The following is a 131,731-nucleotide window of genomic DNA, read 5'->3' as shown; positions in this document are numbered from 1 at the left end:
CACGGTTATCGTAATTTTAGGGTTAAAAATGAAAATCCATTGAAAATAATGCCTCTGTTTACATTTTTTTTCGCAATACGAACAGATTAATTGGTTTTCAATGCATTTACATTTTTTTTTTAATCATGTCCCTGTACAGCTTTATGCCTTTAAAGTGCACAGAGTCTTGAACAGAACTTTTTTTGACTTTTTTCTGACCTCCGGAACGGATTAGTTTTCAATGCATTTACAAATTAATTTTTAATCATGTCCTTGTACAGTATTTATGCCTTTAAAGTGCACTTTATAAAGAGTTTTGAACAGATAAAAGACTTTTTTTTTTTTTTTTTTTTTTTTCTTTTTGCTGACCTCCGGAATGGATTAATTGGTTTTCAATGCATTCCTACGGGAAACCACAATGTTTCACAATACGAAAAGTCCCGCAGAACGAATTAAATTCGTAAACTGAGGTACTATTGTACCTGCTTGTTACTGCAAAGTGCAAGAATATAACGTGGCCACAGCTCAATATAACATATAAAGCATGGAACACAGTGAAAAGGTTTGTATGCTGTGAGATTAGAAAGGAAGAAGGTAATCCAGTTGACCTTGAAATGAATGCTGGTTTCAAATGTGGTTACTATGGTGGATTTTCTGGTACCAAACACCTTTATTAAAAAAGTACTGGAATATATAAAGTGTAATGCCCAACAGGCTAGGTAGGTTCCCCCCCCTCCATTCAGAGGCTGAGTCAGCCTGTGAGTGAGGCAGGAGTTCACCTCAGGACAGGCTAGAGAGGTTCTTGAAGTGTTACTAAACCCACAACAGTAAACTGTCTCTAGATGCAGTAAAGTGTGCTTGTTATACTCACTGTGGAACCTAAGGGGTTAATCCTCTGCATTGTGTAAAAAGGCTTCTCTGCTCCTCCCCTTCCAGTGCCCCCTTCTTATCACCTGACAAGACGTATCCTGTGGAGACACTGCACATGCTCAGGTTAATCCTCTACATTGTGTAAAAAAAAAAAAAGCCATTTGATCCTGACTTCTTTGCTCCTCTTCCTGTTCAAATGTCCATGTCCTATCTCCTGATAGGACAGACTGAACCATAGCAATTCTCCACATGCTCAGTTTAGTGTGTATTGTTAGGGAGGTTTTTTTTTCTTGAGAGAGTGCATGTGATCAGCACAGAGCCAACCAGACAGAGGTTGGGGGTTCTGCATCCTCTGACCAAGAGTACAATTAACACTTCTCCTACAAGCTTTAACCAGTGCTTTGCTGAACACTAATAGAAGTCACAAGACTACTCTAACTGCTGATGAGAAAAGGTATTTAGCAGTTTATATTTACTAAAAAGATATAGTGAATGCGGGGTCCGGGGAGACCGGATATAGTGAATGCGGGGTCCGGGGAGACCGGATATAGTGAATGCGGGGTCCGGGGAGACCGGATATAGTGAATGCGGGGTCCGGGGAGACCGGATATAGTGAATGCGGGGTCCGGGGAGACCGGATATAGTGAATGCGGGGTCCGGGGAGACCGGATATAGTGAATGCGGGGTCCGGGGAGACCGGATATAGTGAATGCGGGGTCCGGGGAGACCGGATATAGTGAATGCGGGGTCCGGGGAGACCGGATATAGTGAATGCGGGGTCCGGGGAGACCGGATATAGTGAATGCGGGGTCTGGGGAGACCGGATATAGTGAATGCGGGGTCCGGGGAGACCGGATATAGTGAATGCGGGGTCCGGGGAGACAAGATATAGTGAATGCAGAGTCCTGGGTTTAGTAACACTTTGAGGTCAGAGCTTCTGGAGCCCCACCACCTCTCCAGAAAACAGACAGCTTCCTGAAGGAGGGGAGGAAGCTCAAATCTGAATACTTGAGGGACCTTGGTCAATCCCCTGGCAAGAGGCTGGGCATGGTGACCAAGGCAACCCTTAAGTATCACAGAGCCTGGGAGGAAGGAGCAGTGTCAGGTGGAAGATGGAGTGAGAGGCTGGAGTGTGGAGCTTGGGAGGGGGCCTACCTACAGGCAGGTGCTGGAGAAGAGAATCTCTACTGTATTACTGTCTCCAAGGGAGGATATCCTGAGCAGCAGGGAAGGAGCCAGCTCAGCGAAAGGCCTGAAGACAGCCACCAACCCATTCAGCTATCAGGAGAGAGAGATAAGGGAAGAGGGCAGTCAGGTGGAAAACCCAACTAGCTTCTGTTTTGGGGCTGCTGTGTTAAATTGGCAGTTTCTGGGTCCCCTTGCCCAGGGAATACCCTCAGTGCAGCTGGGTGCAGAGGAGGATCTGAGGAGGTACACCATAGAGCTGGAATGCTCTTAAAAGAGAAGTGTGGGATTTTTTTTTGCCCAATCATACCTAGGTGGATGCAGCAGATCTAAGGGTGAGAACCTTAGCAGTCGGGATCTTTCCCCAGCCTGGACTGGCTGAGTGACGTCAGCCGACAGCAGTCTTTTGCCTGAAAACGGGTCACAGGAGTGCAGAATAAATGAAAAACAGCTTTGGCTGTACTTCTCCCACTTCCCATCCAGCCCATGTAGATAAATGGCTGGAGGGGAGCGCTGCTGGAGCGGGTGGACGTATCTAATGTCCCCTCGCCTCCATTGTCTGTGTACGCTCCCTGGAAGCGCATGGCACTGCGATCAGTGCCTGCTGTGTCCGGAGAACACAGCAGAATACCGATTGCTGTATGGGATCTGTGTGAGGTCTCAATTCATGTGATCACTGATTGGGCAATCAGTGATCACATGCAGAGTAGTAAGCAAGATGTCGCTTTCTGACCTCATTGTTTACTACGTGTGAAATCTGTGAATGATCACAGAGATCACATGGTACAAGGCTATTCACAACAGCCTCGTACCGTGTAACAAGCTATGACCAATCACAGCTCTCACAGTATTTCTCAATGGCTGCAAGAATGCAGTCAGAGAGGAGAAATTATTGCTTTTACAGCCTTTATGGGTATAAAAGCAATCGGTGTAAAAAAAGAAAAAAAAATCATCACCCCCCCCCCCCCCCCCCCCACAAGTAGTACAGTGTCACCATGGTGACACTGTACTGCTAGGGTGACGGTATGTTAAAAAAAGCCATAAATAATAATATAGAAAAATGTAAAAACATTTTTTGAAAAATTATAATTTTTGGTTATAACTAATTTGGGCTATTTTTGTTTTTACTAAAAAGCTGAATACATTTTGGCCAAGATTTATGAAGAAAGATTATTTATTTGCAAAATTTTATAAGAAAAACCTTTTTTTTTCAAAATTTTTGTACTTTTTCATTTATATAGCAAAAAAAATAAAAATCCCAGTGGTGAATAAATATCACCAAAATAAAGTTTTATCTGTCTCAAAAAAATGCTAAAAACTTCATATGGGGTACAGTGTTGCATGACCGCGCAATTGTCATTCAAAGTGTGATAGCGCTGAAAGCTGAAAATTGGCCTGGGTAGGAAGGGGGTGAAAGTGTCCGGACTGGAAGTGGTTAAAGGAGAAACTATTTTTATCCACCTCTGTACATAGTTGCTAAAGAGTTTGTCCTCAAGTTTTCAGTTTCCTTGGGTGTCCCATACACCCCTCAACCCCGTCCAAGTTCTAAATCCCTTAATAAAATCACTGTTTACTGACTCCGGAGTGCAAAGTGCAGAAGAAAATGTGTGTTGCCTGGCTGTGCAGAGCTTTAGGAAGACCCAAAACTCCGGGGTACAAAAGTATAAATGTTGGGTATCACATTGATCAGAGAACTGAACATGGAAGAGAACGGGATCAAAAAGTTAACCCACACAGGGACATGAAAATAGCTGAGGTGTACAATAGTTGAGAAATTACATGGATCACGATTGTTCTGCAACAGAGACTAGCATAGATCATTGCTGGGTCCTAAAGACAAACATGTCAAGAGTCGTGCAACCCAGGGGCGGACTGACAACTCATGGGGCCCCCGGGCACTATGGGATCATGGGGCCCCTGTGTCCTCGTCCACACTCAAACCACACCCAAAAAAAGCCTATGAAAGGTACCAGGGACATCTCATGGGGCCCCCTACTGACCCTGGGCCCTCGGCAGTGCCCGAGTAGCTGAATGGTCAGTCCGCCCCTGGTGCAACCTAACCTTTAATTGTTACAACTTGTCAATTCAATCATGGGTGAAAGACAGAAGGTCTTCCAAAGTCCATCCACTGGCTGCAGACGGGTGGGGAGCCCACCCAGCATTGGGATTGTGGTGGATTTTCACACATTGCCGTCAAGTTTACAGAGCATGCTGCTGACAATCATCACCCAGTAGAAGAGTGGTGAGTAAAATGATCTCGCTAATGACAGGTCAGAAAAGAATGGCCAGACTTGTTCCCGCTGGCAGGAAGTCACAGCTGATCACATAACGGCTCTATACAGCGGAGGATTGCAGAAGGCCATCACACCAAACCTTGAAAAGGATGGTCTACGGCCACAGAACAACCAGGTCAGGTTCAACTCTCCCAGCTAAGCACAGGAAAATACAAGACGGCCGGTGAAACGGGCTGCGGGGGACACACCACAGGACCGAGGGACAGGTAAGTGGCTGTTTTTTAAAAGTCAGCAGCTACAGTTTTTGTAGCTGCTGACTTTTATTTTTTGACAGGGTGAGCGGAACTCCGCTTTAAGCTAGCAATACAAGGAGAGAATTTTGTCCGTATCTAGATGAACTTGCCTCCTGACTGCCATCCTTTGAAAACAAACGAAGGAGCCAGGCACAATATTGTTGGCAGGGTAGAAGGGTTCACAGTTGGAAGGGTTCACAGCTGGAAGAGTGGAAGGGTTCACAGCTGGAAGGGTTGGAAGAGTTCACATTTGGAATAATGGTATGGTTTACAGCTGGAAGGATTGGAAGGGTTCACAGCTGGAAGAGTGGAAGGGTTCACAGCTGGAAGGGTTGGAAGAGTTCACATTTGGAATGATGGTACGGTTCACAGCTGGAAGGATTGGAAGGGTTCACAGCTGGAAGAGTGGAAGGGTTCACAGCTGGAAGGGTTGGAAGGGTTCACAGCTGGAAGGGTTGGAAGAGTGGAAGGGTTCACAGCTGGAAGAGTGGAAGGATTCCCAGCTGGAAGGGTTGGAAGAGTGGAAGGATTCCCAGCTGGAAGGGTTCACAGCTGGAAGAGTGGAAGGGTTCACAGCTGGAAGAGTTCACAGCTAAAAGAGTGGAATGGTTCACAGCTGGAAGGGTTGGAAGAGTGGAAGGGTTCACAGCTAGAAGGGTGAAAGGGTTCCCAGCTGGAAGGGTTCACAGCTGAAAGGGTTGGAAGAGTGGAAGGGTTCACAGCTGGAAGGGTTGGAAGAGTGGAAGGGTTCCCAGCCGGAAGGGTTGGAAGGGTTCACAGCTGGAAGAGTGGAAGGGTTCACAGCTGAAAGGGTTGGAAGAGTGGAAGGGTTCACAGCTGGAAGGGTGGAAGGGTTCCCAGCTGGAAGGCTTGGCTGTCAAAATACATTAGTCGCAGTGAAAGATTCATACACCTGCGCTGTGTAACAGCTATCAAGCAACATAAGTCGTCCTGCTCGTGTGCCTCGCGTGTGGGGAGTGCAGCAACACGATCTGTGACAGCTGTGATTAGCCCAAGTACCATGTGATCGATGTGACCAATCACAGCGATCATAGTTTGTAGACTCTAGAACTTTCACACAGGCTAAATAACAAACACTGATTTGCGTTATTCGTACTAAAGAAATGTAGCAGAATACATTTTGGACAAAATTTATGAAGACATTATTATAGAATTATTTATTTGCAAAATTTTGCAGCAGAAACTAAAAAAAATATGGATATAAAAAAAAAGGCATTTTTTCATTTATATAGCAAAATTAAAAAAACCCCCCGTGGTGACTAAAGCTGAGCTCCAGTTAAACCAAAAAAATAAATAAATAAATAAATAAAAGTCGGCAGCTATGAAAACTGTAGCTGCTGACTTTTAAAAAAAAAAACACTTACCTGTCCCTCGGTCCAGTGATGTCCTAATCACAGCCCGTCTCACCGGCCATCCTCGTTCCCCGGAGCCGGCATTTTAAGTGTGAGCATCCGGCTTGTGGCTTCACAGCCGGGTGCCCACTTAGCATGCGCAAGTAGCACTGCACTTTGTGAATGGCCCCGTAGTCTTCTGGGATCTGTCACAGAAGACTACGGGGAGGGAGGAGGATGACTTCTGCTTCCGATCGCCGAGGCGTTCGCAGCGTTAGTAGGAGCAGGTACCTGTCAAAATCTGGTACCCGCTCCCCAAAGGTGCCAATTCCTCACGGAGAGCGTGGGACCAGTACTTAAAGAAAAAATTCCCCTTTTGGTCGGAGGTCCGCTTTAAATACCACCAAAAAAAGTTCTTTGTGTGAAAAAAAATTATAAAAATTTCATCTGGGTCCAGTGTTGCATGACTTCGCAATTGTCACTCAAAGTGTGACAGTGCTGAAAACTTGAAAATGGCCTGGGCAGGAAGGGGGTGAAAGGATCCGGTATTGAAGTGGTTAAAGAATTGCCTATGGACAGCTGGGGACCATGCTAACTGATATGGGTGCAGCACAGTCACAGATATACATTACACGTTGTAAACTCATGCTGGTACCTTTTTAACTGCTCCCCCCCCCCCCCATAGTAGAAGTACTGGTCAGGGCTGTGTAAAATCACACACACACACATATACACCGTGTTCCAAATTATTATGCAAATTATATTTTTCTCATTTACCTAAATAATTGATGTAAATAACGGTCAGCATAATTCTCATGTTATCAACTATAAGAGTACAATTCACATTTTATTGAACAAACCTCCTAATGATAACAGGATTTTTGTTCCGGATTATTCCGCACAGGAAGTTTCAAAACACTTTCTAGGTTGTAAAGAAATGAAAATTGCCATTTGTTGTGTTTGCAGCATATTTACTGAAATCAAAAGCTATTTCAATCAAACTTTTAACAACATTTTAACTTTTTAAACATTTGAACAGATCACGTTACATTGTAATATAGGACCCCTTATTTGATAGCAGCTTCACAAGTCTTGCATCCATTGAACTTGTGAGTTTTTGGACAGTTTCTGCTTGAATTTGTTTGCCAGATGTCAGAATAGCCTCCCAGAGCTGCTGTGTGGATGTAAACTGCCTCCCACCCTCATAGATCTTTTGCTTGAGGATGCTCCAACGGTTCTCAATAGGATTGAGGTCAGGGGAGGATGGAGGCCACACCATGACTTTCTCTCCTTTTATCCCCATAACAGCCATTGATGCAGAGGTATTCTTTGCAGCATGAGATGGTGCATTGTCATGTATGAAGATGATTTTATTACGGAAAGCATAGTTCTTCCTTCTGTACCAGGGAAGAAAGTGGTCAGTCATAAACTCCACATACTTTGCAGAGGTCATCTTTACACCTTCGGGGGCTCTAAAGGGGCCGACCCACTCTGTTACCATGATTCCGGCCCAAAACATGACTCCACCACCGCCTTGCTGACGTCGCAGCCTTGTTGGAACAGGGTGGCCGTCCACCAACCATCCACTACTCTATCCATCTGGACCATCCAGGGTTGCACGGCACTCATCAGTGAACAGAGCTGTTTGAAAATTAGTCTTCATGTATTTTTCTGCCCAATGCAGCCGTTTCTGCTTGTGAGCATTGGTTAGTGGTGGCCGAATAGAAGGTTTATGCACAGTTGCAAGACTCTGGAGGACTCTACACCTTGATGTCCGTGGGACTCCAGAGGCACCAGCAGCTTCAAATATCTGTTTGCTGCTATGTAATGGGATTTTAGCAGCTGCTCTCTTGATCCGATGCATGGATCTGGCAGAAATCTTCCTCAATGTGCCTTTATCTGCACAAACCCGTCTGTGCTCTGAATCAGCCACAAATCTCTTCATAGTGCGATGATCACGCTTACGTTTTCGTGAAATATCGAATGTTTTCATACCTCGTCCAAGGCATTGAACTATTTCACTCTTTTCGGCAGCAGAGAGATCCTTTTTCTTCCCCCATATTGCTTGAAAATGGTGCTCTGCTTAATAATGTGGAATGCCCTCCTTTAGTAGTTTTTCCTTAAATTGGGCTCACCTGCCAATCTAATTATCACAGGTGTCCAAGATTGTTTTCAGTGATCAAAAGAGCCCTGACACACAATGCCATCCATGAGTTACACTGAAAAACAAAATATTTCATCTTTGTGACACTTAAATAGAATTAGAAAATAGTAAACAACACAGGTCTCTCTCCTGCCAGCAAGGACATGCTGCTGTGTATTTCTCTGCCTCCCTAGTAAAACAGCACACAGTTAACCCTTTGATCGCCCCTCATGTTAACCCCTTCCTGTCCAGTGCCATTAGTACAGTGTTAGGGCTTTTATTAGCACTGATCACTGTATTGGTGTCACTGGGGATGTCAGTGGCAGTTAGTCAGTTCCCCCCCAGTGTCAGAAAGCCCGCCGCAGTCCTGCTATAAGTCTCTGATCGCCGCCATTACTAGTAAAAAAAAATTCCAGTATATATATACCGCCATTTGTAAACACTATAACTTTCACGTAAAACAATTAATTTACACGTATTGGCATTTTGTTTTAGCAAAGACACGGAGCAGAATACATTTTGCCCTAAATTTATGATGAAATTAGATTTTTTTATTTTTTTACTGGACGTGTTTAATAGCAAAAAGTCCAAAAATATTGTTTTCTTTTTTCAAAATTGTCAGTCTTTTTTTGTTTATAGCACAAAAAAATTAAAAGCTCAGAGGTGATCAACTAGCACTGAAAGAAAGCTTCACAAAGGAAATAAATTTAATTTGGGTGCAGCGTTGCATGACCGCACAATTGTCAGGTAAAGTAACGCAGCACTGTATCGAAAAAAATTTCCTGGTCAGGAACAGGGGGAAATCCTCTGGAGGGCGAGGGGTTAAATAAATCCAAACTTGAGGTGATTGTAGCCGTATTAGTGCGCTTACGATAGAAACAATTGAGTACTGTCAGTGATCCTTTTTGTATTATTATTATTATTATATAGGATTTATTATTATTATTATTATTATACAGGATTTATTATTATTATTATTATTATTATTATTATACAGGATTTTTTATTATTATTAGTAGTATACAAGATTTATTATTATTATTATTATACAGGATTTATTATTATTATTATTATTATATAGGATTTATTATTATTATTATTATTATTATTATTATACAGGATTTATTATTATTATTATTATTATTATTATACAAGATTTATTATTATTATTATTATTATTATTATTATTATACAGGATTTATATATTATTATTATTATTATACAGGATTTATAGCGCCAACAGTTTGCTCAGCGCTTTACAATATAACGGGAGACAATACAGCAACAATACAGTTCAATACAAGAGGGATAGGAGGGCCTGATCCTGGGAGCTTACAATCTAAGAGGGAGGGATTTGCACTAACATACAATTTTCAGGACAAGCTTTCGGGGTCCCCTTCTTCAAGATCCAATCAGTACTCCTTGGACCTTGAGCCCGGGTTCACACTGATGCGGTGCAGAATTCTCAGTGTTTTCTGTGTGAATTCCACACCGCATCAGAATTGCACCCCATTCATGCGAACCGCTGCAGGTGTGTGTTAACCTCTTCACGCCGACCGCACACAAATATGTGGCCTCCCGGCATCTGAGCCTAGACGGCGAGCGGCCGCACATTTGTGTTCCATTAAAAAAAGACATATGTGCTGAGCGCGCTCCCAGCACACGTCCGGTACTCACGGAAAGGTCCCGATCTCCTCTTTCGATCGGGACCTTTCCCGATCATGTGACTGCCATGACGGCGCATCACATGACCCTAAACCCCACCCCACCTCCTGGCTTTTGGAACCCTTAAAGGGGCGGGAGGCTCAGGCATGAAGGGGTTAAGTTAACAACAACCTGAAATCGGTCCGCAAAACGCGGTGCGATGTGCAGAATCGGATCGCATAGGTGTGAATACTCATGCAGTAGTGGACTGACCATTTAAGCACTCGGGCACTGCCCGAGGGCCAAGGGTCAGTAGGGGGCCCCATGAGATGCCCCTAGTACCTTTCATAGGCTTTTTTGGGTGTGGTTTAAGTGTGCGTGAGGACACAGGGGCCCCATGATCCCCTATTGCCCGGAGGCCCCATGAATTGTCAGTCCGCCCCTGCATGTGATGGTGACAATCGGTGACTTTTGGACTTCCTCTCACTTGGTGTCTCTGGGACAAGTGACACTGGAACAGTGGTGGACTGACCATTCGAGCACTCGGGCACTGGGTCAGTAGGGGGCCCCATGAGATGCCCCTAGTTCCTTTCATAGGCTTTTTTGGGTGTGGTTTGAGTGTGGGGGAGGAAACAGGGGCCCCATGATCCTCTATAGCCCGGGGCCCCATGAGTTCTCAGTCCACCCCTGTACCCATGCGATCTGATTCTAGTGAGGACCAAAAAGAGCATCCTGCACCTTTTTTGGTGGGGGTGTGGTGCGATTTGACCTGTATGTGACAGCGGCGCGGTTCCTGTGCGAATCACATGCGGGCTGAAGAGGGGGACATATCCCGAAAGCTTGTCCTGAAAATTGCATGTTAGTGCAAATATAAAAAAAAAAAGTATCACGGACAGTACTCAATACATCTAAAAAAATTAAAACAAACAATTAGCAAATCATTAAAAAAAAAAAAATTTAATTTTAATAAAAAATTTTATTAAAAAAATGTAAACTAAAAAAAAAATGAATTAAAAAAAAAAAGTTCCTGGACTGTATTGCAGATCTCCAGGAGAATCCGAAAGCGATGAATGTGAGATTCTCCTGACTCAGTCCTGTGTGTTGTATTCCTGCCGGTAGGAAGAGCCGTGCTGTCCAGTGTGCTGGGAGTGGGCAGATGTCAGTGTGACCAGCACATGTGTCAGTGCTGTGTCAGTGGGCAGGTTGGGGCTTTGGATAGCCGCTTGTGTGTGTCAGCAGTCAGTGCAGAGAGCTCAGCCATCCGGGAGGAGAGGAGAGGGTGCTGCCAGCAACTTGCAGCCAGGGAGGGTGCTACACCCAGCCGCAGAGGCAGCAGCAGCAATGCTTCGCGTTTTCATTCTCCACGCAGAGAATGTGCAGACCCCTGACACCGACATCAGTGACACCTACTGCTCTGTGGTCGTCCAGGGTAAGTTGTGCTGAGGGGCAGCATGCTCAGTGCTGGGGGGGGGGGAGCACCATGCATGACATGACAGTGCGATGACAGCTGCTGGTATTTTGGGAAAGGCCAGGAATATCCTTTACAATACCCAGCAGGACGATACTGATTCCCAGCCTTGTTACCTAGTCTGCGGATACATTCCAATTCTGTCCTAGATTGTCAGCTCCCAGGATCAGCCCCTCCCTCCTAGATTGTCAGCTCCCAGGATCAGCCCCTCCCTCCTAGATTGTAAGCTCCCAGGATCAGCCCCTCCCTCCTAGATTGTCAGCTCCCAGGATCAGCCCCTCCCTCCTAGATTGTAAACTCCCAGGATCAGCCCCTCCCTCCTAGATTGTCAGCTCCCAGGATCAGCCCCTCCCTCCTAGATTGTAAACTCCCAGGATCAGCCCCTCCCTCCTAGATTGTCAGCTCCCAAGATCAGCCCCTCCCTCCTAGATTGTAAACTCCCAGGATCAGCCCCTCCCTCCTAGATTGTAAACTCCCAGGATCAGCCCCTCCCTCCTAGATTGTAAACTCCCAGGATCAGCCCCTCCCTCCTAGATTGTAAACTCCCAGGATCAGCCCCTCCCTCCTAGATTGTAAACTCCCAGGATCAGCCCCTCCCTCCTAGATTGTCAGCTCCCAGGATCAGCCCCTCCCTCCTAGATTGTCAGCTCCCAGGATCAGCCCCTCCCTCCTAGATTGTAAACTCCCAGGATCAGCCCCTCCCTCCTAGATTGTAAACTCCCAGGATCAGCCCCTCCCTCCTAGATTGTCAGCTCCCAGGATCAGACCCTCCCTCCTAGATTGTCAGCTCCCAGGATCAGGCCCTCCTAACCGTCTTGTATTGAACTGTATTGTTGCTGTATTGTCTCCCGTTATATTGTAAAGCGCTGAGAAAACTGTTGGCGCCATAAATCCTGTATAATAATAATATATAAATCCCGGGAGTATCTGTGGGATTTCACTGCGCAGTGCCGCCCCCAGCACTGCAAGGGTTAAATGATGGCGTTGTCCACTGCGGTGGTCTCCAAACTTTTCAGTCCAAAGGGGGGGGGGAGGGGGGGCACATCGAATGTATTATTAGATATTTCTGGACAAGAAAAATCCCTTTTTATAAACGAACAAGTTGAATTTAAATGAATGATTATATTTTACTCGGAGTCCCCATCAGGGTCCACCCTTACATCAGGGTCCCTCCTTACATCAGAGTCCCCATCAGAGTCCACCCTTACATCAGCATCCCCATCAGAGACCACCCTTACATCAGAGTCCCCATCAGAGTCCATCCTCACATCGGAGTCCCCATCAGAGACCACCTTTACATCATCATCCCCATCAGAGTCCACCCTTACATCAGAGTCCCCATCAGGGTCCCTCCTTACATCGGAGTCGCCATCAGCGACCACCCTTACATCATCTTCCCCATCAGAGTCCACCCTTACATCGGAGTCTCCATAAGGGTCCCTGCTTACATCGCAGTCCCCATCAGGGACCACCCTTACATCATCATCCCCATCAGAGTCCAGCCTTACAACGGAGTCTCCATCAGGGTCCCTCCTTACATTGGAGTCCCCATCAGAGACCACCCTTACATCATCTTCCCCATCAGAGTCCACCCTTACATTGGAGTCTCCATCAGGGTCCCTCCTTACATCGGAGTCCCCATCAGAAACCACCTTTACATCAGCATACCCATCAGAGTCCACCCTTACAACGGAGTCTCCATCAGGGTCCCTCCTTACATTGGAGTCCCCATCAGAGACCACCCTTACATCATCTTCCCCATTAGAGTCCACCCTTACATTGGAGTCTCCATCAGGGTCCTTCCTTACATCGGAGTCCTCATCAGAGACCACCTTTACATCAGCATACCCATCAGAGTCCACCCTTACATCGGAGTCCCCATCACTGTCCCTCCTTATGTCAGAGTTCCCATCAGTGACCACCCTTATATCAGCATCACCATCAGAGTCCACCCTTACATCAGAGTCTACATCAGGGTCCCTCCTTAAGAGAACAGAGAAAAGCTTCTGTAAAGAAAAACTTGAGCCCATCAGGGTACCTCCTTACATTAGAGTCTCTATCAGAGTCCACCCTTACATCGGAGTCCCCATCAGAGACCACCCTTACATCAGAGTCTCCATCAGAGACCACCTTTACATCAGCATCCCCATCAGAGACCACCCTTACATCGGAGTCCCCATCACAGACCACCCTTACATCAGGGTTCCCATCAGAGTCCACCCTTACATCGGAGTCCCCATAAGAGTCCACCCTTACATCGGAGTCCCCATCAGAGTCCACCCTTACATCGGAGTCTCCAGGGTCCCTCTTTACATTGGAGTTCCCATCAGAGACCACCCTTACATCATCATCCCCATCAGAGTCCACCCTTACATCGGAGTCCCCATCAGTGTCCCTCCTTACATCAGAGTCCCCATCAGTGACCAACTTTACATCAGCATCCCCATCAGAGTCCACCCTTACATCGGAGTCTCCAGGGTCCCTCTTTACATCGGAGTTCCCATCAGAGACCACCCTTACATCATCATCCCCATCAGAGTCCACCCTTATATCGGAGTCCCCATCAGTGTCCCTCCTTACATCGGAGATCCCATCAGTGACCACCTTTACATCAGCATCCCCATCAGAGTCCACCCTTACATCGGAGTCTCCAGGGTCCCTCTTTACATTGGATTTCCCATCAGTGACCACCTTTACATCACCATCCCCATCAGAGTCCACCCTTACAACAGAGTCCCCATCAGGGTTCCTCTTGTGTATTTTTTATATACTTTTTTTTTCATTAAACAAATATAATAAAATCCTAGGCCTTGAACACAGTGGATGATTTTTCAGTTTCTCCGAGGGGCATCTGGCTTTTTTTTCTTTTTTCCCTGCCTCTAATTGTCCCTGAATGTTAGTCTGTGTGTCCATGCATACATAGGCAGAGGGACGGACGCCGCTCAAGACCAACCCTGAGAGTCAGATGAGTGGAATGGCCTCAGACTCTGCTCCAGCCACACCCCCTGACATGTTTCACCCCACCCATCGGGGGCTCGGTCAGGTGGGAGCTGCACAATTAACGTTTCCCCACACTCCCTGCACACATAGGCGTTTAGAGGCAGGAAAACCCACTGCCAGTGCGTCAGGGAGCAACGAAGACTTGGCACAAAATTGACGTCTACATGCATCTAAATGTGTTGATCCATTTTAATGGCCAGAGTACAATGAATATTCTGGCCAATGAAATTAATTAATGTCCAAACACCTGATGAGGCAAAATGCACCAAAAATGCATTTTGAAGCGTCAAGCAATTTTTTCTGCCAAAATTCCGCTGCCAGGAGGAAAGGCATCTAGGAGGAGCTCAGCTATGGGGACAGATTAGAGGAACTGAATTCATTCTCTCTTGAGAAGGAGATTAGGAGGGGATATGATCTCCATGTATAATACATAAGGGGGGATATGATCTCCATGTATAATACATAAGGGGGGATATGATCTCCATGTATAATACATAAGGGGGATATGATCTCCATGTATAATACATAAGGGGGATATGATCTCCATGTATAATACATAAGGAGGGATATGATCACCATGTATAATACATAAGGGGGGATATGATCACCATGTATAATACATAAGGGGGGATATGATCTCCATGTATAATACATAAGGGGGGATATGATCTCCATGTATAATACATAAGGGGGGATATGATCTCCATGTATAATACATAAGGGGGATATGATCACCATGTATAATACATAAGGGGGGTATAATCTCCATGTATAATACATAAGGGGGGGATATGATCACCATGTATAATACATAAGGGGGGATATGATCACCATGTATAATACATAAGAGGGATATGATCACCATGTATAATACATAAGGGGGGATATGATCTCCATGTATAATACATAAGGGGGGATATGATCTCCATGTATAATACATAAGGGGGGGATATGATCACCATGTATAATACATAAGGGGGGGATATGATCTCCATGTATAATACATAAGGGGGGGATATGATCTCCATGTATAATACATAAGGGGGGATATGATCTCCATGTATAATACATAAGGGGGGATATGATCTCCATGTATAATACATAAGGGGGGATATGATCTCCATGTATAATACATAAGGGGGGATATGATCATCATGTATAATACATAAGGGGGATATGATCACCATGTATAATACATAAGGGGGGATATGATCACCATGTATAATACATAAGGGGGATATGATCACCATGTATAATACATAAGGGGGGATATGATCACCATGTATAATACATAAGGGGGGATATGATCTCCATGTATAATACATAAGGGGGATATGATCTCCATGTAAGCTCGTCTCCTAGATTGTAAGCTCGTAAGAGTAGGGCCCTCTTTCCCCTCGTACATTGTTTGTTATTGTTGTACTGTGCCATGTATTGTCCCCCCTATTGTACAGCGCTGAGCAAACCCTTTGGCGCTATATAAACTCGTAGTAATAATAATAATAATAATGTATAATACATAAGGGGGGATATGATCTCCATGTATAATACATAAGGGGGGATATGATCTCCATGTATAATTCATAAGGGGGATATGATCTCCATGTATAATACATAAGGGGGGATATGATCTCCATGTATAATACATAAGGGGGGATATGATCTCCCTGTATAATACATAAGGGAGGATATGATCTCCATGTATAATACATAAGGGGGGATATGATCTCCATGTATAATACATAAGGGGGGATATGATCACCATGTATAATACATAAGGGGTGGATATGATCTCCATGTATAATACATAAGGGGGGATATGATCTCCATGTATAATACATAAGGGGGGATATGTTCTCCATGTATAATATATAAGGGGGGGATATGATCTCCATGTATAATACATAAGGGGGGATATGATCTCCATGTATAATACATAAGGGGGGATATGATCTCCATGTATAATACATAAGGGGGGGGGGTATGATCTCCATGTATAATACATAAAGGGGGGATATGATCTCCATGTATAATACATAAGGGGGGATATGATCACCATTTATAATACATAAGGGGGATATGATCTCCATGTATAATACATAAGGGGGATATGATCACCATGTATAATACATAAGGGGGGATATGATCTCCATGTATAATACATAAGGGGGGATATGATCACCATGTATAATACATAAGGGGGGATATGATCTCCATGTATAATACATAAGGGGGGATATGATCACCATTTATAATACATAAGGGGGATATGATCTCCATGTATAATACATAAGGGGGATATGATCACCATGTATAATACATAAGGGGGGATATGATCTCCATGTATAATACATAAGGGGGGATATGATCTCCATGTATAATACATAAGGGGGGATATGATCTCCATGTATAATACATAAGGGGGGATATGATCTCCATGTATAATACATAAGGGGGGATATGATCTCCATGTATAATACATAAGGGGGGATATGATCTCCATGTATAATACATAAGGGGGGATATGATCACCATGTATAATACATAAGGGGGGATATGATCTCCATGTATAATACATAAGGGGGGATATGTTCTCCATGTATAATACATAAGGGGGGGGGATATGATCTCCATGTATAATACATAAGGGGGGGGGATATGATCTCCATGTATAATACATAAGGGGGGATATGATCACCATATATAATACATAAGGGGGGGATATGATCACCATCATCAATGGTTCATATAGTGAACTCGGTATAGAGTCCCTGAGATCATCACAGAGGACCTTCCCATGAATTTAGTCTCCAAACGCGGAAAGGTTTCTTCACAGTAAGAGCTGTGAAAATGTGGAATAGACTCCCTCAAGAGTTGGTTGTGGCCAGCTCACTGGATTGCTGTAGGAAAGTCCTGGATCCTTTCTTGTATACACAGAATATAACTGGATATAACATTTATAGGTAAAGTTGATCCAGGGAATATCCTATTGCCTCTCGGGGGATCCGGAAATAATTTTTTCCCTGCAGGAGCAGATTGGATCATGCTTTGCTGGTTTTTTTTGCCTTCCTCTGGGTCAGCTGTGGGTATAGGATTATAACTTTTTTTTTTAATGGTTAAACTGGATGAACTTTTGTCTTTTCTCAGACAGAATATGTAACTATGTAACTAAGTTAATAAAATATAAAGTGTGCATGAGGCCTTTTTCAGCTGTTCCTTAACTAGCTATTCATATCCAAAGACATGCTGGTAGGTGAATTGGATCCTGTCTAAATTGTCCCTAGTATGTGTATGTATGAATGTTAAGGACCTTAGATTGTACACCCCTTGAGGGTTAGGGACTGATGTGAATGTACAATATATATGTAAAGCGCTGCGTAAATTGATGGCGCTATATAATTACCTGAAATAAATAAATGAAATGAATATGTAAATCCAGGTCATTGACATCATCTGAAATCAGGCTGGTATCTATTAATGATATCCACAGTCTAGTAAAGGGGGTATGATATACGAGGGCAATACAATGCTGATCCATAATCGTTGAAAAGAACTTAAATCGCCTAAACAATGTCTTACTTTGCCCCTCCTGCCTCCCTTTTCCATAAATGCTAAATGTTTTTTATTCAATTTTTATTTCTTCTTCTTTTTGTGCTGCAAGGCAGCCCTTCTGATTTTCTATCCTAGGCCGGGTCCCGCTGTCTCTTGGAGTTGCTACATTACAGCTATCCCATGAGGCAGTGTGTTACTAAACAACAAAGCAGTGCATGGAAGGTGCCTGTGTGTGCAAACTAATGCCACAGGGCACCACAGCGGAGCCCTCTTAATAGCATCTTGGGCCCCTGGGCAAAGCAGTGCACTAGGGTCCCTACCAGCCTATCCCAATTTACATTCCTGCAGTCAAGAATTATAGGTAGTTGATACAATTAAACACATATATATAAGTACTTTAAAAAAAAAAGTTTGATTTTAAACAATAAGAAATCATGCCACAAATCAAATACTAATCAACACAAAGAGCACAGTACAGGGGAGTCAGGAGGGCACAATACTGGGATCAGGAGGGCACAGTACAGGGGAGTCAGGAGGGCACAGCACAGGGGATTCAGGAGTGCACAATACTGGGATCAGGAGGGCATAGTACAGGGGAGTCAGGAGGGCACAGTACAGGGGAGTCAGGAGGGCACAGTACTGGGATCAGGAGGGCACAGTACAGGGGAGTCAGGAGGGCACAATATTGGGATCAGGAGGGCATAGTACAGGGGAGTCAGGAGGGCACAGTACAGAGGAGTCAGGAGGGCACAGTACTGGGATCAGGAGGACACAGTACAGGGGAGTCAGGAGGGCACAATACTGGGATCAGGAGGACACAGTACAGGGGAGTCAGGAGGGCACAGTATAGGGAAGTCAGGAGGGCACAGTACAGGGGAGTCAGGAGGGCAGAGAACAGGGGAGTCAGGAGGGCACAGTACAGGGGAGTCAGGAGGGCATAGTACTGGGATCCGGAGGGCATAGTACAGGGGAGTCAGGAGGGCACAGTACAGGGGAGTCAGGAGGGCACAATACTGGGATCAGGAGGGCACAGTACAGGGGAGTCAGGAGGGCACAGCACAGGGGATTCAGGAGTGCACAATACTGGGATCAGGAGGGCATAGTACAGGGGAGTCAGGAGGGCACAGTACAGGGGAGTCAGGAGGGCACAGTACTGGGATCAGGAGGACACAGTACAGGGGAGTCAGGAGGGCACAATACTGGGATCAGGAGGACACAGTACAGGGGAGTCAGGAGGGCACAGTATAGGGAAGTCAGGAGGGCACAGTACAGGGGAGTCAGGAGGGCACAGTACAGGGGAGTCAGGAGGGCACAGTACAGGGGAGTCAGGAGGGCACAGTACAGGGGAGTCAGGAGGACACAGTACAGGGGAGTCAGGAGGGCACAGTACAGGGGAGTCAGGAGGGCACAGTACAGGGAAGTCAGGAGGGCATAGTACTGGGATCCGGAGGGCATAGTACAGGGGAGTCAGGAGGGCACAGTACAGGGGAGTCAGGAGGGCATAGTACAGGGGAGTCAGGAGGGCATAGTACTGGGATCAGGAGGGCATATTACAGGGGAGTCAGGAGGGCATAGTACTGGGATCAGGAGGGCATAGTACAGGGGAGTCAGGAGAGCACAATACTGGGATCAGGAGGGCCCAATACAGGGGAGTCAGGAGGGCACAGAACAGGGGAGGCAGGAGGGCACAATACTGGGATCAGGAAGGCACAGTACAAGGGAGTCAGGAGGGCACAGTACTGGGATCAGGAGGGCACAGTACAGGTTCTATGACACTACCTGGGCCATCCCGGGACAGCTTAGTAAAAAGCGCGACTGTCCAGCAAATCCAGGACAGTTGGCAGGTATGATGTAATGTATTAATATCATGGGGTTACCATGCACCTGGGGCCCCTGGGCAGTGCCCTGGGGTGTCCATGCACTAAGACAACCCTGCACCACAATGCCTATCCACCACAAGCTGGTGGCATTTGTACGCATGCGTGGAAATCCGCTGTGCATGTGTAGACAGACTGCCAGTCTCTGCCTGCTCTCAAATGCCTGTAAGAGAGCGACAGTGCATCTCCGCTGTACCATTTTTTTTCTAGGGGCCAGCGTAGATCAGGGGGAGCGGGGGTCATTTAGGAACAGTTAAGTTTTACTTTAAAGGAAAGCTGTCCGTTCAGTCTTAATAATAAGGCTTACAGTAGGTTACACTTGAAGTTGGGGGGGCAGTAAAATTAGGCGTCTGATGTGAAGGAGCTGCACTGTTGACAGCGCAGTGTGTCATAATAGTGAGAAGTGGCCTCAGCCTTGGCTCCTCCTAAGCCGGGTGTCGGCAACCCGCGGCTCCGGAGCCGCATGCGGCTCTTTTTCACCTTTCCTGCGGCTCCGGAGTACACTGCCCACCAGGTGACAGGCAATAGGGTCGGCAAGCCGCGGCTCTTTTAATGCAGCTCTTCTATGTGCCGGGCGCCCGCTCCCCTCCCTCCTCCAAACATTGGCTGTCAGGATGTAGGCGGGGCAGCGTGACGAACTCCTCTCCTCTCACAGTCCGCCCTGAAGACCGGAACGGCGCGGGAACACAGCTAGAGGAACGCGCGGAGCAAAGGTAAGTGAATTGACACAGGGGGAATGAATTACTATAGGGGGGATGAATTACTATATGGGGGATGAATTACTATATGGGGGATGAATTACTATATGGGGGATGTATTACTATAGGGGGGATGAATTACTATATGGGGGATGAATTACTATGGGGGATGTATTACTATGGGGGATGAATTACTATATGGGGGATGAATTACTATGGGGGATGAATTAATTACTATGGGGGATGAATTAATTACTATATGGGGGATGAATTACTATGGGGGATGAATTACTATATGGGGGATGAATTACTATGGGGGATGAATTACTATATGGGGGATGAATTACTATAGGAGGGATGAATTACTATAGGGGGGATGAATTACTATAGGGGGGATGAATTACTATATGAGGGATGAATTACTATAGGGGGGATGAATTGCTATATGGGGGATGAATTACTATGGGGGGATGAATTACTATATGGGGGATGAATTACTATATGGGGGATGTATTTTCAGTTTTAAAAATGTTTCTCTCAAAATAAATTTCAATCGTGGTTTTGGCGAGATTTGGCTCAGTTGAAAAAAAAGGTTGCCCACCACTGACCTAAGGCTATGATTGTGATTATGACGATACACTGTGGCCCTGGTTAACCCTTTGCTTACTGGGCCCTTAAACCCCCTTCATGACCAGAGCGCTTTTTGCAATATATGCAGTGTCGGATTTGTTTTAAATGTTGCAATGGTTTTGCGGCTCCCAGTCTTTATTTCCCTCTCGGAAACGGGTCCAAGTGGCTCTTTATGTCTTAAAGGTTGCAGACCCCTGTCCTAAGCCATACACTGATGTGTTTTGTGAAATGCGTCAGTGGAGCCGAGGCTGAGGCCGCTTCTCACTATTGTCACAAACTGGGCTGTCGGGAGCAGGGGCGGACTGACCATTCGAGCACTCGGGTACTGCCCGAGGACCCGGGGTCAGTAGGTGGCCCCATGAGATGCCCCTGGTACCTTTCATTGGCTTTTTCATAGGCTTTTTTGGGTGTGGGCGAGGACACAGGGGCCCCATGATCCCCTTTTGCCCGGGGGCCCCATGAGTTGTCAGTCCTCCCCTGGTCATGAGTGCAGTGCACAGGGGCAGACTGACCATTTGGAAACTCGGGCACTGCCCGAGGGCCCGGGGTCAGTAGGGGGCCGCAAGAGATGCCCCTGGTACCTTTTTCATAGGCTTTTTTGAGTTTGGGCAAGGACACAGGGGCCCCATAATCCCCTATTGCCGGGAGCCCCATGAGTTGTCAGTCCACCCCTGGTCGGGAGTGCAGCGCCCAGGGGCGGACTGACCATTTGGAAACTGGCAGCCCCTGGCAGCGCCCTCACATTGTATAGCCATTATGTTTTCTGGATGAGCGTTCTAGACTCCAGCACCCGTTCCAGCAGCGGATCACTGAAGCGGCAATACCTAGCACTTAGAGCGCCTAGTTATCAAAACGGGTCGCAGTACAAATAGGCAGTTGAGCCTTGTTCCTGACAAGTGACTGAGGCCATGCCGAAACCGCGAGCTAGGCGCTGGACTTGGGAGTGCGGCACAAAATTCCCATTAAAAATAGAGTTCTTCGGCTGTTCAAAAAAACAAAAAAAACAGCCATTCAGCTGTATCACCTCCTGAATGCCTGCAAGCTATTGGGAATCATTTTTCACAGACTGACAGGGGTAGAGGAGCCCTAAATGAATTTTAACAAGTACGTGCCGTCCTGTGCGATAACACGGAGCAGAGTACTTTCACACAAGGATGGAAATATTTCAACGGGATGCAAATAAATCCTGACTCAGCGATAGTGTCTTATAGACAACCATGGAAAAAACATGTCTTAAAGTGTCTCCCCGGACCCTACATTCACTATATCTGGTCTCCCCAGACCCTGCATTCACTATATCCAGTCTCCCCGGACCCTGCATTCACTATATCCACTCTCCCCGGACCCTGTATTCACTATATCCGGTCTCCCCGGACCCTGCATTCACTATATCCGCTCTCCCCGGACCCTGCATTCACTATATCCACTCTCCCCGGACCCTGCATTCGCTATATCTGGTCTCCCCGGACTCTGCATTCGCTATATCTGGTCTCCCCAGACCCTGCATTCGCTATATCTGATCTCCCTGGACCCTGCATTCGCTATATCTGGTCTCCCCGGACTCTGCATTCACTATATCCGGTCTCCCCGGACCCTGCATTCGATATATCCAGTCTCCCCGGACCCTGTATTCACTATATCTGGTCTCTCCAGACCCTGCATTCGCTATATCTGGTCTCCCCGGACCCTGCATTTACTATATCCGGTCTCCCCGGACCCTGCATTCACTATATCCGGTCTCCCCGGACCCTGCATTCACTATATCCGGTCTCCCCGGACCCTGCATTCACTATATCCGGTCTCCCCGGACCCTGCATTCACTATATTCGGTCTCCCCGGACCCTGCATTCACTATATCCGGTCTCCCTGGACTCTGCATTCACTATATCTGGTCTCCCCGGACCCTGCATTCGCTATATCTGGTCTCTCCAGACCCTGCATTCGCTATATCTGGTCTCCCCAGACCCTGCATTCGCTATATCTGGTCTCCCCAGACCCTGCATTCGCTATATCTGGTCTCCCAGGACCCTGCATTCGCTATATTCGGTCTCCCTGGACCCCGCATTCACTATATCCGCTCTCCCCAGACCCTGCATTCACTATATCTGGTCTCCCCAGACCCTGCATTCGCTATATCTGGTCTCCCCAGACCCTGCATTCGCTATATCTGATCTCCCTGGACCCTGCATTCGCTATATCTGGTCTCCCCAGACCCTGCATTCGCTATATCTGGTCTCCCCAGACCCTGCATTCGCTATATCTGATCTCCCTGGACCCTGCATTCGCTATATCTGGTCTCCCCGGACTCTGCATTCACTATATCCGGTCTCCCCGGACCCTGCATTCGATATATCCAGTCTCCCCGGACCCTGTATTCACTATATCTGGTCTCTCCAGACCCTGCATTCACTATATCTGGTCTCCCCGGACCCTGCATTCACTATATCCGGTCTCCCCGGACCCTGCATTCACTATATCCGGTCTCCCCGGACCCTGCATTCACTATATCCGGTCTCCCCGGACCCTGCATTCACTATATCCGGTCTCCCCGGACCCTGCATTCACTATATTCGGTCTCCCCGGACCCTGCATTCACTATATCCGGTCTCCCTGGACTCTGCATTCACTATATCTGGTCTCCCCGGACCCTGCATTCGCTATATCTGGTCTCTCCAGACCCTGCATTCGCTATATCTGGTCTCCCCAGACCCTGCATTCGCTATATCTGGTCTCCCCAGACCCTGCATTCGCTATATCTGGTCTCCCAGGACCCTGCATTCGCTATATTCGGTCTCCCTGGACCCCGCATTCACTATATCTGGTCTCCCCAGACCCTGCATTCACTATATCTGGTCTCCCCAGACCCTGCATTCACTATATCTGGTCTCCCCAGACCCTGCATTCGCTATATCTGGTCTCCCCAGACCCTGCATTCCCTATATCTGGTCTTCCCAGACCCTGCATTCCCTATATCTGGTCTCCCAGGACCCCGCATTCACTATATCCGGTCTCCCTGGACCCTGCATTCACTATATCTGCTCTCCCCGGACCCTGCATTCACTATATCTGGTCTCTCCAGACCCTGCATTCACTATATCTGGTCTCCCCAGACCCTGCATCCACTATATCTGGTCTCCCCAGACCCTGCATTCACTATATCTGGTCTCTCCAGACCCTGCATTCACTATATCTGGTCTCCCCGGACCCTGCATTCACTATATCTGGTCTCCCCGGACCCTGCATTCACTATATCCGGTCTCCCCGGACCCTGCATTCACTATATCCGGTCTCCCCGGACCCTGCATTCACTATATCTGGTCTCCCCGGACCCTGCATTCACTATGTCCGGTCTCCCTGGACCCCGCATTCACTATATCTGGTCTCCCCGGACCCTGCATTCACTATATCCGGTCTCCCCGGACCCTGCATTCACTATATCTGGTCTCCCTGGACCCTGCATTCACTATATCTGGTCTCCCCAGACCCCGCATTCAGTATAATGCCCCGTACACACTATAAGAAAATCGTACGAAAATTTTCTTACGAGGACCTATCGTCCGATAATCGGATCGTTAGTACACAGCTTTTGAGAGCCGATCACGACAAATCGTATGACAATATGCGAAGGGACAAGCGCAAAAATATTTCTCGTATAATACCAGATCGTACGATTTTCATTTAATCGGTACAGTAGTCGTCTGAAAATACAATACAAATACAACGCAATACATGAGATCACTTTCGAAATTCTTTTCTTTCATAGGAGAATTTTCGTATCTTTTGTAACCTTTTCACTTTCGATGTGAGACTAGCAGGCGAAAAAAAACGGCCGATCGTTCATCCGATATTCTCATCCTATGTACGGGGCATTAGATTTACCAAAAACCATATAATAGGAGGTCAAACCTAAACAACACTTTCAGTTGTATCCAATCAGGCAGGCCTTTGCACTGCACAGTTTAAGGTAAATCTAAAGGACATTGGGCAGAAATTGGACAGAAAATTGTATAGTGTATGGCCAGCCTAACGATTAGAAAATCAAACGAATATTCTCAAACGAATCTATTCATGTATGGCCGGCTTTAGGCGTGAAGGGGTTAAAGCCTGGGAACATGCTGGGGGGTTTACTGGCTGTCGGAAAAAAAAAAGTCAAAAGCCAAAAACAGCCGCTGTAAAAGGATGACTGGAGAGAGTGGGGCTTGGCCAGCCGGTGACCGAACCGCTCAGTAATGATCTGAATGCAGCAGATGCACCTTGTGTTATAAATATCCTCCCCCTCCCCCGCACCATGACTGTGGCCCCAGCCTGATATACAGAGTATACCACCAACCACAAGCACACTGTACAGTATGGCTCGGTGCGTTGGCGGCTCGATGGTTCAGCTGGTCGAGGGTTATGTTACTGTTCGCGGTACTTGTCTGTTAATTCACCGGATTTATTTATATATATATATATATATATATATATATAAATAAATAAATATATATATATATATTTATTTTTTTCCTTTTTTATATGTTTTATTTAAATCTATATATATATATATATATATATATATATATATTTTTTTTTTATATGTTTTATTTAATTATATCACAAATATATATATATATTTTTTTTTTTCTTTTTTATATGTTTTCTTTAAATATATATATATATATATATATATATATATATATATATATATTTGTGATATATTTAAATAAAACATATAAAAAAAAAAATATATATATATATATTTAAATAAAACATATAAAAAAGGAAAAAAATAAAATAAATATATATATATATATATATATATATATATATATATATATATTTATTTATATATATATATATATATATATAAATAAATAAATCCGGTGAATTAACGAGACAAGTACCCTGTTCGCTGTCAGAGGGTTTTAAAGTGAAGCTATGCACAGGGAAAAAAAAAATACAAACGAGGAGGAAATGGAAAAAATAAAAAAAAAATGTATCAAGTCAGCTTTATAATGTGGAGTGTAGCAGAAGATCCTCTTTGCAGATCCTAACTGGCTTCTGTGCAGGAGATCAGGAGACCATTCCAGTGCACTTGCTGAAATCTTTCAGGATGAGTGCCATGTGGGAGGATATCGCCCCCTAGTTTTCTATTAACCACTTCCAGTCCGTACACTTTCACCCCCTTCCTGTCCAGGTCGATTTTCAGCTTTCAGCGCTATCACACTTTGACTGACAATTGCGCGGTTATGCAACACTGTACCCATATGAATTTTTCAGCATTTTTTGAGACAGATAAAGCTTTATTTTGGTGGTATTTATTCACCGCTGAGATTTTTATTTTTTTTGCTATGTAATTGAAAAAGTCCAAAAATTTAGAAAAAAAAGTGTTTTTTTAATAAAATTTTGCAAATAAATAATATTTCATCATAAATCTTTGCCAAAATTTATTCCGTTATCTTTTTAGTAAAAAAAAAATCCAAATTAGTTTATAACCAAAAATTATAATTTTTAAACATTTTTTTTACATTTTTATTTTATTTTTTTATATTATTTTTTATTTTTATTTTTTTACATACTGTCACCCTAGCAGTACAGTGTCACCATGGTGACACTGTACTACTTGTGGGGGGTGATGAAGATTTTTATTTTTTTTTTACACATTGCTTTTACACCTATATAGGATGTAAAAGCAATCATTTCTCCTTCTCTCTGTCTGCATTCTTGCACTCATTGAGAAGTACTGAGTGAGCTGTGATTGGTCACAGCTTATCACATGGTACAAGGCTGTTGTGAATAGCCTTGTACCATGTGACCTCTGTGATCATTCACAAATTTCACACGTAGTAAGCAATGATGTCACAAGTGACATCTTGCTTACTACTTTGCATGTGATCACTGATTGGCCAATCAGTGATCACATGATCGGGACCTCGTACAGAGGTCCCGTCCAATGATCGGTGTTTCACTGTGTCCGGAGGACACAGCGGGCACCGGATCGTGGTGCTGCGTGCTCCCAGTGAGTGCGCAGAAGCAGGGTGCGGGGAGGCCGTTTATAAACGGCCACCCGACCCTGCACTGCCACCGTCCGGCCGTTTATATGCAACGTCCGGTCGGGAAGTGGTTAAATATTGTACTTTTTGAAATGTTTCACTGATTCATGACCCTCAGGGCAGTACCCGAGTCCCCGTACCACTTTTATGGCCAGTAACTTGTATATAATCCTTCAAAATGGCCACTTTTGAGTTTACAAGTTCAGATCCCTTAGACTTGCATTATGTTTGTGGTAGAACTTTCTTTAGGATTGGATTTTCTCCTGCGAAGAGGGGGGTGTTCAGACCATCACTACATACTATGGTCAATTAACCTACCATCCAGGGGCGGACTGACCATTTGGAAACAAGCTTATAAATTTAGCACTTTGAATGGATTTTACATAGTTAGTCTTATAAACAGTGAAAAATGCGGCGCTAATCTATATCATAATAGATAATCATAAGGTCCAAATATTCAAAAGTTTGCATATATTGCACAAAGAGGAGTTCGGCATGATCCACCATCACCAAGGCACCCATATAAGCCCCTTACCAGATGTTCTGACCGAAACACCCCGGTCAATAAACGCAACCCAAAAGAGGGATCAGTAGTGCAGATGATGAGGCTGACAATCCTCCCCAGGATAAGATTCCATCTTCCTTTCATAAGATCTTTAAAGGCCTTAAAAAAGACTCCCATCCAGTAATCAGCATTGAACAAAGTTTCCAACCAGAAAAATGGCCGCCGTCCCTCCAGAACGTGGTTACGTCACACGTCGAAGCTCCACCCTTTTACATAGTTAGTCTGGCTGAAAAAGAACCATTTAAAAAAAATGACGCGGAGAAGAGAATACTGCAGATAAATAGGTACAACTTTATTTAATCTCTGTGTATCACCCGAGGATAGTCCCTTCACTGGCTATATGTAAGGGTTATAACCACCTTAACTGTCTGGATTTGTCTTCATGTTACTTTCTGGTAAGCCCTGCATGGGAGGAGTGCAGGAGAGGGAGGGGCAGCACTGTAAGCCAATCAGCTTAGTGCACCCAATTTCTCAGTATAAACTTGTTAAAAGGATGATCGGATGATGGTTTGCTATTGAAGAGGGAGGCTATTTTATCCCACAATGGAGTTGATTCATTCAGACGAGAGAAATGTCTCATCATTTCAGTTCTACAACTAGATTAATCATCCCTGCTGTGTAAAAAACAATGTTGAAATACCAGAAATGATACATTTGTACTGTATGTATTGATAGCAGGTTTGGACTGACCATTTGGAAACTCAGGCACTGCCCGAGGGCCCGGGGTCAGTAGGGGGCCCCATGAGATGCCCCTGGGACCTTTTTCATAGGCTTTTTTGAGTTTGGGCAAGGACACAGGGGCCCCATGATCCTCTATTGAGGGCCCAGGGTCAGTAGGGGGCCCCATGAGATACCCCTGGTACCTTTTTCATAGGCTTTTTTGAGTTTGGGCAAGGACACAGGGGCCCCATGATCCCCTCTTGCCCGGGGGCCCCATGAGTTGTCAGTCCGCCCCTGCTACCATCATGTCTTTGTAGTGTGGCAGGAAACCCACACAGACACAGGCAGAACATGCAGACTCCAGGCAGGTGGTGCTGCGGTTGGGATTTGAACTGACGCCCCCTAGTGCTGGCAGATGGAAGTGCTAACCACTTAGCCGCTGTGCTGCCCACATGCCGCAATAACTCAAACACACCTGTTTTACAGACGTTTGTTTTTCTCTGCCTCTGAACGGCCCTCCATGTCCATGCACACATAGGCGTTTAGAAGCAGAAGAAAAAAGCATCACATGCATGTTCTAAAGCGCATTTGGGCTGAACAAAATGACAGACATCAATGTAAGTGTACGCATGTTCCCACGTTAATAAATTCTACATAATAAATTAATATTCTGTCCAACAGAACGCATTAATGCCAAACGTGCGAGTGCACATAAACACGCGTGCAAAAACACGGCTTTTACTGTATTTTTTTCAGCTGCTTTTCCCCCAGGCATCCTTTGGAGGGCAGTGTGCATGGAGCCTTAAAGTGTTACTAACCCCACAACAGTACAATCAGTCTGTAGATGCAGTAAAGCATGCTTGTTATACTCACTGTGGAGCCTAAGGGGTTAATCCTCTGCATTGTGTAAAAAGACTGTTTGATCCTGTCTTCTCTGTCCCTCCTCTTGTTCAAATGTCCACCTGGTAAGACAGACTGAACCTGTAGCCACATGCGCATGCTCAGTTTGGTGTGTATTGCTAGAGAGGGAGAGTGCATGTGATCAGCACAGGGCCAATCAACACTGTCCAGACAGAGGTCAGGGATTCTGCATCCTCCTAGAGCAGAAAGAAAACTCCTCCTGCAAGCTTTAACCAGTGCTCTGCTGAAGTCACTGTAACTGCTGATGAGAAAAGGTATTTAGCAGTTTATATTTACTAAAATAATTGCATTTCCATGTTCTGTGTACTGTGGGAGACCAGATATAGTGAATGCAGGGTCCGGGGAAACCGGATGTAGTGAATGCAGGGTCTGGGGAGACCAGATATAGTGACTGCAGGGTCCGGGGAGACCGGATATAGTGAATGCAGGGTCCGGGGAGACTGGATATAGTGAATGCAGGGTCCAGGGAGACCAGATATAGTGAATGCAGGGTCCAGGGAGACCGGATATAGTGAATGCAGGGTCCAGGGAGACCAGATATAGTGAATGCAGGGTCCGTGGAGATCGGATATAGTGAATGAAGGTCTGGAGAGACCAGATATAGTGAATGCAGGGTCCGGGGAGACCAGATATAGTGAATGCAGGGTCCAGGGAGACCGGATATAGTGAATGCAGGGTCCAGGGAGAACAGATATAGTGATTGCAGGGTCCGGGGAGACCAGATATACTGAATGCAGGGTCCAGGGAGACCGGATATAGTGAATGCAGGGTCCAGGGAGACCAGATATAGTGAATGCAGGGTCCGTGGAGATCGGATATAGTGAATGAAGGTCTGGAGAGACCAGATATAGTGAATGCAGGGTCCGGGGAGACCAGATATAGTGAATGCAGGGTCCAGGGAGACCGGATATAGTGAATGCAGGGTCCAGGGAGACCAGATATAGTGAATGCAGGGTCCGGGGAGACCGGATATAGTGAATGCAGTTTCCTGGGAGACCGGATATAGTGAATGCGGGGTCTGGAGAAACCGGATATAGTGAATGCAGGGTCCGGGGAGACCGGATATAGTGAATGCAGGGTCCTGGGAGACTGGATATAGTGAATGCAGGGCCCTGGGAGACCGGATATAGTGAATGTGGGGTCCGGGGAAACCGGATGTAGTGAATGCAGGGTCTGGGGAGACCAGATATAGTGACTGCAGGGTCTGGGGAGACCAGATATAGTGAATGCAGGGTCCGGGGAGACCGGATATAGTGAATGCAGGGTCCGGGGAGACCAGATATAGTGAATGCAGGGTCCGGGGAGACCAGATATAGTGAATGCAGGGTCTGGGGAGGCCAGATATAGTGAATGCAGGGTCCGGGGAGACCAGATATAGTGAATGCAAAGTCCGGGGAGACCGGATATAGTGAATGCAGGGTCCGGGGAGACCAGATATAGTGAATACAGGGTCCGGGGAGACCAGATATAGTGAATGCAAAGTCCGGGGAGACCAGATATAGTGAATGCAGGGTCCGGTGAGACCAGATATAGTGAATGCGGGGTCCGGGGAGACCAGATATAGTGAATGCAAAGTCTGGGGAGACCAGATATAGTGAATGCAGGTTCCGGGGAGACCAGATATAGTGAATGCAAAGTCTGGGGAGACCAGATATAGTGAATGCAGGTTCCGGGGAGACCAGATATAGTGAATGCAGGTTCCGGGGAGACCATATATAGTGAATGCAGGGTCTGGGGAGACCAGATATAGTGAATGCAGGGTCCGGGGAGACCAGATATAGTGAATGCAAAGTCCGGGTAGACCGGATATAGTGAATGCAGAGTCCGGGGAGACCAGATATAGTGAATGCAAAGTCCGGGGAGACCAGATATAGTGAATGCAGGGTCCGGTGAGACCAGATATAGTGAATGCAGGGTCCGGGGAGACCAGATATAGTGAATGCAAAGTCTGGGGAGACCAGATATAGTGAATGCAGGTTCCGGGGAGACCAGATATAGTGAATGCAAAGTCTGGGGAGACCAGATATAGTGACTGCAGGGTCCGGGGAGAGCGGATGTAGTGAATGCAGGGTCCAAGGAGATCAGATATAGCGAATGCAGGGTCCAGGGAGATCAGATATAGTGAATGCAGGGTCCGGGGAGACCAGATATAGTGAATGCAGGGTCCGGGGAGACCAGATATAGTGAATGCAGGGTCCGGGGAGACCAGATATAGTGAATGCAGGGTCCGGGGAGACCGGATATAGTCAATGCAGGGTCCGGGGAGACCAGATATAGCGAATGCAAAGTCCGGGGAGAGCAGATATAGTGAATGCACTAACACATTTCAACAGTTTCCTTTAAGAGAAAGGTCCAAGATTCTGCCATGGGGCCTCCATATCCATTGATGCATCTGACTCTGATTGTACCTGGAAACAAGGGGCAGATGTACCCCCTCCATTATTGTAATGGATACTCGGGGATTAGTAAATATCCCTGTTTGTAAACACGGTTCTGTATTTGTGACATTGTCACAATGACCTATAACATCACAATGGCAGACAGCCAGGAATGCCATATGCAGCCCACTCTTGGGCCTCCGGTATAATGTCTGCATTGTGCTGGGAATTGATGTCAGGAGGGTGCATTACTGGAATATATACAGCTCAGAGTGACTGTGATGTATGGAGGGGCCTGAGGCCTGAACCATCATGAAATGGACCTATCATTGTACCAAGATAAATGCAGGCAAGGTACTCCATCAGTAGAGCTCAGCTCCAGGCAAACAACTAAATACTATGGCATCCATTTTACCTGACAAAATATTTCTAATTCTGTCCAGCCAGTCCCAAGATTTACACAGCTCTGTCAGACAGATCAGCTGGTGACCTGACTCTACTGCAGCTATGCAATGACTAGCTTGGTCCCTTCCCTGGCCCCAACCTCTCAGAAAACATTGAAGAAACAGCAGCATTTTTATTTATTTTAGGTACTTATATAGCGCCATCAATTTACACAGTGCTTTACATATATATTGTACATTCACATCAGTCCCTAACCCTCAAGGGGCGTACAATCTAAGGTCCCCAACTCACATTCATACATACACATACTAGGGACAATTTAGACAGGAACCAATTCACCTACCAGCATGTATTTGGAGTGTCGGAGGAAATCAGAGCACATGGAGGAAACCCACACAGGCACAGGGAGAACATGCAAACTCCAGGCAGGTGGTGCTGTGCATGGGATGTGAACCAGCAACCATAGTACTGCCAGGCAGAACTGCTAATAATTTAGCCACTGTACTGCCCTGCATGTTGATGAGTTCATTACCTTCTGTTCTTCTCTGTATGTGTGTGTGTATGTAGCCCTACCCCATTAGGAGTCGCTAAGTTGTTGAGTCCCTCTATGGTCCTGTACAGCCAGGCAACACACATTGGAACTGCCAATTCGGGTGTTCAAAGGCAAATGCCAGTCAAGCTCTATGGTGCCGGGCAGTGAGCACAGGGCCCACTAGAGGACTTTAGGCCGTCAGGCCACCCTCATGAAGTCTGTTTCTGATTGTTTGGTCAGAGACATTCACACCAGTGGCCTGCTGGAGGTCATATTGTAGGGCTCTGGCAGGGCTCATCCTGTTCCTCCTTGCACAAAGGAGCAGATACCGGTCCTGTTGATGGGTTAAGGACCTTCTACGGCCCTGTCCAGCTCTCCTAGAGTAACTGCCTGTCTCCTGGAATCTCCTCCATGCTCTTGAGACTGTGCTGGGAGACACAGCAAACCTTCTGGCAATGGCATGTATTGATGTGCCATCCTGGAGGAGTTGGACTGTCTGTGCAACCTCTGTAGGGTCCAGGTATGGCCTCATGCTACCAGTAGTGACACTGACCCTAGCCAAATGCAAAACTAGGGAAAAACAGTCAGAAAAGATGAGTAGGGAAAAAAATGTCACCTATAAAACCATTCCTGTTTTGGGGGTCATCTCACTGTTGCCCATCTTGTGCACCTGTTATTTCATTAACACCAAAGCAGCTGAAACTGATTAACAACCCCCTCTGTGACTTACCTGACCAGATCAATATCCCAGGAGTGTCATTGTCTTGATGCTAGACTCTGATTAATAAGTGTTTCTTTAATTTTTTTAAACAGTGGATATAATTATCTGCTGCCCTATAATGTTAGCTGATAATAACATATTGTTATATTTCATTATTCAGTTATGTATTCACACTTCCGTCTCTTGTGGGCTGGCTTCAAAGACCCCAGAAGGGGGAAGTGGAGAGGGAAAAAGTCTCAGCCACATGTCCTGTCTATGCTGCTAAATCCAGGCCTGAAGAGACTATTATGAAAGTATTCCTAAATTCTAATAGTTTAACTGCAGCTGCTCATAAACCTCTTGAGTGTTTCTGAATATTTGTGACAGACTATCTCTGTTCTGTTGTTATTAGGGGCAGACTGACAACTCATGGGGCCCCTGTGTCCTTGCCCAAACTCAAAAAAGCCTATGAAAAAGGTACCAGGGGCATCTCATGGGGCCCCCTACTGACCCCGGGCCCTCGGGCAGTGCCTGAGTTTCCAAATGGTCAGTCCGCCCCTGGTTGTTATTATCTCACGTACACATAGCTAGATCTGTGGTACTTCGTGTGTGTCGTGGTCACCTTCCAGTATATTAGTAGGTGAACCTTTTTATTGCAAAAGAGTTTATGTGCAGTATGTAGAGTCATCATTGGTGTCAGTGGGAGGAATAGTGCCCCATCATTGGTATCAGTGGGGGGAATAGTGCCCCATCATTGGTATCAGTGGGAGGAATAGTGCCCCATCATTGGTATCAGTGGGAGGAATAGTGCCCCATCATTGGTGTCAGTGAGAGGAATAGTGACCCATCATTGGTATCAGTGGAAGGAATAGTGTCCCATCATTGGTGTCAGTGGGAGGAATATTGCCCCATCATTGGTGTCAGTGGGAGGAATAGTGCCTCATCATTGGTATCAGTGGGAGGAATAGTGCCCCATCATTGGTATCAGTGGGAGGAATAGCGTCCCATCATTGGTGTCAGTGGGAGGAATAGCGCCCCATCATTGGTATCAGTGGGAGGAATAGTGTCCCATCATTGGTGTCAGTGGGAGGAATAGTGTCCCATCAATTGTATCAGTGGGAGGAATAGTGCCCCATTATTGGTATCAGTGGGAGGAATAGTGTCCCATCATTGGTGTCAGTGGGAGGAATAGTGCCCCATCATTGGTGTCAGTGGGAGGAATAGTGCCCCATTACTGGTATCAGTGGGAGGAATAGCGTCCCATCATTGGTATCAGTGGGAGGAATAGTGCCCCATCATTGGTATCAGTGGGGGAATAGTGCCCCATCATTGGTATCAGTGGGAGGAATAGTGCCCCATCATTGGTGTCAGTGGGAGGAATAGTGTTCCATCATTGGTGTCAGTGGGAGGAACAGCGCCCTATCATTGGTATCAGTGGGAGGAATAGTGCCCCATCATTGGTGTCAGTGGGAGGAATAGTGCCCAATCATTGGTATCAGTGGGAGGAATAGTGCCCCATCATTGGTGTCAGTGGGAGGAATAGTGTTCCATCATTGGTGTCAGTGGGAAGAACAGCGCCCTATCATTGGTATCAGTGGGAGGAATAGCGCCCCATCATTGGTATCAGTGGGAGGAATAGTGCCCCATCATTGGTGACAGTGGGAAGAATAGTGCCCCATCATTGGTGTCAGTGGGAGGAATAGTGTCCCATCATTGGTATCAGTGGGGGAATAGTGCCCCATCATTGGTGTCAGTGGGAGGAATAGTGCCCCATCATTGGTATCAGTGGGAGGAATAGTGTCCCATCATTGGTATCAGTAGGAGGAATAGTGCCCCATCATTGGTATCAGTGGGAGGAATAGTGCCCCATCATTGGTATCAGTGGGAGGAATAGTGTCCCATCATTGGTGTCAATGGGAGGAATAGTGCCCCATCTTTGGTGTCAATGGGAGGAATAGTGCCCCATTATTGGTGTCAGTGGAAAGAATATTGCCCCATCCTTGGTGTCGGTGGGAGGAATAGTGCCCAGATGTTGGTGTCAGTGACAGGAATCGTGCCTCATTATCGGTGTCAGTGGGAGGAATAGTGCCCCATCCTTGGTGTCAGTGGGAGGAATAGTGCCCCATTATTGGTATCAGTGGGAGGAATAGTGTCCCATCATTGGTGTCAGTGGGAGGAATAGTGCCCCATCATTGGTGTCAGTGGGAGGAATAGTGCCCCATTACTGGTATCAGTGGGAGGAATAGCGTCCCATCATTGGTATCAGTGGGAGGAATAGTGCCCCATCATTGGTATCAGTGGGAGGAATAGTGCCCCATCATTGGTATCAGTGGGAGGAATAGTGCCCCATCATTGGTGTCAGTGGGAGGAATAGTGTTCCATCATTGGTGTCAGTGGGAGGAACAGCGCCCTATCATTGGTATCAGTGGGAGGAATAGTGCCCCATCATTGGTGTCAGTGGGAGGAATAGTGCCCAATCATTGGTATCAGTGGGAGGAATAGTGCCCCATCATTGGTGTCAGTGGGAGGAATAGTGTTCCATCATTGGTGTCAGTGGGAAGAACAGCGCCCTATCATTGGTATCAGTGGGAGGAATAGCGCCCCATCATTGGTATCAGTGGGAGGAATAGTGCCCCATCATTGGTGACAGTGGGAAGAATAGTGCCCCATCATTGGTGTCAGTGGGAGGAATAGTGTCCCATCATTGGTATCAGTGGGGGAATAGTGCCCCATCATTGGTGTCAGTGGGAGGAATAGTGCCTCATCATTGGTATCAGTGGGAGGAATAGTGTCCCATCATTGGTATCAGTAGGAGGAATAGTGCCCCATCATTGGTATCAGTGGGAGGAATAGTGCCCCATCATTGGTATCAGTGGGAGGAATAGTGTCCCATCATTGGTGTCAATGGGAGGAATAGTGCCCCATCTTTGGTGTCAATGGGAGGAATAGTGCCCCATTATTGGTGTCAGTGGAAAGAATATTGCCCCATCCTTGGTGTCGGTGGGAGGAATAGTGCCCAGATGTTGGTGTCAGTGACAGGAATCGTGCCTCATTATCGGTGTCAGTGGGAGGAATAGTGCCCCATCCTTGGTGTCAGTGGGAGGAATGGTGCCTCATTGTTGGTGTCAGTAGAAGAAATAGCGCCTCGTATTAGTGGGAGGAACAGTTCCCTAGGGGCCAAATAAAGGCATGCAAAGGGCCACATTAGGAGACCACTGTTCTCTATGGAAAAAAAAAGTAGACATAATTGTCCAACAGGGGGCAGACATTTCCCACAGAGTAGAGTGGAACCACAAACTATCTTCAGATGCCAAGTAACTCTTCACCTAATAGTATTTGCTGGATTGTTATACAAGGTCAGACAGTCCCTAGTATGAGGTGGTGAGGGAGAGGGGAACGTTCTCAGCACAGATAAGGTTCGGATTGTGTCCTGTTCTGGGAAATAGCGAGTTTTACAGGTGAAACTCGAAAAATTAGAATATGGTGCAAAAGTTCATTTATTTCAGTGCAGCAACTTAAAAAGGTGAAACTAATATATGAGATAGACTCATTACATGCAAAGCAAGATAGTTCAAGCCGTGATTTTTCATCATTGTGATGATTATGGCTTACAGCTCATGAAAACCCCAAATCCACAATCTCAGAAAATGAGAATATCACATGCAATCAATAAAACAAGGATTGTACATAGAACAATATCGGACCTCTGAACAGTATAAGCATGCATATGTACTCAGTACTTGGTTTGGGCCCCTTTTGCAGCAATTACTGCCTCAATGCGGCGTGGTATGGAAGCTATCAGTCTGTGGCACTGCTGAGGTGTTATGGAAGACCAGGATGCTTCAATAGCGGCCTTCAGCTCTTCTGCATTGTTCGGTCTCATGTCTCTCATCTTTCTCTTGGCAATGCCCCATAGATTCTCTATGGGGTTCAGGTCAGGCGAGTTTGCTGGCCAATCAAGCACAGTAATCCCACGGTCATTGAACCAGGTTTTGGTGCTTTTGGCAGTGTGGGCAGGTGCCAAGTCCTGCTGGAAAATGAAGTCAGCATCTCCATAAAGCTTGTCTGTGGAAGGAAGCATGAAGTGCTCCAAAATCTCCTGGTAGATGGCTGCATTGACCCTGGACTTAATGAAGCACAGTGGACCAACACCAGCAGATGACATGGCTCCCCAAATCAACACAGACTGTGGAAACTTCACACTGGACTTCAAACATCTTGCAGTGTGTGCCTCTCCATTCTTCCTCCATACTCGGGGTCCTTGGGCCTCTCCATTCTTCCTCCATACTCGGGGTCATTGGGCCTCTCCATTCTTCCTCCATACTCGGGGTCCTTGGGCCTCTCCATTCTTCCTCCATACTCGGGGTCCTTGGGCCTCTCCATTCTTCCTCCATACTCGGGGTCCTTGGGCCTCTCCATTCTTCCTCCATACTCGGGGTCCTTGGGCCTCTCCATTCTTCCTCCATACTCGGGGTCCTTGGGCCTCTCCATTCTTCCTCCATACTCGGGGCCCTTGTGCCCCTCCATTCTTCCTCCATACTCGGGGTCCTTGGTTTCCAAATGAGATGCAAAAGTTGCTCTCATCAGAAAATAGGACTTCAGACCACTGAGCAACAGACCAGGTCTGTTTTTCTTTAACCCAGGCAAGACGCTTCTGACGTTGTTTGTTGTTCAGGAGCGGCTTGACAAGAGGAATACGACATTTGAAGCCCATGTCCAGGATCCGTCTGTGTGTGGTGGCTCTTGATGCACTGACTCCAGCCTCAGTCCACTCCTTGTGAAAGTCCCCAACCCTTTTGAATGGCCTTTTCCTGACAATCCTCTCCAGGCTGCGGTCATCCCTGCTGCTTGTGCACCTTTTTCTTCCACACTTTTCTCTTCCACATAACTTTCTATTAATGTGCTTTGATACAGCACTTTGGGAACATCCAACTTCTTTTGCAATTCCCTTCTGAGGCTTTCCCTCCTTATGGAGGGTGTCAATGATGGTTTTCTGCACAACTGTCAGGTCAGCAGTCTTTCCCATGATTGTGATTCCTACTGAACCAGACTGAAAGACCATTTAAAGGCTCAGGAACCCTTTGCAGGTGTTATGGCTTAATTAGCTGATTAGAGTGGGACACTTTGAGCCGAGAATATTGCACCTTTTCACAATATTCTCATTTTCTGAGATTGTGGATTTGGGGTTTTCATGAGCTGTAAGCCATAATCATCACAATGATGACAAATCACGGCTTGAACTATCTTGCTTTGCATGTAATGAGTCTATCTCATATATTAGTTTCACCTTTTAAGTTGCTGCACTGAAATAAATGAACTTTTGCACGATATTCTAATTTTTTGAGTTTCACCTGTATATCCAGCTTCACCTACATTACTGCAGATGCCTTTTCCTTAAAGTGGAAGTCCGGGCTAAACCTATCTAAGTGTAAACCTGCCGTCCCCATTCCAAGCCCAATACTAACCAGCCTGGAAAGGAAAGTTGTGCAGACTTACCTGCTCCCAGAGCACTCCGGTCCGCTCATGTGATCTCCCCAGTGACCAGCTTTAGGCTGCAATGCCAGGACGGTGACTTCACCTATAGTCTTACTATGAGGCATCCGTTGTCGGCTGACCCTCCTCTATCCTGATGCCGGTGAAGGGACCCGATCATGTGACCGGACCACAGTGGCCGGGGGAAGATGTACTGTGAATGTGCGGAGCCGGGGGAAATGTATTGTGAATGTGCGGAATCGGGGGAAATGTATTGTGAATGTGCGGAATCGGGGGAAGATGTACTGTGAATGTGCGGAATCGGGGGAAGATGTACTATGAACGTGCAAAGCCAGGGAATGTACTATGAATGTGCGGAGCTGGGGGAAATGTATTGTGAATGTGCGGAATCGGGGGAAGATGTACTGTGAATGTGCGGAATCGGGGGAAGATGTACTGTGAATGTGTAAAGCCAGGGAATGTACTATGAATGTGCGGAGCGGGGGGAAATGTATTGTGAATGTGCGAAGCCGAGGGAAATGTATTGTGAATGTGTAGAGCCGGGGAAAGATGTACTATGAATGTGCAGAATCGGGGGAAGATGTGCTATGAATGTGCAAAATCGGGGGAAGATGTGCTATGAATGTGCAGAATCGGAGGAAGATGTGCTATGAATGTGCGGAGCCGGGGAAGATGTGCTATGAATGTGCGGAGTCGGGGGAAATGTATTGTGAATGTGCGGAGCCGGGGGGAAGATGCACCGTGAACTGGCGGAGCTGGGGGAAGATGCATTGTGAATGTGCGGAGCTGGGGGAAGATGCATTGTGAATGTGCGGAGCTGGGGGAAGATGCATTGTGAATGTGCGGAGCTGGGGGAAGATGTACTGTGAATGTGCGGATCCGGGGAAAGATTTACTGTGAATGTACAGAGCCGGGGAAGATGTACTGTGAATGTGCAGAGCCAGGGATGATGCATTGTGAATGTGTGGAGCCAGGGATGATGCATTGTGAATGTGTGGAGCCAGGGATGATGCATTGTGAATGTGTGGAGCCAGGGATGATGCATTGTGAATGTGTGGAGCTGGGGGAAGATGTACTGTGAATGTGCAGAGTCGGGGATGATGCATTGTGAATGTGCGGAGCCAGGGAGGATGCATTATGAATGTGTGGAGCCAGGGAGGATGCATTATGAATGTGTGGAGCCAGGGATGATGCATTGTGAATGTGTGGAGCCAGGGATGATGCATTATGAATGTGTGGAGCCAGGGATGATGCATTATGAATGTGTGGAGCCAGGGATGATGCATTGTGAATGTGTGGAGCCAGGGATGATGCATTGTGAATGTGTGGAGCCAGGGATGATGCATTGTGAATGTGTGGAGCTGGGGGAAGATGTACTGTGAATGTGCAGAGTCGGGGATGATGCATTGTGAATGTGTGGAGCTGGGGGAAGATGTACGGTGAATGTGCAGAGTCGGGGATGATGCATTGTGAATGTGTGGAGCTCGGGGAAGATGCACTGTGAATGTGCGGAGCCCGAGGGAAGATGCACTGTGAATGTGTGCGGAGCTGGGGGAAGATGTACTGTGAATGTGCAGAGTCGGGGATGATGCATTGTGAATGTGTGGAGCTGGGGGAAGATGTACTGTGAATGTGCAGAGTCGGGGATGATGCATTGTGAATGTGTGGAGCTGGGGGAAGATGTACTGTGAATGTGCGGAGCCCGAGGGAAGATGCACTGTGAATGTGTGCAGAGCGGGGGGATGATGCATTGTGAATGTGCGGAGCTGGGGGAGGATGATGTAATATGAATGTGCGGAGCCGGGGAAGATGCACCGTGAATGTGCGAAGCCGGGGGAAGATGAACTGTGAATGTACGGAGCCGGGGGAAGATGTATTGTGAATGTGCGGAGCCGGGGGAAGATGTACTGTGAATGTGCGGAGCCGGGGGAAGATGTACTATGAATGTGCGGAGCCGGGGGAAGATGTACTGTGAATGTGCGGAGCCGGGGGAAGATGTACTGTGAATGTGCGGAGCCGGGGGAAGATGTACTGTGAATGTGCGGAGCCGGGGGAAGATGTACTATGAATGTGCGGAGCCGGGGGAAGATGTACTGTGAATGTGCGGAGCCGGGGGAAGATGTACTGTGAATGTGCTCAGAGCAGCCCAGAGCAAACGCTAGGTAGCACTTTGTTTTGCAAACTTTGTCTGCATGGTCACGTCTTATACAGATCAGCCTCTTGCTGCAGCCTTCCCTCAGGTGATGTGCTACATTACACAGTATAGTCAGAGTGATTACTGAACCAGTGGGGATTGAGGGAAAGTTTCCTCTTGCCTTTGAGCAGGAGGACCTGAATATTAGAGGCTGATGTGTGAAATTTAATATATTACGCTGTCAAAATTTAAAAAAAAAAAAGTTTTTTCTAATATTTTTTCTCCAGTTTTCCTTTTCCTATGAATATCATGTGCCGAGGATAATGCAGTTTTTGTAACGTGCGGAGTCTAGTTCAGATCTTCAACGTATTTTTTCCATGACTACGTACAAATAAAAACGGGAAATGGATTAACTGTCAAACCTTAGAGGCCTGGCCTTGGGCTGAGCAATTTGGAACCAACCATTCCTCCAGGTCCCAGAGAATTCTGAAATATGGAACTACAGGAAAGATTAGTCATATCTTGTGGTTTCAGCGCAGCATTTATAGAACTTCCATTTCTGCTTTCATGTGAATCAGAACAAACTGCAGAAATGACAAGTTAAAATATTGCTAAACCCACAACAGTACAATCAGTCTGTATATGCAGTAAAGCATGCTTGTTATACTCACTGTGAAACCTAAGGGGTTAATCCTCCACATTGTGTAAAAAGGATGTTTGATCCTGTCTTCTTTGATCCTCCCCTTCTTCAAGTGCCCCCTTCTTATCTCCTGATAAAACATATCGTGTGGAGTCATTGTGCACATGCTCAGTTTGGTGTGTTGTGTTAGAGAGGTTTTTTTCTCTTGGGAAAGTGCATGTGATCAGCAGAGGGCCAATCAGCGCTGTCCAGACAGAGGTCAGGGGTTCTGCATCCTCCTAGAGCAGAATGAAAACTCCTCCTAGAAAGCTTTAACCAGTGCTCTGATGGACACTGATAGAAGTCACAAGACTGCTATATTTACTAAACAATTGCATTTCTATGTTCTGTGTACTGTGGGAAACCGGATATAGTGAATGCAGGGTCCGGAGAGACCAGATATAGTGAATGCAGGGTCCGGGGAGACCGGATATAGTGAATGCAGGGTCCGGAGAGACCAGATATAGTGAATGCAGGGTCCGGGGAGACCGGATATAGTGAATGCAGGGTCCGGGGAGACCAGATACTGTATAGTGAATGCAAGGTCCTGGGAGACCAGATATAGTGAATGCAGGGTCCGGGCAGACTAGATATAGTGAATGCAGGGTCCGGGGAGACCAGATATAGTGAATGCAGGGTCCGGGGAGAGCGGATATAGTGAATACAGGGTCCGGGGAGACCAGATATAGTGAATGCAGGGACCGGGGAGACTGGATATAGTGAATGCAGGGTCCGGGGAGACCAGATATAGTGAATGCAGGGCCCGGGGAGACCAGATATAGTGAATGCAGGGTCCGGGGAGACCAGATATAGTGAATGCAGGGTCCTGGGAGACTGGATATAGTGAATGCAGGGTCCGGGGAGACCGGATATAGTGAATGCAGGGTCCGGGGAGACCAGATATAGTAAATGCCATGTCCATGGAGACCAGATATAGTGAATGCCATGTCCGAGGAGACCAGACATAGTGAATGCAGGGTCCGGGGAGACCGGATATAGTGAATACAGGGTCCAGGGAGAGCAGATATAGTGAATGCAGGGTCCGGGGAGACCAGATATAGTGAATGCAGGGTCCGGGGAGACCAAATACTGTATACTGAATGCAGGGTCTGGGGAGACCAGATATAGTGAATGCAGGGTCCGGGCAGACCAGATATAGTGAATGCAGGGTCCGGGGAGACCAGATATAGTGAATGCAGGGTCCGGGGAGACCGGATATAGTGAATACAGGGTCCATGGAGACCAGATATAGTGAATGCCATGTCCGAGGAGACCAGACATAGTGAATGCAGGGTCCGGGGAGACCGGATATAGTGAATGCAGGGTCCGGGGAGACCAGATATAGTGAATGCAGGGCCCGGGGAGACCAGATATAGTGAATGCAGGGTCCGGGGAGACCAGATATAGTGAATGCAGGGTCCTGGGAGACTGGATATAGTGAATGCAGGGTCCGGGGAGACCGGATATAGTGAATGCAGGGTCCGGGGAGACCAGATATAGTAAATGCCATGTCCATGGAGACCAGATATAGTGAATGCCATGTCCGAGGAGACCAGACATAGTGAATGCAGGGTCCGGGGAGACCGGATATAGTGAATACAGGGTCCAGGGAGAGCAGATATAGTGAATGCAGGGTCCGGGGAGACCAGATATAGTGAATGCAGGGTCCGGGGAGACCAAATACTGTATACTGAATGCAGGGTCTGGGGAGACCAGATATAGTGAATGCAGGGTCCGGGGAGACCGGATATAATGAATGCAGGGTCCTGGGAGGCCAGATATAGTGAATGCAGGGTCCTGGGAGACCAGATATAGTGAATGCAGGGTCCTGGGAGACCAGATATAGTGAATGCAGGGTCCGGGGAGACCGGATATAGTGAATGCAGGGTCCGGGGAGACCAGATATAGTGAATGCAGGGTCCTGGGAGACCAGATATAGTGAATGCAGGGTCCGGGGAGACCAGATATAGTTAATGCAGGGCCCGGGGAGACCAGATATAGTGAATGCAGGGTCCGGGGAGACCAGATATAGTTAATGCAGGGCCCGGGGAGACCAGATATAGTGAATGCAGGGTCCGGGGATATAGTGAATATAGTGGTGTTCACTATATACTTCTGCTACAGGGTGGAGGGCAAGTGGTTACGGCACAAATAACCTTGAACTGGAGAAACACTTTGTCCCGTGTTGCAGGAGGATGTTCTGTCAACAGTTTTGCATCCAGTGTTTAACATATTCAAAGATGACCGGAATTGTTAAAGCTGAGCCTAATAAAAGGCAAGCAGAGGGCAATGGACTAGTTATCAGTACTGCCTGTTATCTACTTGCAGCTGATATTTACTTACATTAGTAATTTGTAAGCAGGTGCAGTTAGCTAGTCGGCCAGAAGGTGTCTCTGTCTCAGAATAGTGTGGTAATAGGGAATTATGTAATGGGGTGTTAGGTCCTGTTTCAGACAAAGCCTTCCTGTAGTGATGTAACAGGCGGAGTTAGTGCCCATATATATACCAGGTCAGGAGGAGCCTAGGGCAATCAGGACATGGGAGTCAAACACACTAAACCTATGCAGGTGTAGTCAGCACAGCCAAGGCCCTGCAGAGGACAGAAGTCCCTGGGGGAGATAGTCCCATACCCACAAGAGCCATCTGTAGTCTTCCTGTCTTACTGAACATGGACTAAGTGGACTGGGAGTAGAAATGCAAAAGGCCTTTCAGGCTAGCTAGTGTACTATTGCCCCTGGAACTTCTGGTGAAACCTGGGTGAAGTGTACGGAATTAGAGCAGCAGCTGCAGCAGTCCTGTCTCTGGAATAACATGAAAGGAGTTGCGAGCTGGATATAGCAAGCCTAATGGGCAAGTGAGTGGCCTATGAATGAGTACTAATGGCCCAAATGGAGTGGGAGAGAGTGACACCACGACACTGGGTTCCAACACAGTGGTGCTCCCAAGGAGAGGGAAGAAATATTAAAGAAAATGGCTTAACAGTGATGTGCAATGTGTCTTTCACACTTGACTGCTGCGAACTGTCCACTATATGTGATTGGTGAAGAGTGCCAAGTCATGTGATGTATCACTGTCATTTTTCAAATGCTACAGTAAAGGCATTCTTTTCTTTGGAATATAGAGGCTAATGGTCGGTGATATCGTAGGAAGGCCTTTGGGAGTTGGGCACAATATGGCGGAGGCATTTGGGCTATAGCAAGGGTCGGTGTTCTATCAAAGAGGAAGCAGGGCAGGAGCTTGAGTAATTTGGCGCCAACTGTCAGCCAATCAGAAGCTCCCTTACATACTTACTAGGCCTTGTTATAATCTGTGTCTTGGTATGGAGGCTTTGCTTCATTATGATCAAGAAGCAGCAGCAAAAGTAGAAGAAGCAAATTCACAGAATGGATGGAAGCAGGAGCAGGGAGATCCTTGCACTGGGGTTCCTCAGGTGCAGCTTCCTCTCCAGCAAGGAGAACAATGACCAGAGCAGTAGAGACATCACCAAATCTCACTCCAAATCTAATAGGAGTATCAGGAAGAGGCAGCAGTGTTTTAGATGATCTCACGCTGCACATATACAGCCATAAGGCTGTAGAACATGAACGCCCAGGCTCATAAAGTACACTACTGTATTTCAGGAGAAATTAGATACAAAGACTGGGCATGGGCAAAATAAATACTTCTACAGTAGGTGTTTTACTATATGTTAGCCTATGAGTTCAGCTTTATGTTAGCTTTATGAGTTCAGGTCCACGTTAAGCAATAACTGATAGAAAAGACACATGACGGAAACATCGTATTCATAGTGGGCAACAACCCGAATAATATGTAATATTAATGCTGTAATATTATTCATTATTAAATAAAAAATGTACGTCCATTGTACTTCACCACCTGTCCCAGAATGTCTAAAGGGTCCTAAGTTAAAACTGAAACTGTGTCCTTAAACCCCGTTCTATTTCAGATGGGTGCCATTCCAGAGCTCTGGCTCCCCAACCAAGCCTGCCGTTCTCTGATCAACAGTATATGGTAGCCAGTGGTGATCCTGGTTTAATATTTTGCAAATGGCCCAGGGGATTATGAGATTGGCAAATGTTGCCCCATCATTGTTCCTCTGGAGATGAGCCAAAACCCATGGTGCCTCTTACCTGCTTCAGCCTTGCCATGAATGACCTGGGCCTTCGTGTTTATGTCAAAGACCACTCCACCAGTACATGCCTTGTAGTAAGACTATCTTTTGAAGGTGTATGGCCTCCTTCATTTCATGGATTGCAGTGGCCATGCCAGAGATTTTTCATTGAAGGCATTTTGCGGTCACGTGCTGAATAAGTACAGTAGCGGTCTTCCCAATTCTATCCATCATGGATAGTACACAAGGCTTAAGTGTTCATTAACCTGAGGTGAGTCTACTGGAATGTGCGCATGTTAATAGACACTTAGAATTGAAAGTGGCTTTAATGCATTTCAATTATCCGAAAAACAAGACCACTCGGTTTTGAAAATCTCAACCAGAGCAGGAATTGCCACACTCTGGCTCGCCCCTTCCTAATTCCTGAACTTACTACCAGGGGCGGACTGACAACTCATGGGGCCCCCGGGCAATAGGGGATCATGGGGCCCCTGTGTTCTTGCCCAAACTAAAAAAAGCCTATGAAAAAGGTACCAGGGGCATCTCATGGGGCCCCCTACTGACCCCGGGCCCTCGGGCAGTGCCCGAGTTTCCAAATGGTCAGTCCGCCCCTGCTTACTACTGGCAATGGCAATCAAGTGTGAAAGCAACCTAACCGCCAATGTTGAGGTGGGGAAGGTGGGGCTGGGGAATGGGGGCCTTAGGCATTGGGGTACTCAGGTATAGACCCACCAGTTGACCCAGCTTTGTATAAGCATTGTAGAGTTGGGCGACTTGTACAGACTTTGGGAGTTCTGTGGTTTTGCCAAGGCAATGCTTGCAGGCACGGAAGCACCATTGGGTTCTTCTATGGCCTACTTTGTTGAACTGGGGGGGGGGGGGGGGGGTATTTTTGTTAGATGTTCTATATAAAGGAAGATAATGCAGAAATAAGGTGTTGCTTAAAATAGAGTATTATGGTACATAGGGCTTGTTTCTGCATTTGTGGACATCAATTACTAACTAAAGCCAGTAGATGGAAGTCAAGGAATGCATTTTTTTGGTACGACAGGACAATGTTTGAAGGCATAGACCTTCTTTTGGAAATAATTGAGAAATGCAGACATGCTGATAAATGGTGTACATTTACTTAAAGTAGAATTATAGGAAACACAGCCCAGACAAGATCACCATACCTCCCCACCCAAGCCCAGCCAAGGCCGCCTGATACAGTCTGACCCTAGTGGGGGTTTACACAGGGGGCAAGGAATAACCTAGGGGGCAATTGGCTCTCCCCTGTAGCGACGCCACTGGTCCCTTCTCCCTGTGGGCGGCGCTGCCCTCCTGAAAAATTCTGCCCAAGGCAAATGCCTTGTTTAACTGGCGGTAGATACACCCCTGATCCCCCTGCTATTATTTTATTATGTCCAATAGGTGTGAAGAGTCTTTATTATAGGCAGATAATGAGGCTGTTGTGTGTTGTGTCTATACGCAGTATATTGTGAGCCCCTGGTTGGCAGGACCGTAGACAGTGTGTACAGGCGTACCTCAGTTTCCGAATTTAATGCGTTCTGCAGAACTTTTCGTATTGCGAAAAATTCGTAAAACGAAATGCGGTTTCCCATAGGAATGCATTGAAAACCAATTCATTCGTTCCAGAGGTCAGAAAAAAGTAAAAAAAAATTATGCATTTTATCTGTTCAAAACTCTTTATAAAGTGAACTTTAACCCCTCACCTACAGGGCACTTATACCCCCTTCCTGCCCGGGCCAATTTCCAGTTTTCAGCGCTGTCACACTTTGAATGACAATTGCGCGGTCATGCAACACTGTACTCATATGACATTTTTATCATTTTTTTGTGACAGATTTTTCTTTTGGTGGTATTTAATCACCTCTGGGTTTTTTATTTTTTGCTAAACAAACCAAAAACCACTGAACATTTTGAAAAAAAAAATTTTTTTCTTAGTTTTTGTTATCAAATTTTGTAAATAAGTGATTTTTCTCCTTCACTGATGTGCGCTAATGAGGCTGCAGTGATGGGCACTGATAGGCTGCACTGATGGACACTGATAGGTGGCACTGATGAGGAGGCACTGGTAGGTGGCACTGATGGGCATTGACAGGCATCACTGATGGGCACTGAAAGGCAACACTCATATATGGCACTGATATATGGCACTGATAGGCGGCACTGACTGGCACTGTTAGGTGGCACTGATAGGTGGCACTGACTGGCACTGATAGGTGGCACTAATAGGCGGCACTGACTGGCACTGATAGGCGGCACTGACTGGCACTGATAGGTGGCACTGAAAGGCAGCTCAGATTGGCACTGATATGTGGCATTGATGTGCACTGGTAGGCACTGATATGTGGCATTGATGTGGCACTGATGGGCACTGACAGCTGGCACTGATGAGCACTGACAGGTGGCACTGCTGGGGCTACACAGATCATCAGGGCACACTGATCATCAGTGCTCTGATGATCAGTGTACATGTCCCCTCTGAGGAATGCCAATTACCGGCTCTCCTCTCCTCTTGAGCTGTCAGCGTGACAGCTCGTGAGGAGAGAAATGCCCTATTTACATGCGGTCAGCTGTGATTGGACACAGCTGATCACATGACAGAGCCGACATCTTTGGCTCTTTCCGTTGATCAGTGATCCGCTGTGTCCAAGGGACACAGCGCACCACCGATCGCTGCGCTGCACGCCCCCGGAGCCAGAATGGGACGACGTCATATGACGTCCTCCCAGAACGAGAGAACTGCCTTGTGCCCGTCATTACCTTATATGGCGGGTGGGAGGCGGTTAAAGGCATAAATACTGTAGAAGGACATGATTAACCATTTGCCGCCCGCCCTATGGCTGAATGGCGGGCGGCAAATGTCATCAGCATTCCGGGTGGACGCCATATGGCGTCCTCCCGCACATGCGCAGATTGCGCTCCTGCAGAGCGGCGCAGCGGCGCGATCTGTCACTGGCCCTGTACCTCGGACACGGCCGATGACAGATCTGAGTATCGGCCCCCCTTGCCGGTACCATGTGACCTGTTGTGACCAATCACAGCAGGTCACATGACAGTTGTATACAATGGATGGCTTCATTCATGCCATCCATTGTATACTAGTGCCTAGCTGTGAATGGTTACAGCGATCACATGCACATGTCATGTGATTAGCTGTGGCCAAATCACAGCTAAGCACAAAAAAACAAAACAAAACAAAAACCCCTGAATGAATCGATGTCATTCAGGTAAATGCTTGCTTATAAGTAATTCTTTGCTATAAGCAAATTGTGTAAAAAAAAAAAATACTGATCACTTCCCCAAAGTAGTACAATGTTACTATGGTAACATTGTACTACTTTGGTCATAGTGAAATATGAAAATAAAATCTTAAAAAAAAGAAAAAAAAAATAAGAAAAAATAAGAAAAAAAAAGAAAAAAAAAGAAAAAAAACATTTTTTTTTTCATACTGTCACCAGTCAGTGTCCCTGATCACCGCCATGCCAGTTATATGATGACGCTGTACTGCACTGGTGACAGTATGTAAAAAAAAAATAGTGAAACAAATTTTTTTAATTTTTTAATTTTCCGAAAAACTATGACAAAAAAAATACAAACTTCAAAAAACTCGCCATGCCTCTTATGAAGTACGTCGGACTGTCTACTCTGCAAAAAGGGGTCATTTGGGGGATATCTGTACTGTTCTGACATTTGGGGGGATATCTGTACTATTCTGACATTTGGGGCATATCTGTACTGTCCTGACATTTGGGGGAATATCTGTACTGTCCTGACATTTGGGGGATATCTGTACTGTCCTGACATTTGGGGGATATCTGTACTGTCCTGACATTTGGGGGATATCTGTACTGTCCTGACATTTGGGGGATATCTGTACTGTTCTGACATTTGGGGGATATCTGTACTGTTCTGACATTTGGGGGATATCTGTACTGTTCTGACATTCTTGGACCTCAAGAAATTAGATTGGCCGTCAGTACTTCAGGATTGATCAATATTCAGATCTATACCATAGTTTGTGAACTCTATAACTTTCCTACAAACTAAATAATACATCCTAATTTGGGTTATTTTCACCAAAGACATGTAGCAGAATACATCTCGGCCTAAATTTATGAAGAACAATTATTTATTTGCAAACTTTTATAACAGAAACAAAGAAAAACTTTTTTTTTCAAAATTTTTGGTTTTTTTTGTTAATTTAGCAAAAAATAAAAATCCCAGCAGTGATTAAATACCACCAAAAGAAAGCTCTAGTTGTGTGAAGAAAATGATAAAATTTTAGTTTCGGTACAATGTTGTATGACCGCGCAATTGTCATTCAAAGTGTAAGAGCGCTGAAACCTGAAAACTGGCCTGGGCAGGAAGGGGGTAAAAGTGCCCGGTATGGAAATGGTTAAAAAAAAAATTGTAAATGCATTGAAAACCAATTAATCCGTTCATATTCTGAATAAAAAAATCATAAACCGAGGCATTATTTTCAATGGATTTTCATTTGAAAACCGAAAATTACATTAACCGAGGCGTTCGTAGACCGAGGCACACCAGTATATGTTTCTTGCGTTGCTCACCTTCACATGGTGAGAGGCTTTAGGGTTTGTGACTGATGTGGAGAAAACAGGCTTTTGTTTTCTCAAAATCTTAATACATCTTGTGCTGGGTCCCGGAGCCAGTCTCCAGTCCCGGGTCTCGGAGCCAGTCTCCAGTCCCGGGTCCCGGAGCCAGTCTCCAGTCCCGGGTCCCAGAGCCAGTCTCCAGTCCCGGGTCCCAGAGCCAGTCTCCAGTCCCGGGTCCCAGAGCCAGTCTCCAGTCCCGGGTCCCAGAGCCAGTCTCCAGTCCCGGGTCCCAGAGCCAGTCTCCAGTCCCGGGTCCCAGAGCCAGTCTCCAGTCCCAGAGCCAGTCTCCAGTCCCAGAGCCAGTCTCCAGTCCCGGGTCCCAGAGCCAGTCTCCAGTCCCGGGTCCCAGAGCCAGTCTCCAGTCCCGGGTCCCAGAGCCAGTCTCCAGTCCCAGAGCCAGTCCCCAGTCCCAGAGACAGTCTCCAGTCCCAGGTCCACATCTTACCTGGTAGCCAGACCTCATTATTATTCTCAGCTGTGCACAGGCCTTCATATTTGTGAGCTGACGTATGCAGGCCATACATGGGTCGAAATTCTAAACGCATTTTCTTGAAAAAAATCGGACATTTTGTGCGGTTTGTACCCAGATGGCGCCTCCATTGATTTCGATATTCAACCAACCAAGTCTTCAATTTCTCCTCATGTGGCTACAGAAAATTGTTTTCGTGGCCAAGAATTTTCTTTTCTTTCCAGGTCACAGCTCATTTCTTTTTCAATTATATTTCTCGCACTATTCTTCCATCACTGATTAGGAATTCATTTGTTTTTCAAAAAAATTTCCAACATGTTCAATCGCTCAAATTCGATGGTCACTCGAAAATCGGTTGTTGTTGTGGCCCACTAACGATGCGAAATTTGAACGAAAATGATCAGTAAAGATTTTCGGAATTCAACCCATGTATGGCCAGCTTAATGCTCAGGTCTCTCTCTCTCTCCCTTCTGCTTGGTGAAAAGGCTGAGTGCAGGCAGAACACTAAAAAGGTATAAGTGCTGTCTGTTTATTTGTGGGAACTCATTAGAGGTACCCTGTAAGTCAGGACCAGACGTAAAATCAACAGTACAATCAGTCTGTATATCCAGTAAAGCATGCTTGTTATATCACTGTGGAACCTAAGGGGTTAATCCCCTGCATTGTGTAAAAAGGCTGTTTGATCCTGTCTTCTCTGATCCTCCCCTTCTTCCAGTGTCCCCCTCTTATCCCCTGATAAAACATATTGTATGAAGTTACTCTGCACATGCTCAGTTTGGTGTGTATTGCTAGAGAGTTTTTTTTTTTTTATCTTGGGAGAGTGCATGTGATCAGCACTGGCCAGATAGAGGGTCAGGGGTTCTGCATCCTCCTAGAACAGAATAAAAACTCCTCCTACATGCTTTAACAAGTGTTCGGCTGGACACTGATAGTAGTCACAAGACTGCTCTAACTGCTGATGAGAAAAGGTATTTAGCAGTTTATATTTACTAAAATATTTGAATTTCCATGTTCTGTGTACTGTAGGAGACTAGATATAGTGAATGCAGGTTCCGGGGAGACCGGATATAATGAATGCAGGGTCCAGGCAGACCGGATATAGTGAATGCAGGGTCCAGGAAGACCAGATATAGTGAATGCAGGGTCCGGGGAGACTGGATATAGTGAATGCAGGGTCTGGGGAGACCAGATATAGTGAATGCAGGGTCCGGGGAGACCGGATATAGTGAATGCAGGGTCCGGGGAGACCAGATATAGTGAATGCAGGGTCTGGGGAGACTGGATATAGTGAATGCAGGGTCCGGGGAGACCAGATATAGTGAATGTAGGGTCTGGGGAGACCAGATATAGTGAATGCAGGGTCTGGGGAGACCAGATATAGTGAATGTAGGGTCTGGGGAGACCAGATATAGTGAATGCAGGGTCCGGGGAGACCAGATATAGTGAATGCAGGGTCTGGGGAAACTGGATATAGTGAATGCAGGGTCTGGGGAGACCAGATATAGTGAATGCAGGGTCTGGGGAGACCAGATATAGTGAATGTAGGGTCTGGGGAGACCAGATATAGTGAATGCAGGGTCCGGGGAGACCAGATATAGTGAATGCAGGGTCCGGGAGACCGGATATAGTGAATGCAGGGTCCGGGGAGACCGGATATAGTGAATGCAGGGTCCGGGGAGACCAGATATAGTGAATGCAGGGTCCAGGGAGACCGGATATAGTGAATGCAGGGTCCAGGAAGACCGGATATAGTGAATGCAGGGTCCGGGAAGACCGGATACAGTGAATGCAGGGTCCAGGGAGACCAGATATAGTGAATGCAGGGTCCGGGAATAGCGGATATAGTGAATGCAGGGTCCGGGAAGACCGGATACAGTGAATGCAGGGTCCGGGGAGACCAGATATAGTGAATGCAGGGTCCGGGAAGAGCAGATATAGTGAATGCAGGGTCCGGGGAGACCTGATATAGTGAATGCAGGGTCTGGGGAGACCGGATATAGTGAATGCAGGTTCCGGGGAGACCGGATATAGTGAATGCAGGGTCCGGGGAGACCAGATATAGTGAATGCAGGGTCCAGGGAGACCAGATATAGTGAATGCAGGGTCCAGGAAGACCGGATATAGTGAATGCAGGGTCCAGGGAGACCAGATACAGTGAATGCAGGGTCCAGGGAGACCAGATATAGTGAATGCAGGGTCCGGGGATAGCGGATATAGTGAATGCAGGGTCCGGGAAGACTGGATATAGTGAATGCAGGGTCCGGGGAGACCGGATATAGTGAATGCAGGGTCCGGGGAGACCGGATATAGTGAATGCAGGGTGTGGGGAGAGCGGATATAGTGAATGCAGGGTCCGGGGAGACCAGATATAGTGAATGCAGGGTCCGGGGAGAGCGGATATAGTGAATGCAGGGTCCGGGGAGACCAGATATAGTGAATGCAGGGTCTGGGGAGACCAGATATAGTGAATGCAGGGTCCTGGGTGCAGTAACACCTGTAGAAAGCTCACCCCCCCCCCCCATATATCATAAAGAAAACAATATATTTTTTTTTTTTCGTGAAGATGTATATTTCAGTTGCTTTTTTTCTGCATCCAAAACACACATAAAATAGGTCATATGGTTGCCAATGTTATAGTTCACATCAGTGCTTGCAGTTCCAGTGCATTAGGGTTGCAGAAAAAAAAAGCAGAACAAGCTGCATTTTTCCTGCACAGAACTGTACTGGAACGCGGTAAAACGTTTCAAAAACACACCGCAACACACCACAAATGCAGTGGAACATACTGTACATGTCCCTATTTGAACTGAAGAAAACAAGAGAGGAAAAAACACACCGAAACGTCAAAAACGCACCGAAACACCTCAAAAACGTGCATGCAGAAACTCATCTGGAACGCATCTGGGCTGTGTTTCTATTATGTGAACCGGCCCTTTCTTCTTGAAGCACCTCACCTCATCAGCAAAGTATTCGTGTAAACGGATCATTTTATGTAGGTAGCTCCAGGTAAGGCAGGAAAGTGAGACTCTCTCCAATTTTACTGGGTAGGAACCCTCACACCTTGGCATAGGATTTGCAATGCAAGCTTCCTAATGAGATATAAAACTTGCCCTGGAGGAGGAATGGACAGATCTGATCTTGCTTGAGTTCCTGTGTATAACTGAGTGTGGAGACAGAAGTAAGAATGCCTTCATACACTACCGATCTGTAGAGCCAATGGAACTCTTTAGAGTCAATCCACAGAAACATGAATGTCTTTGTAATTTCCGGTCATTGACTCATTGGTCTCAGAGAATTTGTGTGAATTTTGTAGTAGGTCGATCTACGCAACAAACCAGGATTGCCAGAAACATTATTAGACCTGGAATCTCTCTGGATGTCTCTGCTGCACTGGTTACGGTTATCCTTCCATCGGAAAACATTGCCATGTGCAATATGATTGGACTTATGGTTGTGACCAGGGGCGAACTGACAACTCATGGGGCCCCCGGGCAATAGGGGATCATGGGGCCCCAGTGTCCTTGCCCAAACTCAAAAAAGCCTATGAAAAAGGTACCAGGGGCATCTCATGGGGCCCCCCACTGACCCCGGGCCTTCGGGCAGTGCCCGAGTTTCCAAATGGTTAGTCCGCCCCTGGTTGTGACGCAATATTTCCTGTACCTGGAGGCTTCATTTATTGATGAGTGATTCCATCAGGATTCACTCCGACAAATTTGGTTTTGCCATTTTCTTGGCAGGATCAGATCACCCAAGCAAAATGAATGGATAAAGGGGATGATTGGACCCATTACTGGTAGACTTCTATGCAGTGATGTATTAAGGTTTTGTGCTGCTCTAGGCAACACAAAAATTGACTGCCCCCACGGACACCGACCAACACCACCCCCTCCTTCCACCTCCCATGGAGAGAGCCTGACATTGACCAACAACACCCCTGCCCCCCACCCGGGAGAGCCTTTGACTACCCCCCACTCATCTTCACAGCTCCGGACATCCCTGGGGACAAGAGTCAGGCTCTAAATACACCATCAAGCAGCCCACAGCCTCTCTCGGATCCCACCTAGTTCCCATGGTGCACATGTCCCTTCTTTCATCCCTTCTTCTGGGGGAAGGTGCTGCCTCTCTGAAAAATGCCACCCTAGGCAAGTACCATGTTTGCCTTGTGGTACATAAACCCCTGCTTCTATGGTTGGAGACATACAGTAGGACTCTCTTTTTCCTCACTTGGTGACGACTGACCTCCAGTCTGCTAGTGAAGCCATCAACACCTGGACAAAAAATATACATCCAGATCAGGGGCGGACTGACCATTTGAGCACTCGGGCATTGCCCGAGGGCCCGGGGTCAGTAGGGGGCCCCATGAGATGCCCCTGGTACATTTCAGAGGCTTTTTTGGGGCGTGGTTTGAGTGGGTGAGGACACAGGGGCCCCATGATCCCCTATTGCCTGGGGGCCCCATGAGATGCCCCTGGTACCTTTCATTGTCTTTTTCATAGGCTTTTTTGGGTGTGGGCGAAGACACATGGGCCCCATGATCCCTTATTGCCTGGAGGCCCCATGAGTTGTCAGTCCGCCCCTGGTCCAGATTAAGTAGGAGGTACTGTTTGTACTCAACTCAAGTGATCCTCACCTTCCTCATACTCCACCAATGCTGCATAGGAGTTCTACCTCTTGTTCCAATTTAGGAACATGGGGTACAGGTGTCACATTTTCTTGTTAACTTTTCCAGCGCCTGGTCTTCTCCTATATGAGAGGCTGCTGGTTCCACTGGCTCTGGGCAGAGCTTCTTTGACGGATGACGTGGGTGCAAAATTAGTCAGTATTTGGGTTAAAAAGAAGATTGGTCTGTGCACACTCCTATTCCTGACAGTGGCGCACTCTCCCTCTTAGGCTGTAGGGACAGGTCCGGTTGGGTGGTTCTAGGTCAGAGTTGGCGGAGTTGAGGAGATCGATCAGTCTGCTCCCAATGAGTGTGTGGCAGTGAACTGCTCTGGTCAGTTGAGGATGGCTCTGATCTCTCTTCTCCTTCCTTTCCTCTCCTCCCTCCTTCCCAGGACCACTGCCAACTGCCATGTATGGGAACTCCTCCAAATACCAGTGAGCTTGGAGAAGAAGAGGGGTTATACAGAATTAAGGTGCCCAATAAAGGGGTGGAGGGACCGAGAGTGCAAAATTGGGGGGATGTATGGAGTTGGGGACCCAAGGAAGGGATGAAGGGAGTGGGAGTGCACAATGAAGATTGTCAGGCATGCCTACAAGCACATGGGGCCATACAAACTACTGAGGACCAGGGGCGGACTGACCATTTGGAAATTCGAGCACTGCCCGAGGGCCCGGGGTCGGTAGGGGGCCCCATGAGATGCCCCTGGTACCTTTTTCATAGGCTTTTTTGAGTTTGGGCAAGGACACAGAGGCCCCATGATCCCATATTGCCCCATGAGTTGTCAGTCTGCCCCTGCTGAGGACCATTCTGAGTTGCTGCAATGACATTTCAGCAAAATGGACTCACCTGCTGCATCATTTTTTCACTTTGATTTTCGGGGTGTCTTTGAATTCAGTCCTCTGTAGGTCGATCATTTTCATTTCCATCAAACAATGGGGCATCCTTACCTTCCTAACACATTACCCCGTCCATGTCAGTATAGAGATCCAGCAGGAGATTTGTCTCCATTGAGATCTGATGTGTTCTCACAGTGTTCCTTTCATTTTTTTGAGCCGTGTACTATAGCTAAACAGGAAAGAAATGCAGGAGAGCTGAATTAAAATAAATATATAAGTAAATTAAAGGATATCCCCCCTCCAATGAGGTACAGTGATAATATGCTCAGTGGCTAAATGGTTAGCACTTCCACCTGGCAGTACTAGGGTCATTGGTTCATATCCCAACCATGGCACCACCTGTCTGGAGTTTGCATGCTCTCCCTGTGCCTGCGTGGGTTTCCTCCGGATACTCAACAATGAATAATAAACCAAAAACAAAATAAATTGTGTAAATTGATGGTGCTATATAAGTACCTGAAATAAATGAATTAAAGGACATCCCCCCCCCAGTGAGGTACACTGATAATATGTATCTATGAGTACAATAAACCATCATCCCCCTGTGCAGAATTTACAGGAATCCTCCTCTTCCCCAGATACAGGCTGAGACATGAAGACATGAACACATTCCCAGGGAGAGGAGCTCGGGTGGGCGTGGCCGTGAGCGAAGGGGGCGGGGCGAGGTGTCAGAAGTGGAGTCGGGCCCCGCCCCTCTCTGGCTCAGCATCCCATCCAGAGTGCTGAATGAGGAGGTGCGGGACTCGGAGTGAGGAGGTGCGGGACTCGGAGTGAGGAGGTGCGGGACTCCTTCTGACATGCTGCGCTGTGTGCTGCAGAGGGCCAACAACCTGTCCTACCTGACCAAGGGGGACAAGAACTGTGACCCGGTCACCAGACTGTCCTTCAGGGGTGAGTAGAGCTGGGTGGTCCCTCCTCCATGGCTGCCTGTGCCTAGGCACGATCCCCATGTCTATTGTCGGGAAGCGCTCCGGACAGCCTGCGCTGCTGGAATTTTGTACTTCTTGCCTCTGGGTATGTCCAGGAGTCTTCTCCAAATTCCTGATTATTTGTACACCCTTCTATGCTGTGTCCTTGTCTGTTCACACAGTCCCAGCGTCTTATGTAAGTTTTTAGTCTCCGTTCACACCGATGCTTTTTTGTTACTGCTTTTTGCAGAAACCCCCTACAGTCCATGCAACATGGTTTCCTAAGGAACGCTTTCACCTCTATGGTTTTTTTGAGCTGCTGTGTTTTTGGAAAGGGTTGGGGACTTTTTTTTTACCCTTGATTCACACCTATGCGTTTCTGCATTGCGTTTTTGATGCGTTTTGCGGGTTTTTAAAAAAAGTTTCTTGTTGCTAGGCAGATTTTAAGCGCAAAACGCAGAAAAAATGCAATACATGCTTTTCTGCAGCATTCCCATTGAAGTCTATGGCTGTGTTCACATATGTGATGTGCGGTATATCGCATGTGATTCGCATAGGAACCGCGCCGCATTCCTGTGCGAATCACATGCGAATTGTGTGCGGTGCGATTGGAGCCGTACATTATGTATGTCTTTATTCACATCGCTCCCGTACCAAAAACGTGCAGGACCCTATTTTGGTCCGTACTAGAATCAGATCGCATGGGTATTCACACCTATGCGATCCGATTCTGCACATCGCACAGCGTTTTGCAAACCTCTTTCGGGGCGTTAACTTAACATACACACCTGCAGCATGAATGGGGTGCGATTCTGATGCGGTGCAGAATTCACACTGAAAATGCTGTGAATTCCGCATCACATCAGTGTGAACCCTGGCTATAGAACCAAAAACGCAACGTTTTGCGTTCAAAAAAGTCCCTGAGCCAGGTTCACACTTATGTGGTGTGGAATTTGCACCACTTTCTGTGCAAAGTTGTCACCGCATCAGAGTCGCACCCCGTTCGTGCAAACCGCTGTGGGTGTGTATGTTAACACCCCAAAATCGGTCTGCAAAATGCAATCCCATTCTAGTGCGGACAAAAAAAAGGGTCCTGGCACGTTTTTGGTGCAGATTTGGTGTGATTGGAGCCATACAAAATGTATGGCTCTAATGGCACCGCACACAATTCGCATGTGATTTGCACAGCGCATTTTCCACAGCGTTTTGCAGAAGCGCAGTTCAGTCCATTTACCATGATTTCCTATGGGGCACCTAGCATGCAATGCGGTTGTCGTGTGTTTCAAAAAGTAGTGCATGCATTACTTTTGGTTTTTCGTGATTTCAGCCCATTCAAATGAATGGGCTTGAAATTGCACCACACAAAACTGCAGATGAATCGCACAGGAAAGCACAGCGCAATTCAGATCAGGACATTATGTGATCCGGCCCTCAGTGCTCATTCACACTAGAATGCGGTGCGCAGGGGCGGACTGACAACTCATGGGGCCCCCAGGCAATAGGGGATCATGGGGCCCCTGTGTCCTTGCCCATACTCAAAAAAGCCTATGAAAAAGGTACCAGGGGCATCTCATGGGGCCCCCTACTGACCCCGGGCCCTCGGGCAGTGCCTTAGTTTCCAAATGGTCAGTCCGCCCCTGGTGGTGCGTGAGAGCTGAGTTCATGTGTGGCTTCCTGCACCGCATTCCGATCACAGTGCCCTTGCGGGGGGTCAGTTACCGTTAACCACACTCCGAACGCAGGTCGCAAACGCATTGCCTTTGCCTGCACTGGCCGGCACCAAACCACATGGTACACAGTACCATGTGATGTGGTGCGTTTAAAAAAAGTGTATGCACTACTTTTAGCACGGTGCGATTTCTTCCCAATCAAATGAATGGGCATGAAATCACATCACATAGGAATCGCACAGGAACGCATAGCGCGTTGCTGTGAAATTCATATCAGGGCATAGTGTGAACCGGCCCTAAAAGCAAAAAGTCCCTAGAAAGAACTAGGTTCACACCTTTGCCTTTCTGCTGTTTTTACTTTTTTTTTTTTGGAACTTGTTAACCGCTTCCTGTCCGCCCTATAGCAGAAATACTGCTACACGGCGGCATGAGTGCGCAGAATCACGTATATGTCAGCTCGGGCACACTGCTCTGGATGGCTGTACACAGTACAGCCATCCAGAGCAGTGTGATTACAGTGAAGAACACAGACACCGCCCCCTAGTAAAACATTCCCTGCACACAGTTAACCCTTAGATCGCCTCTCATGTTAATCCCTTCCTGCCCAGTGCCATTAGTACAGTGTCAGTGCTTTTTATTAGCACTGATCACTGTTTTAGTGTCACTGGGGATGTCAGTGACACCAAGTCAGTTCCCCCCCCAGTGTCAGAACGCCCGCCACAGTCCCTCTATAAGTCGCTGATCGCCGTCATTACTAGTAAAAAAAAGAAAAAATCCCAGTATATATACCGCCATTTGTAGACGCTATAACTTTCACGTAAACCAATTAATTTACACTTATTGGGATTTTTTTAGCAAAGACATGGAGCACAATACATTTTGGCCTAAATTTATGACGAAATTTGATTTTTGAATTTTTTTACCGGACAAGTTTTATAGCAAAAAGTCAAAAATATTGTTTTTTTTCCCCTCAAAATTGGCCTTTTTTATAGCACAAAAAATAAAAACTGCACAGGCGATCAAATACCACAGAAAGAAAGCTCAATTCATGGGAAAAAGGAACGTAAATTTAATTTGGGTGCAGCATTGCATGACCGCGCAATTGTCAGTTAAAGTAAGGCAGTGCCGTGTCGCAAAAAATGGCCTGGTCAGGAAGGGGGGGGGGGGGGGGGGAATCCTCAGGAGGGCGAGTATTGGTGCGCTTGTTGGTCGGGCTCATTTACATGTTTTTGAAAGCAGTGCACATGCTGAACTGGGTTCAAATCCGTCTGTGTCTGCCGTCATCTGATTTATCATCCGTTTTCAACATACACACGCTTTCATGCATTTTTCTTAGTCTGCTTTCACACTGCCTGAACGCAATGCATATGAGCCAGGGGCAGACTGACAACTCATGGGGCCCCCGGGCAATAGGGGATCATGGGGCCCCTGTGTACTTGCCCAAACTCAAAAAAGCCTATGAAAAAGGTACCAGGGGCATCTTATGGGGCCCCCTACTGACCCCGGGCCCTCGGGCAGTGCCCAAGTTTCCAAATGGTCAGTTCGCCCCTGGTATGAGCTGTTGCCGCATTTCTGGTGCATTTCCTGGGTGCCGATCACCCAGCATGGACCTGTGAAATTTGGACATGTGACTCAAAAAATGCAACACAGGTTCGTTTTTGATGCATTTTCTATTCATTTCAACGGGAAAGGGGGGGGGGGCTGCGTTTTTGGTTTTGAAAACCGCACCATAGATGCAGCATGCAGGACTTTTAAAAATGCACCGCACTCGCAGTGGTGTGAAGAGTCCGATAGGATTTAAAGGGATTGCATTTTTTTAACACAGTAAAAACGCAGCAAAAACACATCAATATGAGAACAGCGTTATTTTATTGGGAATCACAGCAAATAAAAATGCCCCAAAATTGGACATTCCTGGTATTTACCAACGCAGTGCACAGATGTGAACAGCCCCATTGGACTCAACGTATTTTTGTGACATATGCATGTCTATGGGTTACAAAACGCACATAAAGAGGCACATAAAAAATGTTCTAGGCTTGTTATCAGAGACTGAAAACACATAAGAAGGCGTACAAAACTCACCATACTGTATATACTGTTCAATTCTATGGGCCTCCAAGCAGAAGAAAGCAAACAAATAAACAGACCTGAGCTTGCACCGCAGTATGCGGATGTCTCCCAGTCTTATGCAGGCCATAGACGGGGAGAAAACCGGCTGGTGTTTTAACAAAAAAACGAAAAATCGGTCGTTCAATAGGCCGACATTACCACCAACGGTAAAAAAAATCGGCTGATTTTCGTCCCGTCTACGGCCGGCATTTAATTACTTCTGTCCCTTGCAGAGAGCTCCACTATTATATTTGACATGAAAAAGTCTTGCGGTTGCAACAATGTATCTATTTGTATCCATTTCGGATACAGATGGTTTTATTCGGATACAAATAGATACATTGTTGCAACCGCAAGACTTTTTCATGTCAAATATAATAGCGGACTGGAATTCTTTTTCTTCTTTCTCTTCTTCTTTTACTTCTTCTTGCAGGTCACGGCTCATGCGCAGATTTTTTATCGGTAAAAAGATCGGCAGATTTGCCCATCATTTTTTTTCCAATTTTACCAATAAAAAAAATGTGCCAAAATCCCAAAAAACGGCTGACCTATTAATCCACTATCGATCCGAAAATCGGCTGATTTTTTTTTTTCGTCCGAAAAATCGGCCGATTTTCGACCCATCTATGGCTTGCATTAGTCCATAGGGTTCAATATTGAGTTGGCCCCGCCCTTTGCAGCTATAACAGCTTCAACTCTTCTGGGAAGGCCGTCCACAAGGTTTAGGAGGGTGTCTATGGGAAGGTTGGACCATTCTTCCAGAAGCACATTTGTGAGGTCAGGCACTGATGTCGGGGGAGGAGGCCTGGCTTGCAGTCTCTGCTCTAATTCATCCCAAAGGTTTTCTATGGGGTTGAGGTCAGGACTCTGTGCAGGACAGTCAAGTTCCTCCACCCCAAACTCACTCATTCATGTCTTTATGGACCTTGCTCTGTGCCCTGGTGTGCAGTCATGTTGGAACAGGAAGGGGCCATCCCCAAACTCTTCCCACAAAGTTGGGAGCATGAAATTGTCCAAAATATCTTGGTATGATGATGCCTTAAGAGTTCCCTTCACTAGAACTAGGGGGCCAAGCCCACCTCCTGAAAAACAACCCCACACCATAATCCCCCTCCACCAACTTTACACTTGGCACAATGCAGTCAGGCAAGTACTGTTCTCCTGCCAACCACCAAACCTAGACACGTCCATCGGATTGCCAGACAGAGAAGCTTGATTGGTCACTCCAGAGAACACGTCTCCACTGCTCTAGAGTCCAGTGGCAGCATGCTTTACACCACGGCATCCGACGCTTTGCATTGCACTTGGTGATGGAAGGCTTGGATGCAGCTGCTCAGCCATGGAAACTCATTCCATGAAGCTCTCTACACACTGTTGTTGTGCTCATCTGGAGGCCACACCAAGTTTGGAGGTCTTTAGCTATTGACTCTGCAGACAGTTGGTGACTTCTGCGCACTGTGCGCTTCAGCATGCGCTGACCCCGCTCTGTCATGTGACGTGGCCTACCACTTGGTGGCTGAGTTGCTGTTGTTCCCAGTTGCTTCCACTTTGTTATAATAACAGTTGAGCGTGGAATATTTAGTAGCCAGGAAATGTCACGGATGGACTTATTGCCCAGGTGACAACCTATCACGGGACCACGCTTGGAGTCACTGAGCTCCTGAGAGCGACCCATTCTTTCACCAATGTTTGTAGAAGCAGTCTGCATGCCTAGGGGCTTGATTGTATACACCTGTGTCCATGGAGGGGATTGGAACACGTGAATCACATGATTTGGAAGGCCGGCCCAGTACTTTTGGCAATATAGTGTATATACAAGACACGTGGGTCCGTTTACCCCACATAACACAGAGACCGAGCACTCCCCTCCTGGAATATGTGACTTCTGTTTCTCATCAGAGGACCTCATGGTGTAAGCAGCCTGGAGCTCTTTTACTCTGTCCCCAGATATTAGTAACATGGACCGTCATACACAACCCACATCTTCTGTAGGCGAAGCAGAGCCTGGAGCCGTGATACATGTTCCCGCGTAGAGTGTATGTACACTCAGTGCATGTCTCTACAGACACAACATTTCACTTTCAATTATTAAAACTTTTATAGGGGCCCATATATATTCTATCTATCTGTCCATCCGTCCATCCATCCATCTATCTATCTATCTATCTATCTATCTATCTATCTATCTATCTATCTATCTATCTATCTATCTATCTATCTATCTATCTATCTATCTATCTATCTATCTATCTATCTATCTATCTATCTATCTATCCGTCCATCCATCTATCTATCCGTCCATCCATCTATCTATCCGTCCATCCATCTATCTATCCGTCCATCCATCTATCTATCCGTCCATCCATCTATCTATCTATCTATCTATCTATCTATCTATCTATCTATCTATCTATCTATCTATCTATCTATCATCTATCTATCTATCTATCTATCTATCTATCTATCTATCTATCTATCTATCTATCTATCTATCTATCTATCTATCTATCTATCTATCTATCTATCTATCTATCTATCTATCTATCTATCTATCTATCTATCTATCCGTCCATCCATCTATCTATCCGTCCATCCATCTATCTATCCGTCCATCCATCTATCTATCCGTCCATCCATCTATCTATCTATCTATCTATCTATCTATCTATCTATCTATCTATCTATCTATCTATCATCTATCTATCTATCTATCTATCTATCTATCTATCTATCTATCATCTATCTATCTATCATCTATCTATCTATCTATCTATCTATCTATCTATCTATCATCTATCTATCTATCTATCTATCTATCTATCTATCATCTATCTATCTATCATCTATCTATCTATCTATCTATCTATCTATCTATCTATCTTCTATTTATACTGTGCTGGCAGTGACATATTTTGGGAATTGTGTTGTTCTTATAGAAACAGATTGTAGGGGGTTGTACTGTGCTGATAGCGACAGCTTGTAACAATTTATTTGGTACTGGTATCTTTAGGGAATTTTATTGTTCTTATGGAAAAAGATTGTGGCAAGTTGAACTCTGCTGACAGTGACACAGCGTGTAATCACCACCGGCGTGCTTCCTGTCCAGCCCCTCCCACAAGGGCCATTCCCTGTCCTGATGCTCAGTGTATGGGGGACCCGAGTTTGGTGACACAAATAACAGATCTACAACTTGATGTTTATATAAAGAGGAAACCAAGTTTATAAATAGAATCCTCCATTAGGCTCTATATTGGGACACAAGATCAACAAGTGCGAAAGCTGGAACTGCCAGGCTGCTGTCATCCCAGCCAATCTCCTACATTAAGACTCTCTAAACTCTCTAACCCCCCCTCCCCGGTCACATCAAGCTCGACTTTGAAATTGCGTGACTTACAGTGAAGTCGCACGATTTCAAAGTCGGGGGAGCCGCCAATTTCAGGTGCGATTGGCAAGACATCTGACACAGAGGTCTATGCAAATCACACCAAAAGTAGTGCATGGACTACTTTAGAAATTGGTGCGGCTCCGACCAAGTTGGAACCGCACCGATGTGACCAATTGCAGACAATAGGGTGGGACTTGGCATGCGATTTGCAAGTCACATGGCATGGAAATCGCATGCCAAATCATACCTGATGTGACCGGGGGGTAAGCAAAGGGCCAGTTGACTGTCCTCCCGACCTTAGGGGGGCCAGACTGTGACCAGCAGGAACAGATAATACCCCAACATCAGTGGGAGCAAACAGTGCACAGGGATGTTCAATGTATATCCCTGACGCACGAGACATGTAGTTCCGGGCGCCAGGTAGGTCGTTTTTTTTTTTTACCTTTAGCCCTGTTGCGGGCAAGCAACCGGGCTCATCTTTTAGTCCTCCTGCACACGGGACGTTTTTACAGCGGCTGGTTTTGGCTTTTGATGTTTTTTTTTGTACAGCCAGTAAACCCCCCAGCATGTTATCCTATGTGTCCATACACACATACACTGGAATCAACGATTTTTGGCAGGAAAAAAAACCAGAACTAGTGGGTTTCTAAAGGAGTTTTTAGCTGTAAAAACACTCTAATGCTGAAAAACGCGGTAACGCACGGCAAACCAGTGTTTTTGGACTTTTTTTTTCTGGTCAAAAAAATGCAAAATGTGGAAAATGTAGCTAAACGTGGCAAAACGCCACTAAACACTAATACAAAAATGCTAAAAAACTCTGAAAAACTCATGTTTTTAACGTGACTTTACACAGCTAACATTACCAGCGTTATTAAAACGCCCCATTGTTGGTGTCATTGGTAGGAATTGTGCCGTCTTTGATGTCGTTAGGAGGAATTATGCCCAAAGCTGGTGTCATTGGGAGGAACTGTGCCCCATTGTTGGTGTAAGTGGTAGGAATTGTACCCCATTGTTGGTATGATTGGTAGGAATTGTGCTCTATCTTTCATGTTGTTAGGAAGAATTATGCCCCAACGTTGGTGTCATTGGTAGGAATTGTGCCCTGTCTTGGATGTCATTGGTAGGAATTATGCCCCATCACTGGTGTCATTGGGAGGAACTGCACCCCATTGTTGGTGTCATTGGAAGAAATTGTGCCCTATCTTTGATGTTGTTAGGAAGAATTATGCCCCAACGTTTTTGTCATTGGGAGGAACTGTGCCCCATCGTTGGTGTCATTGGTAGGAATTGTGCCCCATTGTTGGTATGATTGGTAGGAATTGTGCTCTATCTTTTATGTTGTTCGGAAGAATTATGCCCCAATGTTGGTGTCATTGGTAGGAATTGTGCTGCATTGTTGATGTCATTGGTAGGAATTGTGCCTTGTCTTTGATGTCATTGGTAGGAATTGTGTCCCATTGTTGGTGACATTGGTATGAATTGTGCCCCATTGTTGGTGTCATTGGTAGGAATTGTGCCCTGTCTTTGATGTCATTGGTAGGAATTATGCCCCATCGCTGGTGTCATTGGGAGGAATTGCGCCCCATTGTTGGTGTCATTGGGAAAAATTGTGCTATCTTTGTTGTCGTTGGGAGGAATTGTGCCCCATCGTTGGTGGCAGTGGATGAAATAGTGCCCCAAGGGTCAGATAAAAGCAAGCAAAGGGCATCATCCGGCCCCCCGGGCTGCAGTTTAGAGAGCACTGTCCTAGACACTTGGATACAATTGTTTGGTTTTTGTTCCTAGCAATCATCTAATGAAGGATACTGTTTCTATACTTTGTTTCCTCTTTTGTTGTGTATGGATGATGCTCACAGCTGACTTTCATATACAGTATATGATTCATAGGGTGTCATAGCCTGCAGCAGCTTCCACATTTTGGATTCAGCTGTTATGTGTCAAGGTCCTACCTTTTCCCTGTGGTTATGTTACTTCATGTGCTGGTGTCCATCTTGGATTCTGCTGTGCATGATGGGAGCCCTTTTATGCCTTCAGGTTTCTGTGGTCCATCCTCCAGAGGGGTGTGGCTGATGACATATAAGCCTGTGGCCCGCACATGCTCTTTGCACTTGTGTCTTGTGTCTTTGTGTTGCTGTTACTCTGTTCTGACTCTCGTGACTCTCCTGGTATCTGATTCAGCTTGTCTTGACTATTCTTTGTATTCTCCTTTGATCTGACCCTCTGTTGCTGAACCCGGCTCGTGACCTGTGATTCTCGTCTGCTGTCCTGTCCTGTTGTTGTTGACCCCGGCTTGTCTGACTACTCTTTTGTCTCTTCCACCAGCTACACGCCATTGGCGGCGGCCATTACCGCAGCTGAGGTGTCTCGGGGGCCGCGACCTGGTTCCTGGCTGCGTCAAGTCCATCCCCACCATCAGGGGCCCTGGTGAAGGGCAGCCTGGGACTTAGACTCCGCGCCCTGAGGGACTTCGGTCTGTGGGTGGTGGTTGTCGTCAGCCAGTGCGTTACATTGTTAGGCCTGCCTGTCCGTTCCTCAGCTCCTGCCCTGACATTACACAAGTGCCATGAACCCTGACGGTGCAGGCACGCCTTCGCTCCCAATGCTAGTCGCCAGACTCGATCAACAGGATCACCTGTTGGATCAGTTCGCTCAGGCGTTGCAAACTCTGCTTGCACGCACCGCGCACCTTACTCCTGGTGTTATTAGGCCGGTTGTCGCTCCGGTGGTCGCTTCCGCTGCTGTTCCGCTTGCTGTGCCTACCGCCGCGGCTGATGCAGCACCCGCGGTGTCCAGAGGTATGACCGGTTCAGCCCCTCTTCCACAGCGCTTTGGGGGTGAGCCGAGTCAGTGTCGTGGGTTCCTCAACCAGGTGGGTATTTATTTTGAATTAATACCCCACGCCTTTCCGTCTGAGAGGTCAAAGGTGGGGTTCCTCATCTCACTACTCTCAGACAAGGCCTTGGCCTGGGCAAATCCCTTATGGGAGAGGAACGACCCGGTGATTCAAGATTTTTCTGGTTTTGTCGATGCCTTCCGTAGGGTATTCGACGTACCGGCTCGTTCCGCCTCGGCGGCCAAGCTGCTCATGACCATGCATCAGGGTTCACGGACCGTGGCCGAGTACGCTATAGAGTTTCGTACCCTGGCGGCAGAGGTCGGTTGGAACAATGAGGCTCTGGTGGCTGCGTTTTCTCAGGGTCTTTCTGACTCATTGAAGGACGAGATTGCAGCTAAGGAACTGCCTGTGGTGTTGGAGGAGCTCATCTCTTTCCTGATCCTGATTGACACCAGGCTCAGGGAGAGGCCTTCACTCAAGGAACGCCTGCGGAGGCCTTCCAATCGACTGGCACCTGCGTTTTCTGTCCCACCCGTTCCTCCCTCTCCTCCCACGCCTCCTGGGGATAGCTTGTCTGGTGGGGAACCCATGCAGCTGGGGTTTGCTCGCCTTTCCGAGGGGGAGCGGGCCGCTCGGCGTCGGGAGGGTCGCTGCCTGTACTGTGGCCTCGGTGGGCACTTTCGGCAGTCTTGTCCGGTCTGTCCGGGAAACGCTCGCACCTGAGATCATGTCGGGGACAGATCTTGGGTGGAGTTTCCTCGTCCCCGGCGTTCCGCAAGGATAAGCCACTGATCACCGTGGTCCTTTCTTGGACAGGGGGCTCGGTGACGGCCCAGGCGTTGGTGGACTCTGGGGCCGGTGGGTTGTTCTTGGACAGCTCGTTTGCTGCGCAGCACTCCATTCCCCTGCAGGCTCGTGCTGCCCCATTGGTTCTCGAAGCAATAGATGGCAGGCCCCTGCAGCCGCCGCAGGTTACCCACGAGACCCTGCCAATAGAGGTAGCCATTGGGGCTGTTCACAGGGAGTTGGCCTGTTTTCAGGTGATTTCTTCCCCACACTATTCGGTGGTTTTGGGGTATCCCTGGCTCCAGAGGCACAATCCTACCTTCAATTGGCAAACAGCCGAGATTCTCTCATGGTCTCCACAGTGTGGGGCCGGGTGCATCCGGGGGCCGGTTAAGGTATTGTGTGCCTCCTCGGACTCTGCGTTGCCCACCGACTATGGGGAATACCGGGATGTGTTCGATAAGGTACGCGCTGGTACCTTACCACCGCATCGTCCTTACGACTGCGCCATATCCCTGCAACCCGGGGCCACTCCTCCACGTGGCAGGGTGTACCCTCTCTCGGTTGCGGAGAATAAGGTCATGGAGGAGTACGTGGTGGATGCGCTTTCCCGGGGGCACATTCGTAAGTCTACTTCCCCAGCAGGAGCGGGGTTTTTTTTCGTAAAGAAGAAAGGTGGGGAATTGAGGCCCTGCATCGATTATAGGGGTCTCAATCGGATTACCATTAAAAATGCATATCCAATTCCTTTGATTTCTGAGTTATTCGACCGCCTTAAGGGAGCAACGGTCTTTACCAAACTCGACCTTAGGGCGGCGTACAACCTCGTACGGATCAGACAGGGGGATGAGTGGAAGACCGCGTTTAACACCAGAACTGGGCACTACGAATACCTGGTGATGCCCTTCGGATTGTGTAACGCGCCCGCGGTCTTTCAGGAATTCATAAACGATGTCCTTCGTGATTTGTTGCAGCAATGCGTAGTGGTTTACCTGGATGACATCTTGGTTTACTCTACCTCCATGGAGTCCCATGTCCAGGATGTTAAGCAGGTGCTGCAACGATTGCGTGAGAACGGACTCTTTTGTAAACTCGAGAAGTGCGAGTTCCATCGATCCCAGGTTGCCTTTTTGGGCTACATAATTTCCGCGGAGGGATTTTCCATGGACCCTCAGAAGGTTGCGGCAGTTCTGCAGTGGCCTCGTCCCAATGGTCTTCGGCCCATTCAGCGCTTTCTGGGTTTTGCCAACTACTATCGGAAGTTCATCAGGAACTTCTCCACATTGGCAAAGCCTCTCTCTGACCTAACCAAGAAGGGGAGTAACCCTCACGAGTGGCCATCCGAGGCCATCAGAGCTTTCGAGGCTCTGAAAGCTGCCTTTGCTTCGGCTCCGATTCTTTCGCATCCCAATCCTGGGTTGCCCTTCGTCCTCGAAGTTGATGCTTCCGAGACGGGAGTAGGGGCTCTCCTGTCTCAGCGTCGGTCACCCGATGGACCCCTACTTCCCTGCGGGTTCTACTCCAGGAAGCTTTCCTCCGCTGAGTGCAACTACCAGATTGGAGATCGGGAGTTGTTGGTCATCATTCTGGCTCTCAAGGAATGGAGGCACCTGCTCGAGGGTTCCGCGGTTCCGGTCCTCATTCTTACCGATCACAAGAACCTGACTTATCTTTCGGAGGCCAAGAGATTGACACCCCGCCAGGCCAGATGGGCTCTGTTCTTGTCACGCTTCAACTATGTGGTTTCATATTTGCCTGGTTCCAAGAATGTCAGGGCTGATGCGTTATCACGGCAATACTCTGAATTGTCCAGGGAGGACTCTGAGCCAATCTCACTTATACCTCCAGATCAGATCCTGGCTGCCATTCGCACCAGTCTGACCTCTCCCCTTGGGGAGCAGATTTTGGCGGCTCAAACTGATGCTCCTCCCGGGAGGCCGGAGGGTAGATGTTTCGTACCCGAGGGATTGCGCACCCGCCTGCTGCGTACCTACCATAACGCCAAAACTGCCGGGCATCCAGGGAAGAACCAGCTGTGTTGGGTCGTCTCTCGCTTATTCTGGTGGCCAACCCTCCGTGCCGACATTGCCTCTTATGTAGCGGCATGTTCGATCTGTGCCCAGAATAAGTCTCCACGGCATCTCCCTTTGGGTCTTCTGCAACCCATTCCCAATGGGGAGCGTCCTTGGTCACATCTAGGGATGGACTTTATTGTAGACCTCCCGGTGTCTCGGGGTCATACGGTCATCCTCATGATCGTCGATCGGTTTTCCAAGATGTGCCATTGCATTCCACTCAGGAAATTACCCACAGCGCAGGAACTGGCCACGGTCTTTTCCAGGGAGATTTTTCGCCTGCATGGGTTACCTAAGGTGATTGTCTCAGACCGCGGGAGTCAGTTCGTGTCCAGATTCTGGCGTGCCTTCTGCTCCCAGTTGGGTATTAGTCTCTCCTTTTCATCAGCCTACCACCCGCAGTCCAATGGGGCTGCGGAGCGTTCCAATCAGGCCTTAGAACAATTCCTTCGGTGTTATATTTCAGACCATCAGGATGATTGGGCTGATCTCCTGCCGTGGGCAGAGTTTGCCAGGAACTCGGCGGTCAACTCCTCCACCGGGATGTCTCCCTTCATGGCCAACTATGGGTTTCAACCCGCGGTATTACCTGAGAGGTTCTCACCACAGGACATTCCGGCTGTGGAGAACCATCTTGCTGCCCTGCGTTCTTCTTGGGGGCAGATCCAGAGGGCCTTGAGGGACTCAGCTCAGCGCCAGAAGTTCCAGGCTGATCGCAGACGGTTGCCCGCTCCTTCATACCAGGTCGGCGATCGGGTGTGGTTGTCTACTCGCAACCTCAATCTTCGGGTGCCCACACCCAAACTGGCTCTCCGTTTTGTCGGTCCTTTCCGCATTCTCCGCAAAGTGAATCCGGTGGCCTATGCACTTGCCCTTCCGTCTGGGATGCGGATCTCCAATATCTTTCATGTTTCCCTGTTGAAACCTCTGATCTGCAATCGCTTCACTACCTCTCTTCCTCGGCCCCGTCCTGTCCGGGTTGACGGTCATGAGGAGTATGAGGTGAGCCGGATCCTGGACTCTCGATTGGTGCGCGGTCAATTACAGTTCCTGGTTCATTGGCGTGGTTATGGTCCCGAGGAGCGTTCCTGGGTTCCTTCCGCGGATGTCCATGCTCCTGCCCTCCTCCGCGCTTTTCATACCCGCTTTCCTCAGAAACCTTTTGTTGAGCCGCGGAGGGGGAGGGGCCCTTGAGGGGGAGGTACTGTCAAGGTCCTACCTTTTCCCTGTGGTTATGTTACTTCATGTGCTGGTGTCCATCTTGGATTCTGCTGTGCATGATGGGAGCCCTTTTATGCCTTCAGGTTTCTGTGGTCCATCCTCCAGAGGGGTGTGGCTGATGACATATAAGCCTGTGGCCCGCACATGCTCTTTGCACTTGTGTCTTGTGTCTTTGTGTTGCTGTTACTCTGTTCTGACTCTCGTGACTCTCCTGGTATCTGATTCGGCTTGTCTTGACTATTCTTTGTATTCTCCTTTGATCTGACCCTCTGTTGCTGAACCCGGCTCGTGACCTGTGATTCTCGTCTGCTGTCCTGTACTGTCCTGTCCTGTTGTTGTTGACCCCGGCTTGTCTGACTACTCTTTTGTCTCTTCCACCAGCTACACGCCATTGGCGGCGGCCATTACCGCAGCTGAGGTGTCTCGGGGGCCGCGACCTGGTTCCTGGCTGCGTCAAGTCCATCCCCACCATCAGGGGCCCTGGTGAAGGGCAGCCTGGGACTTAGACTCCGCGCCCTGAGGGACTTCGGTCTGTGGGTGGTGGTTGTCGTCAGCCAGTGCGTTACATTGTTAGGCCTGCCTGTCCGTTCCTCAGCTCCTGCCCTGACATTATGACTCTAATCTCCACAATTATTCATTCTTTTGCAAACAAAAAACAGAATTTATATCTGAAAATGAATTACTTGTCGGATGGACAGCGTGTCTCCGATTAGGTTTCTGGTAATGTCTGTGGAAACCTTACAGTAAAACTATATGAAAACTTTTTTTTGTCATTTGGATAAAGTAAGGGAGGGTTATAACCCTGGCCAGATTATTTTTTTAGCCATCTGTGTCCCATTGGGGAGATTTCCCTTCACTTCCTGTCCCATAGCCAAAACAGGAAGTGAGAGGAAATCTCTGCAAATTATGGGGGACCCCCCAGGACACCAGAACTAGTGTCCACATTGGAAGATTTCCCCTCTATTACTTTTCTGGGGACAACCCACGATTTGGGATTTTCACTTACTTTCACTTTCAATGATAATGGTGAACATGACAAATAGAAAGGGGGAATCTCCGTAACGGGGGGCACAGACACAAATAAAAGCTGTCAGGGGTTCTAATCCCTCTCCACTCCATTCAACACTAAAAAAGTTTTGCCTTTAGTTATACTTTAAAGTGTATGTTACTCTAAATATTCCTTTGTTTGTTGTTTTTTTATGTATGTGTTCCCATGTGTGTATTTTATAGATCACTGTCTCTATCATTTTCATGTACTTCTTCCATCTGAAGTACCTGGTTGATCCTGATGGTTACCTTTCTTTCTTGTTCTCAACTGACCACACAAAGCACAGAAGATTATCTGTATTAGTGTGGTCAGTTTTCATGCTTTGGCTGGCCATTCAGAGGCGTAGGACATTGTACAGACACACAGCATGCCTTTGTTCTGCCACCACATCGCGCAGCCAATCACTGCATGCCACTGCCACACCCTTTCCCAATTACAGCCTGCCTCTTGAACGCCCCCTAACCCAATCATAGCCTGCCGCTTGAACACTTAAACACCCCCCCAATCACAGTCTGCCTCTTGAACATCCCCCCCAATCACAGCTTGCCTTTTGAACACGTCCCCTCCTAATCACTGCCTGCCTCTTGAACACACCCCCTTCCAATCACTGCCTGCCTCTTGAACACACACCCTCCCAATCACTACCTGCCTCTTGAACACGCCCCCTCCCAATCACTACCTGCCTCTTGAACTTGCCCCCTCCCAATCACTACCTGCCTCTTGAACTCGCCCCCTCCCAATCACTACCTGCCTCTTGAACTCGCCCCCTCCCAATTACAGCCTGCCTCTGGAACACGCCAACTCTCAATCACAGCCTGCCTCTTGAACACGCCCCCTACCAATCACAGCCTGCCTCTTGAACATGCCCCCTCCCAATCACAGCCTGCCTCTTAAACTTGCTCCCTCCCAATCACAGCCTGCCTGCCTCTTGAACACACCCCCTCCCTCCCTTTATAGAGTGTAGACGGGTGTAGGGTGTCTGTATAGGGCGTGTGTTGGATCATACAGTGTAGATGAGTGTAGGGTGTCTGTATAGGGCATGTGTTGGATCATACAGTGTAGAGGAGTGTAGGGTGTCTGTATAGGGCGTGTGTTGGATCATACAGTGTAGAGGAGTGTAGGGTGTCTATAGGGCGTGTGTTGGTTCTTACAGTGTAGAGGAGTATAGGGTGTCTGTATAGGGCGTGTGTTGGTTCATACAGTGTAGAGGAGTGTAGGGTGTCTGTATAGGGCATGTGTTGGATCATACAGTGTAGAGGAGTGTAGGGTGTCTGTATAGGGCGTGTGTTGGTTCATACAGTGTAGATGAGTGTAGGGTGTCTGTATAGGGCGTGTGTTGGTTCATACAGTGTAGAGGAGTGTAGGGTGTCTGTATAGGGCGTGTGTTGGATCATACAGTGTAGAGGAGTGTAGGGTGTCTATAGGGCGTGTGTTGGTTCATACAGTGTAGATGAGTGTAGGGTGTCTGTATAGGGCGTGTGTTGGTTCATACAGTGTAGATGAGTGTAGGGTGTCTGTATAGGGCGTGTGTTGGTTCATACAGTGTAGAGGAGTGTAGGGTGTCTGTATAGGATGTGTGTTGGTTCATACAGTGTAGATGAGTGTAGGATGTCTGTATAGGGTGTGTGTTGGTTCATACAGTGTAGACGGGTGTAGGGTGTCCGTATAGGGCGTGTGTTGGTTCATACAGTGTAGAGGAGTGTAGGGTGTCTGTATAGGATGTGTGTTGGTTCATACAGTGTAGATGAGTGTAGGATGTCTGTATAGGGTGTGTGTTGGTTCATACAGTGTAGATGGGTGTAGGGTGTCTGTATAGGGTGTGTGTTGGATCATACAGTGTAGATGAGTGTAGGGTGTCTGTATAGGGTGTGTGTTGGTTCATACAGTGTAGATGAGTGTAGGATAGCTGTATAGGGCGTGTGTTGGTTCATACAGTGTAGAGGAGTGTAGGGTGTCCGTATAGGGCGTGTGTTGGTTCATACAGTGTAGAGGAGTGTAGGGTGTCTGTATAGGATGTGTGTTGGTTCATACAGTGTAGATGAGTGTAGGGTGTCTGTATAGGGTGTGCGTTGGTTCATACAGTGTAGATGAGTGTAGGGTGTCTGTATAGGGTGTGTGTTTGATCATACAGTATAGAGGAGTGTAGGGTGGCTGTATAGGGCGTGTGTTGGATCATACAGTGTAGAGGAGTGTAGGGTGTCTATAGGGCGTGTGTTGGTTCATACAGTGTAGATGGGTGTAGGGTGTCCGTATAGGGCGTGTGTTGGTTCATACAGTGTAGATGGGTGTAGGGTGTCTGTATAGGATGTGTGTTGGTTCATACAGTGTAGATGAGTGTAGGGTGTCTGTATAGGGTGTGCGTTGGTTCATACAGTGTAGACGGGTGTAGGGTGTCCGTATAGGGCGTGTGTTGGTTCATACAGTGTAGAGGAGTGTAGGGTGTCTGTATAGGATGTGTGTTGGTTCATACAGTGTAGATGAGTGTAGGATGTCTGTATAGGGTGTGTGTTGGTTCATACAGTGTAGATGGGTGTAGGGTGTCTGTATAGGGTGTGTGTTGGATCATACAGTGTAGATGAGTGTAGGGTGTCTGTATAGGGTGTGTGTTGGATCATACAGTGTAGATGAGTGTAGGGTGTCTGTATAGGGTGTGTGTTGGATCATACAGTGTAGATGAGTGTAGGGTGTCTGTATAGGGTGTGTGTTGGATCATACAGTGTAGATGGGTGTAGGATAGCTGTATAGGGCGTGTGTTGGATCATACAGTGTAGAGGAGTGTAGGGTGTCTATAGGGCGTGTGTTGGTTCATACAGTGTAGATGGGTGTAGGGTGTCCGTATAGGGCGTGTGTTGGTTCATACAGTGTAGATGGGTGTAGGGTGTCTGTATAGGGCGTGTGTTGGTTCATACAGTGTAGATGGGTGTAGGGTGTCTGTATAGGGCGTGTGTTGGTTCATACAGTGTAGATGGGTGTAGGGTGTCTGTATAGGGCGTGTGTTGGTTCATACAGTGTAGATGGGTGTAGGGTGTCTGTATAGGGTGTGTGTTGGTTCATACAGTGTAGATGGGTGTAGGGTGTCTGTATAGGGCGTGTGTTGGTTCATATAGTGTAGAGGAGTGTAGGGTGTCTGTATAGGGTGTGTGTTGGTTCATACAGTGTAGATGAGTGTAGGGTGTCTGTATAGGATGTGTGTTGGTTCATACAGTGTAGATGGGTGTAGGGTGTCTGTATAAGGTGTGTGTTGGTTCATACAGTGTAGATATTGATTGTGTGTCTGAATTATCTCTTGCATGGCAGCCGATGCTGTCCTTGGCCGATGCGGTGTCATTGTGCCTCTACTCGCCTCTCTTGCCCATATATAGATTTGTTAACGCTCTCCAAGTATTCATTTGCCTCCCTGAGTCTTCTATTGTTTTCCTGTTAACAGCTGATCCCTTTCCCCTTCCTCTTCCTCTCAGCCTGGCACTCCGGAAAACTTTTCAATAAGTAGTTTCTGCTTCTCAGCTGTAATGTACACACAGACGCCGGAAATGTTCTGCTCGGGGTCCTCGGTGACCCTGTCCTGTCCAGACGTTGCAGTGGGGACCGCCTGTGGAGGGCAATGCCAGCTGCAGAATAAAGCAAGGACCAGCAGTGACTGGCTCACGGGTAGCACTCATGTACAATTCAGGGGCCAGAAAATCCAGTCTACAGCCCAAGGGGTGACAGTCGACCTTAAAGCAGTATTAATCCCATCAGCACATATGTTGAACACAGCCCTCTGATCTGCTTTTCACAGGTAAATGCTGTTCTGTGATCTCCACCTTAAACTGTCTCCCTGCCGCGCACTGACTTTCTGCAAAACTCAGGATACTTAGTCCTATGTCTTTTTGTTTGTTTGTGGTGATTGGTTTTCACCGCCTTTGCCTTTCTGGGATCAGAGAATGAATCATCTTTTATGACCCTAACCTGTGTGCGTGTGACTGATCTGGTTTTTGAATAACATCCCCCAAATTCATGTGATCGTTATCAGTTCCTAATTGGGGTGGAGAAGAGTTGCTCATTTGATCATCTCCCTATAAATTTAGACCAGCTTATGAGGGAATTGTCCCTAGTATGTGTATGTATGAGTGTGAGTTAGGGACCTTAGATTGTACGCCCCTTGAGGGTTAGGGACTGATGTGAATGTACAATATATATGTAAAGTGCTGCGTAAATTGACGGCGCTATATAAGTACCTGAAATAAATAAATAAATGTCACAGATGGGGGGGTTCATTCTCGGGGGGCATTTTCTGATGGAGTGTAAAGCAGCAGTTGAACTAAAGCAGGATAACTCAAGCAGCAAGAAGATCCAACAAAGACTTCTACTGCACGCTGGATGGACTGCAAGCAAACACCATGGGAAACATCTCCTACAAGTCTGAGTCCCACTCCGTGTACCTTTTAATATGTCCCCTCTACTCCTCCTTTTCATATTACTATCCTCTGTTCCCAAAATATCCTTTTACCCCTCTGCTCCACCCCAGAGCTTATACATCTCACCCTCACTGCTACCATCTCCCTACTACTGCTCTCATCACCTCCTGCTGATACTCGTCTTCAAACACTTATCCCTCCAAGCAGCAAACAATTACCCGCAGAAATCTTCAAAACTTTAACCCTTCTCTTTTCCGATCTGTAAATGACCAACTCTATGACGGAATCTCTCCCCTGTCCTGCCCTGACATTGCCACTGCTGTCTACAACAGTTTGCTTTCATGCACATTAGACTCACTTGCTCCTCTAACAACACGAAGCAGCAGGCCACGACCATTACAACCTTGGCAGACTGACGACACCAGAACTCTTAGTCGTGCACTGGAGCGATTGTGGCGTAAAACCAAATCCCCTATATAAATCTGCTTTCTTCACATACAATTCCTCCGTCCATGCTGCCAAACAAGCCTACTCTGTCACTCTCATCAACAGCTTGTCATCCAGTCTTCGTCGTCTCTTCTCTACTTTTAACTCTCTACTTTCTCCACCTCCACCCAGTACCTCACTCACTGCTCACAAGATTGCAAATCATTTCAAAAACAAGATTGACGCAATTCGTAGGGACATCGCCACTGCACAGACATCCACCCCACTTAGCATACCTTATACTAAACTATACTAAACCTCCCTCTACACTCTCCTCTTTTGACCTTGCTACTGCCGAAGAGGTCACTAAGGTCTTCTCAGAAGCCCGTCTCACCACCTGCCCCCTGGATCCTGTCCCCTCACAACTACTACAGTCACCCTCTTCTTCCATCTTATGCTCCCTCACTCACATCTTCAATCTCTCCCTCTCTACTGGTGCCTTCCCCTCCCCTCTAAAGCATGCACACATCACTCCCATACTTGAAAAGCCCTCCCTGGACCTCACCAACCTGAACAACCTAAGACCCATCTTCCTGCTGCCATTTGCATCTAAACTCAGAATGCTTAGTCTACAATCGCCTGAGCTCCCACCTCACTGATAACAACCTTCTTGACCCTTTACAGTCTGGCTTTCGCCCTCTACACTCCACTGAAACCGCCCTACTAAAACTCACTAATGCTCTACTAACAGCTAAAACCATTGGCCACTACTCTGTACTCATCCCAACCAATGGCCACTACTCCGTACTCATCCCAACCAATGGCCACTACTCCGTACTCATCCCAACCAATGGCCACTACTCCGTACTCATGCCAACCAATGGCCACTACTCCGTACTCATGCCAACCAATGGCCACTACTCCGTACTCATGCCAACCAATGGCCACTACTCCGTACTCATGCCAACCAATGGCCACTACTCCGTACTCATCCCAACCAATGGCCACCACTCCGTACTCATCCCAACCAATGGCCACTACTCCGTACTCATCCCAACCAATGGCCACTACTCCGTACTCTTACTACTTGACCTCTCTGTGGCTTTTGATATGGTTGACCATCCCCTTCTGCTCAAAAAACTCCACTCTCTTGGCCTCCGAGACTCTGCTCTTTCCTGGTTCTCCTCCTACCTATCGCAGTGCTCCTTCGGTGCTACCTATAACTATTCCCTCCAACAACAATAGATCCCCCTGCAGCCAGCAACAATAAACCCTGCTGCACACTCCTGGAGGTGCCAGAACTGTGTTTCTCCACGTTCCCACTGAAAAAAAGCCCTGAGGGTGCAGTCCCATAGATTGTAGTCCCATGCCAATAGTATGTAGTCCCATGCTGGTAATATGTCGTCTCGCATGGATAATATGCAATCCCACACTACTAGTTTGCAGTCCTGTGTAACCCTGTGCCTACAGCATGTAGTCCCACTCTACTAACATATACCTGTGATCTATAAAATTAAAAGCATTCACAGTGTGCAGCAAGAAGTGTGTGGATGAATGATATCACCTATAAATCAAACAATTTAAAATACTAAATCAACAATAAAATAATAAATCAAGAATGAATAATAAAATATCAATAAAATAATAAATCAAGAATGAATAATAAAATATCAATAAAATAATAAATCAAAATGAATAATAAATCAACAAAAGAATAATAAATCAAAAATAAAATATTAAATCAAGAATGAATAATAAAGCAACAGCAAAATAATAAATCAACAATGAATAATAAATCATCAATGAAATAATAAATCAACAATGAATAATAAAGCAGCAATAAAAATAATAAACCAACAATGAAATAATAAATTAACAATAAAATAACAAATCATCAATAAGATCTCTGGCAGGATCAACAGGTATTTTGAATGGGCAGCACAGTGGCGAAATGGTCAGCACTTCTGTCTGGCAGTACTAGGGTCGTTGGTTCAAATCCCAACCACAGCACCACCTGCCTGGAGTTTGCATGTTCTCCCTGTGCCTGCGTGGGTTTCCTCTGGGTACTCCGGTTTCCTCCCACACTCCAAAGACATGCTGGTAGGTGAATTGGCTCCTGTCTAAATTGGCCCTAGTATGTGTATGTATGACTGTGAGTTAGGGACCTTAGATTGTACGCTCCTTGAGGGTTAGGGACTGATGTGACTGTACAATATGTACGTAAAGCGCTGTGTAAATTGATAGCGCTATATAAGTACTTGAAATAAAACAATAATAAATCAACAATTGAATAATAAATCTGCAGCATCAAAAGTGTCCAACTTCCAGGAAATAATTCTCGTGTAAAGCAATGCCTCGCTAAATCAAAAATCAATACTGAAGGATATAGACCCAAGCCTTGTGCCAATAGCATGCTGTGCAGAGATCCCAATGTTCAGAGATCCCAATGCGCAGAGATCCCAATGTGCAGAGATCCCAATGCGCAGAGATCCCAATGTGCAGAGATCCCAATGTGCACAGATCCCAATGTGCAGAGATCCCAATGCCAGAATGTCTTCATTCAGGAAAGAATATTATCTCTGTATTCCTCCTATGAGATTGTATCTGAGGTGGGAATGTGGCCCGCGGTTTCACACCTAATGCATCGTTTAATCCTTTTTATTCCAGGAATGTTCTCTGTCTGGAAGTGTTTTTCCTTCTTGTTTTTCCTTGTAAATTGTCATGTTCTGCACAGGGGGTGGCGGGCTGTTTATGGAGGTGCTCTGAAGGATACGGAGTGCTTCCATGTGTACAATCTAACAATACTGGTCTGCGATTACAAACATCAATTCAATACATACGTGTAAGGGCAGCATTCGACTTCCTAGGACATGGGTTACCAGGTAACCCGGGAATTGGACCCGTATGAGCCGATAACAAGAACTTTGTACAGTCTGAGAACTGGAAACATCTTAATTGTCTAATATGGGCCCCCGAAGCCGGCCATACACTGGTGGAGTTCTGAATGAATGTTAATATGAACAATGGTATGACAATTCTCATCAGTATGTCCGATGGCATGACAGATATCGCTGAAAGTACTTTAAAAAAAGGTTGCTTTTAAGCTGATAGTATGTAGTCCTATGATAATAGTATGTAGTCCCACAATGATAGTATGTTGTCCCATGATAATAGTATATTGTCCCATTATGATAGTATGTAGTCCCATAATGATAGTATGTAGTCCCATGATGATAGCACTTTTTCCCATGATGTTAGTATGTTGTCCCATGCCAATAGTACATAGTCCTGTGCTGACAGTGTGTTGTCCTATGCCAATAGTATGTAGTCCCATTATGATAGTATGTAGTCCCACACTATTAGCATTCAGTTGCACGATGATAGTATGTAGTCCCATGCTGATGGTGTGTGGCACCACGTCAATACTCTTTAGTCCCATGCTGATAGTATGTTGTCCTATGTCAATACTATGTAGTCCCAAGTCAATAGTGTGTTGTCCCATCCTGATAGTATGTTGCCCCATGATGATAATATGTAGTCCCATGATGGTAGTATGTAGTCCCACACTACTAGCATTCAGTTCCATGCTGATAGTATGTAGTCCCATACTGATGGTGTGTAGTTCAACCTCAATACTATGTAGTCCCATGCTGACAGTATGTAGTCCTATGCCAATAGTATGTAGTCCCACACCAATAGTATGTTGACCTATGATGATAATACAGGTGAAACATGATTGTGATTCCTACTGAACCAGACTGAGAGACCATTTAAAGGCTCAGGAACCCTTTGCAGGTGTTATGGCTTAATTAGCTGATTAGAGTGGGACACTTTGAGCCGAGAATATTGCACCTTTTCACAATATTCTCATTTTCTGAGATTGTGGATTTGGGGTTTTCATGAGCTGTAAGCCATAATCATCACAATGATGACAAATCACGGCTTGAACTATCTTGCTTTGCATGTAATGAGTCTATCTCATATATTAGTTTCACCTTTTAAGTTGCTGCACTGAAATAAATGAACTTTTGCACCATATTCTAATTTTTCGAGTTTCACTTGTATGTAGTTTCGTACCAATAGTATGTTGTCCCATGATGATAGTATGTAGTCTGTTACTGATAGTATGTAGTCCCATGCTGATAGTATGTAGTCCCATGTGGTTTTATGTAGGCCCATGCTTATAGTATGGTGTTCCATGCTGATTGAATGTAGTCCCATGCCAACAGTATGTAGTCCCAACAGTGATTGTATGTAGTCCCATGCTGATTGTATGTAGTCCCATGCAAACAGTATGTAGTCCTACGCCAACAATATGTAGTCCCATGTCGATTGTATGTAGTTCCATCCCAGTAGTATGCAGTTTCACACCAATAGTGTGCAATTCCATGTCGATAGTATGTAGTTCTGCGCTACTGGCATGCAGTCCCATGCCGATATCACCCCAATGGGAGATAGATGGCAAAAAATGAGTACCGGGTGTTATAGGGAGGCCGGTACGCCGCTCATGGCATGTTGTTCTGGCGGGTTCGAGTCCCCATCACACGGCTCATTGATCTGACTGTCGGTCCTTGTTGCTGTGTTGTGGATTCTCCCTCCACCTCAGAGCTGCTCTTCCCTGCCTCAGTGTACGTTTGCATGTTATTCATCTAATACATTTTGATACTTTTCTGATCCAGCACCTTGCCGCCTTTGTTTCCCTTTAAATAATGACAGGGGTTATAACCCTGCCTTACTCCATCCAAACTGAAAACCCCCCAAACTTTTCCTTTGATTCTTCTTTAGTCTCACCCATCATGAACTTAAAGCCGAAGTTTAATCCCCGTTTTCCCCTCATCAGCATTCGAATGACATGTTTAAATCAAAGTGGTTCTAAAAGCAGAAGTTTTGTTTTTACCTTAAAGTGCTATTTAAAAAAAAAAAAAAACAAGCATGTTATACTGAGCTGCTCTGTGTAGTGGTTATGCACAGAGCAGCCCCAATCCTCTTCTTCTCGGGTCCCCCGCTGGCACTCCTGGCTCCTCTCCCCTGCTGAGTGCTGCTTGCTCTGGGGGCACTCATGCATGCTCGCTCCTGAGCCATCTTTGTGTGTCTATAAGGGTATGCTCCCTTCTTACTGGCTGTGATTACCAACAGCAGGAGCCAATGTCATCCACTGCTGTGTCTCAGCCTATGAGGATGGAGAGACCTGGGAGAGCCACTACTCTCGTGCACATAGTTGGCTTTGGTAAGTTGGTGCTCCTGGTTCCCCACCTAGTCCCCCCCTTCCCATAGTAAGCCACTTGCTATGGGGGTTCTCATGTGACCTTGCTCTCAAGCCAGCTCTGTGTGTCCTTAAGACACATAGACTACCAACAGCAGGAGCCAATGGCATCCACTGCTGTGTCTCAGCCTATGAGGATGGAGAGACCTGGGAGAGCCACTACTCTCATGCACATAGTTGGCTTGGGTAAGTTGGTGCTCCTGGTTCCCCACCTAGTGCCCCCCTCCCATAGTAAGCCACTTGCTGTGAGGGTTCTCGTGTGAACTTGCTCCCAAGGTCCTTAAGACACATAGATTACCAACAGCAGGAGCCAATGGCATCCACTGCTGTGTCTCAGCCTATGAGGATGGAGAGACCTGGGAGAGCCACTACTCTTGTGCACATAGTTGGCTTGGGTAAGTTGGTGCTCCTGGTTCCCCACCTAGTCCCCCCCACTTGCTATGGGGGTTCTTGTGGAACCTTGCTCCCAAGTCAGCTCTGTGTGTCCATAAGACACATAGAGCGCAGCTTGGCCCCGCCCCCAGTTCCCTCCTCCCTGGGTGTGATTGACAGTAGCAGGAACCAATGGCTCCCAGTACTGTCCCTGAACCAATGAGGAGGGAGAGAGTCGGGAGAGCATCTGCTCTCATGCACATCGCTGGATCGAGATCGGGCTCTGGTAAGTATTAGGGGGGCTGGGGGGAGCTGCACACTGAAGTCTTTTTACCATTGAATGCATAAAGGTAAAAAACCTTCAGCCTATAGAACCACTTCATAAATTCTCTGCATTCAGGTTGAAAACCTTCTGCAAGCAGCTCCCTTCCAGCTCCCTTATAGGAGAGCAGAGGCTCTCCTGGCTCTCTCCCTGCTCATTGGCTCAGAGACAGTACTGGAAGCCATTGATTCCTGCTGTTGTCAATCACAGCCACGGAGGAGGGAACTGGGGGCGGGGCCAAGCTGCGCTCTATGTGTCTTATGGACACACAGAGCTAGCTTGAGAGCAAGGTCACACGAGAACCCCCATAGCAAGTGGCTTGCAATGGGGGGGACTCGGTGGGGTGGAGGGGGAACCAGGAGCACTGGCGGAGGACCCAAGAGGAGGAGGATTGGGGCTGCTCTGTGCAAAACCATTGATTCTCTGTGCTTCTCTATGCAGTGTAGGCAGATCATGGCAGGTGGGGGGATAGGCAGCAGGTTGCTGTACAAAACCTAAAAGACTAAGACATAATTGTAGAACCGAGACATCACTCAAAGAAAAGAAAACAAATTGGGACTCGAGTATTATAGACAAAAATGACCATTTAACCCTTTCAGTGTGGGAGGAGCCTAATAAAGTGTATTTGATAATGTTTAGGGCTGCATTGGAAAAAGGCATTTCTTTCCAGTCTGATCACCGCCATATTTATTGAACCTGAACATCTGAGCCCGGGGTTCATATATGTGCGTTGCGGTATATTGCATGTGATTCGTACAGGAAGCCATTGGTTCCTGTTGTTGTCAATCACAGCCACGGAGGAGGGAACTGGGGGAGGGGCCAAGCTGCTCTCTATACACAGAACTAGCTTGAGAGCAAGGTCACATGAGAACCCCAATAGCAAGTGGCTTGCTATGAGGGGGACTCGGTGAGGGGGGAACCAGGAGGACCCAAGAGGAGTAGGATTGGGGCTGCATCACATTCCTGTGCAAATCATATGCGATTTGTGTGCGGTGCGATCGGAGTCGTACATTCTGTATGGCACAAATCGCACCCGCACCAAAAAGCTGCAGGACCCTTTTTTTGGTCCGCACTAGAATCGGATCGCATGGGTATTCACACCTATACGATCCGATTCTGCACATTGCACCGCGTTTTTCAGACCGCTTTCGGGGTGTTGTTAACATACGCACCAGTATGAACGAGGTGCGATTGTGATGCGGTGCAGAATTTGCACAGAAAACGCTGCAAATTCCGCACCGCATGAGTGTGAACCCGGGCTGAATGTGATTTAAGAGATTCCACGTGGGGAGTACAGTAAGCCCTGGTTCACACCGGATCTGAATTTGAAATTGTGCGACATCATTTGAAGTTGCACAATTTCAGTGGTTGGTTGGCAGTGCGACTTTGGGTGCGACTTCATAGACATCTGTGCGATGTCATAAATATCTATGCAGGTCGCACCCCAAATCGCAAAAAGTAGTGCAGGAACTGCTGTTCTAATCGGTACGACTCCAACAAAGTTAGAACAGTTCCATTACCAATCATTGGATGCGATTTGAACAGTCAAATCACATGAAAATTTGCATCAGTGTGAACCAGGGCATATTATGAATGATGCAGAGAATTATGGGAAATCTTCAGACTCTCATTCCCTGAGGACTTCATGTACCTGGCAGGCAGCTGTGCGATTACGATGTACCTCTCTACATGAAGAATCCTAGGATTTGCTGAATCTTTGGGGTTTATTTACTAAAGCTGGAGAGTCCAAAATCAGACTCCCTTCTGCATAGAAACCAATCAGCTTCCAGGTTTCATTGCCAAAGCTTCATTGAACAAGCTGAGGTTAGAAGCTGATTGGTTTCTATGCAGAAGGGAGTCTGATTTTGGACTCTCCAGCTTTAGTAAATAAACCCCTTTATGTCAGATGCAGCGACTGTTCCTCTAATGTCTGTTGTCTGTCATTATCTAGGTGTAAAGAAGAGAACCAAAGTCATCAAAAACAATCCGAACCCCATCTGGAATGAGGTGAGTCCAGCGCTGGCTGCTATTCTCAGCACACATCTATTTCCATGTGATTTGTCTGAATACATTCCCTGGTCATGGCTCCCCGCCCACGGAATGAACATGTCACTTCTACATACATCACATTCAAGGCTCAGTCCATCATTTGCAACAAAAAAAGTGATAAATACTGAAGGATCTTATGATCACGGAGAACTTAATACTTTCTTACATTGAAGGCGTATTGCATCAGTACAGTCCTCAGGCTCCATCAGTACAGTCCTTAGGCTCCATCAGTGCAGTCCTTATGCTCCATCAGTGCAGTCCTTAGGCTCCGGAGATCAGTACAGTCCTTAGGCTCCATCAGTACAGTCCTAAGGTCCATCAGTACAGTCCTTAGGCTCCATCAGTGCAGTCCTTAGGCTCCATCAGTGCAGTGCTTAGGCTCCATCAGTGCAGTCCTTAGGCTCCATCAGTGCAGTCCTTAGACTCCATCAGTGCAGTCCTTAGGCTCCGGAGATCATTGCAGTGCTTAGGCTCCATCAGTACAGTGCTTAGGCTCCATCAGTGCAGTCCTTAAGCTCCATCAGTGCAGTGCTTAGGCTCCATCGGTGCAGTCCTTAGGCTCCATCAGTGCAGTGCTTAGGCTCCATCAGTACAGTCCTAAGGTACATCAGTACAGTCCTTAGACTCCATCAGTGTAGTCCTTAGACTCCATCAGTACAGTCCTTAGGCTCCATCAGTGCAGTCCTTAGGCTCCATCAGTACAGTCCTTAGGCTCCATCAGTGCAGTGCTTAGACTCCATCAGTACAGTCCTTAGGCTCCATCAGTGCAGTCCTTAGGCTCCATCAGTACAGTCCTTAGGCTCCATCAGTGCAGTCCTTAGACTCCATCACTGCAGTCCTTAGGCTCCATCAGTACAGTCCTTAGGCTCCATCAGTGCAGTCCTTAGACTCCATCAGTACAGTCCTTAGGCTCCATCAGTACAGTCCTTAGGCTCCGTCAGTACAGTCCTTAGACTCCATCAGTACAGTCCTTAGGCTCCATCAGTGCAGTCTTTAGACTCCATCAGTACAGTCATTAGGCTCCATCAGTACAGTCCTTAGGTTCCATCAGTGCAGTCCTTCGGCTCCATCAGTGCAGTCCTTAGACTCCGTCAGTGCAGTCCTTAGACTCCATCAGCACAGTCCTTAGGCTCCATCAGTGCAGTGCTTAGGCTCCATCAGTGCAGTCCTTAGGCTCCATCAGTGCAGTCCTTAGGCTCCATCAGTGCAGTCCTTAGGCTCCATCAGTGCAGTCCTTAGGCTCCATCAGTACAGTCCAAAGGTCCATCAGTACAGTCCTTAGGCTCCATCAGTACAGTCCTTAGGCTCCATCAGTGCAGTCCTTAGACTCCGTCAGTACAGTCCTTAGGCTCCATCAGTGCAGTCCTTAGACTCCGTCAGTACAGTCCTTAGGCTCCATCAGTGCAGTCCTTAGACTCCGTCAGTACAGTCCTTAGGTTCCATCAGTGCATAGGCATCCTGTAACTCCCAGTTTCCCCACCACCATATGCCCCTGCCATGTTTAGTGAGTTCTGCATGCCCATCTGCAGACCCGGGACCAGCATGGTGTGTGCCTTTGGGTAGAGGTAAGGGAGATCAGTGAACGTCCATTCGCTGATCACCCCTTCCTGCTAATTCTGGTGTCACTTTCCCCCAGACAGTATGGCTGTGGAACAATGTGATGATCCGGATGATCCGATGTCTCATTAAAGAGAACCTGTCACCAAAATAAAAATCACATAGGGGACATTTTTTCCCCTATGTAATGGAAAAAATAGTTTAGTAAAAAAAGTGTAATTACACCCAAGTACTTAAACCCCCCCCCAAAAAAAAATCGGACTCTCCCACCCCCACATACAGACAAACATAAATGTAAGCATTGGGGCGCCTACAAATGAAAACGTTGATTGCACTATAACAGTGACCTCCAAACTGTGGCCCAGAGGCAGGATGTGGCCCTTTGCTTGCTTTTAACTGGCCCTTGGGGCGCTATTTCATCCACAGCCAACAATGGGGCACAACTCCTCCCAATGATACCAACAATGGGGCTCAATTCCTCCCAATGACACCAACAATGGAGTACAATTCCTCCTGATGACATCAACAATGGAGTACAATTCCTCCCAATGATACCAACAATGGGGCACAATTCCTTCCAATGACACCAACAATGGGGCACAATTCCTTCCAATGACACCAACAATGGGGCACAATTCCTCCCAATGACACCAACAATGGGCCCAATAACACCAATGATGGGGCACATTTCCTCCCAGTGAATCCAACAATGGGGCATCATTCCTCCCACTGACACCAAAGAAGGGTCATGGTTTATTCCCACTGACACAGGACCTTCTCTACTTCCAATGACCACAATCCACCCCCCCTAAAGTCGGAGGGACAGTAAACTGGCCCTTTATTTAGAAGGTTTGGAGACCCCTGCACTACACGTTACACATCATCACACATGCTAAAGTGGGAGCAATAATTCTAGTCCCAATATTCACAGTTAGCTCTAAAGTGATGACCTGTCGGGGCTTTTAAAGCATCGCCTATGGAAAGTATAGGATACCAAAGATTGTCGTTGTACAGGCGCATGCAATTCTAAGCCTTGACATGTTTGGTATCTATTTACTCGGCACAACCTCTTCTTTTATGCTTTACAAAAAAAAATCTGTAATATTTTGTGTTTACGTGCTCTAAAATTAACTTTATGTACTCTTTACTGAAAATTTACACTTGATAAACCGTTGCACAAATCTCGTATGACATAGAAAATTGGAACTACCACTATTTTATTCTCCCCGGGTGTCTGCTTTCAGAAAATCCATAATGTTTGGGGTTTTAACTCATCTTCAGGCATAAAATGATTTTTGAAACCTTCCTTTAAAGAAAAACTGCTCTGGCCGTAAAAGAGTTAAAGGGGAGCTCTAATACTGGAACTCTGGTGTCACGGAGTTACTTTTTTTGTGGTTGTATGGTCACTTAAATGTAGGCTTTTAAAAAATGGTTATGCTTTTGCAAACATGTAACTGTTAAAGTGAATATATCCTCAATGCCTAAAACTGTGCTCTCCAAACTGCGGCCCAGTGGCCAGATGCAGAAGTTTGCTTGCTTTTATCTGGCTCTTGGGGTATTATTTCATCCACTGACACCAACAATGGGACATAGTTCACCCCACTGACACTAATGAAGGGGCACAATTCCTCCCAATGACACCAAGGATGGGGTACAATTCCCCCCCCACTGACACCAACGATGGGGAACTATTCCTCCCACTGATAATAACAATGGGTAACTATTCCTTCCACTGATACCAACTATGAGGCACTATTTCCCCCACTGACACCAACGATGGAGAACTATTCCTTCCACTGATACCAACTATGAGGCACTATTCCCACCACTGACACCAACGATGGAGAATTATTCCTTCCACTGATACCAACGATGGGGCACTATTCCTCCCAGTGACACCAACGATGGGGCACTATTCCTCCCACTGATACCAATGATGAGGCACTATTCCTCCCACTGATAGTAACTATGGGCTACAATTCTTCCCACTGACACCAAAGATGGGGCACTATTCCTTCCACTGATACCAACAATGGGCTACAATTCCTCCCACTGACACCTAAGATGGGGCACTGTTCCTCCCACTGACACCAATGATGGGCTAAAATTCCTCCCACTGACATCAATGATGGGACACAATTCCTCCCACTGACACCAACAATGAGCTACAATTCCTCCCATTGACACCAATGATGCAGCACAATTCCTCCAACTGACACCAACAATGGGCTGCTTTTCCTCCCACTGACACCAACAATGGGGCCCAGTTCCTCCCACTGACACCTAAGATGGGGCACTGTTCCTCCCACTGACACCAACGATGGGCTAAAATTCCTCCTACTGACATCAATAATGGGACACAATTCCTCCCAGTGACACCAACAATGAGCTACAATTCCTCCCATTGACACCAGTGATGGGGCACTATTCCTCCCACTGACACCAACGATGGGACACAGTTCCTCTCACTGACACCAAAGATGGAGCACTATTTCTTCCATTGATACCAACGATTGGCTACAATTCCTCCCACTGAGAGCACCAATGGGGCACTTTTCCTCCTACTCACACCAAAAATAGGGCATTGTTTTTCCCCACTGACCTTTACTCACACTGGCCACAATCCGGCTCCCCTAAAGTCTGAAGGACAGCAAACTGGCCCTCTGTTTAGAACAGGGGTGGGCAACTGTGGCCCTCCAGCTGTTGGTGAACTACAAGTCCCATCATGCCTCTGCCTTTGGGAGTCTTGCTTGTAACTGTCAGTTTTGCAGTGCCTCATGGGACTTGTAGTTCTACAACAGCTGGAGGGCCACAGTTGCCCACCCCTGGTTTAGAAGGATTGGGGAGACCTGCTGTGAAAGTTTCAAAGCAATAAGAAATATAAGAATTCTGTGTGACACCTCCCTTTCTGTATGTAATATGAGGGCCTGTCTGATTGGATAGAATTAGAAGGAATAGTTGAACCACTTCCAGTCCGGACACTTTCACCCCCTTCCTGTCCAGAACAGTTTTCAGCTTTTAGCGCTTTCACACTTTGAATAACAATTGCGCGGTCATGCAACACTGTACCCATATGAATTTTTTAGCATTTGTTTGAGACAGATAAAGCTTTATTTTGGTGGTATTTATTCACCGCTGGGATTTTTATTTTTTTTTTGCTATAAATAAAAAAGTCCAAAAATTTTGAAAAAAAGTGTTTTTCTTATAAAATTTTGCAAATAAATAATATTTCATCATAAATCTTGGCCAAAATTTATTCCGTTATCTTTTTAGTAAAAAAAAAAATAACCCAAATTAGTTTAAAACCAAAAATTATAATTTTTAAACATTTTTTTTACATTTTTATTTTTTTATATTATTATTATTATTATTTTTTACATACTGTCACCCTAGCAGTACAGTTTCACCGTGGTGACACTGTACTACTTGTGGGGGGGTGATGAAGATTTTTTTTTTTATACACTGATTGGTTTTACACCCATAAAGGCTGTAAAAGCAATCATTTCTCCTTCTCTCTGGCTGCATTTTTGCAGCCATTGAGAACTACTGTGTGAGCTGTGATTGGTCACAGCTTGTCACATGGTACAAGGCTGTTGTGAATAGCCCTGTACCATGTGATCTCTGTGATCATTCACAGATTTCACATGTAGTAAGCGATGATGTCAGAAGTGACATCTTGCTTACTTCTGCATGTGATCACTGATTGGCACAGAGGTCCCATCCGATGATCAGTATTTCACTGTGTCCGGAGGACACAGCGGGCGTCGGATCACGGTGCTGCGCGCTCCCAGGGAGCGCTCACAAGCAGGGTGTGGCGAGGCCGTTTATATACATGGGTCGGACGGGAGGAACTGCTCGGGGATTTTTCAGTCTGTCACTCTGAAACTTTTCACACGTAGATTGAAGTGTTTGGCCATTTTGTCTAAGTAGGTCAGTGTGGCAGGTTTTGTCAGTTTAACATCTGATTTCCTGAACTGTAGAGAGTCTTATAACTCCTCTCTACATCCCCTGCTTCCTCCTCCCTCCACAGTTCTCTTGCTGAAGATGACAACAAATATCCAGCAGAGGAAAAAAAAAAATCACAATTTGATACTTTTGTCCTAGCTTTACCAATTTTTAACAGGGTGTTAGACACGTAGCTTTCATTTTTGTTCCTTTAACTGACAATTGCGCGGTGATGCAACACTGCACCCAAATTAAATTTACATCCTTTTTTCCCCACAAGTAGAGCTTTGTTTCGGTGGTATTTGATCGCCTGTGCGTTTTTTATTTTTTGCGCTATAAACAAAAAAAGACCGACTGTTTACACACACCTCTCCCCTTTCACTGTTCCTCGGTGATTGCTGGGTGATGGCGGGGAATTTCCGGTCGGGACACGGCGATTGACGGCTGTAGCCGCCAATGGTGGTGCGGGTAGGTCGGCGCACGGGAGTTCCCCCTACCCGGCAATGCAATATCACATATGTATACGTTATTTTGCGCAGCCCTGATGCTGTGTAGCAGTAGTTCTGCTATCGGGAGTTATTGAAGTGGTTAAAGTGTTATTAAACCCACAACAGTACAATCAGTCTGTAGATGCAGTAAAGCATGCTTGTTATACTCACTGTGGAACCTAAGGGGTTAATCCTCTGCATTGTGTAAAAAGTATGCTTGGTCCTGTCTTCTCTGATCCTCCCCTTCTTCCATTGTCCCCCTCTTATCTCCTGATAATACATATCACGTGGAGTCACTCTGCACATGCTCAGTTTGGTGTGTATTGCTAGAGAGGTTTTTTTTTTTCTTGGGAGAGTGCATGTGATCAGCACAGGGACAATCAGCACTGTCCAGACAGAGGTCAGGGGATCTGCATCTTCCTAGAGCAGAAAAAAAACTCCTCCTACAAGCTTTATCTAGTGCTCGGCTAGACACTGACAGAAGTCACAAGACTGCTCTAACTGCTGATAAGAAAAGGTATTTAGCAGTTTATATTTACTAAAATAATTGCATTTCCATGTTGTGTGTACTGTGGGAGAGCAGATATAGTGAATGCAGGGTCCGGGGAGACCAGATATAGTGAATGTAGGGTCCAGCGACAGCAGATATAGTGAATGCAGGGTCCGGGGAGACCAGATATAGTGAATGCAGGGTCCGGGCAGAGCGGATATAGTGAATGCAGGGTCCAGGGAGAGCAGATATAGTGAATGCAGGGTCCGGGGAGACCAGATATAGTGAATACAGGGTCCAGGGAGGCCAGACATAGTGAACGCAGGGTCCAGGGAGACCGGATATAGTGAATGCGGGGTCCGGGGAGAGCGGATATAGTGAATACGGGGTCCGGGGAGACCAGATATAGTGAATGCAGGATCTGGGGAGACCAGATATAGTGAATGCAGGGTCCGGGGAGACCTGATATATTGAATGCAGGGTCCAGGGAGGCCAGACATAGTGAATGCAGGGTCCAGGGAGACCAGATATAGTGAATGCAGGGTCTGAGGAGACCAGATATAGTGAATGCGGGGTCTGGGGAGAGCGGATATAGTGAATGCAGGGTCCAGGGAGAGCAAATATAGTGAATGCAGGGTCCGGGGAGACCAGATATAGTGAATGCAGGATCTGGGGAGACCAGATATAGTGAATGCAGGGTCCGGGGAGACCAGATATAGTGAATGCAGGGTCCAGGGAGGCCAGACATAGTGAACGCAGGGTCCAGGGAGACCAGATATAGTGAATGCAGGGTCCGGGGAGACCAGATATAGTGAATACAGGGTCCAGGGAGGCCAGACATAGTGAACGCAGGGTCCAGGGAGACCGGATATAGTGAATGCGGGGTCCGGGGAGAGCGGATATAGTGAATACGGGGTCCGGGGAGACCAGATATAGTGAATGCAGGATCTGGGGAGACCAGATATAGTGAATGCAGGGTCCGGGGAGACCTGATATAATGAATGCAGGGTCCAGGGAGGCCAGCATAGTGAATGCAGGGTCCAGGGAGACCAGATATAGTGAATGCAGGGTCTGAGGAGACCAGATATAGTGAATGCGGGGTCCGGGGAGAGCGGATATAGTGAATGCAGGGTCCAGGGAGAGCAAATATAGTGAATGCAGGGTCCGGGGAGACCAGATATAGTGAATGCAGGATCTGGGGAGACCAGATATAGTGAATGCAGGGTCCGGGGAGACCAGATATAGTGAATGCAGGGTCCAGGGAGGCCAGACATAGTGAATGCAGGGTCCGGGGAGACCAGATATAGTGAATGCAGGGTCTGAGGAGACCAAATATAGTGAATGCAGGGTCCAGGGAGGCCAGACATAGTGAATGCAGAGTCCAGGGAGACCAGATATAGTGAATGCAGGATCTGAGGAGACCAGATATTGTGAATGCAGGGTCCGGGGAGACCGGATAGAGTGAATGCAGGGTCCGGGGAGACCAGATATAGTGAATGCAGGGTCCGAGGAGACCAGATATAGTGAATGCAGGGTCCGAGGAGACCGGATATAGTGAAAGCAGGGTCCAGGGAGACCAGATATAGTGAATGCAGGGTCTGAGGAGACCAGATATAGTAAAGGCGGGGTCCGGGGAGACCAGATATAATGAGTGCAGGGTCTGGGGAGACCAGATATAGTGAATACAGGGTCCGGGGAGACCAGATATAGTGAATGCAGGGTCCGGGAGACCAGATATAGTGAATGCAGGGTCTGGGGAGATCGGATATAGTGAATGCAGGGTCTGTGGAGACCAGATATAGTGGATGCAGGGTCTGGGGAGACCAGATATAGTGAATGCAGGGTCCGGGGAGACCAGATATAGTGAATGCAGGGTCCGGGGAGACCAGATATAGTGAATGCAGGGTCCGGGGAGACCGGATATAGTGAATGCAGGGTCCGGGGAGACCAGATATAGTGAATGCAGGGCCCATGGAGACCAGATATAGTGGATGCAGGGTCCGGGGAGAAAGGATATAGTGAATACGGGGTCCGGGGAGACCAGATATAGTGAATGCAGGATCTGGGGAGACCAGATATAGTGAATGCAGGGTCCGGAGAGACCAGATATAGTGAATGCAGGGTCCAGGGAGGCCAGACATAGTGAATGCAGGGTCCAGGGAGACCAGATATAGTGAATGCAGGGTCTGAGGAGACCAGATATAGTGAATGCGGGGTCCGGGGAGAGCGGATATAGTGAATGCAGGGTCCAGGGAGAGCAGATATAGTGAATGCAGGGTCCGGGGAGACCAGATATAGTGAATGCAGGATCTGGGGAGACCAGATATAGTGAATGCAGGGTCCGGGGAGACCAGATATAGTGAATGCAGTGTCCAGGGAGGCCAGACATAGTGAATGCAGGGTCCAGGGAGACCAGATATAGTGAATGCAGGGTCTGAGGAGACCAAATATAGTGAATGCAGGGTCCAGGGAGGCCAGACATAGTGAATGCAGAGTCCAGGGAGACCAGATATAGTGAATGCAGGATCTGAGGAGACCAGATATTGTGAATGCAGGGTCCGGGGAGACCGGATAGAGTGAATGCAGGGTCCGGGGAGACCAGATATAGTGAATGCAGGGTCCGAGGAGACCGGATATAGTGAATGCAGGGTCCGGGGAGACCGGATATAGTGAAAGCAGGGTCCAGGGAGACCAGATATAGTGAATGCAGGGTCTGAGGAGACCAGATATAGTAAAGGCGGGGTCTGGGGAGACCAGATATAGTGAATACAGGGTCCGGGGAGACCAGATATAGTGAATGCAGGGTCCGGGAGACCAGATATAGTGAATGCAGGGTCTGGGGAGATCGGATATAGTGAATGCAGGGTCTGGGGAGACCAGATATAGTGAATGCAGGGTCCGGGGAGACCAGATATAGTGAATGCAGGGTCCGGGGAGACCAGATATAGTGAATGCAGGGTTCGGGGAGACCGGATATAGTGAATGCAGGGTCCGGGGAGACCAGATATAGTGAATGCAGGGCCCATGGAGACCAGATATAGTGGATGCAGGGTCCGGGGAGAAAGGATATAGTGAATACGGGGTCCGGGGAGACCAGATATAGTGAATGCAGGGTCCGGGGAGACCAGATATAGTGAATGCAGGGTCCAGGGAGGCCAGACATAGTGAATGCAGGGTCCAGGGAGACCAGATATAGTGAATGCAGGGTCTGAGGAGACCAGATATAGTGAATGCGGGGTCCGGGGAGAGCGGATATAGTGAATGCAGGGTCCAGGGAGAGCAGATATAGTGAATGCAGGGTCCGGGGAGACCAGATATAGTGAATGCAGGATCTGGGGAGACCAGATATAGTGAATGCAGGGTCCGGGGAGACCAGATATAGTGAATGCAGGGTCCAGGGAGGCCAGACATAGTGAATGCAGGGTCCAGGGAGACCAGATATAGTGAATGCAGGGTCTGAGGAGACCAGATATAGTGAATGCAGGGTCCAGGGAGGCCAGACATAGTGAATGCAGAGTCCAGGGAGACCAGATATAGTGAATGCAGGATCTGAGGAGACTAGATATTGTGAATGCAGGGTCCGGGGAGACCGGATATAGTGAATGCAGGGTCCGGGGAGACCAGATATAGTGAATGCAGGGTCCGAGGAGACCGGATATAGTGAATGCAGGGTCCGGGGAGACCGGATATAGTGAAAGCAGGGTCCAGGGAGACCAGATATAGTGAATGCAGGGTCCGGGGAGACCAGATATAGTGAGTGCAGGGTCTGGGGAGACCAGATATAGTGAATACAGGGTCCGGGGAGACCAGATATAGTGAATGCAGGGTTCGGGAGACCAGATATAGTGAATGCAGGGTCCGGGGAGATCGGATATAGTGAATGCAGGGTCTGTGGAGACCAGATATAGTGGATGCAGGGTCTGGGGAGACCAGATATAGTGAATGCAGGGTCCGGGGAGACCAGATATAGTGAATACAGGGTCCAGGCAGGCCAGACATAGTGAACGCAGGGTCCAGGGAGACCAGATATAGTGAATGCAGGGTCCGGGGAGACCAGATATAGTGAATACAGGGTCCAGGGAGGCCAGACATAGTGAACGCAGGGTCCAGGGAGACCGGATATAGTGAATGCGGGGTCCGGGGAGAGCGGATATAGTGAATACGGGGTCCGGGGAGACCAGATATAGTGAATGCAGGGTCCGGGGAGACCTGATATATTGAATGCAGGGTCCAGGGAGGCCAGACATAGTGAATGCAGGGTCCAGGGAGACCAGATATAGTGAATGCAGGGTCTGAGGAGACCAGATATAGTGAATGCGGGGTCTGGGGAGAGCGGATATAGTGAATGCAGGGTCCAGGGAGAGCAAATATAGTGAATGCAGGGTCCGGGGAGACCAGATATAGTGAATGCAGGATCTGGGGAGACCAGATATAGTGAATGCAGGGTCCGGGGAGACCAGATATAGTGAATGCAGGGTCCAGGGAGGCCAGACATAGTGAACGCAGGGTCCAGGGAGACCAGATATAGTGAATGCAGGGTCCGGGGAGACCAGATATAGTGAATACAGGGTCCAGGGAGGCCAGACATAGTGAACGCAGGGTCCAGGGAGACCGGATATAGTGAATGCGGGGTCCGGGGAGAGCGGATATAGTGAATACGGGGTCCGGGGAGACCAGATATAGTGAATGCAGGATCTGGGGAGACCAGATATAGTGAATGCAGGGTCCGGGGAGACCTGATATAATGAATGCAGGGTCCAGGGAGGCCAGCATAGTGAATGCAGGGTCCAGGGAGACCAGATATAGTGAATGCAGGGTCTGAGGAGACCAGATATAGTGAATGCGGGGTCCGGGGAGAGCGGATATAGTGAATGCAGGGTCCAGGGAGAGCAAATATAGTGAATGCAGGGTCCGGGGAGACCAGATATAGTGAATGCAGGATCTGGGGAGACCAGATATAGTGAATGCAGGGTCCGGGGAGACCAGATATAGTGAATGCAGGGTCCAGGGAGGCCAGACATAGTGAATGCAGGGTCCGGGGAGACCAGATATAGTGAATGCAGGGTCTGAGGAGACCAAATATAGTGAATGCAGGGTCCAGGGAGGCCAGACATAGTGAATGCAGAGTCCAGGGAGACCAGATATAGTGAATGCAGGATCTGAGGAGACCAGATATTGTGAATGCAGGGTCCGGGGAGACCGGATAGAGTGAATGCAGGGTCCGGGGAGACCAGATATAGTGAATGCAGGGTCCGAGGAGACCAGATATAGTGAATGCAGGGTCCGAGGAGACCAGATATAGTGAATGCAGGGTCCGAGGAGACCGGATATAGTGAAAGCAGGGTCCAGGGAGACCAGATATAGTGAATGCAGGGTCTGAGGAGACCAGATATAGTAAAGGCGGGGTCCGGGGAGACCAGATATAATGAGTGCAGGGTCTGGGGAGACCAGATATAGTGAATACAGGGTCCGGGGAGACCAGATATAGTGAATGCAGGGTCCGGGAGACCAGATATAGTGAATGCAGGGTCTGGGGAGATCGGATATAGTGAATGCAGGGTCTGTGGAGACCAGATATAGTGGATGCAGGGTCTGGGGAGACCAGATATAGTGAATGCAGGGTCCGGGGAGACCAGATATAGTGAATGCAGGGTCCGGGGAGACCAGATATAGTGAATGCAGGGTCCGGGGAGACCGGATATAGTGAATGCAGGGTCCGGGGAGACCAGATATAGTGAATGCAGGGCCCATGGAGACCAGATATAGTGGATGCAGGGTCCGGGGAGAAAGGATATAGTGAATACGGGGTCCGGGGAGACCAGATATAGTGAATGCAGGATCTGGGGAGACCAGATATAGTGAATGCAGGGTCCGGAGAGACCAGATATAGTGAATGCAGGGTCCAGGGAGGCCAGACATAGTGAATGCAGGGTCCAGGGAGACCAGATATAGTGAATGCAGGGTCTGAGGAGACCAGATATAGTGAATGCGGGGTCCGGGGAGAGCGGATATAGTGAATGCAGGGTCCAGGGAGAGCAGATATAGTGAATGCAGGGTCCGGGGAGACCAGATATAGTGAATGCAGGATCTGGGGAGACCAGATATAGTGAATGCAGGGTCCGGGGAGACCAGATATAGTGAATGCAGTGTCCAGGGAGGCCAGACATAGTGAATGCAGGGTCCAGGGAGACCAGATATAGTGAATGCAGGGTCTGAGGAGACCAAATATAGTGAATGCAGGGTCCAGGGAGGCCAGACATAGTGAATGCAGAGTCCAGGGAGACCAGATATAGTGAATGCAGGATCTGAGGAGACCAGATATTGTGAATGCAGGGTCCGGGGAGACCGGATAGAGTGAATGCAGGGTCCGGGGAGACCAGATATAGTGAATGCAGGGTCCGAGGAGACCGGATATAGTGAATGCAGGGTCCGGGGAGACCGGATATAGTGAAAGCAGGGTCCAGGGAGACCAGATATAGTGAATGCAGGGTCTGAGGAGACCAGATATAGTAAAGGCGGGGTCTGGGGAGACCAGATATAGTGAATACAGGGTCCGGGGAGACCAGATATAGTGAATGCAGGGTCCGGGAGACCAGATATAGTGAATGCAGGGTCTGGGGAGATCGGATATAGTGAATGCAGGGTCTGGGGAGACCAGATATAGTGAATGCAGGGTCCGGGGAGACCAGATATAGTGAATGCAGGGTCCGGGGAGACCAGATATAGTGAATGCAGGGTTCGGGGAGACCGGATATAGTGAATGCAGGGTCCGGGGAGACCAGATATAGTGAATGCAGGGCCCATGGAGACCAGATATAGTGGATGCAGGGTCCGGGGAGAAAGGATATAGTGAATACGGGGTCCGGGGAGACCAGATATAGTGAATGCAGGGTCCGGGGAGACCAGATATAGTGAATGCAGGGTCCAGGGAGGCCAGACATAGTGAATGCAGGGTCCAGGGAGACCAGATATAGTGAATGCAGGGTCTGAGGAGACCAGATATAGTGAATGCGGGGTCCGGGGAGAGCGGATATAGTGAATGCAGGGTCCAGGGAGAGCAGATATAGTGAATGCAGGGTCCGGGGAGACCAGATATAGTGAATGCAGGATCTGGGGAGACCAGATATAGTGAATGCAGGGTCCGGGGAGACCAGATATAGTGAATGCAGGGTCCAGGGAGGCCAGACATAGTGAATGCAGGGTCCAGGGAGACCAGATATAGTGAATGCAGGGTCTGAGGAGACCAGATATAGTGAATGCAGGGTCCAGGGAGGCCAGACATAGTGAATGCAGAGTCCAGGGAGACCAGATATAGTGAATGCAGGATCTGAGGAGACTAGATATTGTGAATGCAGGGTCCGGGGAGACCGGATATAGTGAATGCAGGGTCCGGGGAGACCAGATATAGTGAATGCAGGGTCCGAGGAGACCGGATATAGTGAATGCAGGGTCCGGGGAGACCGGATATAGTGAAAGCAGGGTCCAGGGAGACCAGATATAGTGAATGCAGGGTCCGGGGAGACCAGATATAGTGAGTGCAGGGTCTGGGGAGACCAGATATAGTGAATACAGGGTCCGGGGAGACCAGATATAGTGAATGCAGGGTTCGGGAGACCAGATATAGTGAATGCAGGGTCCGGGGAGATCGGATATAGTGAATGCAGGGTCTGTGGAGACCAGATATAGTGGATGCAGGGTCTGGGGAGACCAGATATAGTGAATGCAGGGTCCGGGGAGACCAGATATTGTGAATGCAGGGTCCGGGGAGACCAGATATAGTGAATGCAGGGTCCGGGGAGACCAGATATAGTGAATGCAGGGTCCGGGGAGACCAGATATAGTGAATGCAGGGTCCGGGGAGACCAGATATTGTGAATGCAGGGTCCTGGGAGACCGGATATAGTGAATGCAGGGTCCGGGGAGACCAGATATAGTGAATGCAGGGTCCGGGGAGACCAGATATAGTGAATGCAGGGTCTGGGGAGAGCAGATATAGTGAATGCAGGGTCCGGGGAGAGAGGATATAGTGAATGCAGGGTCCGGGGAGACCAGATATAGTGAATGCAGGGTCCTGGGAGAGAGGATATAGTGAATGCAGGGTCCGGGGAGACCAGATATAGTGAATGCAGGGTCCGGGGAGAGCGGATATAGTGAATGCAGGGTCCGGGGAGACCAGATATAGTGAATGCAGGGTCCAGGGAGACCAGATATAGTGAATGCAGTGTCCAGGGAGACCAGATATAGTGAATACAGGGTCCAGGGAGACCAGATATAATGAATGCAGGGTCCAGGAAGAGTGGATAGAGTGAATGCAGGGTCCGGGGAGACCAGATATAGTAAATGCAGGGTCTGAGGAGACCAGATATAGTGAATGCAGGGTCCGGGGAGACCAGATATAGTGAATGCAGGGTCCGGGGAGACCGGATATAGTGAATGCAGGGTCCGGGGAGACCGGATATAGTGAATGCAGGGTCTAGGGAGACTGGATATAGTGAATGCAGGGTCCAGGGAGAGAGGATATAGTGAATGCAGGGTCTAGGGAGACTGGATATAGTGAAAGCAGGGTCCGGGGAGACCAGATATAGTGAATGCAGGGTCCGGGGAGACCGGATATACCGGAATGCAGGGTCTAGGGAGACTGGATATAGTGAATGCAGGGTCCAGGGAGAGAGGATATAGTGAATGCAGGGTCTAGGGAGACTGGATATAGTGAAAGCAGGGTCCGGGGAGACCGGATATAGTGAATGCAGGGCCCATGGAGACCAGATATAGTGGATGCAGGGTCCGGGGAGAAAGGATATACTGAATGCAGGGTCCGGGGAGACCAGATATAGTGAATGCAGGGTCCGGGGAGACCAGATATAGTGAATGCAGGGTCCTGGGTTTAGTGACACTTTAATATTAACGCATCCTTACACCCTACAGCACCGAGACAGTAACCTCTCCTGAAGCCACCTTATGGCAGTTGAGGGGACCCAGTGGCAGTTGTATGTTCTTCATATTTGTATTGTCCTATTACAGAACTGTACATTGTACATACAGATACTTGGGGTTCTTACTACAGCAGCATACTATTCATTATTCATTACATATTGCAAGAAAATTCCCAGAAAGCATTGCCCTGCCTGGTCCCTTTAACCCCTACTGCATTGTAAAATGTCTGTCACTGCAAGGACACAGAAAAAAAATGTTTCCTATGTGTCCCATGCACACTGCAATGCAGCATATGTACTGCAATAAAATGTGCTGCTGTACATTGTCATGAATGAAGTGTATGTTTTCTACACTACAAATAAAATTTGTACCAGGGCCAGATCTGTCTGATGTGGGGGTGTGGTAAAAAATGTCAGCGGGGCAGAGGATGGGAGGTCAGCAGGACAGAAGGAAGGGGGAAGGGGTCACTGCTGGCAGGGCAGAGGGCAGGGGTCACTACTGGCAAGGCAGAGGACAGAGGTCACTGATGGCAAGGCAGAGGAGTGGGGTCACTGCTGGCAGGGCCGAGGACAGGGGTCACTGCTGGCAGGGCCGAGGACAGGGGTCACTGCTGGCAGGGCAGAGGACAGGGGTCACTGTTGGCAGGACAGAGGACAGGGGTCACTGCTGGCAGGGCAGAGGACAGGGGTCACTGCTGGCATGGCAGAGGAGTGGGGTCACTGCTGGCAGGGCCGAGGACAGGGGTCACTGCTGGCAGGGCAGAGGACAGGGGTCACTGCTGGCAAGGCAGAGGACAGGGGTCACTGCTGGCAGGGCAGAGGACAGGGGTCACTGCTGGCAGGGCAGAGGACAGGGGTCACTACTGGCAGGGCAGAAGGAAGGGGTCACTGCTGGCAAGGCAGAGGACAGAGGTCACTGCTGGCAGGGCAGAGGACAGGGGTCACTGCTGGCAGGGCAGAGGACAGGGGTCACTGCTGGCAGGGCAGAGGAGTGGGGTCACTGCTGGTAGGGCCGAGGACAGGGGTCACTGCAGGCAGGGCCGAGGACAGGGGTCACTGCTGGCAGGGCAGAGGACAGGGGTCACTGCTGGCAGGACAGAGGAGTGGGGTCACTGCTGGCAGGGCCGAGGACAGGGGTCACTGCTGGCAGGGCAGGGGACAGGGGTCACTGCTGGCAGGGCAGAGGAGTGGGGTCACTGCTGGCAGGGCAGAGGACAGGGGTCACTGCTGGCATGGCAGAGGAGTGGGGTCACTGCTGGCAGGGCCAAGGACAGGGGTCACTGCTGGCAGGGCCGAGGACAGGGGTCACTGTTGGCAGGGCAGAGGACAGGTGTCACTGCTGGCAGGGCAGAGGACGGGACAGCGCTGGCAGGGCAGAGGACAGGGGTCACTGCTGGCAGGGCCGAGGACAGGGGTCACTGCTGGCAGGGCCGGGGACAGGGGTCACTGCTGGCAGGGCCGGGGACAGGGGTCACTGCTGGCAGGGCCGAGGACAGGGGTCACTGCTGGCAGGGCCGGGGACAGGGGTCACTGCTGGCAGGGCCGAGGACAGGGGTCACTGCTGGCAGGGCCGGGGACAGGGGTCACTGCAGGCAGGGCCGAGGACAGAGGCACAACTCCTTCTCCCATCCCTGCACTGCACATAGCCTGGGCACAGGCAGCAGAGCTCCTCTCCACACAACACGTACCTGAGAACAGTATAATGTCAGTCGTCAAGGACGGTATAGTGTGAGGCTGGGGCAAACTAGGGTTATAAAGTATCAGATTAGGGCAGCATAGTGGCAGGTTAGGGTTGGATTTCGGGGGACACAACTAAAATGGGGGGGGCATAGCCCAGACCCAGCACCCCCCCTAGATCCAGCCATGGTTTGTACAAAAAAAAGGGAGCCGTGTGATGCCCCCTCTCTTAGCTGGGAATGGAACTGCTGCTAAAGTGGTGAAGCTCTCCAGTAGCTCTCCATTCCCAAACAGATCAAGCCTCTTGATGTGCAGCCCTGTTCCTAAAAAGCCACGGACTGGTACGTCCATGAATCGGGGGTTGGGGACCTCTGCCCGATGTGATATAAAATACAGTTTAGCGAAGAAAGTGTAAAAAAAAATGAACCCACCTCAAAATTTTTTAAGCTCCCCCCCACCTCTACATATAAATTTAAGCTCTGTATCCGGGGCATCCATGCACAAAACCCCCAACTGCACTACAGATGTTACATACTGTTACCCACGCTGGAGTGGGAGCAATAATTCTTGGCCCGTTATTCATGGCTAACTCCAAACCTATAGCGGCTTTTAAAGTGTTGCCTTTGGAAAAATTTAAGGCTAAGGTCAAAGTTTCTCTCTATTTGAAGGCCATGGGAAATGATACGGCTTGACATGTTGGGTATCTGTTTATTCGGTGCAGCCTCATCTTTCATTTATTATTTATTTTACCCAAAAACAATTGGGTGATATATAGTATTTGTGTGTCCTAAATTTATCTTTTAGTGGGTTTTTTTTACTAAAACTTTGTGTTTGTTAAACTTAAAAAAATTGACACTTCCACTATTTTATTCTCTCTAGGCCTAAAATGATTTTTTTTTTAAATGTGTGCAAAAAACGCAAAAAACGTTTTTGTAGCACAAAAGTTAATGAATACCATTTTGTTAGCCAAGGTTCACATAATGGCCGGTTGATCTTTTCTGTCCGAGTCTGGTCAGCCACGGGTATCCGGTGACGCCAATTGAGACGAGGACTGCCTCTAGGGTTTGCATAGTAAGGATTTTTTCGACGTACTTTCAGTTTCTCAGATCTCCGGACCTTCCTATCCTCCAATTATGGTAATGATTAATTAATCAGAGCTGACAGGAGAAGCTATAAAGGGCCTCGTATATATGGAAGTAACCTGACTTCTTGTAAAGAACGCTGGAGATCCATTACATGATACTCCAATGGCTTTTAAAGACCAGAATTATTATGGTAGATATTATCCACTTCATCTCACACACAGAAAAGCTTAGTCATGAGAAAACCGCTATGAACCATACCAGGGGCGGACTGACCATTTGGAAACTCGGGCACTGCCCGAGGGCCCGGGGTCAGTAGGGGGCCCCATGAGATGCCCCTGGTACCTTTTTCATAGGCTTTTTTGTTTGGGCAAGGACACAGGGGCCCCATGATCCTCTATTGCCCGGGGGCCCCATGAGTTGTCAGTCCGCCCCTGAACCATACATTATTCTTTATGATTTTGGAGATTTTTACACAACCCGGTACACCCTGGAGTCCTCAAGTTACAGGCTCAGGTCCACATCTGAAATGCTCCTCTCAATGTGAACTCAAGTGCAACTTGAACCAACAAAAGCAGCTTGATGATCTTCAAAACCGTAATCATTTATCTATAGCAGTGGTTCTTAACCTTTTTGGAGGTACTGAACCCCACCAGTTTCATATGCGCATTCACCGAACCCTTCTTAATTGGAACAATAAAATATGATTTTTAAAATTCAAAACATAGGTATATATTTATACATAGGTGCACAAAATGAACAAAACCATTAAGAACAAAACCATTAAAACATGATTTTCACACAAAAACAAAATAATGAATATTTACCGCAAATCAGTGTGACTTCTGCTGTTGTCTTTCAGAGGCCAGTTCAGAAATGCGCGGCATTACCTTGGCAAGTGCCACTCTCATGTCATTTTCGCAACAAAGTCTGTTCCTTTTCTTCGTCTTTATGTCCAGCATCCTCGAAAAGGATTGCTCGCAAAGATATGTTGTAACAAACGGTATGAAAATTCATCCCCCATAGTAATTCATCCCCCATATAGTAATTCATCCCCCATATAGTAATTCATCCCCCATAGTAATTCATCCCCCATATAGTAATTCATCCCCCATAGTAATTCATCCCTCATAGTAATTCATCCCCCATATAGTAATTCATCCCTCCTATAGTAATTCCTTCCCCATATAGTAATTCATCCCCCATAGTAATTCATCCCCCATATAGTAATTCATCCCCCATAGTAATACATCCCCCATATAGTAATTCATCCCCCATATAGTAATTCATCCCCCATATAGTAATACATCCCCCATATAGTAATTCATCCCCCATATAGTAATTCATCCCCCCTATAGTAATTCATTCCCCATATTAATTCATCCCCCATATTAAGTCCCCAAGTCCCCCCTGTGTCAATTCACTTACCTTTGCTCCACGCGTTCCTCTCGCTGTATTCCCACGCCGTTCCAGTCTTCAGGGCGGACTGTGAGAGGAGCCTAGCTCCTCTCACGTTCGTCACGCTGCCCCGCCTACACACATCCTGACAGCCAATCACTGGCTATCAGGATGTGAGTGGCAGCGAGACTGGCCAATCATTGCATTTGAGTCCCTGCCGCCCGAGAGGAGGGAGGGGAGCGGGCGCCCGGCACACAAGAGCCGCGGCTTGCCGACCACTGGGCTAAGCGATGTTGCGTGACCACCTGCAGCCAATGATGGACAAGCGGGGCATGTCATCACAAATCATATGAGTCGGGTGTGGGTCACCTCCGCCGAACCCCCGAGACTGACTCACCGAACCTCTGGGGTTCGATCGAACCCAGGTTAAGAACCACTGATCTATAGTAAAGAGGACCAGTCACAGATGAAGCATAGGTCAAGGAGCCAAAGATCTTGGCCTCCATCATAAATATGGAATTTAAGCAATAATGAAACAGAACCTAAGCAGGACTGTCTGTGTTCTGAACTTAGTGTTGCTGGGCTGTAGTCATCCTTAGCCTGAAATGATAGTTTTGCTATCACTAGGTTTTCACCTACCGATGCCCACCCCATGCAAAACGCGTTCCATTTGTGATCTGCTGAGGGTGTCAATAGAACGTTAATGACGCCCCAAATGCAGTTCACAAACACTGCATTTGCTGGCACGGCGATCTATTTGCAATGTGTTTTAAAGAGTGTGGGCACTACTTTTGGTGCGGTGTGCTGTGATTATAACTCATTCAAAGTGAATGGAATGAAATTGTGCCACATAGAATTACACGTGAATCATACGTTGGGGCAGGCTCCTAATGAGACAACGGATGGTGTCCTGGGGGATTTCCTCCCAGATCTGGACCAGGGCATCACTGAGCTCCTAGACAGTCTGAGAAGCAATCTGGCGGCGTCGGATGGACTGAAACATGATATCCCAGAGATGTTCTATTGGATTTAGGTCAGGCGAGTGTGGGGGCCATTCAATGGTATCAATTCCTTCATCCTCCAGAAACTGCCTGCATACTCTCTCCACATGAGGCCGGGCATTACCATGCACCAGGAGGAACCCAGGAACCACTGCACCAGTGTAGGTTCTTACAATGGGTCCAAGGATTTCATCCTGATACCTAATGGCAGTCAGGGGGCCATTGTCTAGCCTGTAGAGGTCTGTGCGTCCCTCCATGGATATGCCTCCCCAGACCATCACTGACCCACCACCAAAATGTTCATGCTGAACGATGTTACAGGCAGCATAATGTTCTCCACGGCTTCTCCAGACACTTTCATGTCTGTCACATGTGCTCAGGGTGAACCTGCTCTCATCTGTGAAAAGCACAGGGTGCCAGTGGTGGACCTGCCAATTTTGGTGTTCAATGGCAAATGCCAATGGAGCTCTATGGTGCCGGGCAGTGAGCACAGGGCTCACTAGAGGACGTCAGGCCCTCAGGACACCCTCATGAAGTCTGTTTCTGATTGTTTGGTCAGAGACCTTCACACCAGTGGCCTGGAGGTAATTTTGTAGGGCTCTGGCAGTGCTCATCCTGTTCCTCCTTGTACAAAGGAGTAGATATCAGTCCTACTGATGGGTTAAGGACCTTCTACGGCCCTGTCCAGCTCTCCTAGAGTAACTGTCGGTCTCCTGGAATCTCCTCCATGCTCTTGAGACTGTGCTGGGAGACAGGCCCGGACTGGGACATAACATAGGCCAGGGCATTTTAAACTGAGCAGCCAAGGAACCGGGGTGAGGGGAAGGGTGAGGAATGAGGTGGTGGGTGGGTGTTCATGGGGGCGGTTGATGACAGGATGTTCACGGAGTCTGGGTCCTCTGCAATGTGATGTAAAGGAGCACTGTGATATAAAAGGGAACTGCACTGTAAAGGTGCACTGTTTTGATTGGACTGCCCCTAGCAATCACAGAATCATAGCTCCCCCATATCACAGTGCCCCTTGCAGTTACGCCCCCATATTCTCTCTAATCAGACTGCCCCCTTTTACTCCCCTTTTACTCTCTGCCTCCCTTGCACAGTTCTACCTTTGGCAAAGAGACATCCCCATATGTTCAGCAAAGAGACATCCTAATCCAACAAAGAGAAATCCCCATCTAGAAAAGAGACATCCCCATCCAGCAAGGAGACATCCCAATCCAGCAAAGAGACATCCCAATTCAGCAAAGAGACAGTCCCATTGAGCTAAGAGACATCCCAATCCAGCAACGAGACATCCCATTCCACCAAAAATACATTCCATTCCAGCAGAGACAGCTCCATATAGCAAAGAGATGGCCCAGTCCAACAAAGAGACAGCCAAATCCAGCAAAGAGATAGCTCCATATAACAAAGAGACAGCCTAATCCAGCAAAGAGACAGCCCAGTCCAGCAGAGAGACAGCTCCATATAGCAAAGAGATGGCCCAATCCAGCAAAGAGACAGCCTAATCCAGCAAAGATACATCCCAATCTGGCAAAGAGACAGTCCAATCCAGCAAATAGCTCCATATAGCAAAGAGACAGCCCAGTCCAGCGCAGAGACAGCCCCATCCATCAGACAGCTCCATATAGCAAGGAGATGGCCCAATCCAGCAAAGAGACAGCTCCATATAGCAAAGAGATGGCCCAATCCAGCAAAGAGACAGCCTAATCCAGCAAAGAGACAGGCCAATCCAGCAAAGAGACAGCTCCATATAGCAAAGAGATGGCTCAATCCAGCAAAGAGACAGCTCCATATAGCAAAGAGACAGCCTAATCTAGCAAAGAGACATCCCAATCCAGCAAAGAGACAGCTTCATATAGCAAAGAGACATCCCAATCCAGCAAAGAGACAGCTCCATATAGCAAAGAGACAGCCCCATCCATCGCAGAGACAGCTCCATATAGCAAAGAGATGGCTCAGTCCAGCAAAGAGACAGCCCAATCCAGCAAAGAGACAGCTCCATATAGCAAAGAGATGGCCCAATCCTGCAAAGAGACAGCCCAGTCCAGCAAAGAGACAGCTCCATATAGCAAAGAGACAGCCCAATCCAGCGCAGAGACAGCACCATCCATCAAAGAGACAGCTCCATATAGGGAGAAGATGGCCCAATCCAGCAAACAGACAGCTCCATATAGCAAAGAGACAGTCTACTCTAGCAAAGAGACAGCCCAGTCCAGCAGAGAGACAGCTCCATATAGCAAAGAGACATTCCAATCCAGCAAAGAGACAGCTCCATATAGCAAAGAGAGAGTCCAATCCAGCGCAGAGACAGCCCCAATCAGCAAAGAGAGGGCCCAATCCAGCAAAGAGACAGCCCAATCCAGCAAAGAGATGGCTCCATATAACAAAGAGATGGCCCAATCCAGCAAAGAGACAGCCTAATCCAACAAAGAGACATCCCAATCCAGAAAAGAGACATCCCAATCCAGCAAAGAGACAGCTCCATATAGCAAAGAGACAACCCAATCCAGGAAGGAGATGGCCCAATCCAGCAAAGAGACAGCCTAATCCAGCAAAGAGACAGCCTAATCCCCGCCTCCCACACACACACACACCGCTGCTACAGAGCAGGATGTGTGGCTGCACTGCGCTCACCTTCCTCCGCTGTGCATCCGTCATGGTCTCATGCAGTGTATTTCCAGCCTGGAAGGTATGTGTTCCCTGCTAGCAGGTCCTCTTCTGCACCTCGTAGTTTTATGGAACTGGTTCTGCTGTAGGCAAGGCCGCAGAGCAGGAGGCGAGCGGCAGCCATGGTCTCTGTTAATCCTGTCCAGGCAGCAGTCACCACTTACCTACTGCTATGCGGCCTTGCCTACAACAGGGCCGGTTCCAGCAAACTACGGGGGCCCGGTCATCCACAGGCCACTCTTCCTAGGACATGCGGCCCTGGCCCAGCAAGCAAATGCCCGGTGTGCCCTATGGCCAGTCTGGGCCTACTGGGAGACATGGCAAACCTTCTGCACGTATTGATGTGCCATCCTGGAGGAGTTGGACTGCCTGTGCAACCTCTGTAGGGTCCAGGTATCGCCTCATGCTATCAGTAGTGACACTGACCCTAGCCAAATGCAAAACTAGTGAAAAACAGTCAGAAAAGAGGAGTAGGGAAAAAAATGTCAATGGCCTCCACCTGTAAAACCATTCCTGTTTTGGGGGTTGTCTCATTGTTGCCCATCTAGAGCACCTGTTGTTAATTTCATTAACACCAAAGCAGTTAAAACTGATTTTCAACCCCTTCTGCTACTTAACTTTAATTGTTTTGAGCAGTGTATGTACACAGGGACAGTTCTATACTATTTTGCACCCTAGGCAAGACCAGCTACTTGCACCCCCAATCCCCCTCTTCTAGTGTAAATCCCCCCCAATCCCCTCTCCTAGCACAACCCCCCTCCTGGCACAAATCCCCTCCAATCCTCCCTTCTAGCACAAACCTCCCTCCAATCCCCCCTCCTAGCACCAATCCCTCCTCCCAGCCAATCCTTTTCCTTCAATCCCCCCACCTAGGACCAATTTCCCCAAATTACCATTTCTAGCACAATCCCTTCCCCCCAACCCAAATCCCCCTCCTAGCACAATTCCCCCATCTCCTCCTTCTAACACACATCCCTCTCTTCTAGCATAAATCCCCCCCAATCCCCTCTCTAGCACAGCCCCCCTCCTAGCACAAATCCCCCACAATCCTCCCTCCTAGCACAAACATCCCCCTCCTAGCACCAATCCCTGCCATCCCCCCTCCTAGCACAAATCCCCCCAATCCCTCCACCTAGCCAATCCTTTTCCTTCAATCCCCCCACCTAGGACAAATGCCCCCAAATCCCTACTCTAGCTAAATTAACCTTCCCAGTATAAAATCCGCCCACTTTACCCAAATTACCCCCCCCTTTAGCACAAATCCCCCTCCCAAAAACCTCCCTCTTACTCCTAACACATGTCCCCCAATTCCTTCTCCTAGCACAAATACCCCCTCCCCCCATCATCCCCATTACCCTTCCCAGCACAAATAGCCCCCATCCCCCCTCTTGCACAAACCTCCAATCTCAGCACAAATAATTGTTACCCCCCTTCTTTCATTGTCTACAGTTCCCCCAGCCTGGTAGCTCCTCCCCAAACTTCCAGACGGGAAACCAGGTAGAGGTGCCGGCTGTGCTCTCACTCCTGTCATTGGAGTGATCCTCCATACAGCAGATGACACAGGATCGCTCTTGGAATCCGGCTGTACACAGTTTGATTACCCCACCCCCTATCTCCTCCAATGACCGCTCCTCTCCCGGCAGCAGGGAGCCAGGGAATGACTCAAATACTGAACATGTCAATGTAAGAGTGATCCTGTGTCATCTACTTTATGGAGGATCACTCCACTGACAGGAGAGGAGAGCACAGCCCGCACCTCCCACCTCTCTCCTGTCATTTCTCCAACCCCAGCACCCCCCTAAATCTGGCCATGGTGGACAGCAGGGAAACCAGTGGCCGAGGCTGCACCCTAGTCAGCTGCCTAGTTCTCCTAGTAGTAGCACTGACCCTGTATATACAGTATATCAGACCTAAAAGAGGGACTGTTTGCTGCAGAGAGCAGAAAGATGGAGGGATTCTGGTCAGAAAGAGGGATGTTTGGAAGGTATGATTACAATTCTCCTATTGTCTCCGGTTTTCTGCAGGGCTTTGAGTGGGACCTGAAAGGCGTTCCTCTGGATACAAATGCTGAACTCCATGCTGTCGTCAAAGACCATGAGACGATGGGGAGAAACCGGTAAAGTGTCTATATTTATTATTCTGATTTGATGTATATTATTAGTCTGTGTACACACAGGTATATTTTATAGCTGAAGTTTAGCTATGGCAATTTTACCATAATTACATTGGCCAGCTTGGATCAATGTAAACATGTGTGTGCTATACAGTGCCTTGAAAAAGTATTCATACCCCTTGAAATTTTCCACATTTTGTCCTGTTACAATCAAAAACATAAATGTATTTTATTGGGATTTATTGTGATAGACCAACACAAAGTGGCACATAATTGTGAAGTGGAAGGAAAATGATAAATGGTTTTCTAAATTTTTTACAAATAAATATCTGAAAAGTGTGGCGTGTATTTGTATTCAGCCCCCTTTACTCTGATACTCCTAACTAAAATGTAGTGGAACCAATTGCCTTCAAAAGTCACCTAATTAGTAAATAGAGTCCACCTGTGTGTGAATCTGTCTACAGGACAACTATTAGTCATGCACTCCACAAACCTGGCAAGAAGAAAGCCATTGTTTAAAGAAAGAAATAAGAAGTCCGGTTTGCCGTTTGCGAGAAGCCATGTGGAGGACACAGCAAACATGTGGAAGAAGGTGCTCTGGTCAGATGAGACCAAAATTGAACTTTTTGTCCTAAAAGAAAAACGCTATGTGCTGCGAAAAACTAACACTGCACATCACCCTGAACACACCATCCCCACCGTGAAACATGGTGGTGGCAGCATTATGTTGTGGGGATGCTTTTCTTCAGCAGGGACAGGGAAGCTGGTCAGAGTTGATGGGAAGATGGATGGAGCCAAATACAGGGCAATCTTAGAAGAAAACCTGTTAGAGTCTGCAAAAGACTTGAGACCGGGGTGGAGGTTCACCTTCCAACAGGACAACGACCCAAAACATCCAGCCAGAGCTACAATGGAATGGTTTAGATCAAAGCATATTCATGTGTTAGAATGGCCCAGTCACAGTCCAGACCTAAATCCAATGGAGATACTGTGGCAAGACTTGAAAATTGCTGTTCCCAGACGCTCTCCATCCAATCTGAAGAAGAATGGGCAGAAATGTCCCTCTCTAGATGTGCAAAGCTGGTAGAGACGTCCCCAAAAAGACTTGCAGCTGGAATTGCAGGGAAAGGGGGTCCTACAAAGTATTGACTCCGGGGGGCTGAATACAAATGCCGCCACACTTTTCACATATTTATTTGTCAAACATTTTGAAAACCATTTCTCATTTTCCTTCCACGTCACAATTATGTGCCACTTTGTGTTGGTCTATCACATCAAATCCCAATAAAATACATTTACGGTTTTGGTTGTAACACGACAAAATGTGGAACATTTCAAGGGGTATGAATACTTTTTAAAGGCACTGTACCTGTAGGATCCCTTTGGAAGCTGGAAACCACTGAAGGACCGCTACTCCAGTGATCTCCACTAGCTTCTGGATCCAATGTTGAGCGACTGCCCTGCTGCACTGTGAACACAGGCGGTCGGCCACTCAGCACTGGTGCCATTCAGAGAACAATTTGTGTCTTCTCAATGAATGAAAAGCATTTTCTGATTCCATATAATTGTGCAATATACACTCACCAGCCACTTTATTAGGTTCACCTTGCTAGTTCTGGGTTGGACCCCCTTTTGCCTTCAGAACTGCCTTCATTCTTCATGGCATAGATTCAACAAGGTGTTGGAAACATTCCTCAGAGATTTTGGTTCATATTGAAATGAGTTACTGTTGCCTTTCTGTCATCTGCAACCAGTCTGCCCATTCTCCTCTGATCTCTGACATTAACAAGGCATTTTCATCCACACAACTGCCACTCACTGGATATTTTCTCTTTTTCTGACCATTCTCTGTAAACCCTAGAGATGGTTGTGCGTGAAAATCCCAGTAGTGAAATACTCAGACCAGCCCATCTGGCACCACAACCATGCCATGTTCAAAGTCACTTAAATCCCCTTTCTTCCCCATTCTGATGCTCAGTTTGAACTTCAAGTCGTCTTCACCACGTCTAGATACCTAAATGCATTGCTGGTATGTTATTGGTTGATTAGCAATTTGTGTTACCAAGCAATTGAACAGGAATACCCAATAAAGTGGCCGATGAGTGTAGACTTTCAGTGACAGAATTGTATGACCTATCGGATACATTCATGGGAAGGTTTTAGGAAATAAACAACTGTTTTCATGGAAGACAAAGGATCAGTCTTGGCAGAAAATTTCCTCAAACTCCACCAATTTTTTTTTTTTTTGTGTCATTATTTTTGAGCATGATTGAATCCAGGGGCAGACTGACAACTCATGGGGCCCCCGGGCAATAGGGGATCATTGGGCCCCTGTGTCCTTGCCTAAACTCAAAAAAACCTATGAAAAAAGGTACCAGGGGCATCTTATGGGGCCCCCTACCGACCCCGGGCCCTGGGGCAGTGCCCGAGTTTCCAAATGGTCAGTCCGCCCCTGATTGAATCTATGATTTACTGTTTTTTGCAGAAACGCACTACAGTCCATTTAACATGGTGTCCTATGGAACACATTCACATCTATGCTTTTTTGAGCCGCTGCGTTTTTGGAAAGGGTCAGGGACTTTTTTTTAAAAGCAAAAAACAGCATTTTTGCTACAATAGAGTTCAATGGAGATGCTGCTGAAATGCATGGTAGTGTGTTTTTGCTTCGTTTTTGCTGCATTTTTATTCTGCCCAGTGACAGAAAAATTGCAAAACAAAGCAAAATGCATCAAAAACGCGTCAGAAAACGCAAAACAAACTGCAAAAAGCATCTGGAGAAAGCATCAAATGCAAAATGCACATATATGAAGCAAGCCTTACATACAGTATTACTACATTACCCGTACACTTCTCTGCCCTACCAAAGGGAACGCCTGCGTCAAAGGGAGGCGCAACTTCTTGCATGCATTGCCGCTTTGCGCTTTACGTTGGTCCTTCTATGTCGAGGTGTTGGCTGATGCAGGGTCAATGCCGTGGTATATGTTCTGAAGAAGAATCCAGGTTCACATTTTCCCTGGAGAGAAATGGGTTTAGAAATGCCTACCACGTTCTGTTACGAGCAGGGGCGGACTGACCATTTGGAAACTCGGGCACTGCCCGAGGGCCCGGGGTCAGTAGGGGGCCCCATGAGATGCCCCTGGTACCTTTTTCATAGGCTTTTTTGAGTTTGGGCAAGAACACAAGGGCCCCATGATCCCCTATTGCCCGGGGGCCCCATGAGTTGTCAGTCTGCCCCTGGTTACGAGTCTCAAAAACAATGGAAAAGTCGATGTTCCCCCAACATTATGGGCCAGCCTACGGGTTCATTTACACTGCAGCTGATAAACTCACGTTTAGGAGCTGTTCAGCGTTTTTTTCAGCAGCCCCTGAACTCTCCCTAATGTTTTCCTATGTGTCCATGTACACATCTTCATTTACAGTCATTTACAGGCATTTGAGTTTACAGTCTTTTTTTTAATGCAGAAAACTTGCATTCAGCAGTCGATTTTATCAGCGTTTCAAAATGCAAAACGCTTGTAAACGTGGCAAATCGCGTTTATAAGCGTATGCAAATTTTTTTTAACTTTTCCAGTTCCCAATGCTATCCAAAAGCCTTTTTTCATCATGAGAAATGCATGCAAAGCTTCTTCAAGATACTCAGATGGACAAAACACTGAACACAGGATGTTCCTACCAAGCTTGTCACACATTGTAATGAACAATTCACATCTCAGACCTCTCCCACCCTTGGAAACAAAAGATATGTTAATGACCATTCACACCTCAAATTCCTCATGAAGACCCCCTGCCAGGTGACCTTAATGACTCCCTCCACCAGACACCTTTCCCACCCTTGGAAACAAAAGAAATGTTAATGAGCAACTCACACCTAAGCTGATCTCAACACATACTGCTGTCTCTGCTTCTACTCTCTGTATTTCTCTGAAACAGTCTGAAATAGTTAATAATTTACCACTTTTCAGTGCATTCTTGGCATTTGGGAGGTTCTCCTGTGCTTATCTTTAAAAATCGATTCTAAATGCAAACGCACATAAAGGCGTTATGCAAATGCGGCTAAACAGACGTTTTTTAACCTACATTTTCCAGCAGTCAGTTTCCATCGTTCAGAAGTGTCCTGTGTGCATGGGGCCTAATAGTCTGCTGAGTAATGAGCCTTCCATGAAAATGTCTTTCTTAGGAACTCAGCCAGCCAGTGTCCACTTCCTCTGTCCTATTTTTATTTCTGACTTGGATTTCCAGCGGCATGTTGTGGCCCGCCTGTCCCTTGTGGGCTTACCATCTCCCGTCCAAGCAGGGAGAACCTATTAAACAGCAGTCCAGGGCTGTAAGTATTGCAATCAGTAAACTGCTGATTCCATCCAGAGAACATTGCAAATGTGTTGAAGACACAATATCCCCGCAATTTACTTTTCATTTTATTTGATTATAATCCATTGTAGCATTCAGCATCATTCTACTGATGTGTAGAAGGAACAGCGAAAAAAATACGCTGCACTTCTTCCACTTTATTGATGTAATAATGAGATTATAAGCGCTAGTTTTAAAACGCGTTAACGTCTTTTGTTCCGGACACTGTATGTGATATTTCTTATGAATACATTAATAAAGTGGAAGAAGTGCAGTGGATTCTGGATTTTTTTGCTTTTCGTTTTTTTCGCTTTTTCTGTGTTGCTGCAGATGAGCTGTGCGTGCGCCTTCACTCATTCTGGTCGGTGGGATACGGGCTCTAATCACCTGGAGCAGCTTTGGTTGGTGGAGTGTAGAACTTGGGAATAGATCTTAATGGAAACTTGAGGCAAACTAGCATTTGAGCCAGTCAGCAGGTCAGTGGGGTCCACTGATAAGTAATCTGTATCTAAGGTGACAGTGTGTGTCTTGTCAGATAGTGGAGGAGGAAGCAGTGCTGGATCAGTAATCTGTATATAAGGTGGCAGTGTGTGTCTTGTCAGATAGTGGAGGAGGAAGCAGTAATGGATCAGTAATCTGTATCTAAGGTGGCAGTGTGTGTCTTGTCAGATAGTGGAGGAGGAAGCAGTGCTGGATCAGTAATCTGTATATGAGGTGGTAGTGTGTGTCTGGTCAGATAATGGAGGAGAAAGCAGTGATGGATCAGTAACCTGTATATAAGGAGGCAGTGTGTGTCCTGTCATATAGTGGAGGAGGAAGCAGTAATGGGTCAGTAATCTGTATATAAGGTGGCAGTGTGTGCCTTGTCAGATAGTGAAGGAGAAAGCAGTGATGGATCAGTAATCTGTATATAAGGTGACAGTGTGTGTCTGGTCAGATAGTGGAGGAGGAAGCAGTGCTGGATCAGTAATCTGTATATAAGGTGACAGTGTGCGCCTTGTCCGATAGTGGAGGATGAAACAGTGCTGGATCAGTAAATCTGTATATAAGGTGGCAGTGTGCGCCTTGTCCGATAGTGGAGGAGGAAGCAGTGCTGGGTCAGTAATCTGTATATAAGGTGACAGTGTGCGCCTTGTCCGATAGTGGAGGAGGAAGCAGTCCTGGGTCAGTAATCTGTATATAAGGTTGACAGTGTGTATCTTGTTAGATAGTGGAGGAGGAAGCAGTGATGGATCATTAATCTGTATATAAGGTGACAGTGTTGGGTTGATTTACTAAAACTGAAGAGTGCAAAGTCTGGTGCAGCTCTGCATAGAAACCAATCAGCTTCCAGGTTTTATTGTCAAAGCTTAATTGAACAAGCTGAAGTTAGAAGGTGATTGGCTGCCGTGCAGATGTACCAGATTCTGAGTGCTCCAGTTTTAGTAAATCTCCCCCTGTGTGTCAGATAGTGGAGGAGGAAGCAGTGCTGGATCAGTAATCTGTATATAAGGCGACAGTGTGTATCTGGTCAGATAGTGGAGGAGGAAGCAGTGCTGGATCAGTAATCTGTATATAAGGTGACAGTGTGTGTCTGGTCAGATAGTGGAGGAGGAAGCAGTGCTGGATCAGTAATCTGTATATAAGGTGACAGTGTGTGCCTTGTCATATAGTGGAGGAGGAAGCAGTGCTGGATCAGTAATCTGTATATAAGGCGACAGTGTGTATCTGGTCAGATAGTGGAGGAGGAAGCAGTGCTGGATCAGTAATCTGTATGTAAGATGACAGTGTGTGTCTGGTCATATAGTGGAGGAGGAAGCAGTGCTGGATCAGTAAAGCTGGCCATACATGGTTCAGTTCTTTTTGCTGAGCCAGCGGGTTGAATAAATAAACTGAACTGATTCCCTCATTCACACATTTACTAAAACTGAAGAGTGCAAAGTCTGGTGCAGCTCTGCATAGAAACCAATCAGCTTCCAGGTTTTATTGTCAAAGCTTAAATGAACAAGCTGCACCAGAGCCTGAGTGCTCCAATTTTAGTAAATCTCCCCCTGTGTTTGATAGTGGAGGAGGAAGCAGTTCTGGATCATTAATCTGTATATAAAGAGACAGTGTGTATCTGGTCATATAGTGGAGGAGGAAGCAGTGCTGGATCAGTAATCTGTATATAAGGTGACAGTGTGTGTCTTGTCATATAGTGGGGGAGGAAGCAGTGCTGGATCAGTAATCTGTATAGAAGGTGGCAGTGTGTGTCTGGTCAAATAGTGGAGGAGGAAGCAGTGCTGGATCAGTAATCTGTATATAAGGTGGCAGTGTGTGTCTAGTCAGATAGTGGAGGAGGAAGCAGTGCTGGATCAGTAATCTGTATAGAAGGCGGCAGTGTGTGTCTGGTCAGAAAGTGGAGGAGGAAGCAGTGCTGGATCAGTAATCTGTATATAAGGTGACAGTGTGTGTCTGGTCAGAAAGTGGAGGAGAAAGCAGTGCTGGATCAGTAATCTGTATATAAGGTGGTAGTGTGTGTCTTGTCTGATAGTGGAGGAGGAAGCAGTGCTGGGTCAGTAATCTGTATATAAGGTGGCAGTGTGTGGTTTGTCATATAGTGGAGGAGGAAGCAGTGCTGGATCAGTAAAGCTGGCCGTACATGGTTCAGTTCTTTTTGCTGAGCCAGCGGGTTGAATAAATAAAGTGAACTGATTCCCCCATTCACACATTGGAAGTGGATGGGGGAATCCTCCCCGCTGTGCTAATGTATTCTGACCATGGACAGACTTCCCCGCTGTCAGAATACACAGATCAGTGTTGCAGCCTGTTGCCTGCAGTGCTGATTGAGCGGATTTATGTGACAAGGAGGTTGAACAGAAGTGGATCCCCAGAGTCTCCCTTCCGCTGTGTCCCCCCCAATTGTACGGAGACATTCTTTCTCTTGTGATGTGTGAAGTTCATTCCACTCTGTCTGACCTCCTCCATTTCTCCGGGTTTTTCTATTCTCAGCAGGAAGATTGATATCACAGCCCAGCAATGCTTAATATAAACTCTCAGCTTCCTGAGACCTCGGAGTTCAGGGAATCCTTTCTGAGGAATCCAGTAAATGTTCTCTTAAAGGAGAGCTCCAGCTTTATCCCCATCCTTTATGTGCCCCCACCTTCTTGAGCTGTCCCTCTCCATGTAAGGAGGGACTCTATTGGGCACACATGAATTTAAGGGGGGATTCTGCTGGGGTCATATAGATGTAAGGGGGGACTCTGCTGGGCAAACATGGATGTAAGGGGGAACTCTGCTGGGGTCATATAGATGTAAGGAGGGACTCTGCTGGGCAAACATGGATGTAAGGGGGGACTCTGCTGGGGTCATATAGATGTAATGAGGGACTCTGCTGGGCACACATGGATGTAAGGGGGGACTCTGCTGGGGTCATATAGATGTAAGGGGGGACTCTGCTGGGCCCACATGGATGTAGGGGGGACTCTGCAGGGCACACATGGAAATAAGGGGGGACTCTACTGGGCACACAAGGATTTAAGGGGGGACTCTGTTGGGCACACATGGATGTAAGGGGAACTCTGCTGGGCACACATGGATGTAAGGGGGGGACTCTACTGGGTACACATGGATGTAAGGGGGGACTCTGCTGGGCACACATGGAAATAAGGGGGGACTCTACTGGGCACACAAGGATTTAGGGGGGACTCTGTTGGGCACACATGGATGTAAGGGGAACTCTGCTGGGCACACATGAATGTAAGGGGGGACTCTGCTGGGCAATGCTTAATACAGGGGGTGGCTCTGCTGGTCGGTCCTAGATATAAGGGGGACTTGTTCTTTCATTGTATTTATTCATTTATAAAACGGAATTTTTTGGCCCGCAAATATTTGTAAAATCTCTGCTGTGGCCCTCATACTGCAGATCAGAGAGTCCTGGTGTATAGAGTGCTAATGGATGTTCATCCTGAGCCGGAAAACGGAACCTCTTTATATCCGCTAGACCAGAGACTGCACCGTCCAACCACACAATCTGCAGAACGTCCACCAGTCTGATATGGATCCCATCCTGAGAGAGGAGAACCATCGATACCCCAACCCAGCCGTGTGTTACTGTTTATATATCTAGCCACATTATCCCTCGCTGGCTCTCTCTCTCATCTATTTCCTTTCTTTCTTTCATTCATTCTTTCTTTCTTTCTTTCATCTTTCTATCTATCTATGTTTTTTCTCTTTCTCTGTCTTTCTTTTTTTCTCTTTATTTCTCTCTCTCTCTCTCTCTTTCTTTCTTCTTTCTATCTATCTATGCTCTCCCTCCCCCCCTCTCTCTCTCTCTCTCTCTTTCTTTTTCATTTTCGCTCTTTCTTTCTTTCTTTCTTTCTTTCTTTCTTTCTTTCTTTCTTTCTTTCTTTCTTTCTTTCTTTCTTTCTTTCTTTCTTTCTTTCTTTCCTTCTTTCCTTCCTTCTTTATTTCTTTCTTTCTCTTTCCTTCTCTCTTCCTCTTTTTCTCTTTCCTTCCCTTTCTTTCTATCTTTCTTTCTTCCTCTTTTTCTCTTTCTTTCCCTCTTTTTCTTTCTTTCTTTCTTTCTTTTCTTTCTTTCTTTCTTTCTTTCTTTCTTCTTTCTATCTATCTATGTTTTTTCTCTTTCTCTGTCTTTCTTTTTTTCTCTTTATTTCTCTCTCTCTCTCTCCCCCTCTCTCTCTTTCTTTCCTCTCCCCCCCCCCCCCCTCTCTCTCTCTCTTTCTTTTTCATTTTCTCTCTCTCTTTCTTTCTTTCTTTCTTTCCTTCCTTCTTTCCTTCTTTCTCTTTCCTTCTCTATTCCTCTTTTTCTCTTTCTTTCCCTTTCTTTCTATCTTTCTTTCTTTCTTCCTCTTTTTCTCTTTCTTTCCCTCTTTTTCTTTCTTTCTTTCTTTCTTTCTTTCTTTCTTTCTTTCTTTCTTTCTTTCTTTCTTTCTTTCTTTCTTTCTTTCTTTCTTTCTTTCTTTCTCTCTCTCTCTCTCTCTCTCTCTTTCTCTCCCCCCTCTCTCTCTCTCTCTTTCATCTGTCTGTCTATCTATGTACTGTATCTATCTATGTCTCTGGAATTTCCCCGGAGTTTTGGTGAGCGGAGCCCAGCTGGGCTCCATTGTGTTCTGGAAGGTTCTTGGTGTTCCCGTCCTTCTATATTAATAGTGGAGAGATAAGATGTTTTTCTTCCACGGCTCGGTGTTTGCTGGTCGTGGGGAGTCTCTTTCCTCCATCACTCACAGCAGGCAGAGAGGTTTCCTCCATCCATTTCCTGTGTTTGTTCCTCGGGAAGAAGTGACAGTCCTTGTATGAACGGACAATTCCTCCATTTACACCCTGACTATAAATATAATCCTGGTTATGGTGTTTGTCTGCCAGATGAAGTGTTGGAATCTTCCATCTCCATCCTCGCAGGATCCCATACAGTGCTGTACAGACTGTCCCGGGTTCTGAATCTGCAAATCTTGATCCTCCTGAACAGAGGGAAGCAGATTTCTCCGGTGTAATCCTGTGAGGACAGGAAGCGATGGGAATCCTCTAGCGGGGACAAACATCACATTTTTATTAGTATTTGAACTTCTAACAATCATCTATTGGTAAAACTAAGAGAGTGACACCCCAGAACAACCCGCCCTGTGTGCTTGATAACACAATTCATTCTTGAATGGAATCCATATAAAAGAACAAAAATATCCCTATCCTAGAAGAAACTAAACTGTAATCTGATTATATTTCGCCTTCCCTGGTCCCTCCCTCTCTCTTCATAAATATGTAAATATTTATTGAGTTTCTTAAAATGCTTTCTTTTTTCATTACGTTCTTTATTTTAAACCTGATGATGTAATCACTGGGTCTCTGTGCTTCTCTATGCAATGCAGGTAGTTATTTTCACCTAGAGAACCTGCAAATAACACACTTCCTGTCCTAGGGTGACAACGCTTACTCCCCTGCTGTATCTACGGAGGGAGCCACGGTTGTCACCCAGGCTGGACTTCAAACCTGTCTCCCTGCATTTATCTTCATTCCATGGTGGATTGCTGGGACTAGTCGTTTATACAATATTGTCTGGTTGGAGTTAGGCTTTAATATTTCTATTTGGTAAATGTATCATCGCTTTTTTTCTAGATTCCTGGGAGAGACCCGGGTGCAGCTACGGGACTTATTCAATTCTGCCAACCTGACCGCCACCTATAACTCTCCCCTATTGGACAACAAGAAGCAGAGTACTGGGGTGAGTAGAAGAGGGGGGTGAACTTTATCCCTGTACAGGGACAATACACTCTGCAATCTGGGGGCCACACACTCTGCAATCTGGGGGCCACACACTCTGCAATCTGGGGCCATACACTCTGCAATCTGGGGGCCATACACTCTGCAATCTGGGGGCCATACACTCTGCAATCTGGGGCCATTCACTCTGCAATCTGGGAGCCATACACTCTGCAATCTGGGGGCCATACACTCTGCAATCTGGGGGCCATACAGTCTGCAATCTGGGGGCCATACTCTGCAATCTGGGGGCTATTCACTCTGCAATCTGGGGGCCATACACTCTGCAATCTGGGGGCCATTCACTCTGCAATCTGGGGGCCATACAGTCTGCAATCTGGGGGCCATACTCTGCAATCTGGGGGCCATACTCTGCAATCTGGGAGCCATACACTCTGCAATCTGGGGGCCATTCACTCTGCAATCTGGGGGCCATACACTCTGCAATCTGGGGGCCATTCACTCTGCAATCTGGGGGCCATACAGTCTGCAATCTGGGGGCCATACTCTGCAATCTGGGGGCCATACTCTGCAATCTGGGAGCCATACACTCTGCAATCTGGGGGCCATACAGTCTGCAATCTGGGGGCCATACACTCTGCAATCTGGGGGCCATACTCTGCAATCTGGGGGCCATACACTCTGCAATCTGGGGGCCATACACTCTGCAATCTGGGGGCCATACGCTCTGCAATCTGGGGGCCATACGCTCTGCAATCTGGGGGCCACACGCTCTGCAATCTGGGGGCCACACGCTCTGCAATCTGGGGGCCATACACTATGCAATCTGGGAGCCATACACTCTGAAATCTGGGGGCCATACACTCTGCAATCTGGGGGCCATACTCTGCAATCTGGGGGCCATACTCTGCAATCTGGGGGCCATACACTATGCAATCTGGGAGCCATACACTCTGCAATCTGGGGGCCATACACTCTGCAATCTGGGGGCCATACACTCTGCAATCTGGGGGCCATACACTCTGCAATCTGGGGGCCATACACTCTGCAATCTGGGGCCATACACTCTGCAATCTGGGGGCCATACACTCTGCAATCTGGGGCCATACACTCTGCAATCTGGGGCCATACACTCTGCAATCTGGGGGCCATACACTCTGCAATCTGGGGCCATACACTCTGCAATCTGGGGGCCATACTCTGCAATCTGGGGGCCATACACTCTGCAATCTGGGGGCCATACACTCTGCAATATGGGGCCACACACTCTGCAATCTGGGGGCCATACACTCTGCAATCTGGGGGCCATTCACTCTGCAATCTGGGGGCCATACAGTCTGCAATCTGGGGGCCATACTCTGCAATCTGGGAGCCATACACTCTGCAATCTGGGGGCCATTCACTCTGCAATCTGGGGGCCATACAGTCTGCAATCTGGGGGCCATACTCTGCAATCTGGGGGCCATACTCTGCAATCTGGGGGCCATACAGTCTGCAATCTGGGGCCCATACTCTGAAATCTGGGAGCCATACACTCTGCAATCTGGGGGCCATTCACTCTGCAATCTGGGGGCCATACAGTCTGCAATCTGGGGGCCATACTCTGCAATCTGGGGGCCATACTCTGCAATCTGGGGGCCATACTCTGCAATCTGGGGGCCATACTCTGCAATCTGGGGGTCATACTCTGCAATCTGGGGGCCATACTCTGCAATCTGGGGGCCATACTCTGCAATCTGGGGGTCATACTCTGCAATCTGGGAGCCATACACTCTGCAATCTGGGGGCCATACTCTGCAATCTGGGAGCTATACACTCTGCAATCTGGGGGCCATACACTCTGCAATCTGGGGCCACACACTTTGCAATCTGGGGGCCATACGCTCTGCAATCTGGGGGCCATACGCTCTGCAATCTGGGGGCCATACACTCTGCAATCTGGGGGCCATACAGTCTGCAATCTGGGGCCATACACTCTGCAATCTGGGGGCCATACACTCTGCAATCTGGGGGCCATACACTCTGAAATCTGGGGGCCACACACTCTGCAATCTGGGGGCCATACACTCTGCAATCTGGAGGCCATACAATCTGGGGGCCATGCACTCTGCAATCTGGGGGCCATGATTTTGCTAAAGGGGGGGTTTGGACTTTGCTAAAGGAGATCATATGGGGATTACCGATCCGATTGCCACCTTTACAGCCTGAGCGCTCAAGTGATCAGTGGTGCTGTAAAATTAACTACGGATCGATTTCTAAAGCAGGCCATAGATGGGTCGAACATCGGTCGATTTAAAAATAAAAAAACAAAAACGAAAAATTGGTCGTTCGATCGGCCGAAGTTACCACCATCGTTAAAAAAATCAGCCGGTTTTCGACCCATCTATGGCCGGCATTAACCCCATAACTTCTGTCCCTTGTAGAGACGGGAGCGCACCATACAATGTGACAGCAATACAAATACAATATTTGGATTACAATGTTTTTATTTGGATGCATTTTTGCAACTGCAAGACTTTTTCATATAAAATTATATAGTAGACTTCTCCTCCTCCTCCCCCTCCTCCTCCCTCCTTCCTCTTCCTCCTCCCTCTTCCTCCTCCTCCCTCTTCCTCCTCCCTCTTCCTCCCTCCTCCCTCTTCCTCCTTTTCCTCCTTCCTCTTCCTCCTCCTCCTCCCTCTTCTTCCTCCCTCTTCCTCCTCTTCCTCCTCCCTCTTCCTCCTCTTCCTCCTCCCTCTTCCTCCTCTTCCTCCTCCCTCTTCCTTCTCCCTTTTCCTCCTCTTCCTCCCCCCTCTTCCTCCTTCTCCCTCTTCCTCCTCCTCCCTCTTCCTCCTCTTCCTACTCCCTCTTCCTCCTCTCTCTTCCTCCTCTCCCTCCTCCCTCTTCCTCCTCCCTCTTCCTCCTCCTCCTCCCTCTTCCTCCTCTCTCTTCCTCCTCCTCCTCCTTCCTCCTCCCTCTTCCTCCTCTCTCTTCCTCCTCCTCCTTCCTCCTCCCTCTTCCTCCTCTCTCTTCCTCCTCTTCCCTCTTCCTCCCATCTCTTCCTCCTCCCTCTTCCTCATCCCTCTTCCTCCTCTCTCTTCCTCCTCCTCTTCCTCCTCTCTCTTCCTCCTCCTCCCTCTTCCTCCTCTCTCTTCCTCCTCCTCTTCCTCCTCTCTCTTCCTCCTCTCTCTTCCTCCTTCTCCCTCCTCCTCCTCTTCCTCCTCCTCCCTCTTCCTCCTCTCTCTTCCTCCTCCTCCCTCCTCCTCTTCCTCTTCCTCCTCCTCTTCCTCCTCTCTCTTCCTCCTCCTCCCTCTTCCTCGTCCTCCCTCCTTCTCCCTCCTCCTCTTCCTTAAAAAAAATGTGCCAAATCCCTGACCATTTAACCCACTAACGGTGCAATAATCGGCCGATTTTCGACCCGTCTATGGCCGGCATAAGAATGTCTCTCCTGATGTGTTTGCTGTACAAGGTGGGGGTCTCTCCCATGTCTGACAGTCAGGAGGGTCGTTCCTCGGTACTTTCATACAGCACACAGCTGGGACGACTCGCTGCCAGGCCTGCCTTGTCCTTCCATATCTAGCCATGGAATGTGATGTTTCCGTGAGGCATCAATATTCGCAGATTCCAGGGAGGACTGCAGTGACTCCATGTTGTTACAATGTAAACTTCAGAGTTGATTTATATCTGAGGTGATGACAACGCATAGACCGGAACAGGGGCAGACTGACAACTCATGGGGCCCCTGGGCACTAGGGGATCATGGGGCCCTCTGGCAATAAGGGATCATGGGGCCCCTGTGTCCTTGCCCAAACTCAAAAAAGCCTATGAAAAAGGTACCAGGGGCATCTCATGGGGCCCCCTACTGACCCCGGGCCCTCAGGCAGTGCCTGAGCTTCCAAATGGTCAGTCCACCCCTGGACCGGAAGGTGTGTTGTATACATGGCAGCCACTGTTTATCTCTAATCTGCTTATATTTTGCCTTCTCTGATCCTTCTTTCCCCTCCTCAATGCAATAATTGGATGTATCCATTTTCATGACATCACTGGGTCTCTGTGCTTCTCTATGCAATGCAGGCAGATCATGGCTGGTGGGAGGGGCCAGCTGGGTGGTGAACATATCTTCCTGAAAACGTCACAGCCCTCTGCCTCAGTACTCCTCTCAAGAACCCTTAGGCTGGCCATACATGGGTCGAATTCCGAATTATCTTTCGTTTGAAAATCGGTCCTAAGAATAATCGACCGATTTTCACTCTGTTAGTGGGCCACTTTTCGTGGTTCCTCCCCATTTTGTTTGTCGGGTATGTGGGAAAATTCATGAAAAACGGCCGATTTTTGAAATGATTGGTGGCACCATCGGATTACAGAACGAAGAACGTTTTCGATTGAAAAATGGTTCGGAATTCGACCCATGTATGGCCTGCTTTAGACCTGGTGCAAGCAGTAGGCTGGCTCTTGGGAGGAGTTATACAAATATCAGAATGCCTTGAAGGGTGGGTGTCAGTCGGGAGGAGTGGGCGGTCCTAGGCAGGCAGTCGGCCTAGATTGACCCTGAAAGTCTATTAAAAAACTGAAATCCAATCAATGAAAGGGGCAGACCAGGGACATTCAGACTTGGGAGGAATGGGCTAGATCAGGGGTGGGCAACTGTGGCCCTCCAGATGTTGTAGAACTACAAGTCCCATGAGGCATTGCAAAACTGACAGTTACAAGCATGACTCCCAAAGGCAGAGGCATGATGGGACTTGTAGTTCACCAACAGCTGGAGGCCCACAGTTGCCAACCCCTGGGCTAGATGATGTTCAATGACCTCCACCCCCATCAACACACTAATGAAAGTTTTAATGAAAATGTTTCCATTTTCAATACACGTCTTATTTTAGATCCAGTGATGACATCACTGGGTCTCTGTGCTTCTTTATGCAATGCAGGCAGATCATGACTGGTGGGAGGGGCCAGCAGGATGCACATGTGATGCTGAGTCTCCATGAATTTTTGCATTATCACAAAGATCCTGTTTCTTGGACTACAGAATGATAAGCCTTATGTTCTGGAGATCTGAGAGTGGGAGCCGTTGAGTAGTTTTGCAGAAGACCCTGGGTGCTACCGACATGTTTCACCCCCTTCACTACCAGACCATTTTTCAGTTTTCTGCTCTGTGATCCTTTGACTGACAATTACTCCGCCATGCAGCACTGTACCCAAAGGAATTTTAGAAAAAAATTTTGAGACAGACAGAGCTTTCTGTTGGCGGTACTTTAAGTGTCACTAAACCCACAACAGTACAATCAGTCTGTAGATGCAGTAAAGCATGCTTGTTATACTCACTGTGGAACCTAAGGGGTTAATCCTCTGCATTGTGTAAAGAGGCTGTTTGATCCTGTCTTCTCTGATCCTCCCCTTCTTCCAGTGCTCCCCTCTTAGCTCCTGATAAGACATATCGTGTGGAGTCACTGTGCACATGCTCAGTTTGGTGTGTATTGTTTGAGAGGTATTTTTTTTTTTCTTGGGAGAGGGCATGTGATCAGCACAGGGCAAATCAGCACTGTCCAGACAGAGTCAGGGGTTCTGCATCCTTCTAGAGCAGAAAGAAAACTCCTCCTACAAGCTTTAACCAGTGCTCTGCTGAACACTGATAGAAGTCTTAAGACTGCTATATACTGCTGATGAGAAAAAGTATTTAGCAGTTTATATTTACTAAAATAATTGGATTTTTCATGTTGTGTGTACTGTGGGAGACCAGATATAGTGAATGCAGGGTCCGGGGAGACCGGATATAGTGAATGCAGGGTCCGGGAAGAGCGGATATAGTGAATGCAGGGTCCAGAGAGACCAGATATAGTGAATGCAGGGTCTGGAGAGACCGGATATAGTGAATGCAGGGTCCGGGGAGACCAGATATAGTGAATGCAGGGTCCGGGGAGACCGGATATAGTGAATGCAGGGTCCGGGGAGACCGGATATAGTGAATGCAGGGTCTGGGAAGAGCGGATATAGTGAATGCAGGGTCCAGAGAGACCAGATATAGTGAATGCAGGGTCTGGAGAGACCGGATATAGTGAATGCAGGGTCCGGGGAGACCGGATATAGTGAATGCGGGGTCCGGGGAGACCAGATATAGTGGATGCAGGGTCTTGGGAGACCAGATATAGTGAATGCAGGGTCCAGGGAGACCAGATATAGTGAATGCAGGGTCCAGGGAGACTAGATATAGTGAATGCAGGGTCCAGGGAGACCGGATATAGTGAATGCGGGGTCTGGAGAGACCGGATATAGTGAATGCAGGGTTCGGGGAGACCAGATATAGTGAATGCAGGGTCTGGAGAGACCGGATATAGTGAATGCAGGGTCCGGGGAGACCGGATATAGTGAATGCGGGGTACGGGGAGACCAGACATAGTGAATGCAGGGTCCGGGGAGACCAGATATAATGAATGCAGGGTCCGGGGAGACCAGATATAGTGAATGCAGGGTCCGGGGAGACCAGACATAGTGAATGCAGGGTCCGGGGAGACCAGATATAATGAATGCAGAGTCCAGGGAGATCAGATATAGTGAATGCAGGGTCCTGGGAAATCAGATATAGTGAATGCAGGGTCCGGGGAGAGCGGATATAGTGAATGCAGGGTCCGGGGAGAGCGGATATAGTGAATGCAGGGTCCGGGGAGAGCAGATATAGTGAATGCAGGGTCCTGGGAGATCAGATATAGTGAATGCAGGGTCCGGGGAGATCAGATATAGTGAATGCAGGGTCCGGGGAGACCAGATATAGTGAATGCAGGGTCCGGGGAGACCAGATATAGTGAATGCAGGGTCCGGGGAGACCAGATATAATGAATGCAGGGTCCAGGGAGATCAGATATAGTGAATGCAGGGTCCTGGGAAATCAGATATAGTGAATGCAGGGTCCGGGGAGAGCAGATACAGTGAATGCAGGGTCCGGGGAGACCAGATATAGTGAATGCAGGGTCCGGGGAGACCAGATATAGTGAATGCAGGGTCCGGGGAGACCAGATATAGTGAATGCAGGGTCCGGGGAGACCAGATATAGTGAATGCAGGGTCCGGGGAGACCAGATATAGTGAATGCAGGGTCCGGGGAGAGCAGATACAGTGAATGCAGGGTCCGGGGAGAGCAGATATAGTGAATGCAGGGTCCGGGGAGAGCAGATATAGTGAATGCAGGGTCCGGGGAGACCAGATATAGTGAATGCAGGGTCCTGGGAAATCAGATATAGTGAATGCAGGGTCCGGGGAGAGCAGATATAGTGAATGCAGGGTCCTGGGAAATCAGATATAGTGAATGCAGGGTCCGGGTAGTAACACTAAAGTCAGAGCTAAAAAAAAATAAAAGTCAGGAGCTACAAACTGTATCTGCTGACTTTTAAAAAACAGCCACCCACCTGTCCTCACCACGGCTGGTTTCACCAACTGTCCTCGCTCCCTGGCATCGGCATCTTCAGTGTGAGCACCGGGCTGTGACAGCTTGCGGCTTCACAGCCGGGTGCCCACTAAGCAGGCGTGAGAAGCACTGCGCTGTGTGAATGGCCCCGTAGTCACGTGTCCCAGAAGACTGCGGGGAGAGAGGGGGGAGGACAACATCCAATTCTCATCACTTAGGCGTTCGCAGCATTAGTGGGATAGGGCACCTGTCAAAATCAGGTACCTGCTCCCCAAAGATGCCAGTTCCTCATGGAGAGCGGGGGACCAGTACTTAATGCAGAACACCTCTTTTGGGTGGAGTTCTGCTTTAATAAACACTGTTAATGTTCTAAAGCATGAAAAGAAAAAAGAAAAAAAAGTTTCTCTTATTTTCTGTTATAAAACTATTAAAACCACAATACGGTCCAGCTTTGTGTCTCAGGGTGTCCCATGTTCCTGTTTTTTATTTAGCACTACCCCCTTAGGGATCGCTGATGAATTGGGACCCCTTATAGTCCTGCACAGCCAGTCATTCTGAATTTTCCACACAAGCTTGTATCCGGAGACAGACACCAGTCACTGAGCGTTGGTTTTGTTGTTTTATTGAGGGGATTAGAACTTGGATAGGGTAAGGGGGGTATGGGATGCCCAAGTGAAGCGATATCTGGGGACAACTTCCCGAACGATTCACAAACTTCTCTTCTCTGATGCCGTCTCTGTTGGAATTCTAAAAACAAAAAAAGGTAGCGCTATCAAAATTAAATATTTAAATCAGACAGTGAGAAATAAAACAGTGAACAAATTAATGACCAAAAAAATGTCTTTAAAAAATGTTTTTACTTTCCATCAACAGTGAAAAATGTCCATCACCATAAGAACAGATTTGTGCAAATCCACCACCAACAGAAATGAATAAACTCACCAGAGCAAAGTGCCAGTTCAATTATAAACCAGCAATTGCACTTGTTCGCTCTGGGAGCAATACTCTGCAGGCAGACTCAGCGGTGACCAGCTTTTCAAATTATTCCTCTCTCAGTTTGTTGATGTAGTATCAATATAAAGGTGCAGCGCTGAAAAGTATACAAATATATCTCATAAACAAATAACAATGAGAAGGTGCAGAATTAACGAACTATGCAACCTGGATAATTAATATCATATCATCAATGTGTAGGCAATGATGCTGAGCAATGACAAATCAAGCATAAGGATCAACCAGTACATATAAGTAATGTGAGTAAGTGATGTCACCAATTAGGTGAGTATAGTGCATAAAAAGTCCCAAGTAGATTGCCCACGTGAGGACCTTGTATGATCCCGATATGTATGCGTGGAGTTAGTCCAGGTGGTAAATGATCCAAAATGAATGAATTGCGCACTTACCAGAAGTGCGTGTAAACACGCATTAGAGATGTAACCTATCTCAACAGGTGTAGCTATGGTCATCCACCTCCCAGAACAGGTCAGGATACAGTACACTTCCCGGCCACATCTGCATGGAGTACTCAGGGTCCTTGATGCGTATCACCATTAGGGGTCACCCTTAGTGCAGCCTCTGTGGATGGTCCTCATGAAAGGGGACCAATAAAGGAGACCACATAGCGTGATACTGTAGGGAACTTTATTCCATCAAAGAAAGTGCACAACCAAAATTACAAAGTTTAAAAGAACTCATTATAAATAGACAGAGCCAGACGTCTCCTGCTGTAAGCCCTGTTACCCTATGACTACGTGCATCGCACGAAACGCGTCGGGGGGGGCTACTGGACTAACTCCACGCATACATATCGGGATCATACAGGATCCTCACGTGGGCAATCTACTTGGGACTTTTTATGCACTATACTCACCTAATTGGTGACATCACTTACTCACATTACTTATATGTACTGGTTGATTCTTATGCTTGATTTGTCATTGCCTACACATTGATGACATGATATTAATTATCCAGGCTGCATAGTTCGTTAATTCTGCACCGTCTCATTGTTATTTGTTTATGAGATATATTTGTATACTTTTCAGCACTGCACCTTTATATTGATATTTATCTTGGAGGGTTTTGTTTATGTTGCCTCTTTGGTCTTCCAGCGGCTATCTCTCTTTATAGATAGCGCTTGCATATTCACTCTTTATTTGTTAATGTAGTATATTGCAAGTTAGGGAGACTCAGATATCCAGACACTTATTTATCCTCTCTGGGAGCAATACTCTGCAGATCTATAAATGCAGCAACGAAAACTTCCAGACCGAATTCCAAGAACTTTATACACAGGCTCAGAAAAGAAAAGAAAAATAAAGCAAACGATCGTGTGATACCATACAACACGTTTTTTTGTAAAAACTCATCATAATCCACTCACATGGAAGTGTCATAGCCAACAATAGCAACAAACACATTTCATTTAAAATCACAGAAAGCCGAGACAACAGCCTCTCACAGAACGTAGTGACGTTAGTCCGAAGCTCCATCCTACGCGTTTCGTCATCCGACGTCTTCACGGAGCGGAAGGATGACCCAAACAAGTGCAATTGCTGGTTTATAATTTAACTGGCAATTTGCTCTGGTGACTTTATTCATTTCTGTTGGTGGTGGATTTGCACACATCTGTTCTTATGGTAATGGACATTTTTCACTGTTGATGGAAAGAAAAAAAAATTTTTTAGAGACATTTTTTTGATCATTAATTTGTTCACTGTTTTATTTATCACTGTCTGATTTAAATATTTAATTTTGATAGCGCTACCTTTTTTTGTTTTATGATTGCAACCTTTAGGGGTAAGGTTTAGCTGCTTGTGTTAATTGATTATATGTGAAAACCTTTGGCGCTATTTTCATTTATATTTTTTCTGTTGGAATTCTAGCCAGCAGCTCCAGTTGTACTCCCCCGGACCCTAGATGAACTCCTCTTCACCCAGCAATCTGGAGACCTTCTTCCTGAGCAGGGGATCTGGCTCCTGTCTCTTTACATAAAGTGAACAGCCACTAGTAGGGGACTAATCTGTTTTACCACCAAAGTGCTCCTTCCCCTATCCGCCAAGGGGGTGCAGGCGTACTCACTCAGATCCTCTCCTGTACCGCTTGCAGGTTGGCTGCTGCTACCAGTCCTATCAGCTGGGCTTCTCCTTCCCTGCCATACAGGTGGTCCTTGCTTAGAGGGCCAGTGAGCTCCAAGTTTTCCTCCTCTCCAACTGCAGGCTTGCATGTAGGCCCTGTCCCAATTGGCCCCCTGGCAGCCTTCTTCACCCAGCCTCACATCTTCCTCCAATTTTTTACACCTTCTTCCACTCGACTCCTGCTACTGAGAAGGCTCTTATACTTTTTAAGGGAGTCCCATCCCCTTTCCAAGCCTTCTGTTGAGGATTGGCTGAGGTCCCTC

General features: G+C 47.4%; 1 protein-coding gene and 1 long non-coding RNA gene across 2 annotated transcripts; one reads left to right on the top strand and one right to left on the bottom strand.

Moving 5' to 3' along the window:
• The first annotated feature begins 56,945 nt into the window (after window positions 1-56,945).
• On the top strand, window positions 56,946-125,992 carry LOC149451916 (dysferlin-like). Its single transcript, XM_089689985.1, has 5 exons — window positions 56,946-57,079; window positions 84,961-85,016; window positions 110,324-110,415; window positions 120,850-120,955; window positions 125,963-125,992. The coding sequence occupies exons 1-5, from the start codon at window positions 56,986-56,988 to the stop codon at window positions 125,990-125,992; spliced, it is 378 nt and encodes a 125-aa protein (XP_089546111.1). The 5' UTR covers window positions 56,946-56,985.
• Window positions 125,993-128,937: 2,945 nt separating this feature from the next.
• On the bottom strand, window positions 128,938-130,983 carry LOC149451915 (uncharacterized). The gene is made up of 2 exons (XR_016314967.1): window positions 130,715-130,983; window positions 128,938-129,078 (listed from the first exon to the last, which is right to left on the bottom strand). It is a non-coding gene; the product is annotated as an uncharacterized LOC149451915 (long non-coding RNA).
• Window positions 130,984-131,731: the final 748 nt, after the last annotated feature.

Source organism: Staurois parvus, unplaced genomic scaffold (genome assembly GCF_062004578.1).
Source record: "Staurois parvus isolate SC_StPar_1 unplaced genomic scaffold, SC_StPar_1.0 ptg000507l, whole genome shotgun sequence".
Taxonomy (NCBI): Eukaryota; Metazoa; Chordata; class Amphibia; order Anura; family Ranidae; genus Staurois; species Staurois parvus.
The sequence above is the reverse complement of the archived record's forward strand: the minus strand, read 5'-3'. Positions and strand labels throughout refer to the sequence as shown.

Coding starts and splice junctions, on each gene's coding strand:
- LOC149451916 (XM_089689985.1), top strand. CDS start 56,986: ATGCTGCGCTGTGTGCTGCAGAGGGCCAACAACCTGTCCTACCTGACC. Junction 110,416..120,849: donor GAGACGATGGGGAGAAACCG/GTAAAGTGTCTA, acceptor CTTTTTTTCTAG/ATTCCTGGGAGAGACCCGGG. Junction 120,956..125,962: donor ACAAGAAGCAGAGTACTGGG/GTGAGTAGAAGA, acceptor CTTGGACTACAG/AATGATAAGCCTTATGTTCT.